The sequence below is a fragment of the Zalophus californianus genome, chromosome 6 (assembly GCF_009762305.2).
Source record: "Zalophus californianus isolate mZalCal1 chromosome 6, mZalCal1.pri.v2, whole genome shotgun sequence".
In the NCBI taxonomy this organism is placed as follows: domain Eukaryota; kingdom Metazoa; phylum Chordata; class Mammalia; order Carnivora; family Otariidae; genus Zalophus; species Zalophus californianus.
Window position 1 is genome coordinate 20,104,091 of NC_045600.1, and position 144,179 is coordinate 20,248,269.

General features: G+C 35.5%; 1 non-coding gene across 1 annotated transcript; it reads left to right on the top strand.

Annotated features, from left to right (window-relative positions):
- The first annotated feature begins 87,875 nt into the window (after positions 1 to 87,875).
- LOC113910636 lies at positions 87,876 to 87,982 on the top strand. The gene has a single exon (XR_003516146.1). It is a non-coding gene; the product is annotated as a U6 spliceosomal RNA (small nuclear RNA).
- The last annotated feature ends 56,197 nt before the right edge of the window (positions 87,983 to 144,179 follow it).

Genomic DNA, 144,179 nt, shown 5'->3' on the forward strand with positions numbered 1-144,179 from the left:
CTAGGGTGAGCGCTGTGAATTGTGTAAGACTGTTGAATCACAGATCTGTACTTCTGAAACAAAAAACGCAACATATTTTAAGAAAAAAGAAAAAGAAGAAGATAGCAGGAGAGGAAGAATGAAGGGGAGTAAGTCAGAGGGGGAGACGAACCAGGAGAGATGATGGACTCTGAAAAACAAACTGAGGTTTCTAGAGGGGAGGAGGGTAGGGGGATGGGTTAGCCTGGTGATGGGTATTAAAGAGGGCACATTCTGCATGGAGCACTGGGTGTTATGAACAAACAATGAATCATGGAACACTACACCAAAACAAATGATGTAATATATGGTGATTAACATAACAATAAAAATTTAAAAAAGATAATAAAAATACTAAAAGCAACTCTGTGCTCATAAATTATACAACAAAGATAAAATGGAGTAAGTGATTGAAAGAAACACACTGTTTAACTCCAGAAGAAAGATAGTTTGAATTATCTTTTTTTAAAGATTTTTTAAATTCATTTGAGAGGTAGAATGAGCGAGAGAGAAAGAGAATGAGAGAATGAGAGAACATGAGCAGGGGGAGGAGCAGAGGAGAGGGAGCGGGAGAAGCAGATCAATTCTATGAATTGTTTAAAAAAGAAATAATACCAAATCTGCACAATCTTTTTTTAAAAAATAGAAGAACATAGGACACTTCCCAACTTACTTATGAGGCCAGTATTACCCTGGTGTCAAAACTCAACAAAGATACAATGACATAGAGAAAGCACAGACTAATACCATTCAGGAAGATAGCACCAAATAGTCTCAATAAATCCAGAAATCTATTAAAAATTAATACATCATGACTAAACTGAGTTTATACTGGGACTACAAGACAATTTACCATTTAAAATCAATCAATGAAAGTCACAAGCTAAAGAAGAAAAAGCATATGGTCAGCTCAATAGAGAAAAATCATTTGCCAAATTCAAAATACATTCATGGTAAAAACTAGGAAGAGAAAAAAGCATCATTAACCTTGTAAGGATTATCTACAGAAAGCTTTAGATAACATCAGACATAATGATGAAAGACTTAATGTTTTGTGGGGGTTTTTTTGTTGTGTTTTGGGGGTTTTTTCCCTCTAAGATTGGTAATAAGGCAAGGATCTCCATACTCAACACTTACTCAACATCATGCTGGAAGTTCTAGACAGATCAATAACTTATGACAAAGAAGTAAGAACACACAGATTTGGAGTGAAGAAATAAAACTGTCTTTACTAGTTGACAATGCTTTGTTGAAAAACCTGAAGAAATGTACAAAAACTATTCTAGAACATCATATAAGTGTATTTAACAAGGACATAAGATACAAGATCAATATATAAAAATCAACTGCATGTGTAATGCACATCTCATAGTGCCTTACAGAGTAGGGTCTAATTAAAATGCCTGTGGCTTTAAGCAACATAAACTAGACATTTAATTTGACCTAAATATTAGCATCCAGTAGCCAACATTTAAAAAATTATGTGATGATATAATTTTAAGACACGATTTTAAAGGTGAATCTAGATAGGAGGGTTACTATGTTTATCTCTGGGGACAGTGATTGTTGGTAACTTTTTATTTTATACTTTGTTGTATTCTTTATGTATGACAAAGAGAAAGAACACTAATTAAAGAAATTATGAAATTGGTTGTCTCATAATATTTTGAAGACAGCGAGATGTCCATTTTTCCAATACCTTACTGTTTAGAGCATGTTTAAAAAAATAATATGTCAAATACATGATGACATTAGATCTGTTTGATAAATTTTGCTCATTGTCAAATCTGTTCCATGCAAAATACTGGGAAATTTTGTTCGAAGAAATTGTGATTCAAGGAAGAATAAGGCATAGCTATTGTCCAGTAAGTCTCAAATACTTGTGGGTAGATGGACAGGTGCAAACACTTGTCAGTCTGTATTAAAAAAGTTCAAACACTAGCTACTGATCATTGGATTCAGATATAAACAAATTTGATCTAAAGTTATCATGGAAAATAGTCTTTTTTTTAAAACTGTAGTTTAGTCATGAATACTCATCCCTGCTGGGAACTTAAGAGTGTGAGAATAGAACATTTCATAAAAAGCAGGAAGAAATTCTTTCTACAGATAACCTAAAGATCTCACCTGAAAGTTCAAATCAAATGCAATCTGACTTAGATCTAAAGATACTTAATTTTATAAACTGTCTCATGTTTTGCTGATTGAAACAGTCGTTTTAATAGGACAAAAAACAACTAAAAATAAATCCTGGCACAAAGAAAGGAAAACTAAGAACAAAAGAAAAACAGGAAAAAAAAAAAAAAGATGAGCTTTTTGCCCCTTCTGATTCCCATCCTCCAAAACAGTGAAAGAGATCAAAGAAAGAATGTCTTCTTTGGGACCAACAATCAAGCAAGCAAGCAATCAAGCATAATTTCATACAAACAACTGATATCAAATTGAAAACTCAAAAGGATTTCAGAGGTGTTTTATAATGTGCAGTTCCACTAGCAACACACATTGGACCAGCTATGCTTTCCTTCTACATATTTATTGTTTATTTAGATGGGTTTAGTTTTTTTTTTCCCCTCTCTCTCTGTTTGCTTCTCTTATGCTAACTCAGTATGTCTTCATTATTATTTAGCAATGGGGAGAGTGGAACTATCTTTAATTGAAAACAGAAACCCTGTTTTTCCTTTTCCATATGTTTATATTTTAAAATTCAAAAATCCAGTACAAAATTTAAAAGAACCTCTATTCTTAATCTTTACAAATCACATCCCATTACAAAGCTAGAAAAGTTAGAATGACAACAACAACAAAAAGTTTGTATAAGTTTCTGAAGCCTCATCAAATGGTTTTATTGTTTGAAAGAACATCTTCAATGTAGCCAAATTCCACAACAAAAAACAAATTTAGACTTAATGGTTGTCAAAATCCATATGACTTGAAGTCCTCTCTGAGGAACACAATGGATAGTATCCAAGTTGTAAGTTAACTGAGTATTATTTGATAGTGATACCCATGAGAAATACTCCATTTTGTGCATTTCTCAAGGCTATGTACAATGCTGAGCATTTAGTACTTGCTTAAATACTGTAATGGATTTATTTCATAATGCACCACATGGTGGCTTAAAATCTCTACAGGGTCTTAGAATTTGTGATTTTTACACAAGATTTCAAGTATGTGGGCATGCATGCAAATATACATGTGGTTTGCTGGCATGTACTTTTGCTGATGTTTCTGGGTTGATCTGTTATTGGCTAATGAATGACTACTCATGTCAAGCAGCTGGGTGGTCATAACTCTAGATGATCCTCCTGCAGCTGCTCCTCCATGCTGTTCCCTGTCAGAGCAGAGGAAACTTTGAGAGGTGATGTTCCCTTTAAAACTCTTCTCAGAGCCTGGGTGGCTCAGATGGTTAGGTGTCTGCCTTCGGCTCAGGTCATGATCTCAGGGTCTTGGGATCGAGCCCCACATCAGGCTGCCTACTCAGCCGGAAGACTGCTTCTCTCTCTCCCTCTACTACTCCTCCCTGCTTGTACTCTCTCACTCTCTCTGTCGAATAAACAAATAAAATCTTTAAATAAATAAATAAATAAAACTCTTCTCCAAGTTCAAACAACAGATACTTTCAGGATATCCTGATGAGCAGGGCTTTTTAAGACTACATGCAGAAATAAACACTGGGAGCCTCCCAGACGCCAAGGCTCTTGAAAGCTGGGAACATCTTTTAGTGTTGTTCAGGATACATGTGCTACTCCACAGATACAGTGATTCTAGGGACACACCAAATACTCTTAAGACACATGAACACAGAAGGCTCCTTTTGTAATTACTTTTGATGAGAGAATATGCTTTTTGCATGTGTCATCATATTCTGTTTGAGTTTAACAAGGGATTACATTATTACCACAAATCTAAGAACCAGGTACTACTGTTATCTCATTGCTCTTTTACAAATTAGGTAACTGAGATTTGCTTAGAGAGTTTAAGGAATTTTCCCATAATCACACAGGTAGTAATTGATAAAGCTGGGTTTTCAACCAGGGTCTCTCAAATATTAAATCATATGCTCTATCTTGCCTTCCAACTAAACACTGTGTAGTTAACTTGTGGTCAAAGATATGCATGGGAGCCATGTTACTAAACAGATAACTGTCAATGGAAATAGCATTGAATAGAATGAAGGGCTAGCAAAACATGTCCATATTTATGAATTTGCAGATTTTTTGACATAGCCCATCTAAATATCAGGAATCACAGTGTGCCTGGGTGGCTCAGTTGGCTAAGTGACTCTTAATTTCAGCCTAGGTCATGATCTCAGGTTTGTGAAATCGAACCCTGCTTGAAGCCTGCTTAAGATTCTCTATCTTCCTCTCCTTCTGCCCCCACCCCCGCAAAATACACACACACACACACACACACACACACACACATATTTATTAGGGATCTCCTAGAGCCCCTTTCTTCTCAAGTTTCTTTGGAAACAAATCTGTTTTCTTAAAATTACAAGATATGCACATTGGCTTAAAAATGGTTTTATAATGCTTTAAATTTAACTACATGGGTCTTGGCCATGAGAGTATATTCATGGGATGTATTAACATGATGTGTAACATGAACAGTTTGTTTTACATCAGTTTGAAATAGTGAGCTCTTTCCCATACTCTCACTAATTTACTTAATCTAGCCCACTGTGAATTAGATATTCTGTGTGGGTATCTCAGAGGTACCTCAAATTCATTGTGTCTAGATCTGAACTTTTCCCCAATCTAAATAGATTCTCTTGTTTCTTCTCTTCCAATAAACAGCATTGTCCACCCCAAAGTCCAAGCCAGAAATCAGGCACTGCTTTCGGCCCTTCCTTCTTCCTCATTCTTCAGATCCACTCATGAAGACCAGTTGATTCTACCTCATAAGAACAGTCAAGTTTTTGGGGGGATGGGGTAACTGGGTGATGGACTTTAAGGAGGGCACATGATGTAATGAGCACTGGGTGTTATGTAAGATTGATGAATCACTGAACTCTACCTCTGAAACTAATAATACACTATATGTTAATTAATTGTATTTAAATAAATTTAAAAAGAACAGTCAAGTCTTGTCTTCCACCAATCTAATAGTACAAAAGGCAAAAATTACAAATGACAGAAATTATGCATTTGGAGAAGTGGAGAATCTGAGTTTGACCAAATGAACAAAGTTTACCTTTTTCATCTCACTCTCATTTTGGAGCATAAATACTTATTGCTTGGAGTGGCATTTGAAGTTGCCCAAAGATTTAAATTGTTCTATCTTTCTGTAGTACTCTTTCTTCCTTTACTACATTTTCTCTTTTTCTTTGGCTAAACACATATATTTGAATGTGTGTAAGTTAAATGAGTACATAGATTTATTTCTGCACCTTTATGACCCCATCCTTAATCCAGGCCACCATCTTTTTGACTGGATTATAAAAGCTACCCAAATGGACTCTACCTTCCTGATTTTGTCCCTTCATATTTATTCTCTAGACTGTAGCCAGCATGATATTTCTAAAATACAAGTAGATTCATATCAGTCTCCATGCTCCAAATCCTCTCCTTAGACAAAATGAATATTTTTGCATTGCTTCCAAGTCTGCAAATTATGATACCCTAATGTGCTAGTGTCCGTCCCAAACATCTCCCAGTGCATCAAATATTTCTGTGTACTGCCCTATCCCCAAGTATAATCTATGCTTAGGCTTACTGAATCTTTGACATGTTCTTGAATGAGATATAGACTTATTTGGGGTATTCTTACACATTCTGTCCTGTCTGCAATGATTACACTATACTCTCGTGCTAGATACCTCTATCCTTTGCACTGCGGAGTGCTTCCAGAGCGTGGCCTGTTTAGATTATATCAATAGTCCCAATGCCTTCTGGAGTCCAGCTGGGCTTGGTCAAAGAGGAGCAGCACCAGAAAATTAGAGGGAGGAGATTAATGACAGAGCCTTTAACCTTCTGGCTTCTTTTTTGCATGGTGACCACTACTCTGTACTTTGACTGTAGGGCTCTGGTTCCATAAGAAGGCATTCTTCAGAAAATACCCCCTCCTCTTGTCCTTTCACACCTACAAGCATTCATGAAGCCCCACTCTTACTAGTACTGAGGTACCATACTATTCCTGTAGTTTTCCTACACCATGCTCACATTTTATATATATCCCTCTATAAACTTTCCTTAAATTTTTCCTTTTTGTAGATACTACCCATTTTCTTTTGGGCCCTGACTAATACAAACAACCCTGCCCTTCCCCCACCACTACCACTGCCACTAGTCCATTGGCTGATCATGCTCATCCTTTGGTTCTTAGTGTAAATGTCTCTTTCCTTGAGCATTCTTCTTAACCCTAAGCCTTGGTAAGGTATTCCTTTGTTTCTCACATAATACTATGTACTTTTCTCTGACATATCACTTACAGTTTTCTATTATCTCCTATTAATTTTTTCTTCTTCCCAAGCACAGTTAGCCCCACAAAAGTAGATATCTCCCTACATTGTTAATGTAGGCATGGCATACAGAGAGACATCATAGCACCTGAAGTCCCAACCACTAAGGTTCAAATTCAGCTCTGCCATGTTCTTGCTCTATGAATGTGGAATATACTGCTTAATATGTCCAAGCCTCAATTTTATCATCTTTAATGTAAGGATTATTTACTTCATAATGAAATTGGCAGATACCACAAGTTGATGCTTAGAAAATTCTTAATGTAATGCCTGACAATTAAGAAATGCTTAATAAACGTTTGGTATTAGTATTATTACTATAGTGCTTCCTAAATAACTGCAAATATAAAAAGAATGTATTTATTTAATTTCATGATTATCTGAAAATTAGGCCACTCTCAAAATGGCACGAATACAACAAATTGTTTTGCTATGATCTCCACTCATTAAAATTAGTAGTTATATTCTTAAATCACCTATATTTATTTTTCAAAGACACCAACCTTGTGATTTTTTAAATACATAATTATAAATAAAATATAAAATATAAACTAACCCCCTTTACCCTCTTTGTTTCTCATGACTTGCAGAAGGATGTGAAATTGATTCTACATTCATTCTGAGAGGAAATGGTTTTAAAATAAATCTAGAATTTAAGCACAACTTGTCTTCCATGCATTTCAGTAATTCGAGTAAAGGTATGGGTCTTAGAGTAGTATATTCTTTAAAAGGAGTACTTTGGGGACCCTGATCCTGGGTCCTGGGATCAAGCCCCACATTGGGTTCCCCGCTCAGTGGGAAGCCTGCTTCTCCCTCTTCCACTCCCCCTGCTTATGTTCCCTCTCTTGCTGTCTCTCTTTCTGTCAAATAAATAAATAAAATCTTAAAAAAATAATAAAAGGGGTACTTTTTTCCACAGGGAAAATCAGATCCTAAGTACTAAGAAGTCCAGTTAGTTGGCTTCTGTCATCAGAGAACTTTACCCAAGTATACTAGAGCCTCCAAGGGCCTCTACTAGGGTAAATACCCTTTAAAAATAACCTGGGAGTGAAGTAACCGATTTATAGGCAATAGCTCATGGAGAACAAATATTGGATAGAGATTCTGCAGGGGAAATTTAGGAAAGCTCAATGTAATTGTCCTTTTCTGAATTTTCATAGTGTGTTGACTGACCCTAAGTAAAAATCTCTTCAACACCTTCTACTTCCTTTCCTAATCCAAGTGACTAGTTTATCTCAGTCCAGTTGAGCTGATTTTTCAAGTTCATTTCAAGAGAAAAGAATCAAATGACTTTCCCACAGCTCAGTTGGAGAACCACTGTAGTAGAGAAGACAGTGACATACAGTTTTCTGGGAGTTAAGGACAATCTTTGAAATGGAAAATGATAGAAGAGAAAAAAAGAGCTAAATAATATCCACATAGCATGTCTACTAAAAAGAGTTTTATCTTTAGCCAAAGGGTTGGTCATGATGTGAGCTTCATCTGTTACAATAGCGACCTCAAGAGAAATAAAAATGTACCTGAAGTAGAATTATTTTGCTCTATCTTCGATTTGTACAGAAAAAAAACTTACCCAGCCCTTTGTAGAAAATGAACTTCAGTATCAATCACTCTAACTACCAGCTATAACCTAAATCCTACTGTAATTAATTAGTCTTAAAATATTAAATATGATCAAATTTCTTTGGAATTGTTTCCTGTGGGAATAAAAGCCTGCAGATTTATCCACATCAAGGGCAGACAGAGACATTTAGAATCTTTGCTATTTTGGCAGAAATTGTCAAATGACAATAATCTTGAACAATATTGCAGCCATTTCTCATCCTGTAGGGTCAAAGTTACAGGCGAACTATGAAAAGTTTAAAAATCATTTTTAAGTTTTTCTTCCATCAGCTGAAAGGCAAGTAATAAGATCACCCTTGGTGACAAAACAAAAACCATAGCCTCATCCAACACTTGCTTCTGTCCTGTTTAACCCACAATATTAAAGGTAAGAGTGCTGCTGACTTTAGAAGTACAATATAACAGCCGTTCATTAGATCCTGGAAATAGAGTTGGGTTTTTTGTCAAGGTGGGTCACCTGGATCATAAAAGACACTGACAGATGTGTCAGTCAAGTGAAATTGCAAAGATGAGTTCTAATTCTTTCTTCCACCCAGAGACCTCTTTTAGTATTAAGGTCACTGAGCAGTTCCATCTCTGGGTGAGAATTACCAGGTTTATTCTGTCTCTTCACCTCTCACCTCCTGAAAAGTTTTGGCTTTAAAATATGTGATGTTAATGTCATCTTTTTTAAGGTTTGCATTTTGTTGAAGTTGGACTTGAAGCTCAATGGATTTATGATAAAGCTATGTTTTTGATGACTAAGAAGAAACAGATACATTGAAGATATCAGCAGAAGACTAGCTTGTTAATTTTTATTTATTTTTTAATTTTTTAAAGATTTTATTTATTTATTTGATAGAGAGAGACAGCAAGAGAGGGAACACAAGCAGCGGGAATGGGAGATGAAAAGGCAGGCCTCCCATGGAGCAGGGAGCCTGATACGGGGCTCGATCCCAGGACCCTGGGATCAAGACCTGAGCCAAAGGCAGATGCTCAACGACTGAGCCACCCAGGTGCCCTTAGCTTGTTAATTTTAAAGAAAATTCAAACACATCACATGTACAGACACGCACACACACACACAAGCACACATAGCCCATGTGCTTGTCAACTACTCCACATCCAGTGTGTTCTTCCATAAAACAAGAGGCTAATTTGTCCATCTTGCTTCTCTGTCACAGACTTTTGTTGGAATGAAGAATACCACAACTGGATTTGATTGACTGTCCCCTGAAGTACAGTTGTACTTGAAAAAGTAACGAATAGCTTAATTCTCTTCCAACATATTTTATTAAGTTATCTTTGGGCTTATATCCAGACAGTTTAATGACATAAGCTATTTGTGCTGTTCTCTGAGAAGAGATATTGATTTGTCCCTGGGTCTTAACTGATGACGTTTGCAATGATTTTTGATTTTGTTTCTTGATACTCTTAATTTGTGTTTGATTTCAAATAGTCTACTAGAATTCATTTATTTTTCATAATTCTAATTTCTTTCATAATTTGATTATGAGTGAATTCATCTCATGATTTGTAAGTTGGGCAATGAAAAGTTAGTTTTATTTAGAAAGGAAAACATAATTAACTCAATTATAAGTTTTATATTCATTATTGCCATCACTATAGTGCATTGTTAACAATTCCACATTCAAGAAATATAGCCTCCGTTTTGTTGAAGGTGTTCACGTAAAAATGAGCATAGCGCTTTCATAGCAAAGTAGACATACTCTAAGTTACATACAGGCAGGATCAGACAGGAAGGAATCTCAAGCAAGAGAGAAATGTTCACCTAAGGGTGATACCACTGAACTCTGACTAATTACATCCTTCATAGGAGCTGATGTAAATATACATATGTTATTTTTTGCTAAGGTCCATAGAATCTCTTACAGTGTTTCAATTTAATGGAATTTAGAAACTTCCTGATTACACTGTAAGCTTTATATATTGAAGAAATATTTATAAGACAAATGAATTGTAATTGAGGAAACAAAGAGGGTAAGTTTCTTGTGCAAGCTAACAGTTGTGTTGATATTGGCAGACGTGTGATTTTTTTCCATCACAAATAGGTATCGTTAAGTTATGTTTTTATATGTTAACTAGTGTTATTCTATGTAAGCAAGGATAAAAGAAAAATGGTGTCTTCATCCTCTCTTAATGCCCTCAGAATCTAATTCTGTGTTTTTGATACAGTAGATGTATTTAAACACTTACTAAATAAGAATGACAGGCTAATTGGATTAAGTAAGGCTCTGTATTCTATCAATGTATTAAAACAGTCCTGTTCCTCTGTTAACATGTTTAAAGTAGCAACTAAGTAAGAGTATTTTTCATGTCTACTAATGTAAATATTTGAAAAACATTGTGAATTCTTGAGTATAGAGCTACCATTGTTCTTTGGGTAAGTTCCTACCCATAGCAGCAACAGTAACTGAAAGAACACCTTCCTTTTCAAAATTTTTCTGTGCTAAAATAACAAAAATAAAAATAAAAATTACCTGATATATTACATTTGAGAGAATTTGAAAAGCTGAATTATCATTGGTTTATGTGGAGTTAGATGTATTTTAATTTGTGTATCAAATTATGATTTCCCTTGATTGCATTGAGTGACCTGTAAATGGCCTTTCTAGAAAGTGCTTACAGATTATAGGTGAAAGATTATAGGTGAAAGATGCAGAATTAAGAATGGTAACTCAATTGAACTAAAGACTGATCTTATTTATGATACACCTTACCACAAACTGCAGTACAAAGAGGAACCATATTAAATTTGGGGATTCTGACCCAGCTCCATAAAGTGAATTTGTACAGTTTTTCTATAATCTTTCATAGATTTGACTCTAAGTTGTTAATTGAGCTACACAAAGAGGAATACCACCTTTCAGCTAAGACATAGAAACTCTACTTTTAGGTGTGCCTTAGTTAGAATCAAGAAGGCCAAGATACTACTTTTAAATGAATTACTATTTTTTGAAAGAAATGTGCAATTCAGATTATACATTTTGTATAAACATTCCCAAAATGCATGCCAAAGCACATGATAAGGAATTTATCCTCCCTCAAGTTGTAAATCTCTAATGGGTAGTAGAAGACATTTCACAATTGTTTACAACGTTGCACATATTTCCTAAAAAAGGACAACAGGAATTCATTATCCCCCTTCCTTCCTCTCCCCTCCCGCCTCTAAATATATATATGGAAATATCTTCACATATCATATATATTGCTATATATAACATATATAAATATATGTATGTGAATTTATATGTCTCTGACTTCCTTTGGTTGATATGTTCACATTCTATAAGACTTTCATTCAAATGTTGCAATGATATTCAACAGAGACCCAGAATCACCATCTTTTTAGCATTCTTTTTACATGAAAGTTTTTCAGGACAAAGAATAAGTGATTGATCTGGAATTTTAACAACTGTGTCTTTACTCCTAGTTTACTTCCCTTTTTTTACTCCTAGTTTCCTACTGAAGATTAGCCAATTCTAAACTTTCTGTTGGATATTTTCTCCCCAATAAAGACTGACATGGATCAGATGTAAGCATTAGCTTTTATATGCTTCTGTATCTCAGCTTTTGAATTCCCCATTTGCCGCCTCATTTGTTGAGTAACTCTCAGAAAATATATTTGGAACTTCATATATCCTATGTTACTCTAAGCATACTCTGTTTCATCTGGACTTACTTTTATTACTAGATCTTCACCAGGTCATAACTTTTGATTGTTAATCATTACATTTATCCTGCTACTGTCTCAAACAACCTAAATTTCACTCTCTTATTCATTTAATATAACTGTTCCACCTTAGAGTAACATCCTAAATTATCATTGCATTTGCTTTCTGTTTCTTGAATGTTCATAGAATGTCAAGTAAGGTAGAGAAACACTCAAAGTTAAGAGAAAATACTTTAAAGAAAAGTCATTTAAGATACAAAACTTTAAAAAACACTTTTAAATAAGAGCATGATGCTGAATATAATTAGAAAAAAAAAAGAGTAGGCAGAAGGGGAAAAAAGATGATAAATGTATGGCAAGAAATAACCAGGTAGCTTTTAGAGAAAGGAAGGGAAATGATCAAAGATATCCCATGTTACAGGTATCATTTTTTTTTTTTTTCTAAAGGCAGTAGCCTGAGACATGTAATTAGGGTAACGTAGCTTCATAAGTGTGCCTTAGCACAACCTGTTACACTTTGACACAAGGCGTCTTGGATCAAACAAAGGTGACTCAGCATTGTGGGTAGGAAAACTGGACTGAGACCAACCCCTGGGGATCTTTCAAGTTCCCTTCATAGAACTGCTCTCAGTAAAGGAGGAATTTTGCCCCACATTTCCATTTCCAGTCTCCCAAATTAGTCTGCATTTCTAGAGCTATATCTGGACTACAAAGGCAGAATTAAAATTACTAGAGATGATAGTTGTCACAGAAAGACAAAAAAGAATAAAATGACTTGAGGATATACTTGGATTATTTTATTTTTTGTAAAAATAAGATTGGAAGAAAGGTGTTGAAATTTACAGGACCTATAATAGAGGATCTTAATCTTAGGAAGAATGAACAGAGTTTGAAAGTATTCCCATAAATTTTATGGAGAATTGAGACAGGTGATGGATATAACCTTAGAAGGATCATGATTGAAAATGAGGTTTTCTTATTGTTGTCCTCCGTTTTCATCACTTTACCTCAGAAAGTTTCATTCTTTTTATGCTTTGCTGATAGTAATAAGGCAGAACATGTTTGAGTTGTGTCTACTAATAAAGCAAACAACAGTATCTGTGGTAGAGAAGAAGCTCATTATCCAAAGTTTATTCAACTACTGGCCTCTGTAAAGCCACCAAAGGGCCAATTAATGTCAAATATGAGAGAGATACATGGACTTCTGGAATCAGAACAGGTCAGTCTATTTGTCAAGCCATAATTGCCAAATAGCAATTGACCTTTAAGCATTGTGTGGCTTTGATTTGAACTACTAACCCAGGGTGAAGCTTTGAATATCAATGTCAATCTTATTTTCTCAGAAACCTCCATATTTCCTGCATTAAAAAAAAAGAAAACTAGTATGACTTCATAGTATCACTACCAGCAATCTGCCATTATTGTGCATCTTCATTTTATATCTGAAAAGCCCTTGTTAATAAATAATATCATGAAATGCCATTCTGCAAAGAAGGTCAGCTCCCTAGGGGTAATTATTTCACATGCAGACCTAGAGGAGGTTATACTTTATTCCCAGAATTATTATCATGAAATGACTTAACAATTGCAATGAAATGAATGATTTTTCTTCAAAATGCTGGTGAATTTTGTGTTTTGCTTTGTTCAGGAAGGTAGGTGGAAGGCATAATTTGTGGCAAAAAATATCCTTTAGAATTAAGGTAGAGAGAAAACAATTTAGATGTTACAATTTTGACATGAACTGAAAGGTGTAAATAAATTGCTTGAAAATAAACACAACCACAATAAGATTCTTTGACTGGAGAGATTACAGGTGGAAAGTGAAAGGCAAAGAGAATTAGCCAAACACTCTAGATGATTAGAAAGAAAAGAAAATCAAAGAGACAAAATTGATTTCATGAAAGATTGTAGGTTCTATCACTCATGACAACCTTTTCATTCCATAAACTACATGAGATATTTCGATGGCCTTCATTGCATGTTTCAGGTGGATATTGTCAGAGTGAACATTCAGTCCTTTCTGTGTGGTCATATTTTGAACAATAAAAGAAAATGCACAATAAAGTAGAAAACAAATTGATACTATGTTTTCAACTTAAATACTTTCCAGAATCTCAACTTAAGAAAAATCAAATGACAAATATACAATGAAAAACAAATGCTGACCATTAGGTATACTGGCTTAGGAAAGAATTAATTATGAAAAGTTTGATTTGATTAATTGTTAATGACCCCCAGTATATATCTTCTACTAAAATAAAATATGGATGCATATTGACCTAGCAGGGACTCATCAAATATTCTTTTATATTCTTATAGATATTTCTTAACCCAACTGTATCAATATGTATCACTACCAACAAATCACAGTAAAAACTCTGCCTTAACACATTTGTTTTTGTTTATATGTCTTTGAGTAAGTAGGGCAGTTCTGCTGATCTGGGCCAGACTCAGGTGTTGTTGTTTGGACTTATTTGTATTCTCAGGGGGCAGCTTGGCAGGAGCCTGCTGGACAAGGATGACCTTACTAACATTATGTGGGAAGTGATTGTCAATGAAGATAATGGGGTGAATAGGCAGAATGTTTCTCATTGTACAGCAGGCTTGCCCCAATTTGTTTAGCTTGGTTCCAGGAGACAAAGAAGGGAAGCATGTAACCCTTTGAAACCCAAGCTGGGAATTGACAGAGTATCATTTCTGCTTCATGCTATTGGCCAAAGGTGAAGAATTAGGGCAGAATTTTTAGGCAAAATGAATCTGTGACTATTTGATGAGTATAAGGAAATGTTGATATTCTTATCAAAAAGTAAGCTTATCTGTATTACTTGGGGATGGGTTATGTAACCATAATTATTTTTCCTGCATGGATTTGGCCAGAGTACTAGAACCAGAAGGGATTTTGGGAAATTGGCAGATGAAACCATTTGAACCAGCACTGCTGGAATTATTGCTTCTAGACAAAAGCTACACAGAAATTCTAACCAAATATAAAGTGGTCCTCTGACATTTTCATAAAGAGGACTAGCAATATTTGAATATTCTTGCAATTTCTGCATAGAAGATTTTTTGTTTTGCCAAATGTGCCCCAGCTGTTTCATTTGGATGCTGAGCCTAGCTGTCTTGTTCATATCCCTGATCAATTTAAAATTTGTTATACACAATTAGGATACAAGAACCTCAGCCATCCAATTTTTTCTCAAGATAATTGTATAGAAAAGTACTTGGAAATATCTACATAAAATTGCCATGCCAAAATATAATTAAAACTATATCATCTCCATGAGGGGTGTAGTAGGTTGAATAGTGTCCCTCCCCCTCAAATTCATGTCCACCTGAAATGACAGAATGTGACCATATATGGAATAGGGCCCTTATCGATGTAATTGGTTAAGATGAGGTTATACCAAATTAGGGTTGGCCCTAAATTCTAAAACTAGTATCCTAGAGCATCCAGAGGGAGCACGTTCCAGCTGATACCTAACTCAACTTCAGACTTCTAGCCTCCAGAACTATAAGAATAAATTCCTGTTGTTTTAAATCATTGAATTTGTGGTAATTTGTTATGGCAGCCCTGGTAAACTAACAGGAGAACACAGTAACTAATAAATATGCTTGGCTTTCTCTTCCATTAGCCTTATATCTCAGATTTTTAAAGAATATGTGTATGTTTTATTGATGTATAATTTATATACAGTAACAATTACTCTTTTTAATATACAGTACTAAGTTACATCCTATAGTATTCACCATGAAATCAAGGTATAGGACAGTTCCATTACTCAAACCGATTCTGTCTTACCCCTTTGTAGTCATTCTCTCCAACCATCACCAAACACTGGCAATCACTAATCTATTTTCTGTCCTAATGTCTTGCTTGTTCCATCATGTCATATGAAGGGAATCATACACTCATCCTTCCCAAAATTTTCCTCATGTTCAGATGTTATCCTATCCACCCTGGCCCTCTGCACTGCACTGCACACCGGTCCTCTCCTTAGACAACCAGTGAATAGCTTTAAATTAGGTTCAAACCTCCTGACTAGGTAACCATATGAAACAAAAAAGTGCTGGTAATCAGCTCTGAACCTAATGTTTCTTAATTCAGAGGAATGTTTATATTTTAATTTTAGAAAATATGCTCACATGTGTTAGGTTTAGTCAGACTTAGACACCTGTGTCATTTCTGGTTTACAAATAGAAGTCATTTAAGCATAAAAATTGTAGCATGGGCTTTGGAATCAGACAGAATTGAATTTGTGTTACCTCCATGAAGTTGACACCTCATCAAAAAAGTATGCAGGCGACAAAGAAGCATATGGAAAGGTGCTCCACATCCTATGCCATCAGGGAAATGCAAATTGAAAAAACAATGAGATACTACTACACACCCATTAGAATGCCCAAAATCCAGAACACTGACACCACCAAATGTTGAAGAGGATGTGGAGTAACAGGAACTCTCATTCATTGCTAGTGGAAATGCAACATGGTACATCCACTTTGGAAGAGAGTTTGGTGGTTTTTACAAAACTAAATATGCTCTTCCCATATGATCCAGCAACCCCACTCTTTGGTATTTACCTAAAGGGGCTGAAAACATCTCTACACAAAAACCTGCACGTGATATTTATAGCAGCTTTTTTCATAATTGCCAAAACTTGAAAGGAACCAAGATGTCCTTTGGTAGGTCAATGTATCAATAATGGTGGTATACCCAGATGACAAAATATTATTCAGCACTAAAAAGAAATGAGCTATCAAGCCATGAAAAGACCTGGAGTAAACTTAAATGCATATCACCAAGGGAAAGAAGCCAATCTGGAAAGGGTACCATACTATGTGATTCTAACTATATGACATTTTAGAAAAGGCAAAACTATGGAGAAACAGTTAAAAAAATCAGTGGTTGCTAGTAGTTGATGGGAAGAGGGAGATAAATAGGTGGAACATGAAGGATTTGTAGGAAAATGCTCTGTATGATATTATAGTAATAGATGTATGTCATTTCACATTTATCCAAACCTACAGAAGGTACAAAACCAAGATGAACCCTAAGGTAAACTATGGACTTTGGGTGATTATGACAGGTCAATGTAGGTTCATCAATTGTAACAAATGTACCACTCTGGTGGGAGATGTTGATAATAGGGGATGCTATGCATGTGTGGAGGCAGGGGGATATGAGAAATCTCTGTACTTTCCCCCTCAATTTTTCTGTGAACCTAAAACTCTAAAATGTGTCTTAATAAAAATGTTCACCATCTGCTTTAGGTACTGCATCTCTGAATTATGCAAAGTAAGTTCGAACTTTAATAAGCATTTGCTGTAGTTCTGCTTTATAAAAATTACCATCCATTAAAGGGACAGTAGTTCTGAAATGAATAAAGTGCAATCTTTGCCTTTGAAAATCTAACAACTGGATGAGGGATTTTGGAATTAGAAATACATCTTGAGCTGGCCTCAAGTTTTTATAGCCATTGTGATGATACAAGCAAGCATTCAAGAAGGCTTATCAAAAATTAATGATGTATTGTATGATGACTAACATAATAAAAAATAAAAATAAATTTTAAAAAGTCTTAATGAAGATAAAGTGTAATGGATAGGGGTGTTAATTCTATTTTTTAAAAAGATTTTATTTATTTGGGAGTGAGAGAGAGAGACCATGAGCAGGGGCAGGGGCAGAGGGAGAAGCAGATTCCCTCCTGAGCAGGGAGCCAGCCACAGGGCTTAATCCAGGACCCTGGGCACAGGGCTTGATCCCAGGTCCCTGGGGTCATGACCTGAGCTGAAGGCAGACGCTTAACCGACTGAGCCACCCAGGTACCCTGAGGTGTTAATTCCATTTAAGAGAAATCCAATCTCCACTTTTTGTGATCCCAAAACGTAAAATTTAATAAATCCACACCTTTGAACTTCTACAGTATTTGATTTTAAATTCTGGACACTATGAATTCATTTATTTACATTTAATGATAAAGTCACTCACTCCTTTCCTTTCTTTTCCTTCCCTATTGCAAATAGTTCATAATGAAAGCTAAAACCTAATTTCATTTTCTGAATTTATCCAGTTACCCAAAATCATGTACAGTGGAAGGATGAAGTTGAAGCCTCAAGTGTGGTAAACACTTGATTTTGATTTGAAGTTTACTATGGAGAACAAATAAGGAATTCCAAATTATCTGGCCAAGTGGGATTAGACATTCAGGGAATGCCCAAAGATTTATAGTGTGTTTTGAAGAAACTGTATTTTTATCTCAAATTCTATTTCTTTTACTCCTCAACTTCACCCTGCTGATTTTATATTCACACACCTCCTGATGAAGAATCCTGGTGGGAGTCTATTGTGCCAATTAGTGAATAAGCATTTTGGGGAAAAAAGAAAAGCCATTGATTTTTCTCATGAGACTGTAAATGTTTGGTTTTTGTTGTTGTTGTTGTTCTGTTTTGTTTTGTTTATTACTGAGTGTAGAGCACAATGCTTAAAACCTACCCATTCTCTTTTGTCTTTTTTTTTTTAATCTCTTGGGGTATATTCTTTAAATTGGATCTAAATACAGAAATCTAAGAAATATAAGTAAAGTAGGAACATTGTTTTGACTAATGTGGCACTTTGAAATTCTACATTTAGTCCTAGGCTTTGGGACAACTGATACTGGACAGTTTGTGTAATATACTTCTTGAGTTAGATTAGGGACAGACATCTTATTTGTTTGAGGCCAGATTAACATAAAATATCTGTTGATAACTACACTTCAGGTGGTAGGAGAAATAAAACCAAGAGAAACAATTAAACATGGATAAGGATTACCTTTTTCAACATGATATATTGTAAGGCATACTAACAAGCTACTTAGCCTGGTTTCTGCATCTGTAAAATGGGACTGTTAACAGATATTAAATGAGAATAAAATGAGATAATGAACATAAAGCTTCCAAATATAATATGCAATGAATGTTGTCTTCTTTACCATTTTGCATAATTTCAGATGATTAGAAAAGAATAAAGTTTTCCTAAAAATAAGGAAATATTTAAAATATTGTGCAATGTTATGAAGGAGAGTTTATTTCATGAGGAATTATAAAATATTAATCACATGTATTCTGAGTGCATATGATAATACAATTGAATATAATTAAGTCAATAATCAATTTGACTCTCTCTCTAGAGAAATTAATTACCACCCACCTCTAAGTTTATTCTGTCAAGAATCATCAGTAAGGTGGTTTTAGAAATTTGGGCTTTAAGGATGGCCATAGAAGTGGGGCTATACTTTATATAAATACATTCATCAATTCATTTATCTCTGGTACATAAAGAGGCATAAAAGAGAATAAAATTGCAAAAATAGTCAAATTTCAAGGGATAGGTTGGGGGAATTAAAGTGTACCTATACCAACAACAATCTACCTTTAAATAATGAAGGTAGAGGAAGCTAATGGCATATATGGTTAAAAAAGGTGAAGGGGGTAAAATTAAATAAAATGAAACAGAAATTATTTTTTACTTTTTATTTTTTAAAAGATTTATTTATTTATCTTAGGGAGAAAGAGGGACAGAGAGAGAGAGAAAGAAAACATGAGTCAGAGGAAGGAGAGAGAGAGAGAAAATCTCAAGCAGTCTCCCCTCTGAGCACAGAGCCTGACTCGGGGCTCAATCCCACAACACTGAGGTCATGACCTGAGCTGAAATAAAAAATTGGACACTTAATCGACCAAGCCATCCAGACACCCTGGAAATTGTTTTTTAGATTTCCAGTTTTTAATAGATGTTCCTATTCAAAATGTCTGAGCATCTTCCATGAAAAATGATGGACATGTCATAAAAGAGAATTTTAAAGCCTTTCTACAGTGTTCGTCGCTAGAGTAAGTGTTGTGACAACCAAGTCTTTTAAAGACAACACTCACCGTAAATAATTGCTATGAATTTTCTCTACCCTAATGAAAATTCCTTCAAAACAACTAGTCTTTTAAGAAAAATGCCTCTACTTTTTTCTTTTGTATATTCAAGAAGCTCTTTGTCTCCAGACTCCATTTTTTAAGAATCTAAATTTCTAATAAAAAGGTATAAGAATCTTGGAAAACTTTGCCTTTTTGAGTTTAGAAAGCATTTTTTTTTTCATCTGTGCTCCCTCTCTTCCTAGTTGTACAGCAGTATCCATTTCTTTCCCTCATCACCAGGTGATTTTCTTTCCATCTTTTTATCTTCACTTAATACTACTTTGTATATATGTGGTTTTTTTTAACTGCTATTTTTAATAGCTATATCTACATACATCAAGTAAATAGCTTGAAGACAGTTTCCAGTGTTTTCAATGAGTTATGTTATAAATATAAATATTCTTTAAATAGTCTTCAGAAGATAAAAACTGTTTAATAGTCAACTGGATGTATTAAAAACAATCTTTTCTTAGTAAGTAACAATGCTATATAGGACGGTAGGTTATTTCTTTTTACATAAGAACATACAACACTTACCCATATCTGGGACCCCATAATAACATGTCTGTTTAGTTTCTTATATTCCTTTATGGCAGACTTTGAGTAAAATGTAAATATCACCTAATAATCACACTCAAAAATGCTTGGAAGCCAGGGTGCTATTAAATAATAATGACATCTTATGCTTTGCTAGAAACTTGTACACTTGGGTGTATTTGACTTATCTACTTTGGTTTAACCTAAGTAGACATCATCAGATAATCAGTCTTAAAAGCTGTCACCATATTGTTGAATTTTCTCTCCAAATAGAAATGTGTTTTAAAATAATCTCTCCCCTTCTGCATAGCTAAGGAAACAATCAACAAAACTAAAAGACAACCTACAGGATGGGAGAAGATATTTGCAAATAACATATCTGATAAAGGGGTAGTATCCAAAATATATAAAGAACTGATACAACTCAACACCCCCAAATCAAATAATCCAATTAAAAAATGGGCAGAAGACATGAACAGACATTTCTCCAAAGAAGAGATACAGATGATCAACAGACACATGAAAAGATGTTCATTATCACTTACCATCAGGGAAATGCAAATCAAAACTGCAGTGAGATATCACCTTACACCTCTCAGAATGGCTAAAATCAACAACATAAGAAACAACAGATGTTGGCGAGGATGTAGAGAAAAAAGAACCCTCACGCATTGTTGGCTGAGAATGGAAACTGGTGGAGCCACTGTGGAAAACAGTATGGAACTTCCTCAAAAAGTTAAAAATAGAATTACTTTATGATCCAGAAATCACACTACTGGGTATTTACCCCAAAAAAAATACAAGAACAGTAATTCAAAAGGAAACATGCCCCCGCCATATTTATAGCAGCATTATTTATAATAGCCAAACTATGGAAAGAGCCAAGATGTCCATCAACAGATGAATGGATAAAGAAGAGGTGGTATATATATGCAATGGAATATTATGCAGCCGTCAAAAGGAATTAAATCTTGCCATTTCCAACAACATGGATGGAACTGGAGGGTACTATGCTGAGCAAAATAAGTCAATCAGAGAAAGACATGTATCATATGATCTCACTGATAGGAGGAATTCTTAATCTCAGGAATCAAACTGAGGTTTGCTGGAGTGGTGGGGGTGGGAGGGATGGGGTAGCTGGGTGATAGACATTGGGGAAGGTATGTGCTACGGTGAGCGCTGTGAATTGTGCAAGACTGTTGAATCACAGACTTGTACCTCTGAAACAAATAATACATTATATGTTTTAAAAAAAGAAGATAGCAGGAAGGGAAAAATGAAGGGGGGGAATCAGAGGGGGAGACAAACCATGAGAGACGATGGACTCTGAGAAACAAACTGAGGGTTCTAGAGAGGAGGGGGGTGGGGGGATGGGTTAGCCTGGTGATGGGTATTAAAGAGGGCACGTATTGAATGGAGCACTGGGTGTTATATGCAAACAATGAATCATGGAACGCCACATCAAAAACTAATGATGTAATGTATGGTGATTAACATAATAAAATTTTTAAAAAAAGAGGTTTGGGTTTACAAAAACTTCTGACTCTGAACTGAAATATAAATCATCTCTCATAGCATCTGTGTTTTTACAATACTCACTCACTTAACAGTAGAAGAATCAATGAAGAGAAGCAAGTAGCTTATATCCTTTGATAATCTCAGCTACTTTATCTGTCCTGGAAATATTTCATATCCAACTCAAAAAATCAAAACTGATGTTAGGGGGTTGGCAGGCATTTTTTTATAAAATGACCCATAAGTGTAACAGCAGCAGAGACTGAAGTAATAAGTTCATGAAATATATAAGATTTATTCATGGACAATCCTAGACCTTCCAGAGAAAAGTCCATATAGCTCCCATAAAGAGCAGAGACTTAGAAATTAAGAATAAGCAATCTCAGAAAGTCTAGTTGTAATCGTTAATAGCTGTAAGACTTGAATCAAGATATCTCATTTAATAAACTCCATGATCCTCAGTGTTTCTCTAAAATAGGGTAAATAATAGCTATGTTAGAGTGTTATTTTGAGGATTAAAGTAAATAGTTGTCTATTTATTTATTTATATAAGATAAAATGTCCAAAACAATGCCTAGGACATTGTAAGTGCTGACATATTTTATTTTATTTTATTTTAAAGATTTTATTTATTTATTTATTTGAGAGAGAGAGAATGAGAGACAGAGAGCATGAGAGGGAAGAGGGTCAGAGGGAGAAGCAGACCCCCCACTGAGCAGGGAGCCTGATGTGGGACTCGATCCCAGGACTCCAGGATCATGACCTGAGCCGAAGGCAGTCGCTTAACCAACTGAGCCACCCAGGCGCCCAGTGCTGACATATTTTAGTACAACATATGTTATATGTTGTGCATATAATTTTGTAGAAGTATGAAGCTGTGATCTCCTTTCTCCTTTGCAGTCTTCTCTGTGTTCAATGGAGTAATTAAGAGTATCTAATTATCAGAAGACACCAACATGAAAAGAAGTGGGCCGCACTTGTGGTTAGCCTAATGCATAGATTTATGAAGCTAGACCTGACATGGCTAACTCAAAAGACAATGCCTTGTGGCACCTGACTGGCTCAGTTGGAAGAGCATGCAACTCTTAAATCTCAGAGTCGTGAGTACGAGCCTCATGTTGGGTATAGAGATTATAAACAAACAAACAAACAAAAACAAACAAACTTACTTACTTAAAAAAAAGAGAGAGAATGCCTTTTTGGACACTATGCCCAGAATGTTACAAAAACCCTACCTAAACTTAACAACTTTACTGCCAAATCACCACTATTAAGCTTTGTGTTGACACTTCCCAGAGGCCAGAAGTTGTCCTTATAAATTATGAAGGACCAGAAGTGAAATACTTCCTTTATCGGATTATTGGTATTTAGGAAGCAATATAGATATAGGGATGCAAGATAGCTCAAAATAAAAGAGAATTTATTCTGAATATGGTAAAGGTAAGATTTCCATTTAAGTAGACCAAGCTATTCATTTGAGAGTAGTTTCTGCACACTGAAACATCAAAAAAAAAAAAAAAATCTATACCAAAAACCAAAAAGTCAATGAAAGGTAATGTAACTCTTTAGCGAGTTACAGCACTTAGATTAAATCTTTTTTTTTTTTTTTTTAAAGGAAGACTTTAAGATTCCTCTTTGGATATATATTTTTCTCTTTCCCAAATTCTGCACCTCAAGAAAATTGACCTCTATGATACTCATTTTTTAAAAAAATCAACTCACTCTCCCAAATTCCTTGATCAGAGCCACTAACTTTCATAGTACCTTCAAAAATGTGTGTTTAATTAGTCACTTCTGAGTTCTAATTTCTTACTCAAGATGGTAAATTTCTTGAGGACAGGGATAGTATCCTGTGTTTTAAAGTCATAAATTTCTAACTATATCATAGACTAGGTAATAAAAATTTATCTATGAAATGAATTTTCTCTAGGGAAAACGGCATTGGTAGGCCCACTTTTACATGGCAAGTTTTATTCAGCAAAATTCAAAGCACTAGAAGGAACAGATGGAAAGCTCTAAGAGAAGAAGCTTCCCCATAAGTAGCCAGTTCCGTCAAATGTTTCCCCATGAACAGACATGTGCCATATTGCTATGAGAGTTCCTCAGAGCTATGTAACATTTTAAGAAATTCTACTCTCAATGCTGATAAGATGAAGAACTAGTGCTCTCTGGATGGATTTATAACTGAATAAAGGATTTTGTCCAAAGAATATGAATTATGGATCAAATTGTGTATGATTTTATCTAAAATTAAGCTCTCTTGAAACAATTTTTAATTACAGATTTAGTAAGAACTGTTAAAATACTGACCAAACTTTTGAATTCATATAAAGCTGGAAGGACTTATCAGAATCCAACAATACCTTGATAAAGTAAAATTATGGGTTAAATTTTAAAGATAAATAGCATTAAACAGAATATTTATGTTTAGTCCATCCCTAATCCACCATTCACTGCCTTTGATATTCCACAAACTTCCAATTCAATATGGTAGAAATATGACTTAACACTATGTGAAATAGATTTCAAGGTTGTAATAAGCTTCACATGACTGAAAGTTATACATTTTTACATATTTTAAATATTTTATATACATTTATAATTACATAATATATATAAACAAGATACATTTTTATATATTTATATGTATGTATATTTACATCTATATGCTAAAACTGTTAATGCAAACAGTCTGCTTCAAAGAATGTCTGTCAAGAATGAAGGCATTCTGTTCTCATGAACAGTTTGAAACCACAGTGGTGATATTTCTCTTTGCCACAAACTAGAATGCACACAGAAGAGAGTGATGGCAATTGAGAAGGGACTCAAGACCCAATGTATGAGGAATAGGTGAAAAAACCAGAGGTTTAAACCAGAAAGGCAAGTTACACGGAAACTAGAGGGTGGCCCTTAAATGCTGTAGAGTTGTCACTGAAAGAAAGTTTAAACCTGTACCCTTCGGTCCTAAAGGCACAACTAGCATCAGGACAACCATTTAGCAAAGGGTTTTACTTCTACATAGTTCTACATTTGCTGAGCACTCTGCAAGTATTCAATCCCCAACTGAAACTATAGAGGACATTTAAGCAATGAAGTGGTGGTTTATTTTAGGTGACCTCCAGAGTTTTAGTCTATCTTGAGAATCTATTGTTCTACAAATTTATTTCCTACTTCCAAAGCTCTGAAATAGAGAGATTTTTTTTCAAGCATGGATCAATAAATTATTGTTTGGGGTAGCTTCAGGTTTATGTGCTTATGATTTAGAACTTCTTAGTCTCAGCAGGAGGCTAGAATAGAGAACATCTTGAATTAATATTCTAGACCAAAGATGATTGCAAGTAAAAATAATCTCAAACTCATGTAAAGAGTTTGGGTTAAATTATTTTTAGAATTATATAGTGGAAAAAGGAATATATGTGCTTATAATTCATCCATATTTCTACTCATATATATGATGATTTGTAAACAATCCATAAACTGAGCTACAAAAAATATATCAAGGGAAATATGCAAGTCTACATTTTATGATAGGTTTCAGAAAGCTGTAAAAACTTCAGGTGGCTCCAGAGATCAACATTTGACTATATTTTGTTTACAATACAGTAGTAAAAAGTCAGCCACTAGTAAGACAGCCTAGGCTAATATAAAGCAAATATTACCATTTGTACTTAACTGACATCTTTCTCTGGCTGTTAAAATATACTTGACCTTATAAATATTTCTGCTTGCCATTGTATGGGAAGCTAAACAGGTACAAGGCACAGTGCTGAATATCTCTTTTTCAGTAACATACCAATTCATTATTTGTCTCTGAAAACAGCAACTCATTCAAATGGGAACTGGAATGAATTAATAAATATGAGAAATGTTACTTTCCGCCTTAGCATCGAATGGAAAAAGAACAATGAAATTTTCAGGCCATTTGAAAGAAATACAGAACAAAAAATGTGTTAGAGAGAGGGTACAGGTTTGCCAGGATAACCGGCTTTCTGAAAAACAATTATATATATTACCCTAAGAGAAATAAACGTTTTACAAGAGCTAAGTGGGATGAGCAGTGTGTGTGACTCTGTCACTTGTGGAATTGGTTGGTGCTTGGATTGTAGAATTATAGCCTCATAATAGGAAGACTTCAGCCTATTGTTAACTGTTTATCCACTGGGCAGGTTGACCTTGTCTCTGTGTGAGTGTGCTCTGTCAGCCTGAGTCAAAGACGAACTTAATGTAGACTGTTGTCTGTGTCCCTAAGACTAAAGCAAACAAGTAGGCATGGGAGTTAAGGTGGAATCTTCCAGATACCTTAGCTACTCATGTGACCTGTTCAAAAGATCCATTTCCTAAGGAATCATGGTCACCCAAAACTTCAAATTAAAAAGCCTGAGTCCTACTATGTAGACAAAAAATGATAACCCATTAAAGAGGCTCAACAGCAAGAGAAAAAAAAAAAAACAGCCAGAAATGGAAAAATATACATTGGATTAACAAGAACTTTAAGAAAGAACAGAAATGAAAATTGAATTAAAACTAATAAGAATATTTAGCAGTATCATTTTTATACACCTCTGGTAAGAATGAAAATTGGTAAACCACTTTAGAAAACTGGTGATATCTTCTGAAGGTGAAAGTGTCCATCCTCAATGGTCTAGCAATTTCACTCCAGAATTCCAATAGTACATGTGTGTTCCACAAAATATGTACAGAATTTTCATAGCAACTTTACTCATAATAGCCCAAGCCTGAAGTGATGTGGATGCCCATCAACATTAGAATAAATAGATGTTTTATTGTTACATGGTTTATTAATGAAATGGAATATTATACAACAGTGATAAATTACTGCTATACAGAACAACATGGACAAATCTTGCAAACATAATACTGAAAGCCAGACACAAAAAGAAGAATGTACTATGTTATTCCATTTGCAGGAAATTTAAAAAATCAGGTAAAGTTATTCAGTGATGGCTGAAGTCAGAAAGGTACTTTCGGAGGGAGGGTGTTGACCTTGTGAGTGTATAATGGAGGCTTCTGGGATGATGATTCTATATATTAATCTATATATTAATTACAATTTGGATATATATGTAAAAATAAATTTAGTTGTTCATTTTAGATTATGTGCTTTGTAGGTGCTATACTCCAATAGTAAGGTAAGAACGAACACTCATCAGATGATTATATAGATTGTATATTATAACTATGTCATAAATATATTATTTTTATATTAATATAGCATAAATACAGCTCTCTTGTCCCACATAAAAATACCTCCTTCTAGAGTTTAAAACCTGATTAAAACCTAAGCAATTTACCGGATGGGTAGAAAGAGAATATGGTCAACCTAAACACAAGGAGATAAAAATCATGAAGAAAATAATATATCTTTGATATACCTAGTATCTGTAATATGAATTAAAAGGATTTAGGAAGTTCCAGAGTCCTGGCAATTTTTTTAACTCTAAGTAGAAAGAGAAACAGTTCCAAACAGAAAGAGCAATTTGCCTATGATGGAGAAATGAATTAGATTACAATATTGAAAACAAGAGGACAGAATTTGTATCTATAAATTATTTATAGCAAAAGAATCTATCTCTAGGCTCTTTCCAGGGCAAATAGAAATGTTTGAGGTCATTCTGCCTATTCAACTGAACAATAATCAGGTGCTTGTAACTTCCTCTCAGGTACAATGCATTGGGAAGAAGTGAGCATTCCTGTTTACTGAGCACCTACCATCATCTACCAGGACTTAGGTAGGCATTTTCACATGAGTTGCATATTCATTACAGCAAGGTCCACTGAGGCATCGAGATAAATAACTTTCTAAATTTACATGAATATCAAGTTATGAGGCAGGGATCCAATCCAGATCTGTGTAAATTCTGACCCTGAGGACATATCCACTCTTGCCTTCCCCACCAAACTGCCATACCCCACTGCTGATATTTCCTTGGATCATTTTAATATAGGCTTCATCCACTGGTGAAATGCTGAAATACAGCTATCACTGGAAATGATGATCTTTTAAACTATTAGCTATTCTTTCCTAAGGGGTGGGGGAAGTAGAGGAAGAAGTAAACAATAGATTTTGATAGGAGGATATGGAAAAAGAACCCGTATTGGTAATGTCTAAGAAAATTCCATGCTATGCTTTCAGTTGAGTAAAATCCCAAAGACAGATGGGGCGGAGCAAGATGGCGGAGGAGTAGGAGACCTGGATTTCGTCTGGTCTCAGGAATTCACCTGGATAGGGATCAAACCATTCTGAACACCTACGAAATCAACAGGAGATCGAAGAAAAGAATAGCAGCAACTCTCTGAACAGAAAAGCTGCCACTTTCTGGAAGGTAGGATGTGTGGAGAAGTGAATCCGAGGCGATATTCAGGAGAATAGACGGCGGGAGAGGGGGCCTCCGTCGGCCGCTTCTGGCAAGTGATAGAGCCGCGGAGCACAAAATCGGACCTTTTAGAAGTCAGCTCCACTGAGGGACGTCGCTCCAGTGGCTAAGCGGGGGGTGGAAACCTCTCTGGACAGTGTGGTCTCAGGACCCTCGGGGTCACAGAAAGACTGGGGTACCTGAGTGCGGCAGAGCTCCCGGGTATCGGAGCGGGGAAGCCGGCTGCAGAGACGGAGCCAAGGAGTGGGCTCACAGCTCAGGGTAGCCATAAAACTATGATCTGCACAGTTGGGCCACTGCTCCTCCAGCAGGGACCCAACAAGTGGCAGATCCGGGGAGACTCCTCTTCCTCCCCGAGGAGGAGCGGTGCAGGAATGCACCGCAGGGATCTGCTGGGTTTGGAGACTCCACACAGGGTCGTTTGCCAGAGATAGAAATGCTCGGTCACAGGCCGGGTGAGCACAGAGTGCGGCCAGAGACCGGGGAGACGGCGGGAGTGACTGACTGCTTTTCTCTGGGGGATCACTGAGGAGTGGGGCCCCGAGTTCCCCGTTCCTCCGGGACGGAGATTGGGAGGCCGCCATTTTCACTCTCCTCCTCCAAACCTGTATGGAAAGCTTGCAGGGAACAAAAGCTCCCAAGAGCAAACCCAGGCAGATTACTTAGCCTGGACAGCAAGGGCGGGGCAATTTCACCTCGGCAAAGACATTTGGGAACCACAGCAACAGGCCCCTCCACCAGAAGATCAGCAAGAACAGCCGGCCAACCAAATTTACCTATCAATGAGAATGGCAGAACTCCAGAGCTAGGGGAATACTGCACAGAGAATTCATAGCATTTTTACCATGATTCATTAGTCTTTCAAAGTTAATTTTTTTAAATGTCTTTTTTTTTAATTTTTTCTTTTTCCCTTTTTCAACCAACATCTTATCAATCACTTTTTTAAAAAAACATTTTTATTTTTCATTTTTAGAGTCATATTCTATCCCTTCATAGTAGTTACCCTTATTTTTGGCATATATATATATAAGTTGTTCTCTCTTTAAAATTTTGAGAAACAGATTCTTCTAACAGATCAAAATATACCCTAAATCTCTAGTGTATGGCTTTGTTCTAGTCTCCTGCCTGATCACATTCTCTCCCTTTTTTTCTTTTCTTTTTTTTAAACCTCTTCTTTCTTTTTTCAAAAAACTTCTTATCAATTCCTTTTAAAAAATTTCTTAAAATTTTCATCTTTACAGTCATATTCCATCCCTTCATCGTATCAACCCTTATTTTTGTAAATATATAAGTTTTTCTTTCTTTAAAATTTTGGGAGGCACTTTCTTCTAACAGACCAAAATACACCCAAAATCTAGTGTGTGGCACTGATCTATGCACTGGCCTGATCATATTTAATCATATTCTGATTTTTTTGTTTTGTTCTGTTTTTGTTTGTTTTTATCTTTTTCTTTTTCTGTTTTCTTTTTTCTTTCTTTCCCTTTCTTTTCCCCTGGTTTCAGGTCTTTTCTGATTTGTTTAGAGTATATTTTCTGGGGACGTTGTTACCCTGTTAGCATTTTGTTCTCTCATTCATCTATTCTCCTCTGGACAAAATGACAAGAAGAAAAAAATCACCTCAGCAAAAAGAACAAGAGGTAGTACCGACTGACAGGGACCTACTCAAAACGGACATTAGTACGATGTCAGACCTAGAGTTCAGAATCTTGATTTTAAAGATACTAGCTGGGCTTGAAAAAAGCATGGAAGTTATTAGAGAAACCCTTACTGGAGAAATAAAAGAACTAAAATCTAAGCAAGTCAAAATCAAAAAGGCTATTAATGAGGTGCAACCAAAAATGGGGGCACTAACTGCTAGGATAAATGAGGCAGAAGAGAGAATCAGTGATATAGAAGACCAAATGATGGAAAATAAAGAAGCTGAGAAAAAGAGATAAACAACTACTGCATGACCAGGGCAGAATTCCAGAGATAAGTGATACCATAAGACTAAACAACATTAGAATAATTGGGATACAAGAAGAAGAAAGAGAGAGGGGGGCAGAAGGTGTATTGGAACAAATTATAGCAGAGAACTTCCCTAATTTGGGGAAGGAAACAGGCATCAAATCCAAGAGGCACAGAGAATCCCTCTCAAAATCAATAAAAATAGGTCAACACCCCGACATCTAATAGTAAAACTTACGAGTCTCAGAGACAAAGAGAAAATCCTGAAAGCAGCTCGGGAGAAGAGATATGTAACCTACAATGGTAGAAACATTAGATTGGCAACAGACCTATCCACAGAGACCTGGCAGGCCAGAAAGGACTGCCATGATATCTTCAGAGCACTAAATGAGAAAAATATGGAGCCAAGAATACTATATCCAGCTAGGCTGTCATTGAAAATAGAAGGAGAGATAAAATGCTTCCAGGACAAACAAAAACTAAAGGAATTTGCAAACATGAAACCAACCCTACAAGAAATATTGAAAGGGGTCCTCTAAGCAAAGAGAGAGCCGAAAAGCAACATAGACCAGAAAGGAACACAGACAATATACAGTAACAGTCACCTTACAGGCAATACAGTGGCACTAAATTCATATCTTTCAATAGTTACCCTGAATGTGAATGGGATAAATGTCCCAATCAAAAGACACAGGCTATCAGACTGGATTAAAAAACAGGACCCATCATTATGCTGTCTGCAAGAGACTCATTTTAGACCCAAAGATACCCCCAGATTGAAAGTGAGTTGGTGGAAAAATATTTACCATGCATTTGCACACCAAAAGGAAGGTGGGGTGGCAATCCTTATATCAAACAAATTAGATTTTAAACCAAAGACTGTAATAAGAGATGAGAAATGACACCATATCCTACTTAAAGGGTCTATCCAACAATAACATCTAACAATTGTAAATATCTATGCCCCTAACATGGGAGCAGCCAACTATATAAGGCAATTAATAACAAATGCAAAGAAACACATTGACAACAGTACAAAAATAATGGGGGACTTTAACACCCCCTGACTGAAATGGACAGATCATCTAAGCAAAAGATCAACAAGGAAATGAAGACTTTAAATGACATACTGGACCAAATGGACTTCACAGACATATTCAGAACATTCCATCCCAAAGCAACGGAATACACATTCTTCTCTAGTGCCCATGGAACATTCTCCAGAATAGATCACATCCTAGGTCACAAATCAGGTCTCAACCGGTACCAAAAGATTGGGGTTATACCCTGCATATTTTCAGACCACAATGCTTTGAAACTAGAACTCAATCACAAGAGGAAAGTTGGAAAGAACTCAAACACATGGAGGCTAAAGAGCATCCTACTAAAGAATGAATGGGTGAACCAGGAAATTAAGAAGAATTAAAAAAATTCATGGAAACCAATGAAAATGAAAACACAATGGTTCAAAATTTGGGGATGCAGCAAAGGCAGTCCTAAGAGGAAAGTATATAGCAATACAAGCCTTTCTCAAGAAACAAGAAAGGTCTCAAATACACAACCTAACCGTACAACTAAAGGAGCTGGAGAAAAAACAGCAAAGAAAGCCTAAACCTAGCAGGAGAAGAGAAATATTAAAGATCAGAGCACAAATCAATGAACTAGAAACCAAAAGAACAGTAGAACAGATCAACGAAACTAGGAGCTGGTTCTTTGAAAGAATTAACAAGATTGATAAACCCCTGGCCAGACTTTCAAAAAGAAAAGAAAAATGACCCAAATCAACAAAATCATGAATGAAAGAGGAGAGATCACAACCAACACCAAAGAAATACAATTATAAGAACATATTATCAGCAACTATATGCCAGCAAATTAGATAACCTGGGAGAAATGGATGCATTCCTAGAGATGTATCAACTACCAAAACCTAACCAGGAAGAAATTGAAAACCTGAACAGACCTATAACCACTAAGGAAATTGAAGCAGTCATCAAAAATCTCCCAGCAAAAGCCCAGGATCAGATGGCTTCCCAGGGGAACTCTACCAAACATTTAAAGAAGAATTAATACCCATTCTTTTGAAACTTTTCCAAAAAATAGAAATGGAAGGAAAACTTCCAAACTCGTTTTATGAGGCCACCATTACCTTGATCCCAAAACCAGACAAAGACCCCACCAAAAAGGAGAATTACAGATCAATATCCTTGATGAACATGGATGCAAAAATTCTCACCAAAATACTAGCCAATAGGATCCACCAGTACATTAAAAGGATTGTTCACCATGACCAAGTGGAATTTATCCCTGGGCTGCCAGGTTGGTTCAACATCTGCAAATCAATCAACGTGATAAAATACATTAACAAAAGAAAGAACAAGAATTATATGATCCTTTCAACAGATGCAGAAAAAGCATTTGACAAAGTACAGCATCCTTTCTTGGTGAAAAATATTCAGAGTATACGGATAGAGGGTACATACCTCAATATCATAAAAGCCATCTATGAAAAACCTACAGCGAATATCATTCTCAATGGGGAAAAACTGAGAGCTTTCCCCCTAAGGTCAGCAACGTGGCAGGGATGTCCACTATCACCACTGCTATTCAACATAGTATTAGAATCCTAGCCACAGCAATCAGACAACCAAAAGAAATAAAAGGCATCTAAATCAGCAAAGAAGAATTCAAACTCTCACCCTTTGCAGATGATATGATACTTTATGTGGAAAACCCAAAAGACTCCACCCCAAAATTGCTAGAACTCACACAGGAATTCAGTAAAGTGGCAGGATATAAAAATCAGTGCCCAGAAATCAGTGGCATTCCTATACACCAACAACAAGACAGAAGAAAGAGAAATTAAGGAATCGATCCCATTTACAATTGCACCCAAAACCATAAGATACCTAGGAATAAATCTAACCAAAGAGGCAAAGAATCTGTACTCAGAAAACTATAAAATACTCATGAAAGAAATTGAGGAAGACACAAAGAAATGGGAAAACGTTCCATGCTTATGGATTAGAAGAACAAATATTGTGAAGATGTTAATGGTACCTAGAGCAATATACACATTCAATGCAATCCCCATCAAAATACCATCCACTTTTTTTAAAGAAATGGAGCAAAGAATCCTAAAATTTGTATGGAACCAGAAAAGACCCCAAATAGCCAGAGGAATGTTGACAAAGAAAAGCAAAGCTCATAGCATCACAATTCTGGACTTCCAGCTCTATTACAAAGCTGTCATCACCAAGACAGTATGGTACTGGCACAAAAACAGACACATAGATCAATGGAACAGAATCGAGAGCCCAGAAATGGACCCTCAACTCTATGGTCAACTAAACTTTGACAAAGCAGGAAAGAATGTCCAACGGAAAAAAGTCTCTTCAACAGATGGTGTTGGGAAAATTGGACAGCCACCTGCAGAAGAATGAAACTGGACCATTTCCTTACACCACACACACAAATAGACTCCAAATGGTTGAAAGACTGAAATGTGAGACAGGAGTCCATCAAAATCCTAAAGGCGAACGCAGGCAGCAACCTCTTCGACCTCAGCCGCAGCAACTTCTTCCTAGAAACATCGCCAAAGGCAAGAGAAGCTAGAGCAAAAATGAACTATTGGGACTTCATCAAGATAAAAAGCTTTTGCACAGCAAAAGAAACAGTCCACAAAACCAAAAGACAACCGACAGAATGGGAGAAGATGTTTGCAAATGACATATCAGATAAAGGGCTAGTATCCAAAAACTATAAAGAACTTATCAAACTCAACACCCAAAGAACAAATAATCCAATCAAGAAATGGGCAGAAGACATGAACAGACATTTTTCCAAAGAAGACATCCAAATGGCCAACAGGCACATGAAAAAGTGCTCAACATCGCTCAGCATCAGGGAAATCCAAATCAAAACCTCCATGAGATACCACCTCACACCAGTCAGAATGGCTAAAATTAACAAGTCAGGGAATGACAGATGTTGGCGGGGATGTGGAGAAAGGGGAACCCTCCTACACTGTTGGTGGGAATGCAAGCTGGTGCAACCCCTCTGGAAAACAGTATGGAGGTTCCTCAAATCAGTACCGTTCGATCCAGCAATTGCACTACTGGGTATTTACCCCAAAGATACAAATGTAGGGACCCGAAGGGGTACGTGCACCCCAATGTTTATAGCAGCAATGTCCACAATAGCCAAACTTTGGAAAGAGCCAAGATGTCCATTGACAGATGAATGGATAAAGAAGAGGTGGTATATATACACAATGGAATATTATGCAGCCATCAAAAGGAATGAGATCTTGCCATTTGCAACGACGTGGATGGAACTGGAGGGTGTTATGCTTAGTGAAATAAGTCAATCAGAGAAAGACATGTATCATACGACCTCACTGATATGAGGAATTCTTAACCTCAGGAAACAAACTGAGGGTTCCTGGAGTGGTGGGGGTGAGAGGGATGGGGTGGCTGGGTGATAGACATTGGGGAGGGTATGTGCTATGGTGAGCGCTGTGAATTGTGTAAGACTGTTGAATCACAGACCTGTACCTCTGAAACAAATAATATATTATATGTTTGAAAATAAAAAAAAAGGAGAAGATAGCAGGAAGGGAAAAATGAAGGGGGGGAAATCGGAGGGGGAGATGAGCCATGAGAGACGATGGACTCTGAAAAACAAACTAAAGGTTCTAGAGGGAAGGGGGTGTGAGGATGTTTTAGCCTGGTGATGGGTATTAAAGAGGGCACATTCTGCATGGAGCACTGGGTGTTATGCACAAAATGAATCATGGAACACTACATCAAAAACTAATGATGTAATGTATGGTGATTAACATAACAATAAAAAATTAAAAAAAATTCCCACAGATAGAGAAACATAATGTGTCCTGAATCTTCTTAACACCTTATTCACCATGTGTTCCATGTTCTATACCATCCAAATTCTTGGTGTGTCTAACTGGTAATTGTTTCTCAAAATGCATAACTGTTGCACTGAACCTGACGTTGACCCACAAATAGAAATTGGTTGCTGTTCTGGAAATGAAATTATAATTTGGGTGGGGAAAGGGTTGGCACCTTTCTCCCAGTGAATGAGATATTAAACAGTGGTTGAACCTATACAAAAATATGTTTGAGATAAGACACAGGGAGAGCTTTCAATTAGCGGTCTGCAGCTGGAGCATTCTCAAAACACGTTATGTAATTAGGCAACAAAGACAATTTCCCTGTGGAAAAAAAGCTATGGATATTTTTTACAGTGTTGAGGTGAAAAGACTTACTATGGGCTATTCACATAAAAACAGGACTCTTTTTATTATCATCATCATCCCTGCCAAAGCTGCCATCACCACAACCATGGCCACTGCCACCCCCACGGCAACCATCACCAGGGTCTTCTCCATTCCCCTTCCCCTCCTCCTGCAACCTCCTCCTTTTCCTCCTACTCATCATTATTACCAGGAAACTCAAGGGAAAAATCATTCATTTTGTTTATTTGTTTACCCTAAGCATGGATTTCATGGATGAAATTTCCCATGAACAGCCAATACTTATCAGGGGAATGTGAGATGCTGCCATGTTGCACGGGTTGTAGGGCTCTCTTCTCCTTAGTTTCTCTCAGCTGTCCCAGCTCTCCCACTCCCTGCCTCCTCAGAGAACCAGAGTCTTCCTGGAACCCTATCTAAAATTTGTGCATCTTCACATTTAATCCGGGTTTCCTATAGCCCTGCTATCTCTTCTTCTGCAGGCCAATTTTAATCATTAAATTCCAGGAACCAATCCAAAAGAACATTAGTAAGAGACAAATCTCAATAGTATTGGGGTTTGCTGCTAAGAATGTGTTCTGTTTTTTTGTTATATTTGGTGAAAGAACAATTTAAAAATACTTTGGATTTTATAGGTGCCTTCTCCAAAGGTAATCTGTCCCAGGTACATTATCCTATTAATTTAAAACCCAAATATGTATTTCAAGGGAAATTTTACCTCTATGTCTGTGATTAATTCATACTAAAGTCATCAAAATACAGTCAAGTGAGAGCTGTTTGATGTCCAAGTGCCCGTTTATGAAGCATTTCAATCTTTCCCCTCTAATCAAGAAATTAAAAAAACAAATCCAGCCATAAATAAAACTCAACCCCTAAAAAGCCTTGGCTTTGTCTTGAAATGTAAAGGCTTATGGAATCAGGGAGATTTCAAGTATGTTCTTTTCTATCAGTAATTCTGATTATTCTCTGAAATATAATTCAGTGTTCTTAAGATTATAAAATTGGTTCATTTATCTTGACAGTAAGAGAATTAATGAGGTGATACCTGGTCAAGCAATTTCAACTCAGAGGCAGACTCTAAAACTGTGATTCATATTTGTCATTATTGTTGGTTGTTGTATTTGCTTTTATAGGTACGATGAATCTGGTTTTAATTTATTATAGTAACATTGACTGTATTGCCATACTGAATCATTGGGACAGATACTGCCATATGATCCGCATATCTCTGAAACTCTGCCTTTTTATTGACCAAAGCATGGTAAATTCTTAGATTTATTTTTTTAATGTGTATGGGGTATTACTCTATAATTAATTTTTAGTAGTTACAATTATTGAGAGCCATGTGCCAGCCACTATATTAACTGCCTTAAAAACACACTTTTTTTTTTAACTCTTAAAACTACCCATCTAAGCAATAATGCCTCCATTCTTGCAAGCTAGATACTTTCTTTTAAATTTAATTTCTATATTAATTCTTTTGTCCTACTGGCCTACTTTGCCCTTTCTCTGACACGTAATAGGATATTTCTATTAATAACAATATTTGAAAATTGGAAAATTTTACATAAATATAAAATACTTTCCCATCTAGGGGCACCTGGGTGGCTCAGTCGTTAAGCGTCTGCCTTCGGCTCAGGTCATGATCCCAGAGGGATCGAGCCCCGCATGGGGCTCCCCGCTCTGCAGGAAGCCTGCTTCTCCCTCTCCCTCTCCCACTCCCCCTGCTTGTGCTCCCTCTCTCGCTGTGTCTCTCTCTGTCAAATAAATAAATAAAATCTTAAAAAAAAATACTTTCCCATCTATATATTTTTAAGATTTTATTTATTTATTTATTTATTTGAGAGACAGCGAAGAGAGAACTTGTGCTAGCAAGTGGAGGGGCAAAGGAGGAGGGAGAGGAAGAGGGAAAGAATCCCAAGCAGATTCCACACTGAGCGTGGAGCCCCACGCAGGGCTCGATCTCACAACCTTGAGGTCATGACCTGAGCAGAAACCAAGAGTCTGACGCTCAACCCAACCAACTGAGCCACCAAGGCACCCCACCACCACCCATGTTTTTATTTGAATATTTAAACTATCCCTTTTGGAAGACCAGAAATCATATTATTTTTATTTCTTTTCTAAAGAAGAAACTCAGGTTTGCCGGAGGTAGTTCACTTACTTACATATGAAAAAATCAACAAATACCAGAGCTAAAGTGAAAATCAAGACTTCAGATGAATGGGTAATGATCCTGCCACATATTCGACTTTCTAGAGGTCTCATCCTTTTCCTTAACTCTACTTTATTAGTATAAGAGATGTCTCTAATAAATATACTACAGTATACCATACACTATATATTTAACTATCTACAGATTCATATATAGTATCTACACTGATTTACTATCATTCTGTATTTGAGTTAACTAGAATATCTTTCTTTTTTCTTTTTCTTTTATTTTTTTCAAAGATTTTATTTATTTATTTGAGAGAGAGAGAGAGAGAGAGAGAGTGAACACAGGAGCAGGGGCCGAGGGAGAAGGAGAAGGAGACTCCCCTACTGAGCAGGGGGTCCGACATGGGGCTTGATCCCAGGACCCTGGGATCATGACCTGAGCCAAACGCAGACGCTTAACTGACTGAGCCACCTGTGCACCCCTGAGTTAACTAGAATGTCTTAAAAATAATAATGTAAACTATAGAGATAAATACTTTAGTTCTTTATTATCTGCCAGTTTCTTTGCTATATAACTGACATAACAGGTCTAATAAATCCCATGAAGTACAATTAAACACATAGGATACTAAAGACCAGAGAGGTTAAGTCATTTGCCTAAGGTCACCAGGAGAGTAAGAAAGGATGTAACATATTTATTTCTTAGTTCTAAAAACACTTAACATTCCATGAAAGCATGTTTATATAATTTCTATCTTTTTTATAGCAATTATACTAAGTGTTTCATTTTGGTTTTGAAGTTTTGCTAGAGATAGTAAAGATGAATTATTTTACTTAATAGATCTCCCTTAAATTTACAGAGGTTGTATCTGTCTGCCTAACAACAATGCAAAAGTCAATGTTCATTTTTTTTTTTTCTCCTGTTTCCCAAGGGACTGTGCTCACTTTGGCAGCACATATACTGTTTCCCAAGGGACTTGTGCTTTCATTATCTTTTTTGGGGGGCGGAAGGGGGAGAATCTTAAGCAGGTTCCACTCTCAGCATGGAGCCCAGCATGGGGTTCATCTCACCACCCTGAGATCATGGCCTGAGCTGAAACCAAGAGTCAGATGCTTAACTGACTGAACCACCTAGGTACACCAGTATTGATTGTTAATCTTTTTTTTTTTAAGACTTTATTTATTTGAGAGAGAGAGAATGAGAGATAGAGAGCACGGGAGGGAAGATGGTCAGAGGGAGAAGCAGACTCCCTGCCGAGCAGGGAGCCCGATGCGGGACTCGATCCTGGGACTCCAGGATCATGACCTGAGCCGAAGGCAGTTGCTTAACCAACTGAGCCACCCAGGTGCCCAACTGTTAATCTTTTACTATGCTCTGCTACAACTTAGACTCAGAGTAGATAATCCCAGTATCTTCTATCCAGTAATGGAATGCCTTGGAAATGTAACAGATGGCAGACCAGAAGTGATTCTCACCTTTGTTCTACTGGGGACCCATCCCAGCTCACCACTGCTCTCACCACCACACACATACACACTCATACACTACACTTCATGTCCCTCTCAACTGAAGGAAAACATGATCATTATTGTATTGATTCTGGCCAGGGCTGTACTATAGAGTGAATTGGCCATTGGATAACCTTGATTTCCAGCCTCTGTAAACTAATTATATCTATTAATCATGAAAGCTCTAGAATTTGTCTCTTCCAGTAAAAACATTCCCAAAGAGCAACTTAGACTTTTTTTTTTTAAAACCCATTTTATGGTTTATCAATCCAAAGTCTCATTTGTCTAGTTTTCCCATGTTAAACATTACATTTCAAAAACAATTATTCACAAAGGAATCAGAATGAATACACTTTATTTATTTATTTAGGCCCCTTAAAAAGTTTTTAACAACAAAAGTCATAAAGATATAAAAACAAAAATGAGAGAAGCTAGAAATACAGATTTGTGGTGAAACAGATAAAATTAATGCATCTAGATGATGCTTTGCCTTTAGTCCAAGACATTAAAATTTGCATGAAAATGACCCTTATAGGTGTCTAATAAAGCTGTCTCTCTCTCATTTAAGTAATCTCTACCCCCAACATCGGGCTCAAACTCATGCCCCAGATCAAGCATCACGTGCTCTACCAAATGAGTTGGCCAGGTATCCCTCATCAAGATGTTTCTTAAGTAGTACTGACAATAATATTTGTGACAATGCTTATCCTTCGAGTTCTTACCAAACGATAGATATATTTAATCCCCACCCTGAGATACTGTAACCCCTGTGACTCAGAGCCACATTAAGAGCCTTCAGAACCTTTAATCTTAACCTCCCATACAAATGCAATCATGAAGATTTCTAGAATGACTATCAAGGACCATCATGGATGCAATTATGTCTCTTCTCTGTGAACCTCTTTATGATCTAAGGACCAAAATATCAATTGAGAAGTTTTCTCTGCCTCAACTCCATCATGTAAATTTTACTTTAAAAATTAAAACATTGGAAAATGCATTTTATGTTAAATACAGTTTTATTGTCTACATTTCACTTTAACCACTACGTCACAAAGGACATCATGTGGTCCTGCTGGGTAAGTTAAGCACTTGTGTCATATATAGTTCACAGATAAACACATCATTGATCTAGTCAGTGTTAATGGATTGATTTCATCAAATAAATTTTCCTACATGCTGAGGTAGCACTGTAAACTATTTATTTGTATGCTTTATACAGAGAGCCTGAGTTACAATTGTATTTATGTAAATTTTAATTCACATTTAAATTAAAATACTAGTTTTTAATTACAATTATTTTTCTAATTTAAAAAACAATTATAGGATGCATTTAATAAGAGACCATCAAAATATATGAAGTAAAACTGACGGAACTGATGGGAGAAATGACCAGTTCTACAATAGTAGTTGGAAATATCAATACTCCAACTTTTAATGGTTAAAAGAACCAGAGAGAAGATAAAAAAAAAAAGACTCGAACAACACATCAGACATATACAAACAGACATTTACAATCAACAGAAATATACAAAACACCTAACAACAACATACACATTCTTCTCAAGTGTACATGGTCCATTTTTCAGGAAAAACCATATATTAGGCCTCAAATTAAGTCTCAATATATTTCAAAAATATAGATATCATAAAAAGTATCTCCTCTGCCCTCATTGAGATGAAGTTAGAAATTCATTACAGAAGAAAACTGGAATAAATCACAGAATAGTGGAAATTAAACAACACACTCCAAAACAACCAATGGATCCAAGAAGAAATAACAAGGGAAATTAGAAAATACATAGGAATGAAAACAAAAACAAAACATACCAAAACTTATGGGACACAGCAAATGCAGTGCTAATGAGGAAATGTGTAGCTATAAGAGCTTATATTAAAAAACAAGAAAGATCTCAAATCAACAACTTAACTTTATAACTTAAGGCACTAAAAAGACAATCTAAACCCAAAGCTAGGAGGGAGGAATAATAAATATCAGAGTGGAGATAAGTGAAATAGAGAATAGAAAAATAATAGAAAAGGTCAATGAAATTAAAAGTTGATTCTTTGAAAAGATCAGCAAAATTGACCGCTCTAGCTAGATGAGCTAAGAAAAAAAAGATAAGACTTCAATTGCTAAAATCAGGAATGAAAGTGGGGAGATTACTACCAATTGTACAGAATAAAAAGTATTATAAGAGAATATTAAGAATAATTGTTTGTCAGCAAATTGGATAACTTAAATGAAATGGACAAATTCCTAGAAACACAAAACCTACCAAGACTAAAGCAAAAAGAAATAGAAAATGTGAATACACCTATAATTAATAAGGAGATTGAATCAGTAATTAAAAATATCCCAACATGGGAAAGCTTTCAACCTGATGGATTCACTTGTGAATTCTACTAAACATTAAAAATAATAATAATATCCAGCGCTCATCACACTACATCTGTATCTTTGAGGTAAATACCTAGTAATGCAATTGCTGGGTCATAGGGTAACTCTATTTTTAAAGTTTTGAGGAACCTCCATACTGTTTTCCAGAGTGGCTGTACCAGTTTGCATTCCCACCAACAGCGTAAGAGGGTACCCCTTTCTCCACATCCTCGCCAACACTTGTTGTTCCCTGTTTTGTTAATTTTTGCCTTTCTAACTGGTATAAGGTGGTATCTCATTGTGGTTTTGATTTGTAGTTCCCTGATAGCTAGTGATGTTGAACATTTTTTCATGTATCTATTAGCCATTTGTGTATCTTCTTTGGAGAAGTGTCTGTTCATGTCTTCTGCCTATTTACTGACTGGATTATTTGTTTTTTGGGTGTTGAGTTTGATAAGTTCTTTATAGATCTTGATATCAGCCCTTTATCTGAAATGTCATTTGCAAATATCAGTACATCAAAAACTAATGATGTACTATATACTGGCTAACTGAACATAATTTAAAAAAATTAATAAAAAAGAACTAATACCAATCCTTCTCAAACTTTTTCAAAATATTAAAGAGGAGAGAACACTTCCTAACGCATTCTTTGAGGCCAACAATACCTTAAAACCAAAGCCAGATAAAGAAAACTACACACCAATATCCCTTGCCAACATTGATGCAAAAACCTAAATAACTAGGAAATCAAATTCAATAGCATATTAAGAATTATACACCATGACCAAGTAGAAATTATTCCCGGAATATAAGAATAGTTCAACATACAAAATCAATCAATGTAGCAAAGTGAGAAAAAAAAAACAACCTACATGATCACCTCAATTGACATAAAAAAAGCATTTTCAAAAAATTCCAACACCCTTTCATGATAAAAACTTATCAAATTAGAAATAGCAGCAAATTATCTCAACCTAATAAAAGCCATATGGAAAACACACAGCAAACATCATACTCAATGGTACAAGATTGAAAACTTTGTCTCTGAGACCAGGAACAAGGCAAGGATGCCCACTTGTGTCATTTCTATTCAATATAGATAAGTTCTAGCCAGAACAAATTCTAAGCAAGAAAAAGAAATAAAATGCTTCCAAATTGGAAACGAAGAAGTAAAATTATTTCTTTTTTTTTAAGATTTTATTTATTTATTTGGGAGAGAGAGAACAAGCGAGCATAAGCGGCGGGCAGGGAGGCAGAGGGAGAAGCAGGGAGCCAGACATGGGACTCGATCCCAGGACCCTGAGATCATGACCTGAGCCAAAGGCAGACACTTAACTGACTGAGCCACCCAGGCATCCCGTAAAATTATTTCTGTTCACAGATTATATGTACAAAACCATAAAAATTTCACAAAAATTGTTAAAACCAAAGTTCTCAAATTTCTAGATATTTTTGAATCTTTTATGTCTTTCGAAAAAGAATATTAGGTCCCTATAAAAATAGTTTTTATCACAATGGACTGAAATCTAACTTATTGCTTTATTTCACTCCATCATGCATCCTGAAAATATTTTTATTCTCAGTTTTCTGCAACAAATTCTAAGAAAACTGTCATGGAAATAACTGTTAAGCTGTTAAGTATATAGGTGAAAATGCTATGAATGCTGTGGAATTACTGAAAGAAATAAAATGAATTAAGAATCTTGTGCTCTGAAAGAATGCTTGTTCAGTGAATCATGGAAGAGTCTTATAAGATTTGCTAACTAAAATTCAAATCTTCCTTGAAATATTTTCCCAGTATTCAATAATATAGTACAAAATGGTAGTGTGAGTTATATTTTCTCATTGATTTCAGATGACATATTAAATGAGCTAAATTTGAAGCTCCAAGAAAAGGAAAATCTTTTTGAGCCAGCTTAACAGGTAAAGGATTTACATATTTTTCTAATAAGAATCAATATGCAGATTTCATCTTAATTAACATTGTTATGTAAATTGAAGAACTATAAAAATTTCATTGATATTAATAATTTTAGACTTATTTTCTAATTTGTTTTATAATAGTCTTTTATATCAATATTAGTGTTATTAAACTGACTCAAGAGTTAGTACATTTACTTATGAAAGTTTGAAAATAATAGGCTGTTTATTCAAAACTAAATCAATTCTTCTAAAAAAGATGAATCAGTTTTGTCAATGTGAATACAAGCAATAAAGTAAAATTATTTTTCGAGCAAATTTCAGTTCCTGGAATACTTACAGAAGTGTTTAGAACAACCTGAATAGATTAATCTAATTTTCCAATCATAATCTTAAGAAATCTAAATACAAAGTATTTCCAATAAAAATTTAGCATCTGAATTGAGATGTGCTATAATTATAAAATGTACATCAAATTTGAAAGACTTAGAATGAAAAAAATGTGAACTATCTCTATAATTTTATATTTACCACATTAAAACAATATGTCAAATAGTTTGTGTTAAATAAATTATTAAAACTGAATTCATTTTTGTCTTACTTTTTAATGTGGCTTACTAGAAAATTTTAAATTACATATATCGCTTTTGTTATGGTTCTATTGGACAGCACTGTTCTGGGAATTGATTATTTTTTTTTTGTTTTTTCAGAAATTGTTGTGAGGTTAATATAGTTTGTTTTCCTGCTTTCCTGATAAGTTGAAAGTTTCTGGAAAATCCATAATGCACTGACTATTTGCATATCATCGATGTAACATCAAGTTCAATTAAGAGTTACCAAGTGGTGAATTTGTTGAAATATTTTCTCTAAGAACTTTTGGTCCTAGTTGTAGTATTCTACCATCAGCAGCTAAATTATGCAAACATTTTGCCTGCCTCGTGCCCATACAATAAGCTGATTCACATTGTTGTCTAATCACTATGTTCTGTAGAACCAGTTGTAACCTCCCCACAGAATCCCATAAATAAGAATTATTCCACAAGTGGAGAGTAGAACAAGATTCCATTTTACTTTGTCAATGCTTTTCTAAAAATGTTAAGAGCAATAGAATTTCCTTCCTGCTAATGGAAGTTACACCATTAAAATAATCATATAAAAGAGCTATCACAGCTTTTCCCAAGGTTAATGCATTTCAGCCATAAGGTAATTATTTTTCTATGTAGTATCAAAGAAAGAGGAAAAAAAATTTACAAAGGAAAGAAAAAGCTTGAAATCTCTCTATCAGTAAGCAGCAAGCAAAAATAATACTTTTTAAGACAAATTCATCAAATAAAAAAATTCATGCACAGCAAATTTTCTCCTAAGCAAAGAACCTGGCATATACAATTCACTTGCTACCTATCTGTGGAATGAATTAATGTCCTAGTCAAATATTTAAACAGAATTTTTCCTGATAATGTCTTGGACCTTCTCAGTCCTACAGACTAAATGTAATAGACATTTCTGGCTGATTTGTTTAGAATTTAAAATATTCTGAAACGCAACGTTAAGGCAATGATGGCCAATTAGAAATAAGTAATATAGACTGAAAATTAACCTTAAACTCTATGTTTATTGTTATTAGATAATTTGTCAGGAGTAGAATCAACTGAGTGTGCTTAATTTCCTCAAATTCAAAATTGGGAACATAGTAGTATCCATTTTATGGGGTTGTTGTTATAAGGTTTAAGTTAATCAGTAGATAAAGATGAATGCAAAGTGCCTGGTACAGAGTAAGCATTCAGTAGCTATTACCTGGTATTATTAAACAAATTTACCCCATCCTTCAAGTCCTGGCACCGGTCACACTTCCATCATGAAATCATCCCATATAGGCTCATTGTCTTCTTAGACAAATATGTTTGTTTGTTTGTTTTTTATTATGTTTCCCTTTCTATATGTGCTGCTGAAGCAAGCACATTATGTTTCCCTTTCTAGATTTTAAGTTCCTCTAGAGCAGGTTTACTTCTTATATTTTGGAGAGTGGTGGGTTCAGATCTGGGATCTACAATTTAATACCTCTATTCTTATTTGAGTCTCAGTTTCCTTTTTGCATAAAATAGAGATAACAGAGTCTCAAATTTTGGGTGGGTGGGATTGAATACAAACATAGGCAAAGTACCTAGAATAACACACATGACACCAGTTCAGTAAATATGTAGTAATTTGCACAAACAAACCTTCACATGGCCATTCATCACTCTGGTCTTACATGAATGTGATCTACTTCTGCAGTTTTCCCTGAAAGCAGCCACATCTCTACTACTCTTAAATATATACATTATAATCTGCCAAATGCCATTTTTTTCATAAGCCTCAATTCATACTTGACTGCATTTTTGCTGTCCTTGTCCCATAGAGGTTTCTTTTTATAATTTTATTTTTTCCTCTGCCAATTTCCCAAATTAATTGGGATAGTGTTCACTCACCCACTGTAATATACATAAAAGAATATTTGTGCAGAAATCCTGACTTCAAATGTAAGGAATTGCCAAACTAATTAAAGTTGAGCATTTATGGTAGAGGAGCAAAGAAGGCAATCAGCTACTTTTGTGGATGACTAAATGGTGAAAGTTTAAAATCTGAGACATTTGATGAGGACAGGAGTCATTTACATTGAATAAATTCCAATGCCACACGTATTTCTCTGATTGTAGTAGAAGAAACTAAAGAGAAAAGCAGGCATGATGTTTAAAAAAAAGGAATTATTTTCCCAGCTTGTTGAAAATAAAAAAAAAAACAAACTATGGAAATTCATAGGAACCATCAGGAGGCAAGGGTGTGATCAACATCATCACTCATATTAGGAAAACATGGTGGTATCTAACTAAAATGCATTTATGTTGTCAAAATTTATTTACCAGGGCAATTACTTTTTTCTAGTTCATCATTAACACTAGTGTAAATACAAAAGAAACATACCTGGGGCTCTCTATAACTCTGAAATGGACATCACAGACATAAGTGATAAGTGGCTATACTGTGGTATTTGTTGAATGTAGTGTTTCTTTGTACATGTGTTCAGAGACACAATGGGCAGAAAAGAATGCTACATATACTTAAGTATTAAGTATAGTTTGATCAATGAATGGATTCCTTCATTCTGCACATGTGTATTGACTGATTATTATATCAAACACTGTTTTACAGCTCTGAGTATAAAGGCATAAAAGAGTAAGGACCCTGCTCTTGTCTAAGAGAGATAATAAGTAAACAAATGGATACATGCTATAATTTCAAATTTCAATACGTGTATCAAAACACGCAAGGCATGGTAAAGTACTAGAGAATGTTTTGGGAAGTGAGATGCTATTCCAAATAGGCTGGAGTAGATATTTGGGCGAGGCATTCATGGAGAATAAAATTGCTTGAAATTGCTAAGAGGAGAACATTCCAACAAAGAAAGCGGAGCTGCAGAAATCCTCAGTTGGAAATGAGTTTGGCTTATTTGAAGACTAACAGGATGGCCATGATGGTTGAAGCAGAGTAAACATGGAAGACAATGGAAGAGGAAGACTCAGAGGTAGAGCCAGTCCAGGGAGAGGGATTTAATGCCATTCTAACTGTGATGGGAAAACCTTATGACATATCTGGAGTATGTATGTACATATCCAAAGATTTTTTTTAAATCCTATTATAGAAGAGATTTACATCATTTTTTTAAAGATTTAATATATTTATGAGAGAGACAGAGAGTGAGCATGAATGGGGGAGGGGCAGAAGGAGAGGGAGAGGGACAAGCAGACTCCACCACCAGACTCCATCCCAGGATTCTGAGATCATGACTTGAGCCTCATTACCTAAGTCAAAGTCAGATGCTTAACCGAATGAGCCACCCAGGTGCCCCGAGATTTATATTATTTTTAAGTCATTACAATATGCCTCAACCAGAAACATTCTTGTATATCATCTTCTTTGATCCTTGAAACCACCCTACCAAGTAACGATTACCTCTATTTTATCGTTGAAGAAACTAAGATTCAAAGAGGTTAGTCACCCTTCAAAAGTCAGCATGGAGCTTCTGTCACAACCTGAATTTGTGTGACTCCAAATTGCTATTGTACATCGCCCTCCAAAGTTACAATATGTTCCCTGCATCTACTAGAAGAATTTTAAACATATGAAGTCAAGTTAAAATGGAAAAGTACTTCTGTAAGGGAGCTATATTATGATGCCAGTGTTTCCGTATTTGTTATTAATTTAATCCTCACTACAATTCTGTAAGATGAGGGCATAATTTTTTCTATGTCATAAATAGGGGAAACCAAAGATTGTACACTGTATATAATCTAACCAAGGTCACATACCCAGCAGAGTGAACTCAGGATTGTTGACCTGCCTGACTTCCAGGCTAATGCTGTCTTCACAAGGAGCAGGGACTCTGAAACCTACAGAATGATGACATTCTGCCTATTAGGTACACTTCTAATAGTATTTGCACTGTCTGAAGCAAATTGCTGTAGCAGAGAAAAAGTAAGTACCTTGCTAAGGTAGGAAGTTGTCAGATCTGTGTAAACCTTAAGCTTCTTTGAAGTGAAAAGCATTCTGTGCTCTCTGGTTCTGTTCGGAATTCCCCCAAAGAGCACTGAAGTTATGGGTTGGAGACAGACAATGAAAAAAGAAAGGACACTTAGAAGCTCTTTTGAGAAGCTTAGCATCATAAATATTTGCATGAAGTTCTGGTTTGGCCCTTATAGAAATCAGAGATTGGACAAAGCTCTTGCTAAACTGATAACTAGGAAAGAATGATCTTATCTTGTCCTGGGCAAATCAGAGAGAATGAATTATTTATTCTCTCTGATAAACCAGAAGAACCAGAGATAATCTCTGGTTCTGTGTGAAAAATTTCATTATATCTGAATAAAGCTTAAATCCTGAGTGATTTCTAATATTCCATATATTTTAGAAAGGAGTTCTCATTTTACATGTAAGTGTAGGTGGGATTTTATTGCCACTATCAGCAGCATCAAAGATTACTTCCCTGCTTCAGATTTTGTTCTTGTTTATCATATGCTTCATTCTGTCTCTGATATTTATCACTTGCATTTCCCAGAAAGAACAAAGAAATACCATTATCTGGCAACTTAGTACTAAAGTACTAAAAGCCCTGTTTTTTTTTTTTTTCTTTCAAATCCTGCTGAAACATTCTTCAGTTCTCATGTTTTCTTTCCAAAAATGTTACAGCTAAAGTGAAACATGAGACTTCACTGCAGAAGTCAGTAAAGCAGTTTCTACAGCAAATCATAGCATCACAAAGACATAAATCCTATTATTTTGAAACCATGAAGGAAGCTAAGGTCACTGAGAAGTCTGAATATTTTGCCTAGCCACTTGGAATTAGACTTAAAGGAGTGAAGCTAAAATCTAAGAGATGTGCTTTAGGATACAACTGCAAGTGTTAATTTTGATACCCCCCTCTCCTACCTCCACAAGAACAAACAGAGAAGAATGAATACTTGAAAAAACAGTCATGCATACAAGGTATATAAGGAGCATTTAACTATCAAAGAGTCATGCTAATCAACCTAAACAACTCAGATAAGTTACACTCATAGGTGCTTTGGTAATGAGGTCAAACATAAATGGTAAAAGGGTACAGAAGTAAAATTTCAAAATAAGAAATTTCCAAACAGGTATTGAATTTTTTGGTGACATATGTCAGTGATTTATAATACTTCAAAACATTCTTATAAAGTAGAAAGAAAAAAATCCAACTGTTGAACCAAGGAAAAGCGCATCTTTTTCTGCATTATTAGATTTCTAATTGTTCAAGATTAGGTGTCTAGTTAAAGAAAACGGAAATGGTGCAAAAGAATCATGAAAAATAACATAATGTAGTAATATGGCCATAAGAGTCAACAAGGGCTGTTCAAGGGCTAACCATAGCAGGAAAAGAGTAAATAGAAAATATGCAAAAATAAAAATGTCAAAAGCCAAGGGATCCCATGACCTAACAATACCACTCCTAGGTATATACATATACAAGAGAAATGGATAAGTATGTCCACCACCAAAAGACACCTACAAGAATGTTTATACATTATAGCCTTAGACTAGGAACACCTCAAATATCCATCAATAGGAGACTAGAGAAAACAAACTGTGGTATATTTACACAATGGGATAGGTTGCAGGAATAAAAAGGGACAAACTACTGACACACAAAATATCTTGGATATATCCCATAGGTACTTTGTGGCATTAAAGAAGCCAGACACAAAGAATGCATACTGGAAGGAGTCAAAATTGACTAATGTTAGAAGAAGTCGGAGTAACAAGTATACCTCTGGAGTGTTGCTGGATATTGACTGTGAGGTTAGGAGCCTGAGCAAATATTTGTGAGTGCTTAAAATGCTTACCTTAATCTTGGTGATTATACATGAGTGTACACAAGTGTAAAAATACCCACTGAGTGTATATTTGAGTTCATTTTTTGCACTTTTTGCATGTATTTATACAATTTTTAAAAGTAGGAAAACTATCAGAATGCTTGTATTAAGAAGGAATGACACAGAGGTCTATACCTCCCCAAGGCAGTATGTCTATAAGCAAATGAAACTATGAGGAAGGTAACGGCCTTGGTTCCTTTAGAGTTCCCTTTCAATGATCCTTGGGATCACTGGTCTTTCAAAGATGATAAAAGCATTTGATTATTCTGCAGCCAGTACATTTCAGTGATACAGCTTCCTCCTTTAATCCTGCCTAAGACATAGTTTGGGCTTTGTCCCAGACACCAGAGCTAAAAAGGACATCACTACACAGTGCCAAGTGGATATGCTTATGCTTATAGCATGATTCGATGTGCAGTTAAATATTTGTTCATTCATTCATTACTGTTTAGCACTTTCTGCAAGATAGGAGATAAAGGTACACTTGGCCAGACAGCCTTAGAGGATAAAGCATAGATTTAAGCATGTAGAACTTTGTGTAATCTAAAAGCTATAGGATGCTATTGAAGAGTTCTAATCAAGTGAGGGAATTGATCAGATTTATGGCTTAGAAAGACTACACTGGCAAAACTGTGAGGAATACCTTTGATGGGGAGTAACCATGTGTTAGGAAGACCATATAAGAGAAAATTACAGAATTCCAACCAATAAGTGATCGGGGCCTGAATTACAGTATTGGCAGAGGAAATTTAGGAGAAAAATCATAGTTATGAAGTCCACAGAGTGGAGAAAACATAACAGGATTCCCCCCCCCCCCAGTTGTATACGTTACAAAATATATGAAGTACAAAACTTGGTTACTCTGGGTTCTGATTAACTAGCAACCGTCTTAGGTTTTCTATGGATTATATCTTTTTACCCAGAAGCAATTCTATGAGGAAAGTGCTATTACCATTCTTATGCGATGAATGAGGGCACTGAAGCACAGAAAGTTTAAGAAAGTTACCAAAATTACACAGCTGGAAGTAGCAGAATGAGATTTTTACCTAGAACAGCCACTCCGGGTCGTGTGTTCATAATCACTTAAAGAAAAATAGTTGTCTAGGCAGAGAGGGGAGTCGTATCAGATCAAGGAAGGGACAGAAAGAAACAAGTAATGGCCTGTCAGAGATTCAGTATCTTTAAAAACTAAATGCTAATTTGTTGTGCCTGGAGAACATGGAAGAAGGGTGAGGGCTGATGGGAAATCAGAAGAGATGGGAAATCAGAAGCCTTTCCCATCATCCCAAAACTGTTGGGCTTTTCCATGAAGTCTGAAAAGAGCTGAACTATTGAAATTATGAAAGTTCATCAAAAAGACTTTAATTTCAAGAAGATTTTGAGTTTCTAAACTGTCAAATAGGATACTGGGCAAGTTATGTAGTCTCTGATTTCACTGACTTTGTTTCTAAGAGGCAGTTAGCAGGATTAAACATAAAGGTCTTTGTTAAATTACAAACTGTCAAAGCTTTCATTATATATTTATACTCTGCCTTTTCCTAGAAAGGATCCATGGTATGAGACTGTTTATAAAATACATATAGTACAAGAAACAAAAACTAAGTGAAAAAAGGCAAACACTCATTATCATTGCTTATGCCTAAGAAAAAACACAAGCATTCCTAGATACCGGTACAAATTGTAATTCTCCTGTAGCGCTTTACTTGGCATTATTCCCTTCTGGATATGATCTAAGAATGATTCACAGAGGGAAGTTTTTTCCTTTGGACAAGAAGCTGGGATTCATTACCAGCTAGAGATGAAATAAAAGCAGATGCTGAAAGTATGAAGACAGGAAGCTTGCAGCACAAAGGGTGGGAAGAAAGCAAGCTATACAAAAAAAAAAAAAAAAAATGTGCTTTTTGACTTCCAATTTCCTTCAGGAGGTTGAAAATAACTGAACCGTTAAAATCTTGCAAAGCCTATCTGATCCCACAGGGAGAGTAAGTTGTTCTCCCTGTACCTCCCTAACCAGAATGTATTGACGTTATGATTTTAAGCAGTTGCATAGTGATGCTCCCCTCACGGAGCTCCAGTGGAGTAGGCATGAATGGTGAGGTTAAGAGGAGGCAAGTAGAGGACATGCATCACATTCATAACACTGGTGCATACCTTGTATCACTCAACAATATATTTACCATTGGAACATTAGGATAATATCAATTTGGTACAGAATAGATCATACCATTCTATTAGCAACTTTGTTTTTTTTAATTTTTTTATATTTTATTTATTTATTTGAGAGAGAGAGCGAGCACAGTCAGGGGACAGACAGAGGGAGAGAGAGAAGCAGACTCCCCAGTGAGCAGGGAGACTGATGCGGGGCTCAATCCCAGAACCCAGGACCATGACCTGAGCCTGCGACAGACGCTTAACTGACTGAGCCACCAAAGTGCCCTGTTGTTTTTGTTTTTATTTTAATGGACTAAACACTTCTAGTTTTAAACTGGTCCTCCTTTCAGTTTTAAACAGGTACTGCTTATACATAGTAGGTGAGCAAATGAACTGGGTCCCTGTACAGCCAATCTGTTTTCTGATCAATACTGTCTACTGCAGCCAAATTGATGGCACAACAATTCTTTAGACAATCAAACTTAACAGACCAGAAAGGTGTATTTTTTCAAGTATATGCATAACTGCCACTTAATGTGCTAAACTGATCAACGGACCATGCCTATATCTTTGATTAGGAAACTGCTTAAGATCCTGTGTTGTGTTTTCCTTCCCCCTTCCATCTCTTTGCCTCCCCCCACTTGCTCAGTTTCCTAGTTTGTCCGTCTTTTCCCATTCCTTACATTCTCCTGGGCATGTATGCATGCACACATTCAAAACATCTAAGTGTTACATTTACTTCTTTAATACCATGCTCTGAGACAGGCAGCTGATAATGTACCAAGACAGACAAATTATTTGCTTCAAGTGCATGGGGACAGAGGGGAGTGTTTCTTTAGGCAGTCCTGGGGTGGGCAGTATGTGTGTCTAGTTGTGGGGATAGTGTTAAGGGAAGATGTAGTCTGAGTTTTCCTTGGCAATTTCTTTTTTTTTTTTTAAGATTTTATTTATTTATTTGAGAGACAGAGTGAGAGATAGAGAGCACGACAGGGAAGAGGGTCAGAGGGAGAAGCAGACTCCCTGCTGAGCAGGGAGCCCGATATGGGACTCGATCCCGGGACCCCAGGATCATGACCCGAGCCGAAGGCAGCTGCCCAACCAACTGAGCCACCCAGGCGCCCATCCTTGGCAATTTCTAAGTCACTGCTGGATTATTTTTGCGTCTTTAATTCCATCATGCCATTTTGCCCAATGTAGGCCTAGACACCTTTGCAGTATTTCTTCTATGTAGATTAATAATATTACATCTTTAAGCAGAAGCGAAGACATTTGGCAAAATAAATGTTTTAGTAATATAGAACCACAAATTATATATCTCAAAGACTGTAAGGAAGACCTCTCCTTTGTAAAAGAGGAACAAAAAAAAAAAAAATCAAGTTTGCATATCTCTTGCTTCATATTCATTTTGATCCAGGATTCAGCTGCCATTTTGACAGCAGAGGACTATAGAGAGAGAATTCTGTCTCCTCTGTCTTGAGTATTGAACACTGGATGAATATCACATCTTATCTCTCCAGCTGGAGTCCTGGGTATTGGCAGGAGGGGACACAGGAGAAATTTTGTTTGCTGCAGCTATCTTATAGTTCATTACCACCTTGGTGACTAGTAATCTCACTTCATTAAATGTGTTTATTTGGTAGTGTCGGCTTTCTTTTCGAAATGCCCTTAAAAAATAACGCTGGTCCCTTTAAGGCTGGTGCTTCACCAAAGTGAAGAACGGAGCTGTGCTGCAATAGGCAATGGTCATTAGTGTTTTCAGCTAAACTGAGTGAACCCGGGCCATTTGGATATTTCAGATTGAGAGATTAAATCTCTTATCTCATGCTGTGAAATGTAATGCAAAACTTGCAGTCTACTTTTTGAGAGTTCATTTCAGATGAATTTTTATGATTTGCTAAGCCGAGGAAAAGGTCCCTTATTTTTTTTCTCTTAGATTTAGTAATAAGCCAGTGATGTCAATGGTGAGAGTAAGGTGAGAATAAATGCATTAAAAAGAAAATATAAGCAATGATTGGAAATCTCTGCCAGGTGTTATGTAAAGATTTATTTTAAAAAAATAAACATCACTCACTCACATGTGAATATATGCTTCCCAGGAACTCAGGATATGTGAAATCATCAAATCCTAACAGGGCTCATTGTAATATGATTCCTATACCCACTAAGGTATTCTCCGATAGTGGAATTCCCTGCATTCTGATAATTATTAATTCTTTACCTATATTCTCAAATAAAAGGTAACATAAGCAATATTAAAGCATGTGTTTACCCCAGAGACTCAAAATGAAGTTCAAGTTCTTTGGATTTGTGTCAAGTACTGGTAATAAACATTGCATAAGATTTCTTTATTCTTTTAGTGAATTATGTTCCTAGTCAATCTCTACCCATGATTTCAGTCACCTCCAGGGGAATCAATTTAACTGATACTTTTAAAATAAAAGCATTTCAGGAAGTAATTTTCTCTTCTGTTTTGTCCTATAGTAGTTTATACAAGGAAAAGTCTATCAGGATATTTTAATAGAAATCAGAAACAACTAAACTACTTCTGTATTATAATATGTTATCTGACAGAATGTATTTACTAGTATCTTAATTTTATCTTCTCATCTATAACTTACTCAAACTCAGGTGTGTTAAGAATATCACAAATCATTCTGGATACACACACACACACACACACACACACACACACAACATACATGGAAATTTATAATTTCAGAAAATCTCTGGTAAGTACATCTAATTTTATAGCAGCTTTTGTCTTCTTTTTTCATATCAATAATAAGATGAGATAAGATAGTAAAAGAATATCTCCTTATTACCATAACAAAAAAAGTCAACATTGTAAAGAAACCAAACCCATAATTACCAACAAATGTTAGGACATACTAGTGACATAATATATAGTTATCTAGAGTTAAGTTGACACATTCAAAATAAAGGTGACATATTTTGAGGGACTTGTCTATTTTGCTAGAAATATATTGGTTATTCATTCACTTAGCAGATTTTCAATGAGGGTCCACTATGTGCGAACCACTATTTATGAGCTGAGAATCACAGAAGGTGTTAAGACAACAAATAAAATCCTTGATCTCACATGAAAAAAAAAATATATTGAGGGAAAACTTCTTGTGGATGATATGTAGTACCTGGTGACAGGTCAATGTTTCTGTTGAGAGCAACCACAATAAAAAAAATCCAAATAAAATAAAAACAAAATGCTGCCTGGAATACAAAAATATCTGTTTGAGGGCAGCAGAAGGCTGTGGATACAGTCAGAATGGGGAACAGGACAGGCTAAGATTCCAGAAAGGGAAGATCCTCAAAAGTGGTGATCTTTTGCCCTTCAGGCATTTTCTGATCATGGGTATAGAGAGAAAGCTGAAATTTATCCACTGAGAGTTGCGGCTGTTCTTTGGAATAAAATAGCAAAACTTTGGACAAAGCCTTGGAAGGGTGAGCTCAAGAACACAGCAGGTTGCCCTATTGATCCATCGGCCATATTCTGGAGTAGCATGGGTTGGAAGGCTAACGTCCTTAAGAGAAAGACTCTGAAAAGATGAATGGAGATTTCAAAGGTTTCCTGAGATTAAGTTTAGAGTTTCATATTTATTGAACATTAAAGGCCCTAAAGAAAACAGACTGTTGAAAACCCGGAGGGCAAAGGGATAACAAAAAGCGTACTAAGCCTTACAACTGAACAAGCTAGCCACTATGCAACACAGTCTCTGGCCGGATTAATGTAAGCAGTCACCAGTTTATGAGTATAACAAATGCAAGGCTAGCTCATCTCTAGAAGATCACCTTGCCATACATTTTTTTTATAAACGATTTCAGATTTAATCAGAAATTACCTTACTTGTCATAATGCAGGCAACATGTCTAAACTCTAAGATAAATATCACACAACAGAAGCAGATTCACAAGACTGATGAATCACGGATCTATACTTCTGAAACAAATAATGCAATATATGTTAAGAAAAAAAAAAGAAGAAGAAGATAGCAGGAGGGTCAGAATGAAGGGGAGTAAGTCGGAGGGGGAGACGAACCATTAGAGACGATGGACTCTGAAAAACAAACTGAAGGTTCTAGAGCGGAGGGGGGTGGGGGGATGGGTTAGCCTGGTGATGGGTATTAAAGAGGGCACGTTCTGTGTGGAGCACTGGGTGTTATGCACAAACAATGAATCATGGAACACTACATCAAAAACTAATGATGTAATGTATGGTGATTAACATAACAATAAAAAATTATTAAAAAAAATGTTCCAGATATTACACTTAATCATAGAGGATAGTATAATTATGATTAAGATGTTTAAGAATACAAAAAGAAAAGCATGAAGACAAAGATGAAATATGGATAATTTAGATAATTGCAATCTTCAAAATAATCAAAATGGGAATCCTAGAATGGAAATATGCTCTAATATTTTTAAAATGAACATATTTCAGCATATCAATAGACTAAAAAAGAATAAATAAAGGTCACCTCAAAAGAAGCAGAAAAAGGGGTACCTGGGGGCTCAGTCGGTTAAGTGTCTGACTCTTGATTTCAACTCAGGTCATGATTTCAGGATCTTGGGATTGAGCCCTGCATCAGGCTCTATACTCAGCTTGGAGTCTGCTTAATATTCTCTCTCTCTCCCTCTCACTTTGCCCCTCCCCCCACTCATGTGTTCTCACTACAGAAAAAAATTTTTAAAAAGCTTTTGACATTATTAAGTATCTATTGATAATAATTCTCAGTAAACTAGGAATAAACCTGATCAAGGGAATCTACAAAACTTACAGCTAACATCATATATGAATGTAATGAGATAATGATGGCTCCTCTCAACACTTCTATAAAACATTATATGGAAGGCTTGTGCAATGCAATGAGCCATGAAAAATAAACAACATACAGACAGATTAGGAAAACAACAAAAGTTTCTCCATTCTCCATTCCATGCCTATATAAAAAATTCAAAAGAATCTACACAAAAGGCTATTAGAACTAATAAATGATCTTGCATGGTCACAGTCTACAAATTAATTATTCAAAAATCAATTATATATCTATATATTAGCAATGAACAAATGGGAACTGAATTATTAAAAGTAGCATTTACAAGAGCTCCAATAAGACCATAATTACATACATGAGATCTAACAAAATTCATGCAGCATTTCTATGATATAACTACAAAACACTTGTGATAAACACCTTTGATAATCAAAGATCTATGTAAAAGAGAGAAATACCTTATTTCTTAATCGAGAGGCACAAGATTATTAGGATGTTAATTCTTTCCAACTTAACCTATAGATTTAATGCAATCCCAATCAAACCCCACCCAAATTTTTTATATTAAAAATAGTTAATCCTGAGATTTATATGCGAAGGCAATAAGCTGAAATAGCAGGAATGGTCTTGAAAAAGAAAATGAAATTTGAAGGACTCACTATACCTAATTTTAAGACAGTATAAAGTGACCATGACTAAGACAGAATATTGTATTGTACTATATTAATATATAAGACTAATTAATATAAGACCAAAAATGTGTAAAACTCTGTAAAAATAACTTAAGAGAAGGGTAAGCTATTTTAATTAGTTAAAAGAAAGATATAAAATTTTTAATCACTAGCAACAATATTAGATTAGGTGTGTATATATTTTTTAGATAGAATACCAAAATCTTGGCATATGCACTATAAAAAATGCTAAAATAAAATTCATCAAAAGTAAGAACTTCTGTTCTTTGAAAGACACCATTAAAATTAAAACAACCCAAAGACAGAAAATATTTGCAAATCACACATCTGATAAATGTTGGAATCCACAATATATAAAGAAACCCTAAAACTCAATAATAAGAAAATAAATAACCCACTAAAATAATTGGCTTACAATTTAAGAAGATGCATCACACCCAAGATATATATATATATATATATATATAGATGGGGAACAAGTACAAAAAGTTTTTGTCAATATCATTAACTATTAGGGAAATGCAAATTAAATCCAATGTGTTATCAATACATACCTATTAGAATGACTGAAACCAACAACAAAAGCAATACATGTTGACCATACCAACTGCTGCCAAATTTGCAAAACAAATGGAACTCTCATATATTTCTGGAATGAAAGCAAAATGGTAAAACTACCTTGGGTAAACATTTGGTAATATCTGAATAAAGTAAAACCTAGGGATGCCTGCGTGGCTCAGTAGGTCGGATTCTTGATTTCTACTCAGGTCATGATCTCAGGGTCCTGAGATCCAGCCCTTATACGGCTCCAAGCTCAGCGGGAAGTCTGCTTAAGATTCTTTCCCACTCTCTCTCCTCTGCCCCTCCACCCCATTCGCACATGTGCTCATGCTCTTTCTCGAATAAATCTTAAAAAAAAAAAAAGTTAAACCTATTCTTATCACAGGACTAGCAATTCCACTACTAGGTATTTACTTAAGTGAACTGAAGATGTATGTTCAACCAAAAACAAGTATGTGAATATTTATAGAGCTTTTATTCATTATTAGGGAAGATGGGTAATGAGTGTGCATTGAAGAAGTTTGCATGAAAAAGGATGGAATCCATTGTATGTAAATTATATCTTAATTTATAAAATAAAACAAATAAACCACTTAAGATGACAATCTTAAATGCAATAAGAGCATTTGAAAAAGTTCAACATCTATGAAAGAATAAAAATTAACAAACTGCTTAACATACTCTAATTAGAAACGAACTTTCTTAATCTATAAGGAGCATCTACATTTACTATTAACAAACATCTGACTTAATGGTGAGCTACTGTAATCAATGAGAAAGAAATAAAAAGTTCAATTACTGGAAAAGTAGAAATAAATCTGTCATAATTTATACTTAATATGTGTACAAAGGAAAATTTAAAGAAACTATGACATTTAATAAGTAATTTACAAAGATTTAAAGTTACAGTATAAATATGGAGAATTCAATTTTGTTTTTATATATCACTCACAAACAGGATTTAAAATTTTAAGGAATATATACAATTTATAACATCATCAAATAATGGGGGGATGGGTTAGCCTGGTGATGGGTATTAAAGAGGGCATGTATTGAATGGAGCCCCGGGTGTTATATGCAAACAATGAATCCTGGAACACTACATCAAAAACTAATGACATAATGTATGGTGATTAACATAAAATAATAAAATAAGATAAAAAAAGAATGTCAAATATTTGCCAATGAATCTAATAAAAGACTGCAAAACCTCTCTACTAAACAATCCAAATCACTATCAAAGATTTCAAATATCTAAATAATTAGAGAAATATAGCATGTTCAGGTAATGGAACACTCAATTTTGCTAAGAAGTCAAATCTCCACTCATTGATCGACAGATGTACTCCCATTAAAAAAGGTCACAGCTTTTATTTTTCTCCTTTTTGCATATGAAAATTAGCCAACTGTAAAACTTGTATGGAAATCTGGAAGGCCCAGATATCCAAGAAATCCTGAAGGAGAATAAACCTCAAAGAACTACATGTAAGATATAATCTTTACTTTAAATGATGTCAATTAAAGCAGCAGAAAACTAGGAAAGTGGAAAATTTAATAGAATAGACTCTGTAGACGCTGTTCCACACATATACAATAAACTGAAGTGTAGGAAAGAATGAATGCCTTTTTATAAAATGATGCTGGGAAAACTGAATTTCTACCTCAACTGCACATCTTACATAAAAGTCTATTTCAGACTTACAGATTATAAACATAATTGTGCAAAGTGAAACAATAAAGCTAAAATATAAGAAAATATTTTTATGACCTCAAGTTATCAAAGACTCCTTACAAACAACATGAAATGCTAACAGAGAAAACAAAGTAAAAGATCAATGGAAACTCATTAAAACTAAGGACATCAAATGACAACATTTAAAAAAATTAGAAAGTAAATCGCAGATTGGGGAAATATATTAGGACATCACACAGTTGACAGAAAACTTGCATTTAGAATATAAAAAGAAATCCTGAGAATCAGTATTTAAAGGCAGACTAACCAATGGATAAAATGGGAACAATTTAATAGGTAATTCATAAAATAGGACATATAAATAGCCAATGCACAGGTTAAAAAGGAGGTTCTCAAAATAATCATCAAAAGGAAATTCAAAACAAAATAAGGTACTTTAAATTCCGGCTAGGATGAAATCATTGAGATAGCTTCGCCTTCCTATTAGAAATGACTAGAAATCTGAAAAAATATATGAAGTGACTATTTTCACCTTTTGGACAACACATAGCACAAGGATGTGATTCCTGAAAGGAGGAGAACATTGAAAGTGCACACCAAGATCTTCTCTGCTTTCTGCTGGAAGGCAATTTCCAGTCCACAGAACAAGACAGGGGATACCCAAACAAGACCTGACATACAGACACCCGAGAGAAGGTGAAGTATCTGGAATTTGTGGGCAGAAAAGAGCTCCAGAAATTTCCATAAGCTTCCCTTGTCTCTGTAGCTGTACACTAAATTTTGCATGTTTAGAGTAAAACTGAAAGAGGCTGAGGAGAAAGCTGAAACTATTCCAATCTTAGACAGATGGGAGAGACCTCTTTGAACACCTGGGGCCTTCAGTACAGGTCACAGAAATGTCATAGCTCAGTAACAGGGCAAACCCAGCCTTGGAGCAGCTCCTCAACCTTGTCACTATTAGTATATTGCCCAGATACTTTGTTATTGGGGACTTCCAGTGTATCATTGTGTGGTGCTTAGTACCATCACTATCCTCTACCACTAGACGGCAGTAACATTCCTTAGGTTTGAGAACCAGCAATGTCTCTGGACATTTTCAAAGGTACCTTATAAAGCAGAGTCACCCCTGGTTGAGAACCATTGTCCTAGAGTAAAGGTTAGCTTAGACCTAAAAAATGAAACTTTAAACCATGCCCCCAAAAGATCAAGCCCATACACCAGAAACTGCTTGCCATTAAAGCAAAATTAAAACGATAATAACATATATCAAGTGACAATGTAACATTCATAGGGTCTAGCATTCTGTCCGAAATTACTAAAAATGTGAAGAAACAAGAAATTTTGACCAATTGCTGGAGGAAACAGGAGTCAACAGAAACAAAGCAAGAAATCACAGTTACCTTTAAGAAATCTACTGTTACAACTTTTAAAACAGTGGCAAACTATGTATAACACAAAAATTAGCATTTTAATGATTTTTAGCTACTCAGTTTAGTGGCATTAAGTATATGCACACTGTGGTACAGCCATCAGCCATCACCACCATCCAGCTCCAGAACTTTTTCATCCTCCTAACCTGAAACCCTGTGCCCGTAAACACTAACTCCCCAACCCACCAACCTCCCAGCCCTTGACAACCACCATCTTCCTTTCTGTCTCTGTGAATCTGATTACTCTAGATACTTCATACAAGTGAAATCCACAATATTTGTAATTTTGTGTCTGGCTTATTAAAAAAGCTTCTAATTACATAAATCAAAAAATGACAGAACTGAAAGGAAAAATGGACAAATCTAGTTATAGGTGGAAATTTCAAACTATTATCTCAGTAACTGACAGAGCAGAAGTAAAAACACCACTGGGATATACAAAACATGCACAAAACTGTCAAAACTTAATTGACATTTAAAAAAAAACTTGATTCCAAATCCTGTAGAAATTATTTTTCAATACTTTGTTTTTTCAAAACACTTGAAACATTCATCAATAAAGTCCATATGTTAGTCCAAAGAAAATACTTCTCAGTACAGAGTATTGATTATACACAGGGTATACATTCTGTCCTTTAAAGTAGTTATTCTGAACTACAACAGAATTACATTAAATCAGTAACATAAATATATTTGTAAATACATGGAAATTAAACAATATATTTCTACATATTACATTACAAAATATATGAGATTATATTTTGACACAAAATTAAACCACAATATCATTATTTATGGGCCTCAACTGAGGCAGTGCTTAGAGATAAATTGATAACTTTAAATGATTATATTAAAAAAGAAAAAAATCTCACACCAAATCTAATTTTCCATCTAAAATATTTAGGGAAGGTAAACTTGAAACAAATGAAATAGAAAATGACCAAAAAATGAAATAAATCAATGAAACCAAAGAGGACTTTTTTAGAAAAAGGTGCATGAAGTTGATGAAGCTCTATCTAGACCAATGAAAGACAGAGAAGAAGAAAGGGAGAAAAGAGAGATATTAATTATTTAACAATATCAGGAATAAAAGAGGAGATATCATTACACTCCAATGGACATGAAAAGGATAGAAGGAAAATACCATGATGACTTTTTCTAAAAAAAAATGTGATAACTAAGACAAATGAAAAATCATTGACAGACACAAAATACCAAAACTGAATCAAGAAGAAATGGAAACTTAATAGCCCTCTATCTATTAAATAAAAACTGTTACAAAGAAAGAACCAGGCCGAGAATGCCTATTTTTGTAGCATTCTATTGAACATTTAAGGAAAAAAAATCAACCCCCCATAGGTGCTTCATACAATAGAAGGGAGAGAACATGTGATGGTAAATTGGATAAGGACATTATCAGGGGGAAAAGAAAAAAGACTCTCCTGACCAATTTTCCTCATGTACATATAGGCAACAATCCTTTAAAAAAATTAACAAAGCAAATACTTTAATCTGTAGAAAGTTAATACATAATAGCCCAGTAGAATTTGTCACAGTAAGGCAATCAATGTAATTTACCATATATACAGAGGAGAAAAAAAAAACATATGAGTATCCTAATAACTACAGAGAAAGCATTTAACAAAATTCAATACCCATTTATGGTAAAGAGTATGAATGGATAAAAAAAAATCTACAAAATCCTATAGCTAATTTAACAGTTAAAAATGAGTGTTTACCCAATAGGATAGGAAATATGGCAAGATTGTTCACTCTCACTACATTTATCTAATATTATTCTGAAAGTCTTAGGTAGTGCAGTAAGTAAGGAAAATTAATAAACAAAAAATGGACTGGAGGGGCACTTGGTGGCTCAGTTGATTAAGAGTCTGCCTTCAGCTCAGGTCATGATCCAGGGTCATGGGATCTAGCACCACCTCGGGCTCCCTGCTTAACATGGAGTCTGCTTCTCCCTCTCCCCTCCCACCCCCCACTCAAGCTCTTTAATGTGTGCTCTCTCTAATAAATAAAATCTTTTAAAAAAAAGAAAAACATTTTTTGTAAACAACCAAGTCAAGTAGGTGGACCTCCTAATATATTTAGATAACAGCTACTAGAATTAATTATTTAATATAGCATGGTCTTGGAATATAAGGTCAATATCCAAAATTAAATATATTTCATCTACAAAGTATAAACAAAAGTATATAAAAATTCGATTTACAATAGCATTAAAAATATGAATTAGGGCAAAATTTAATAACATTTCTACAAGACCTGTACCACAAAAGCACAAATTTAAAAATAAATTTTAAAAGAACTAAACAAATGGAATAATATCTTATTTATAAGTCTGAAAAATTCAATCTTTTTAAGATGACAATTTTCCCCAAATAATTTAATTTATTCTGCATAATTCCAATTCAAATAAAAAGTTTTTTTTTAGTTGTAAGGTGAATCTTAATTTTATATGGAATTGCAAAGCATTTATATTGGACAAAATTTAAAGGAAAATTAAAGGACTTACAACATCTGACCAATGCAGTAACAAATGCAGTGTGGTATGCATGTAAAGATACATGTATCAGTAATGGAAAGGGAGTCCAGAAATAGATTCATACAATCTACACATTCATTTATTTTTTTAAAACTAGAAATGTATTTTATTTTGGAAATATGAGATTGCACTGTCTGGGTATTTTTCTGATTTTAAACTCTTATTTTAATTATGTTCATTTAATTTTTGATCAAGGTACCCAAGCAATTGATTAGGGAAAAGAATGACAATTCCACACAAATAGTGCTAAAACCATTCGGTATTAAAAAGCAAAACAAAAACCAAAAAAACACATTGAGATGCATCACAAATTTAAAAGAGATAAAACTGTATAATTTCTAGAAGAAAATATAGAAGAAACATCCTCACTACTTGGAGGTAGATGAAGATTTCTTAAACAGACACAAAATACATATTTCATCAGAGAAAAAAATAAATTAAAATTCATCAAAATTAAAAAGTTCTCTTTGAAAAATACTGCTGAGGCAATGAAAAGCAAAGGCACAGACCTAAGGAAAATATTTTCAGTTCATTTATCTGACCAAGGATGTGTGCCCTGAACATACAAAGAAGTCTTTCTTATAATTCAGTATTTAGAAAACAGTCCAATAGAAAATGGGCAAACATTTGAAAAGTCACTTCATAAAAGAAAATACACAAATGTTGGCAATTACATGATAAGATGTCCAATAGTTTTCATCATGAGGGACTGTGATGAGAATATTTAAACATTAAACCAATTAAATCAAAATCATATCAAATGTAACTGATTGTTAAGTTTCAAATACTTACCACAAGTGTTGGCAAGTATGTTCACCAACTATAACTCTGATATATTGTTGTTGGTAATGTAAAATAATACAACTAACTTTAGAAAAAATTTTGGCATTTTTGGCATTGTGTTACAAGGCTGTATAAATTTTTACCATACAACCCAAATATTCATTGGCAATTGAGGAACTAAGCACAACGTGTAGCATATCCTTCTTTTTTTAAAAAAAGATTTTATTTATTTATTTGAGAGAGAGAATGAGATAGAGAGAGAGAGCATGAGAGAGGGGAGGGTCAGAGGGAGAAGCGGACTTGCTGCTGAGCAGGGAGTCTGATGCGGGACTCGATTCCAGGACTCATGACCTGAGCCAAAGGCAGTTGCCCAATCAACTGAGCCACCCTGTAGCATATCCTTCTAATGGAATACTACTCAGGAATACAAATTAATGAACTATTCATACACACACAAGGGATGGATATCAGAAATTTGGTGAAGAAAAGGAATACAAAATTATATACGTCATAATTTTATTTTATATAAAACCTTAGTAAAGACAAAGCTCATCTGTAGTCATAGAAAATGGTGAAGTGACCTGTGCTAAGGAAAATGTGACTACAAAGGACATAGGGGAATTTGAAGGATTATGGAGATGTTCTTTTTCTTGATTATGGTTGTAGTTACATGGGTGCATCTATTTATCTAAATTAATCAAACCCTGTACTTAAAATGGATACAATTTATTTTCTGTTAATAATACTTTAAGTTAATTCAAAATAGGTTATTATTACCAAGCTATCAGAAAGGCTAGATTTATCAAAAATAGCACTCTCAAATTGTTGGCAGAGTTGTAAATTGATACTTAGGAAATATGCCATAGTATTTGCTCACCCTAAACATACACAAACCCCCCCATACCCCCATACTTCTATTTCTAGGTAGATTCTCAACAAAAACATTATGTATTTTCATGTAAGGTCATTTATAAAAAGGCTGACAGCAGCAGTATCTGAGAATAGAAAGAATCATAAATTGTAAGGTATTCATTAAATCTATACAGCAGTTTTCTAGGGTGGCCATAACCAAGTACCATAGACCAGATGGCTTAGACATCATAAATTAATTTCCTCATATTATGGAAGATAGAAGTCCAAGACTGAGATGTCAGCAGGGATGATTTCTTCTGAGGTCTCTCTCCTTGCCCTGTCATTCTGTCTTCTCCCTGTGACTGCATGTCTTTCCTGTGTGCATGTCTATGTCCTAACCACTTAAAAAGGTACCAGGCACACTGGATTAATTATCTTTGTAAAGATCCTATCTCCAAATTAAGTCACACTTTGAGGTATTTAAGATATGAATGGTGGGTGGGGTACAATTTAGCCCATAACAAGAATGTAGACATCTTTTTGTGGGTGGAGAATTTTTTAGCCTACCCCACATCCATTGTATGTAACAAACTAATCACTCTCCTCTGCACCTAGAATGGCACTAGTTTTGTACCTTCTTTGGGAGAATCAAGAAAATAGACATTCAAATCATGGCTAAATGTGGTCAAAAGGTACAAACTTCTGGGGAGCATGGGTGGCTCAGTTAGTTAAGTGTCAGACTCTTGATTTCGGCTCAGGTCATGATCTCAGGGTCATGAGATGGAGCCTGGAGATGGGCTCCATGCTGGGCATGGAGCCTTCTTGAGATCCTCTCTCTCTCTCTCTCTCCCTCTGCCTCTCCCCCACCACCCCAGCTTGTGTGCATGCTCTCTCTTAAAAAAAAAAAAAAAGTACAAACTTCTAATTAGAGTAAGTCCCGGGGTAGTAATGTACAGTATGGTGACAATAGTTAATATTGTATTATACATTTAAAAGTTACTGAGAGTAGTTCTCATCAGAGGAAAAGAAACAGTTCTCATCACAAGAAAAAAATTTTGTAACTTTATTGGATGGTGGACAAAAAATCATTTTCTGTGTTCTGTGGTTCAGATGAGCAATGGCAGTTTGATTCCAAGACTAGGATGCATAAAGAAAAAGTGTTACAGATGGCAAGAGTCATACTTGTAAGGGTGAAGATGCATAAGGAAACTGAAGCACAAACAGGTGATACTACTTATTGAAGGAAACAGAACTAGTAAATGGCAGAGCCAGGATTTAAACCCAGGAAGTCCAGCTTTCAACTACCATACTATTGATACCTGTACACACCTAAAATCACCAGAGATTGATTTGCCTTATGTAATTATCTGAGGTTGCATTTGATCAAGACTGTATTTCCCAAAATTCCTGTTTAAGCTAACAGTTCTGTCTGTATTGATTACTTTTGCAAAACAAGATAAGGCTGCTATCTCTTCTGGGGTATCCTGAGAACACAGTACCACTGCAATATTTTCCAAGCAGCTGCCTCTTATTTGACTGGATTCATACTTTATTAAATATGACTTAAAGTAGGCCAACATTTTGTTGGGGTTTTTGAATTACTTTTTTCTTTCACAAGATTTTATCTTCCCAGTGTTAGTATATGGGAAAGGGATTTTATTGTAATGGTAGTTTATTGTTATATTTATTTTAAATTTCAATTGAGTTTAAATAACAGGAAATTTAATTTTTGCTTTAGATGGTATAATTGATGAGTGATACTACTTTATACTTAGGTCGATATGATGGCATGGCTAGCTCCTATGGTTTGGATTGGAACAAACCATTAAGTATATTTGTACAAAGGAATTTAATGTTTAAAGCAAAAGGATCATTTTCTAAGAATTAAAAATTAGCCCCACAGAGATTGATTTGGAACAACTCTGCCTCACCAAAATCAGAAACAAAAGTAAAATTACCACTCTCATTCAAAGAAGATTCTAGACCAAACCAGATAAACGAGATAAACTTTTGTAGTATGAGTAATATTGTAAGGCATCGGGGGTTATTTAAATAGCTAATTTTTTATCCTCTGACTTAATCTTTCACATCTATTTTAACAATTTCAAGTGTACGATAAGCAAATAGCTTCAAGATTTAGCAACTGTCACTTTAATTCAATTTTAAGTATAGTTATTTGTTCCAATTTAATGCATAATTTTTGCAATTAGAATTTGAGTAGGGTTAATTTTTATTCTCTGCAGCTTTTTATTGCTTTGTTATGTCTAGACATAGCACACATCTTCTGCAATAAACATTTGAGTTTGACTTCTTAATGCTACTGAGATGTTTACATCCTTCACAATGTCTTAGTAATCCATCCATCATAATAATATGAAGTAAAATTTACAATCCTGGTGCTATTTCTGGTGACAACGTCATGAAAACAAGATTAACCTCAAGAAATCCATTGGTGGCAAAGGAGGTAAGACTGTTTTCTGTTCAGAAACTAGTCTGACAGAATTTAATTGTGCTGAAATCTTTTCTGCATCAATGTCACAGAAATTTGTCTTAAAGCTATTCAAGTATCAGAACAGTGACTTCTTAATCTCTATTTTTCCAATAGGTTTGCTTGTCTTAATGGATAGATGAACATGAAAGATAATTATATTTAGCTGATTTAATATAACTCCTTAAGCTTTAAGGGCAAGTTGAATTAAATATTGGCATTTTTTATTTAAAAACACGATGAACTTATGGTATTAATTTTTAAATTATCCATAACAAAAGATCTCAAATTATTTAGTGAACTTGAAGATTGTTTGAAGGCTTTGTTTTTAATCAGGTGATATTTAACTATTCTGCTTAGAAAAGTATACCCTGCACTTGTTAACACTAAGACTGACTATTATCTAGAGAGAGAAGTGAAAAAGCCACCTACCAAGTTCATGTAAGGATAGGACTATCTCCTCCTACTCCTGTGACCCTGCTTCAAAAAAATCAGTTTTTGGAGTAGTTTCCAAGACTAGATTTTCACTTGCCTATAAATCTCACAGTTCTATTTACAAAAGATATTCCATTATTTTAAATATCAATTTTTGCATTTTAAAAGGAATATTTATTGGTTTGGCAATAGGAGGGGGGTGACAGTGTGAAATGGATTGGAAAGCCTATAGGGGAGGGGATGTAATACAGAGTAGAAGGCTTCTGGGATACTTGAATGTGAAATACAATTTCTGGTTTCATAAGTTCCTCATTAAAAGAAAAACATAACAGCAAGAATGAAATAGCCTGGATTGATTTTTTTTTTTTTTTGGAAATAGTGCTCACTCATAAAAGATAGAAAGTTTTTTGAAATAAAATTATATTAAGAGACTCTTTCCATTTCAGCTAGTTTGCTACCTGATCAATTTAATCCACACATGGGCATTGGAAAGCATGGGTTGAACAGAAAAACATGAGGTTACAAACTGTGATATTAGGTAGAATTTGTAACTAGAACAAGAACAGATGTTGAAGCAATGGTACAAGAGAACTTTAAAATTGCATTCATGTCTGGCACATCACACAGATAGCAGGTGCATTTTATTCTTGGTATTTGTGTATTGGTTTTCCATGAGAAACTTCCTCAAAGTTAAAAAAGAGAGAGAGAGAGAGAGAGAGAGAGACCGTATTGAAGTGGACTATATAAACTCTGTAAATGAGTAACTTGTTTATTGAAAGGTCTTAATTGGCATCTGGATATTGCACACAGTTATCAACAAATATACATTCATCTTTCTCTATGTGAGGCCTTATGCCAGACTTTGTGAGAGTCAGAGATAAATGACATTTGGCCTCTCCTCTTGCTGAACCTGCACTCTGTTTTGGGCCATGAGTCATACTAAGATGCAAAAGAGAAGTACCATATCTCCTAGGGGATATTAGAAAAAAAGATTGATTATGGTGACCTCAGCTAGTGAGGAAAGGCTTTGTGGAAGAAATCAGACTTGACCTAGATTGTAAAAAAATGGGCAATAAATAATAATAATAACCCATAAGCTATATAATGTGTTATTGGTTTGAAAGCACTTAACTTAGGCATTACCTCATTTATCGCTCACAACTGAAGGAACAGTGAACAAGCAAATTTGTCAGGGCAGGATGCAGTTGCTGTTAGAACAACGAAGCGTGCTAACATTAGAAGGAAACCTGGGTCTGAAATCCCAGATGCTTTAAGTTTGGACTGTGGGTTTTAAGCTATTAAAATTTTTTTGTGTGCATTATGTGTGTTTACTGTGTGTGTGTGTGTGTGTGTCTGTGAGTATGATTTGAAAATGGGGTTGAGTTTTTTTCCTTAGATTAATTAAATTATTCATGTTCTCTTTAAAGCCCAGAAAAATATACAACATTGAGTGTATCCTTGCACAATTGCCTGATCTCGAAAGGTATCGAGGATTCTTCTAACTGGCGATTTCAAGCTGGAAGTAGCACTTCATCCATATGGTTTTACAGTTATTACAAATTCTCCCTCAAACAGGGGTCATGTAGGTATGAAGGGTTTAGCTGTGGAAAATAAATTGCCAAAAATCCTCTTGGGCTAATCAAGTAGGTGCACAATAAAGAATAGGTAAAAAAAAGTCTAGATAATTGAAGTAGTTCCATCAACTGAGAAAATTTTAGATTTAATTCAAACACTCTTCTTCAGAACTTATTTTACTCCAAAAATATACAATGAAAAAGCTGCCAGTGGACTTAGCAGAGTAACTGAAAAATTAATGAAATGACCCCCACTAAGAATAAAATGAAGAAAAATAAATGGTTACCTGTTAAGAGCCATAGATAGTTACCTGAACTTTTCAACACTTGACAAGTATATATGACCCATAATAATAATGTCTAGTAATGTAAGGGAGAGCTTCTGTCTTCCGTAAGACACAATGAGTCTATGCCTTTCTTACTCTACAATTTTTATTTATTTTTTCCCGTATGGGATATCACTTTACATTGCATAGATGATTTATTTGGGGGTTGCACGATACAATACCTTTCAGAGTATATAAGACATCAACCTTAATCTTCAACCATGTTGTAAATGCTAATTACATCTTCCAAATAATATCCATGTGATGTCAATATAATTTATCATATATACATACATTTATGAAAGATTAAAGTAGATGAAACTTAGTTATAGGAAACTTTAGCTATGAAAACCCATGCCAAAAAAGAAAAAGTTGCTTTCACATAATTGAAATTTCTGGATGGGTTCCAAGTAAAATCATGAAGAGGAGGTTAATCTTAAGTAAACATACCCATACATTTTATTGGAGAAAGGAGAATCAAAATTTATTAAGTATGTGCTGTGTTCCATGTTATAGAAAACAGTTTTTGTAAGCACTTTAGAAACTTTATTTAAAGCCCCCCCCCTTTTTTTATTAAAACATACATTCATATCCCTATTGTAGAGATGGGAAATTTAAACTTGAAAGAGATTCAATGACTTACTCAAGTTCATACTTCCAATTAGTGATGCCTCATCAGTGTTCTTTTTGGACATCATGTTGCTTTCTCGTTCTGTTACAGTCCTCCTTTATCCTACCATCACCAGACACTCAGTGTCTTCATGCTATTCCCATGATGCCCCCCATTTTTAAAACTTATCTGGATTAAAGTTCCGTTAGGTTTTATTTCAGGTAAACAGCTGCCAACATCTAACCATATGTGCCCTTACAGGAAAATGGAGATTTTAATAGGTGGCCCAAGGAAATAAATAGGTACTAGAGAAATAAATATCTTCTGGTAGAACTTGAGACATTGGTAATATGTCTTCAAAGAGGTTATTCTAATTTGTGAAAAGGTATTGTGGATGACTCCTCAAACTATATTGAATATTTCAATTATTGAAAATACCAGCGTGATTTTGCCTACTCTATGTGACCACAAGACTGGAGGGCTCTTTTTTTAAAAATATAATTATTAATAATAATAAACATGATGCTTCATGTAGTGTTTTGTAGTTTACTCAGTTTTTTCAAGATATTGTAAGATTTAGCGTTGGTGGTATAGTGGTGAGCATAGCTGCCTTCCAAGATATTGTAAGATTTGTAACTCAATAGAGTCAAGTAGGTGTTCTTATTTTTCCCCCCATTTTTAGAGAAAACAAGCAACCAACCAACCAAAGTTCAGATGTTGCATGAACAGGCCCAGGCGTGCAGGTGGTGAGCAATACAGCCAGACCTTAGTGTTCCATTTCTGGTTCTTTCTGACTAGAACACTTAATGCTACCTGTCTCTTTTTACAACTGAAATAAAAAAATGCAGAAAATATTGCCCTTGCTTCATTGCTTTTGCCTCTGGTACCATTATCACATTCATGCTTTTTCATGGCTACAAGGAATTGCTCTGATTTAATTTCTACCTAAGATGGCAAAGAGATCAGTGTAAAAATCATTAAAGATGATTACATTTGGGTTATAGAGAACAGCCATTGTTGTCTTTGATTTGTATTGAATAACAAATGACAGTGGGATTAAGTCAAAGTTAAATAATTGAGCTTGGTGTATATGTAAAATTCCAGACTTATAAACCTTGGGAGATTCAAGAGTTAAATTTTAAGCAAAACTGTAATATCTTTTCCAGGTTTCATAATAGGGTTGTGTACAAAATAAATAACATTCCAGGGTCATTTTGCCATCTTTAATAATAGGATCAATAATAATTTATAATGGGAAATTTAGAATACTTTTAAAATCTTACTTTCTGTGCCCAGAACTTGGGTCAATGTTTTATTATCAATGGTAATATGCTTCATTTTTAGAGAGTATTACTGATAGATGTACATATCTTCATTTCTTATTTGAATGGCTAGAATGGAACCACTTGTTTTACAAGTTATAATGAGGCTATTTTGTGCATATGGAGCTATTATAGGCCAATGGATTCTTTCGCTACCCATTTTAACTCATTTTAATCACTGCCATGACTGCAGAGTCATTAAAGGCAGCTAACTGCACTGCCCACAGTAATGTTTCTCCAATTCAATAGCAGAATGTGTAGGTTTGATTTGTGAAAAAGTAAAGGTATTACAGATTGAAATGAAAAAAAAGATTAACTTCTGCATTAAATAAAAGATAAAACTCACTAACTCTGGGAAAGGAAAAAGGAACTAAGAAAAATGAAGTCCAATATATAGATTTGTTCCAAGACTGAGGCTTTTCCGCAGTCTTTTTCCATAGAAACTTTGTAAAGAAGGGAGAGCAAGATTCATCCCTTCAGAAGAGTAATGTGTGTTGAACGTTAAGTTCAGTAAAGCAAATCACCATTGTCAGTCATATGTAGCTATAATTTATAGTAGATTCTTGGTTACTTTGAGATTTAATTCATTCTGTATCATGTCATTAATAATTTTGACCTTTTTTCTGGTTATAAAAACAATATATACTTATTTTTAAGGTTACAAAATAAAATAAGAAAAACAAAACAAATTCACTATCCCATTGTCAATACATAACCATTTTAAATATTTAGGAATTATATATATATATTCATGGATTATATGGTCTATGAAGACTATTATTTTATTACTTAACATTACATTATTAAATGCTTTAATAGAACATTTTTCAAAGTTTGACTCTTGTTTTCCTTTATCATAATCATTTTTAGAATTTATTTCTATCTTATACGTTTTAAAATAATAAAGTAATAGGCAATCCCTGTGAAAATCATTCAAATATAGCAGAAAATAACACATGTATATTTTAAAACCAGTAAGTAAAACTGCTAACAATGTGTATGCATGTGTGTGTGTGTGTGTGTGTGTGTATGTGTGTGTGTGTGTGTGTGTGAGTGAGTGAGATGGGATATTAAAATGCAAGTTTTATCTGAGGGGCCAAGACAGCAGTCAACATTCCTAAGTGAGGTGAATGATTGTGATGCTGGATTTACAAAGGAGATGTTCAAAGTCTAGTTATGTGTCTCTTAACTCTCACTCACATCCAAAGTAAACAAAGCACAGAGGCTGAAGATTAGTATTAGATTGTTGAGATTTGATTTTTAAATTATTAGGGGTATTAGGTTTTTAATGACATATAATTAACATACAATATTATATTAGTTTTAGGTGTACAACATATTGATTCAACAATTCCATACATTACTCACTGCTCTCCATGATAAATGTAGTTACCATCTGTCACCAAACAATGTTATTACAATATTATTGACTGTATTCTCTATGCTGTACTTTTCATCTCCATGACTTACTTATTTTACAGCTGGAAATCTGTACCTCTTCAGCCCTTTTATCTACTACACCCATCCTCCAACCCACATCCCCTCTGGCAACCACCAGTCGGTTGTCTGTATTACAGATCATGAGAGAGAGCTGGGGTATGCTCTGAGTGCTGAGACAGTTGTTTTTCTTTCCTTTCTTTCTCTTTTGACCTCAAGTCAAAAAGAGAAGTTCTTTAATAGTTCCCTTTGGAGATCTTTGTGTCTTTTTTTTTTTTTTTCCTGGTGTCTGACTTCTGTCTAGGAAATCTAATGTAGAAAGATGGGTGGCTTATATGCTGATGGTGAAACAAATAGAAAGATATTTATCTCAGGCCTATGCTGCAAGTTTGTTTGGGCAAAGACTGTGTGAATGTATGTCTTAGACTGACGGTTGTCAGACTTAGCAAATAAATTGACAGGGGCCAGTAAAATTTGCTTTTCAGATAGAGAATATGTGTTTAATATGTCACATATGACATTTGGGACATACTTGTAAAAGTATTTCTTGCTTTTCTGAAATTCAAGTTTAACAGATTATCCTGTATTTTATATGTAGATCCTACTTGGACAAGAGGAGAGCCATTTGTGAGACAGATCCAAAGAGAGGCAGTCCTGGAGCCTGTCCAAAAGGGCTCTGAGAGGGCTGAACAGATTCAATAGAATGACACTGAAAACACAGCTGGTTGTCTAGGGACTGACTGACCCAAGGGTAAAAACTCATGAGAACTGACCTCCCTTCCTTATCAACCAAGAATTCATAAGGCAAGGACATACAATAATAGGGAGAGAAATGATTGGCCCTCTGGAAAATCCATGAAGACGTTTAGGGCAAAGTAAACTTTAAATATCTGAGACATCTGCCACTATCAGAGAGTACCAAAATTGAACCTTCATGTGTCAGTTAGAAAAATAAGGGCTTTCCTCTCCTATAATCCAAGCCTGAAGAGTCAGAAACTACAGTTAATAAGACAGGGCTAGAGGAGTAGAGGTACTTAATGGAGGAAGAAGAGTCCAGTTGTCTTCTTCTTTGAGCCTACAGACTTCCAAATTATACCATGTCTGAGCTTAGCAGGGTCATTTAACCTAAGTCATAGTCCATGTTTTCATAATTACAAAATTGGTCACTCTAAAAGGTTACTAAACCCAAACTCCTCTAAAGTGACCTGGGAAATATTCATGTCTTATAAAGTATTGCTGAGATTTTATAAACTGAGATTACTTCAAAATGGAAAATTAGATAATAATAAATAAGAAAGCATGAAGGAAAGTTAGATGACCATCTGTATTTTTATCCAAGGGGCAGAGGAAAAAATATTTCACTCCAAGTAGATTTAAGGACCATGAAAGAAAAAAATATGGTGGCTCTATGATTAAATCTCTTGAAATATGTTTGTTCAAAGAGACAGCTCATATAGATAGATGAGAGACAATATACTAATATCTATCACCTTACCTTTTTCCTCTCTCTGTTTTATCCCCTCATCCCTATGCCTCCTCATTCTCCCAGTGGGGCAGGTGTGGGTGGGAGGGCAGAACTGCACACAAAAATGAAACAAAGTATCAGAGCAAATATTGGCTGATGTATAAGTTTAACTTCAAATCTCTATTGTTACAAAATCCATTTCAATATGTATGCGTGACTAGTAGATGAATTTTCTCTAAGTTGGTAGTTAGTCTTAATATAATCAGGGTTCTGAGTTTTTCCAGAAATAATTGATTTTCTAATGTATGCCACATACTGTGATTTACATTAGAGTCATGATTATATTTGTACAGAACTCTCTAAGCCATATACAAAAGGTCAGCACTTTATCCTAACTATAAAGGAAAAATGTAATATGTTATTTTGTCCAACAAACTGATGAGAAAATAGAGCACAAAACAGAGATCATACTATTTCTCACATTTTTAGATAAAGTTTCATTTTCAACTCAATTTGTATATAAAAGTTAAGAAAAAATACACATGGTAATCCTCAAAGCCACAAAAGCCATACTGTAGAGATGAATAAATGAAGATGCTTATTGTACTAAAGATAATCTACTGAATTTCTAGGGAAAAAAAAACGTTCTTTTTTCAAACAGATAAACTAAGACAGGTTGATTGCAAATCACAATTATTTATTCTTCAAATACTTCTTCAGATAAAATTCCTTAGATAAAACTGCTTCAAACAATGCTCCCTCTCAGGACAGACACAGAAGGTCTATACTTACCTAGCAACATTGTCTGTACTGCTAGAATGACACTCACCATACTGTGTTAGCAATAATTGCACAGAGTGTTTTTAATATGAGTTGGAAATAGTTATAAAGTTCAGCTGATATGTAACTTGCATCTTGAAGGATGAATAGGGATCAGCCAGCTGGGGATAAAAGAAGTGTACTTTAGGTAGAGGGAACAAAAATTGGACAGACACAAGAGTATTAAAGAGTTAATCAAGGAGAGTCAAGTTGCTTATTGTGGTTGGATGACAGGCTGTCTTGCCAAGTGGGCAGGAGACATGAGATAATTCAGGATCACACTAGGAGGGACTTTTGTGAAAGGCAACTGCCTACATATTTAATCTCAAACATGGTGCAAAGCCCAGTGAGGGTTTCAGAAGAAATACATGGTTAACTTTGTTTTAATAAATTATACTATTTATTACCTAGATAAAATGACAGAAATTGATACGTAGTGGCCATTATCCCTTAGGGAATTGTTTGGTCAGTGCTATATTTTAAAAGACAACACAAACATCTTTGGGCTGCTTTTATCAGGCACTTCTGTTTCCTGCTGGCCCCTACCAACTTCTGAGTTATGACTCTTACTGAAAGTAAACTAGAGTAGGTAGAGATTAGTATCTACCTCAGCTTCTCTTCTTGACTGGCTATGAGACCTTCATTTTTCCCATTTATAGATGGGGGTAAAAATGTTATCTACTTCATGGGGTTGCTCTCAGAATTAAATGGTATAATGCATGCAAACGACTTAGCATGGAGCCTGGCAAATAATAAGTATTGAATAAATGCTAACATTATTATCAATATGAATAGATCAGTTAGAAGATTTGTGAAAATAATCAATGCCAGAGATGCTGAGTGCTTAGAGAGTGGGGGCAGATTAATTGTAGGGATATTTATAAAATTACAATGGATAGAATTCTATTTAGATATAAAGCTAAGATAATACAAAAAAACACATTGAATTCTGATTGTTTTTATGATCCAAACACTACAATGGTGGGTTGGTAATCAGTCAAGTTGGTATCTTCTAGAAGAGGATCTTCCTGTGCTCTGTCAAATCATAGAATATATAAGTAGCTTCTCTCTGTTAATACCTCAAGCTCTTTGTGTCTGTCTATGTGATACAATGATCTTATCTCTGCCTATGAGAACCATGGATGTATTTAGGCTGAAGTCTTATAGTGGAATCTCACATTGTACATTAGAACCATGGCTCCTTTTTTTTTTCTTTTTACTTTCATAACATGTTGTTGAGACCAGAAGAAGAGGACATGAGGTCCCAAAGTGTAGGTATAGGATAAAGTATTTTCTGCTACCTAGGCTCCCAGTTAAGTTTGTTATTCTTGGTCAAAGTTATCTTGGATAAGAGTAAAATCCCTCACCAAAATCCCAGACTGTGCCTCCCCAGTGCTATTCCGATGTTAATGATGCTGGGCAGTGCATGCTAAGAGGTGCCTTAGCCTGCCAGCCCCACATAGACTATCAACCCTACAGGTTTCATCAACTGCCTTTTGTGAAAGTAGCATAATTAACTTCCATTTTTTATTTTCTCCAGGAATCATGAGGATGTTAAAAGAATTTCACAGCCCAGATACCGATTAAATTAGCACCAAACTCCCACTCCCAATCTATGAATAGAAGAAAAGTAAATAGCTTTGAAATTAGTCCTTTTCCATAATGCAGAAAAGTAAAGTAAATGCTGTCATTTAGATGTTTCTATACAGTTCCTAACCACACAGAGTAGAAGTGGAGTGGAGAGTTGCACATGATGATGGATGATAATTACGTTTTGATTCCCCAGGCACCAATCTTCAGATGTAGACTCCCAGATATTGTCATATAAATAAAGTATTTAAAGATAAAGAGAACACTTTATGCAGTATCTAAGACATTACAAGATACAAAGGGTTACCAAACTGGGAAAAGTAAAATATCAATTTTAGTATGGGAAGCTATTTTGGAATTTATAATTTTCTCAAATGTCTGAATGAATCTTAGGATGACATATAATGAGGAAACTGTATGGCTGTTTATACTTGCCTAAGGAAGAACAAGTATGCAATGACTCAGATACATTTAGATAATAAAGAACATAAAGCTGAAACATGAGAATTTTTCCCCCAATTACATGTTTTTGCCTCTAAAAATCTTTATTATGATTCATATTTTCAATTAATTTTATGGATGAATAGTTATTTCAGGATAATTCATGTGGGTGGGAACAGTTTTCTATGCCCTAACCATTGCAGACATTATTAGTCAATCACCACATTCATTCACACAGAAGCAGATTTTAGCCTCAGAATCCTCATCAGAGAGCAGCTAGCTACCATTACCGCTTAAGCAGCGTTGGCGCCATATGTGAAATCAAGCTGCCAATCCATTCTACAATTTATCAAGTCTAGGAGAAGATAGCAGAAGTTAGCATTATTCTAAATGGACAAAATCTCTGCAAAAGCCTTGCGGCTCTCCTGAGTTTCAATTCTCTGAGGCCCAAGAAGTTTCCCATCAGTTCAGCATCCTGCATAACCTCAGTGTTGAAATTCACAGCATGACTTTGAGAAAGTGCTGATCCCATGACTCCTGTTCTCAGAGCTACTACAGGCTGATACCATTTATACTCCCATTTGTCTGTACATTATGGAAACGCTGAATGGCTATTACACATAACAAGAAAGAACCAAAGTAATGTATATACCAGAAACAGGAGGGGATCATTCTACCTAATATAGAAAGTAAAACTGACCAATTATTAATCTTTACTGAAGAGAGGAGCATAACAGGAATACCTAGAGAGAAAAAAATTAAAAGGAAGAAAATTCTTTTGGGAACCTGTAACAGAAAGAGTAGGTGATGCTCTATATATCAATGTTGAAGTAATTGTTAGACCAAGATACTTAGAATTATTTGTATAATTTCAGAAAATCTGTCCTTAAAATAGTGCCCTATGACAGTTAAACTGGAAAAAAAGAATAAACACAGTCTCCATCCAGTTTAGTATTTTCTTGATTCCGACTTTTTAGCTTTCAACTGAACCCTGTAGTCACTTGGAAATGAGGCCACTCTTGATGTGCATACCAATGTCGTCAGGAAAGATGACTATATTAGTTTTCTGTGGCTGCCTAATAAATTGCCACAGACTCAGCAACTTAAAGCAACACAAATTAATTATCTCAAGGTTTCTGCATCAGGAGTCTGGGTATGGGTTAGCTGGATCATCTGCTCAGGGTCTCATTAGACTGAGATGAAGATATAAACCAGCAAACATGTGAGGCTTGGAGTCCTTTTCCAAGATCCCTCATTGGTAGAATTCTTCTCCTTGCCCCTGAATGACTGAGGTCACTGTTTTCTTGCTAGCTATAGTCAGAGACCATTCTCACCTCCTACAGGCTGCCCACGATTCCTTACCAAATGGGTCCCATAGACAGTTCACAGCATGGATGTTTACTTTCCATTAGGCAAGCAGAAATGTACTTCTGACTCCTTCCTCTGCAACCAGCCAGAAGAACTCTCTACTTAAAGGGTTCATGTGATTAGGCCAGGCTGCACCAGGATGATCTTCCCTCTGCCATATAACATCACATGAAAATACTATCTCATCATGTGCACAGGTTCTGCCCTCACTGAAGAAGCTTACCTAGGCTGTACATCCCAGGATGGGGACAGAAATCATGGGGAACATCTAAGCATGCTTCCTGTCACAGGAATGATTAAATGAACATATAATAATATTTTCAAAAGTGGCATCAAGTCCTAGAACTAATACCTTGTGTTTATGGAAAACATTAATAAATTAAGCAGCAACTTTGAGTTTCTGGAAACACTGACTACTCCTATTTAGATCAGCCTATCAGGCTTCTCTCTATGAACTTAGATCACTTGCTCTTCCTTAGGCTCAATATCCTCATTTGTCAACTTGGGATTTAATAATGCCAATCTCACAGAGTTTTTCCAACATCAAACACAAGATTTTCTTTAAAGGATTTTGTAAAACATAAAGAACAAAATAAAGGTGAGTCATTGTTATTATAATTATTATTTCTTGTGGAAGCCAAAGCAGCTGTACATTTTGTCTTTTTTGGTCTAATTATGAAAATGCATAGATTTAATGTTTATTTTTTTAATTTTTTATTGTTATGTTAATCACCATACATTACATCATTAGTTTTTGATGTAGTGTTCCATGATTCATTGTTTGTGCATAACACCCAGTACTCCACGCAGAATGTGCCCTCTTTAATACGATCACCAGGCTAACCCATCCCCCCACCTGATTTAATGTTTAATTTAAGGAGTGTTGTGATGTTTGATTTTGTGTAGGTTTCTTTTCTTTTTCTCTTTTTTTTTGAAACTTAGAAGTTACAAAGATGCTTCTGCTACCAGATTTAGCACAGGAATTTCCAGAAGCAGCATTAGTACATCAAAGGATGTTCTTCTTAAATAATTCATCTAATTAAATTAAATCAGAGCACCTTTTAGAGTCTGGAACTTTTGTGATACCACTTTAATTCATTGCAACTGAGTCTCCAAAAGAACTTCTCCAAAATACACAGAGAATGAGTGAAATATAGAGGGTTTGTGTGCATATTAATTTTTATGACATTAGGAAAATAGGACAAAGAGACTAGGTATAATAAAGACCTTTGATAAACTATGAAGGAAAGTGCCTTCTCTATTATCAAAAAACATTTGACTATGAACATGAAAAGCAAAAACAAAACAAACACATAGAGCTTATTTTAGTTGCTGTCCATGTGGTTAGAGGTAGGGCTGAAATGCATGCATTGCCTCTCCAAAAAGAGAAAGAAGCGATGAGTAGGTCCAGAATACTACAGACCAAATAATCATCAGTAAAATGGAGTCTCACTGAACCAGTATTCCCTGAGGATAAAATATAACATCAGAAAGTTCCGTAAGTCCAACTGAAGGAGGTTTGTTCATTAGAATAGCCAAAGTACATAATTCTTAAATTTTACTAAGTGGTGACAGTCCTAAATATATGTTCTGAAATCTCACTTAAAAAATTATTTCCATTAAATTACAATAGCAATATCTGAATTTAGGTGTAACACTCCATCAACTTAGGAAAACCTTGTCCTATTCTTTTACCTAAGTTCTTTCTAGAAACCTAATCCAAAAAGCTCTCTGCAATTAAATTATTCCAAGGGTTTTCAAAATATACAAGTGCAATGACTTCTCACAAAAAATTATAAAAATGTAATTATTGTCTTGTAACCAACATCAATCCAATTGTATTGTTGTTTTGTAAGAGTAGGTAATAAGGAAAGCTAGACGGATTTTTTAGACTTTCAGAACATTTTAATTTTGTAAATATCTTTCAAAAAAGAACAATCAATTTTATACCTGGAGCAGGTATAAAACTTGAAGCATTTATAGTCTTTACTCCCTACTCAATAATAACTTTGCTACTAAAATGATTTAAAATTTACCAAAATAAAACAAAGTACTGATTAATACAAAAGGAGTTTTTGTTAATTTGTTCTGTCAGTTGGCCTTAAATCTTTAATAGAGAGGGAGGGAAAGAGAGAGGAGAGAGCCTAAATGGAGTAAGAGGAGAGTTTAACTAAAACTACACTTTGAATTTATGTTGTCTTAATATTAAAAGTCAAACACTTAGTATTTTTGTTATAAATAAAAAGGATATGATAAAAGATAATTTCCAGAAGTTGGGTGGAGTTGGGGGAAGAGAAGAGTCAAAGATTTTCAAAGACCTCAGAAAAAAATATGGTGTAATTACTTCAAGAGGAATAACATTTTTATATGGTACTTCTTATGAGGTTCTCTTATATTTTTGAAGATCATGATCAGTGCAATATTTTCATAATACTGTTTATAATTATGAGAACAAGGTTTCATTAATATTTCATCAAACATACCTTATTGTCTTTATATACTAGGTGCTCAATAAATTAGTTAGAAGCTGTAGGTATTAATAGTAACTATTGTGATGTTTTACTCTAAAAACTCCATAAGCTAGTTAAGAACTATTTCCCCAAGTATTCACATTTTAAGGAATTTTCCACAGTAGGTCATAAAATGGTCCTTTCAGAAGAATTTGTTCATTTCATTCAATGGCTTGAATATGATTCAGTATTTATCAATTCATAGATAGACCATGATACACACATAATATGCTTATTAAAGAACAGTATTAAGGTGTATAGTATCTGAAGCTGTTAGCAATTCTATATTTGATTTTCCATTTATCATGCAAGCCATAGATCCATTTTGTCCACCACACCCAGGATTTTCTCTAGAGAAAAATGGAATTTGTTCATTAAGCCAAGGTAGGTTAAGGTGTCCTATGATAACTAACCTCTGTCTATAAAATCTGCTGTATAAACCAAACTATGGATACTAAAAAACCTTAAATTATGCTCTCATGTTTCATTTCTGTCCATGACATCTCTACCCAGATCTAGGGAAAAGTATTTAACAATGTCAAGCAGTGGTTGGAGGCATTTATTCAAGGGGATTTTTAAATTAAATGGTTTGTAGGCTTTCACATTCTTGCAATGCCCCTGGGCCTACACTAGAAATAATATTCAACTATAAAGTCAGGAAAGGTAGTTTCAGGGCACATTCTTTCTTTCAGCACTTTGTGCTCAAAACTTGCTGGGACCGATTTAATGAGGTAAGGAGTCAGGGCTGCAGAAATAGATAAATAAGCAATCCTTCTTAACCTATGGAGACAGCCAACCTATAAGGTGGCAGAGAATATGGATACTTATTTATATTGGGGAAATAAACAACATTATTAAGGTTTCCCATTGAATTAGAAGATAAAAATTCCATGGATCACGTCCTACCCTTATGTCCATAAGAACAGGGACAGAAAAAGCTATGTCAGCAACCAACTGAGAAAAGGAGCACAATCTCCTGCACTATACTTAAAGATTATGAACAACAACAACAAAAAAATAACAATACATACAAATATAGCAAAGAGCAAATTCACAGAACTCTTTACTGAAGGGTTGACAAAATTCTGACAATTCTCATAATGTCCCTTGCTAACAAGACTAAATGAAAGCCAAACAGTTAAACACAGAGTTGGAGAAATGATCCATAGCCTCACCAATCCTCACAGAAAAAATGATATATATCACCTTCCAGGTAGAGAGAAATTTAAAAAAAATCTTTCAGAGGAGAGAGTATCATTTCAACTGGATTTTCCTGCTGAATTCTCCATTTCCCTCACACAAGAGTGGCCACAACACAAAAAATAGCAGACTCTCATTTTGCATCTTTGTTCAAACCTCCCTTTTCTGACATATTTTCATTGACTGACTAATCATGACTTATTCCCACTGGTCAGAGGCTAGTTCTCTTATTTTCTGTGAATTATAACATCAGATCCTGATATATTGGAAGGAAAGAAAAAACAAAAAGAACCATTCTAGAAAAATTATAACACAAGCAACAGGATGCAAATCCTCTTGATCATTTCATGCTTTATAACTAGCTAATAAGAATATGAATTTCACAAAACAAGAGCTTAAACTATAGTTAAGAAAACAAAATGAGATAAAAAGGGAGATTTGAAAACAAAGGACAGTTTTTAAAGACAAATAGCATCATTATAATACTAACACATAAGTTAGAAATAATAAGAAACAGAATGGGCCTAAAAATCAATTTATGTATTATTAACTCTTAAAAGTAGCGAAAGCAGATTAAAGTTATAAGTCGATTCAAGGATGTGAATGCAGCCTATTAGAAATAGAAAAATTTCCAAAATGATCCAATATAAGAATAATTGGTGTCATGAAACAGAAAACCAAACAAACATCAGATATGGGATTTTTTTGAAATGAAAGAAGGTTTTATCATATCAAAGAGCATCTCATGTGTTAAAAAATTTGATGCAAAAGTCTTCAACACCAATACCAAGTTTATACTACTTGAGCTATTGAGCTTCAAAAACGGAGATATTTATGCATCTTATCCAAAAAAATAGAAAAAGAAGATGCATTCTGCTAAGAGAATTTTAAAAACAAGGAATAGGGAGTTATATTCAATCATAAAAAAAAAAAAACTAGAGATATTTACCTCACAGGGTACCCTAAAAGAAACCACAAAGGAGTCATGACACACGATTGCTGGCACCAGGCAGTACAGATGCGAAATAGGACTTCTAGGGGGTGGAAAGCAACTTTCCAGCAATGTTCTGATGCTTTATGTGGTTGTAACATAAGTTTGTCAAGCAAGAAGTTCTTGGAGGAGGAGAGAGAAAAGAAAAGTTTAAATAAATTTTCAATTTATTTATTTTATTCAAAGTAGGTACATTCAAGTTTATCTAATATTAAAATATGGACTCTGGCCTGAGTAAGAATATGGATACCTGGGGAGAAAAGACATGATAGATAGAAGTCTTAGAGTTCATGGATTGCAGTCTTGATGATGTTAGGGTACGAGTGGGCAGTAAGTGAGCTGGAGGAGTAGGAGAAAATAATCTGTTTGAAACAGATTTTTGTAGGCGTTGCAGGTCTGGTGCAACTTAGAATAGAATCCCTGTGAGTGGGTGATTGTAGTAGGGTGTAAAGAATATCACTTATACAAAATAAAAATCAAGGAATGGAGAAGCCATGCTATAGGAAGCTACATAACAAGTGATAAAGTTATTTTTATGAATAAAAGGATGCTTTTTAAATTAATGGTTGTTTAACTATTTTCTACCCCAACACAACTAAAGGGTATAACATATCATCATTATTCATAGTGTACTGATTTTCAAGGAAGGGATGCATTTGGGGCCATGACTCCTTGGAAAGTTACTTTTATAACATTGTGAAACACATGCAAGACATTTTGAATTTGGAAAAGCGTTCTCCCCATCAGTCGTTCCTCTGAACCACTTCAGGTAAACATTATTAGACCCTGCTTTTGTTATAATAAATTCCTTTATGTTAACCTAAAGTGAATGAAGTAATACTCCTCTTTGTAGAAATTCAAAATTATGAGATCTCTGCACAGTTTAGCACAATACAAGTAGGCAGTGATCAAGGTAAATGTCACTCTAACCATGGGCAGTGATGTTGGTGAAGTTCCAGTATGATATATCAGGAGTATTTCCATGGCTGATTTCACACTGAAGGTGCCATATAGACCATCTATGTACAAATGGACCAATGACTATATACATAAGTGTTTGAGCCTGAGCTTATTTTTGTGGAGTTTAGACTAGAGCTGATACAGGGAGGAGAAAAGTTACTTGTTTCAAATAAATGAATAGCTAGGTTTAATACCAAAATCTGATGCTATTTGATTCTCATGCTTTGAGATACAATTTTAATATATCATCCTGATTTTAAAGCTGAAGAATCTGAGGCTTAAAATAGACAAATAGTTGCTTGAGATGGCAATAATTAAGGGATAGACAAGAAATCTGGATTCATACTTTCAACTTTCAAACTCACTGTGCTCACCATTCTATGACAGATGGCTTGCTGGTCACAAAGGCTATGGCTTCACTCCTTCAGCATTTGGTTTAGAGATTTGTAACAATAACTGAGAACATTCTACAGATGATAGAGTAGGATTTCATTTTCTGGAACAACAAAATTTTCTGACCTCTCAAAGTCTACTAATGGGTTGTTAAGCAGGAGAAACACTGTAATAGTGCAGCTATGCCTTCATCTTAATCTAAATGCAATACAAACGCATTTCTATTTCTTTTAGTTAGTTCGTACAGAAAATCTCCAATTTGTTTTGTCTTTACTCACATAATGCTCTTTTATACCTCTCATTCTCTCCACACAATCTCATATCCTTATTCCCCAAGATATTGTATTCTTTAACTTAAGAAAAGATATAATACGCCTCAGGTATAATGACCTTATAATTTCAGTATTATTATGTGATCAGCAAGCTTAGTTAATCTAAAATAAATGCATAAAATCTTATTTTTATATGATCATATATCCATAAAGGATACAAATTTCATCACACAGTGTCTAGTCACCAGCATGCCATATGTTTTCCTGACATCTGCACTTAATTTGATAAATACTATATGCAAAAATATCACTGGTTTAAATTTTTTTAAAGAAACATTAACAAAAGAAAGAACCCCTTAAATGGCACCATCCCCTAAAACACTGAAATATTTCTAAAAAGTTTATTTATGAAGACACTGCAAAGTTAAATTTGAATATATTTACTTGGGTATGTTGTTCTATTGATGTCAATAAATTTTTTATTAAAAAAATAAACTAGTAAAATTTCTATATGCATGGACATCTCCCTAAATTGTTAGATGGTTGTCATTCTTTTTAACTATGTCTTCTATATCCACCTCAATATAGTCATCTTCAAGACAGATACCTTGTGAGCTGAATTTGTAATATTGACATCAAGTCTACTTCCCATTTGAGGGTGGGCAGATGGCAGAGAATTAACATGTAAGCAACCATATGCCAGATATTTTGCATATATAAATTCATTTAACATTAATAGTCCTGGAAAGAGAAAACATTAGCATCCCCATTTTACAGCTGAAAAATAGGAAACTCAGGGATATACAGTTATTAGTGTTGGAGGCAAGTTTCTGCAACCCCTCCCCTTCAACCATCATCACACACACATAGTGACATCTAAAAACTCTTCAGATACCTCTTGTGTGGATAATTCATGTATCTTGATCTCAACACATGTTCAGATCTCTCCAGTTTCTTCTGTATGGTTTCTTACTTCTGATGCTGTGCATTTATTTATTCTGTAAATTTCCAACTGTCAGAGGTTGCATCTTTGACTTCCTATAAAACTCCTGATACCTTACAATGGATTGATCAATATATGCTTCTAATAGTCAGATCATGAGAATTAACATAAATGTTCTTTCTCTTTGCACATATGGGTCAAACCTTCTGCAGCCTCATTTTCACATTCCATCTGAGTGCATATGTCATTAGAAACAACCCATTGACATAATGTGGAATGTCTGTTCATTTGTGTGGACAGATGGAGGGCTCAATTCAGACAACTGTGCAAACATTTAACAGTAACATAAAATAAACTCTTAACATTATATATGAACACTGAAATCAGTATATTTTGTGAAGTGGTGAGTGAAAGAGAAGTTCAAGAACATGAATATTTAGGTATTTAGGCAGAGAAATAAAAGGCTGGTACAGATGTAAGACATTGTTCTGTTTTAATTTATCACTGACTAGTGGGGGGATGGGATAGGATTCTAGAAGCTGCTTAAGTAAAGGAGAGTGGATTGTACTGGTCATAGTACGGTTTGGGAGAAGACTAACAGAGGAAAGAATGATGGTTTAACAAAAACAACAACAAAAATGTGTATAAATGAGTAGAAATTAGGAGGAGGAAGGGGAAAGGTGCTTTAGTACCTTCTGGGGTCCACAACACAGAATGCAGAATATATGAGGTTCAGAAGTAAAAAGAACAGTAGCAAAACTGGAAATGTTAACACAGTTTCCTCACTCTGTCTCTGCAACGGGGACCATTTATTCATCCTTTACCTAACCTCAGCTAGCACCTTAGCAAGATGGATGGAAAAATTTAATTCTAAGGCACAGGAACAGCAATATAAATGTATCTTCTTACTTGCATCAGCTCCCATGGGAGGTATTCTCAATTTGTCCCGTATTGAAAGTTCCAGTGTTACATCTAGACAAGAAATAGTATTTTTGAACCTAGACATTTACATACATGGAGATACATATGAAGATACCCGTAATTCATTGTGGGTAAAAATATACATAGCTTTCACTAGTTATAAGTACTCCACTGCATTTTTAATAAAGTTCACATTTTTTCCTCTGGCCTCCAAAATGCTTTATTACCTAGTCTCTATCCCTAAAAACTTATCTCATACCACTTACTGTCTTTTACACTATGTCTCTGTCAATTTCTAAAATATATCAAGTGAGCTAATAAAAGGGGGAGATTCTACCTAAAATCAAGAAAGGAAGAAATCAAAGAAAAATAAGGTTCCCGTGGTCTATGTACCCTCGATATGTTGACTGCTAAGGTAGAGAGCACCTTGATGAATGGCAATTTGATACTCTAGTTCTCAAGTAGATGATGCCTGTAGTGGGCTTAATGGTGACCTCAAAGAATAATGTTTATGGTGCTCACTTTGGCAGCACATATATTAAAACTGGAATGATAAAGAGAAGACTTGCTTGCCTCTGTGACAAGGATGACACACAAATTCATGAAGTATTCAGTATTTTTTAAAAATGTTTATGCCCCTGAAAACTGTGAATATGACTTTGAAATAAAAGGTCTTTGCAGATATAATTAAGAATCTTGAGATGAGATTATTCTGAATTACTCCAATAAGTCAGAAACATGGGAGAAAGTGATGTGAATATAGAAGCAGAGATAGGAGTGACGTGGCCACAAGCCAAGGAAGCCACTCGATGCCCATAATCTTCAGAAGCTGGAAGAGATGAGGAAGGAAGCCTCCAGAGGGAGCATAGCCCTGTTAACACCTTGATTTCAGACTTCTGTCCTCCAGAGCTGTTAGAGAATGCATTCCTATTATTTTAAGCCACCCAGTTTGTGGTAATATTTTCATAGCAGTCCTAGGAAAAGAATATAGTACTTAATGGTAGAGATAGATGCATCAGTTTTTCAGGATTTTAGTCATCAAGATTACCTAACTCTCTCTTATCGAAAATGATGCTCAATAAACAATAATTTTATTATGTACTAGTTAAGTAGTTTTCTCAGAGGAAAGAAAATGTATTGGTCAGCCAGGAAATTATTACATTGCTTTTGACAGATCTATTAATATAACAGAATTCTAGTTTACTTTGTAATCTCATGAATTTGGTTATCCTTGCTCAACCCAAAGATACTAATCAATTTAAGATACAACAACACAGTTAAAGTCCTGGGCCTTAGTATGATTACTGTAAGAGAGGCAACATCCTGTAAATCTTTGCCAGAGATGTTTTCAGAAAAGCCAGAAGCATCATGATATTGTTTCTAATGGCCAAAATTGGACATAAGGAAGTTTGTGCACAGATTTATTCTTGGTTTGTCTCTACTAATCTTTAAATACGTAGAAAGCATATGAAGTTATAAATCTTAGAAGAAGGTAGAATTTAAGACAAATATATAAATAGGGATTATTCTTTTGCTTCAAATTGCCCCTTTTGACATCCCTCTTTGGGGCCCCAAATACTCACTTGTAGGTATATTTTCTTGAATTACAGAGCAATTTTTCAGGCTTTCCTACTAAAATAAAAATAATTCATTCTAGTTTTTTTTTTAAGATTTATTTATTTGAGAGAGAGAGTACAAGTGCTTGCAAGGGGGGGAAGGGCAGAGGGAGAGACTCTCTAGCAGACCCCCCACTGAGCATGGAAACTGACCTGGGTCTCGATCTCATGACCCATGAGACCATGACTTGAACCGAAACCAGGAGTCAGACTGAGCCGCTCAGTTGCCCCTAAATAGTTTTATTTTTAACTCATGTGGTCCAATCATCATGTTTCATTAAGAAGAAACATATACAGCGCAGTGTCACTGATATTAGTGTAAAGACTAGAAAGAAGATGGGGGAGGGGAACATTGGCAAAAACATTTACACTCTAGTAAATGAGCTGAATCCTAGCACTTAAATATAAATAATATCTCATTAATAGAAAACTAATTTTTCCTAACAGCTGATCATTAGAAACATTCCAGTCTTCCTTAAGGGCTTTAAAAAAATAGGCTGTGATTCAGTGAAATAGAAGTGAAATACAATTATACTTTGTGTAGGGAAACACAACAGAAAGAACTCTACATTTTTTGTGAAAGAGCTAGCTCATAAGAACAACAGACTGGAGATGTAACTTAGTAAAAATGTCTTCCTGGAGAATTGGAGGTGGCACATTTCTGCCAACAAGCACTCTCCTATCCAGGAATATAACCAAATCTTACAGAGTACAAACATGTGGCACCAACTACATGATATACATAGTACCAAGGGTCATTATAACTAAGATGTAGAGATCCTGGTGTTTGGAGTCAAGTAGTTGTGTTTACCCCAATTGTATTTCTTTATAACCATGTCACTGGGAATTACTTACGTTCTCTCACAAGCATTTTCTTCACCTTCCATGAAATGGAAATATATCATTATTATGAGGTTTATTTTGCAGTATATATAACTTATCACAAAACTAGGTACATAAATATCTCATTAAATAGTGGGCTTTATTACCATCTTCATCACAATCACTATCATCCATTTTTCCTTACAAGATTCATATTTAGCAAACCAGTATGGGAAGATTTGAAGATGACTATCATTAATGAAAAACCCTGGGTATTAACCATATGAGGTATGTACTTGCTGCATGAAGTCATAAAAATTCACAGGTTTCAGGAGAGGTGGTTCCCTTTTCCAGTTTTCCCCAAAAAAGATCAACTGCACAACCCTTGATGATCTTACACAACCCTGATTGGTCTTAGTGGTACACATTGATATTGTGCATATTATATCAACTGGAAATGCCAAGTTAATAAAGCACTCCAAGTAGATTTTTTGCACCTATGCCAATTGATATACAGCCTCAAATTTAGAGCTCTAGTCCTTGCTAACTTACTCACTTTTAAACTGTTCTGTTTCCATCTCCTTGAAACGAGAATACATATTTTTTTTTCAAGTGAACACATTTCAAGCTAAGAGACCAATTTCCTTAAAATTCATTGTAATCAAAATATTTGCTGTTTCCTTCTGGATAAATTGGGAATATGGTTTTTTCAAGGCATTTTTATACTTGAGAATGAATAATTTCAAGTCCAGTAATTGTTAGTATTGACTACTATTTTACTCCTACAGCAAAAATTTGTCAAGAACATCATAAAGTTGTACATGCCTTGGTCTCTCCAACATTCCCTCCTTCAATTTCTGAGAATCAAACTTTTTGGGCCTGGAATTGTGACAGCCCTACTGCTACCAGTCTGAGTCCCTGCAGTATTTCTGTTCTGTTGGATAGGTTGTTTTTTATTGTAAATGATAATTTCTTAATTATCTGCTCTTTCTCTTCTACAGGAGCAACATTCTCTCTGCTTATGTCTATCATATTTTCCTCCATTTTCTATGAGCAGCGGTATCTAATTTGCTCAGTGGCTCAGGGTTTGAACTTTTGTGTCAGTCAGACGTGGAAGGAGATGCAAAACTTTCCAGCTCCCCTCCTCTAGCAATCTGGTTCCTGAGTTACATCTGTGGCAGGAAGATCATACCTATGGGTAGTTAACATTCCTCAAACATTCTAGAATCCTTTAGTCTGGCAAGGATTGTTTCCAGTTTTTATACATATTTTAGTGGGAAACTAAAGAAATTCCACTGAAGTCTTTAGCCAAAAACTATTTTGAACCAGAAGACCTGATAGGGTTTCAGTACGGACTTTGAAATTAGATAAAAACAGATGTAACTAATAATAACCATTACACTAGTGGGTGTTATTTCTTACAGAGAGAAGAAGGGGGGTAGGGAAAGGCAGGCATTTAGCAAATTTAAGAGGACAGGAATAAACAGTAAAGCACATAACATCGAGACAAAAAAATATCTTAACTAAAGCAATAAATATGAATGAGTTAAATTTCACTATTAGAAGACAGATCAAACCTGAAACAAAGTCCAAATATATAGTACTCTCAAGCCATGTTCTGAAACAAAAGACATGAAGAAACTAAAATAATATGATGATCACAGATATGTCAGAAAAGCATATAAAATCAGGAAAACAATATTAAAATTTTGCACAAGCTAAAAGTATAAATGAAGCAGATAATTTCCACTCATGACATTCAGATATAAACAAATAAAAAACATTGGATGATTTTTGTAATAAACAAATTTAATATCATCTATAGATTATTAAAACTATCAAAACAATGTCTAAAAGAAAAATTCAAAAAGGAATGATATAACTAGGCAATTTTTAAAATGAAAATATAGATTATGATTAAAACAAATATCCAATTTTTCTACCAATTAAATGTATTCTACACAATTATGAGACAACTTAATGCTTAGTAAGCAGTCTCTTCCAAGATGCTTGTGTAAATTTTGTAACTTTTCTGCAAGGAGATTTTGCAGTATATATCAGAGTGACATATCATTTGGCTGTGATGTGCTTTGAGAGATTTATTTTCAAATTTGTTAAGCATATTGTTATTCAAAAGTCCATAAAGTTGTAAATAACCCAAATGGCTATTAATATGAGATTTAAAAAATAATAATGATATGTAGTATTTATATAGTATGTGTCATATCCAGGCATTGTTTAAATTGCTCTACATATATAAAACCATATAATTATAAGAACAATCCTATGGAGTAGGTATTGTTTTTATCCCTAGTTTTCATATGTGGAAACTGAGACAGTGAGAGAGGTTAAGGAACTTGTTCAGGTTCACATGTCAATAGTGGTGAAGTAGTGATGAAAGCTCAGGTATCTGGCTCTGGAGCTCAGGTTCATAACTCTATGCTATAAAGTTTTTCAAATGAGAGCATCCATTATTATAGAATAATTTGTAGCCATAAAAATATGCTTTTAAGATTTTTTTTTACAATATGAGAAAATGACTACAATATTGGTAAGTGAAATAAAATTCTACTTTGCAGGATATATGAATACATAAAACCAAGACAGCCATGATTTATACAAAACGTGTTGCCAAAGAGGAAGAAATAAATTGATAATGTTTTTATATTATGAATCTCCCAACATTTCTTTTTTTTTTTTTTTAGATTTATTTATTTGAGAGAGCAGGAGAGGGAGAGAATGAGTGGGGGGGGAGTGGCAGAGGGAGGGAGAGAGAGAAAGAAAGAAAGAAACAGACTCCCCACTGAGCTCAGAGCCCAATGCCAGGCTCTACCTCAGGACCTGAGGTGAAATCATGACCTGAGCCAAAATCAAGAGTCAGATACTTAACCAACTGAGCCTCCAGACAACCTAATTTTCTAACATTTCTAAAGTAAATTTACTTGATTAAAAAAATGTGGCATAGGGCGCCTGGGTGGCTCAGTTGGTTAAGCGACTGCCTTCGGCTCAGGTCATGATCCTGGAGTCCTGGAATCGAGTCCCACATCAGGCTCCCTGCTCAGTGGGGAGTCTACTTCTCCCTCTGACCCTCTTCCCTCTTGTGCTCTCTATCTCTCATTCTCTCTCTCTCAAATAAATAATCTTTAAAAAATAAATAAAAAATAAAAAATAAAAAAATGTGGCATAAACAATTAGTATTTTGTAATATAACCTATTCTACTGTATCATTATCATCTAATAATATTGACATATTAAACAGCCAAATAGCACCAGAGGTTCCTGGGACAGAGTCTATAACATATATATTTGTTCTTATAGGTGACATTTTTTTTCTCATCCCAAACTATTCTGAAAAATATTGGGCAGACCAGTGGCAAAAAAAAAAAAAAAAAAAAAAAAAATCAAGGTCTACATCTAAATAATAAACTAGCTAGAGCTGGGTGAGTTTGTAGACACAGAAGTAAAAATATTATTAATTCTTCTTAAAAAGAAAAAAAAACCAAAGTCTTGCTGAACTTCTATATAACAAAGAAAACTTTTCCAGGACTTTTAAGAGTACCACAATGTTAACCTGCATAGCAACTAACATATTTCCATTTTTCTACTTCGATTCACTTTGTCAGATTTCACAGGTCCAAGATGAGCCATCATTCTCTTTGAGGACCCTCTCCCTCTTTCTGGGTCTGTTTATTTTTTATGCAAAAGTACAGAAATTAAAAAAAAAGAATAAAGCCACTTGCCAGACAGCCACAAGCCTCTGACTTTTTCCTTGCCATATTCAGGGTAAAGTGGTTTTGTACAACAAACACAGGAACCTAATTATTGAGTAAACTTTTTCAAAACCAATACAAAAATATCAAATAAATGAGTAGTAGCAGAAACAAGCCCTATAATAGGTATAATGGATGAGCACAGAAAAAAACCTCCTATAGAGCTAGGGTGGTTTAGTAAATATTTAGGATTTGGGATATGTCCATGAGATATGAGTTGATTTCAAAATACACACTTTTAAAAAGGAATGTGTTAGTGAGTACTAGGGGTGAGCAGGAGAATAATAAGAGCATATTCTTGTTCTCTAGAGATGAAATGCACTTATTATTTGGCCTCTGCCCCTATTCATACTGTACCCTAATTCTCAACCTAGAAAGGGTTCATTGCCAGAGTTACTGCTCAAAATGTAAAGCAGATCATGTCACCCATGCTTAAAACCTAAAATATTTCTTCACTTTCTTCTAGTGAGGTTTAGACCCATGATGATGGCCTTCATCAAATGAAAACCATTTATAACCATCTTAACTGCACTAACCATGCCCTTTTTCAGACTCCCTCCTAAGTACAGATCCCTCTTGTTGGAAAATATTCTCAACATGCCATAAACAAGCCAAACTTTTTCAAACTGCTGTTTCTGCTCATGTTATTCTGTCTAGTCCTTTCATCTTACCTGCTACTGAGATTTCCGTTTTTCTTTTTTATTCTATTTACCATTTTGTCTCTAATTTTTGTGCATAAAACATTTATATCTGTGAGTTCCTCCAGGAAAGCAACCACACATTTTTCAAAGTCCTATTCTTAACACCCAGCAGTGTCAGGTCCAAAGAATTAATAGATGTTGATGGAATTAAAGACTAAGTGATGCATGCATTTGTTGACACACAATACTGAAATGAAGCCGGTGCAGTTCTGCAAAATCTACATTTCATTTCTAAAATGGTTAGAAGTGAATGTTTTTTTTCCTAAATTTCTAGAAAGGCTAAAATATACTCTTTATAAAATCTGTCGCTTTCTGCAAAGATCTAAATCTAAGGGTTATGATTGATAATATTGCTGAGTGTCACCAGATTAACCAAGATGATGCACAAGCTGGAAGGATATCAGAGGGAACATTTGAACAGCCTGGGAACCCCCCTGCTCATCCATCCATAGGTTATCAGTTTGGATGATGGCGGAGTTTAATCAGGTAAGATGATCCGTGGCTCCTTTATATTGGTTTGTCTTTATCTTTGCTTTCAGAAAAAGATGTGCCTTCCCATCACATTCCTACAGCATTCTGTATGTTAATAAATCCTGACCTCTCTTTCTCTCTTTTTTTAAAGATTTATTTGAGAGAAAGGGAGGGAGAGAGAAAAGCATGAGCAGGGGGTAGGGGCAGGGGGAGAGGGAGAAGCAGACTACACACTGATCTAGGCCCCTGACATGGGGCTCGACAGATGCTTTACCGATTGAGCCACCCAGGGGCCCCTCTACCCGTCCCTTGTATAGGCTCTGGTATTGTGCTTCTTATGTAGTCCTCAGAACTCCAGGTGATGACACTCCTAGCACCCATACTCTGACCACAACCCTCTCTGCTTGGAGTCAATGGGTAATTAGCTACTTGCTAGGACAAGGCAGAATAAATCCTTTTAGTTTATATGCACTTACTTATGGTCCTCAAGTGTATAAATCTGAGTTACTACAGATCCTTAGTTAACAAAACACTCTCATCATTGGCTTGCATTAGGTCCCTCTCATTCCATTTATTAATTTGCTCATTTAGTTTTAACTCATCCCTACTCTTATCCTCTCCCATATCCAACTGTTCTTACATGGTTAGTGTGCTTGACTTATCTATGATCTTATAAAATGCATTTTATAGTTGTGTGTTTTCTATAAATTCATTCCGTTTTTATTTAACTCAGCACTATGCTTTTTCCACATTGCTGTGTACACATTTATCATGTTCCTTCTACTGCTAAGTAGTATTCCAGAGTGAATATCTACTATGTTTTGTCCATCCTTAAGTGAAGCTAACTAAATCATCTCCAACTCCTGGCATTGTAAACAACACTGTGATCAACATCCTCATATGACTATGTTGTTATGCAAATATTTCCTTGGAGTATATTCCCAGGTAGGAGATTGAGATTGGTGCACCAGAGGGTACCTACCTACCTACCGATTTTGACTAAGCACTGCCAGATTGCTCTTCAAAATGGCTGCACCAGTCTACACTCACATTAGTAGTACCTGAGGGTGACTACACACCCACCAACATTTGGTCAATACACCTTTTAATCTTTGTTAAGTTGCTGAGAGGAATATCTTGTTTTAATTTCATTTTTGTTTGATGAAACTGAGCATTTATTGACATGCTTCTTTGTCTTTGGGTTTTTCTCATCTATAAATTGCCTCTGCATGTTCCTTGTTCACTTTTCTAATTAGAGTCTTATCATTTCCTTGTTTGATAATCTGGAAAATTTTAGATTTTATCCATTATTATTTTTTTAAATTAGAAATGCAAGTATCTTCTCTTAATCTTATACTTAAGTTGTTCTTTTTTGCTTCACTAAGAAGATTTAATTTTGGTGTTATCTTTATAATTTCTACTCATAGTTTTACTTAAAAGGATATTTTCTCTTGTGGTTATCTATTTTTTAAAAAATTTTTATTGTTATGTTAATCACCATACATCATTAGTTTTTGATGTAGTGTTCCATGATTCATTGTTTGTATATAACACCCAGTGCTCCATTCAGTCCGTGCCCTCTTTAATACCCATCACCAGGCTAACCCATCCCCCCACCCCCTCCCTCTAGAACCCTCAGTTGTTTTTCAGAGTCCATAGTCTCTCATGGTTCGTCTCCCCCTCCAATTCCGCCCCCTTCATTCTTCCCCTCCTGCTATCTTCTTTTTTTTTTAAATATATATTGTATTATTTGTTTCAGAGGTACAGATCTGTGATTCAACAGTCTTTCACGATTCACAGCGCTTATCATAGCACATACCCTCCCCAATGTCTATCACCCAGCCACCCCATCCCTCCCAACCCCCACCACTCCAGCAACCCTCAGTTTGCTTCCTGAGATTATCTATTGTTTATAGATTTATCTTTGATACTTCTATGCTCATAGTAAGCGTTCAGTTTTATCTTCTCCTTAGTGAAATTATTTTCCTGATGCCATCTGTTAAACAGTTTGTCTTTTACCAATTTTTTATGATGCCATTTTTATCATGGAGTATTTCCCAAATATATATGGAAATCTTTTTGAAATAACTATTCAATTCCATGTGTAATTTTAGGTCATATTGTGTCATTAACATATTTTTTATAGCAAAAGGTTTTTTTATTAAGTTCAACTAGCCAACATATAGTACATCATTAGTTTTTGATGCAGTGTACAATGATTCATCAGTTGTGCACATTATTTTTATTAATATGACTTTGAGTTTGTATTTTACCATAAATCGTTCCTCTTTATTCATTTTGAAGTTAATTATCTCTCCATGGTCCTCAGTTCTTAAATAGAATTTTTTTTCCTTCAATACAAATTTTTAAATAAATTTGTTAAGATCTCTCCTAAAACTTACCAGTCATTGATTTTGACTGTGAAAGACTGAATATACAATATCCAATTCATACATAAGAATAGTATTCTGACCCACAATCTGCAGTAAGCAGCCCAGGAAACCAACGCATTATTTATAACGTTTAGCCCAAGAAGTCAGCCTAGTATGTACAGGTTAGACTTCTGGGCAGTCAGACCGCTATCACTAGTAAACAATCAAAGAAACCAACCAATAACTCCTGTAACAATTGGCCCCAGAAAGCCAGGACTTGATTAATAACAGATAACGGTCCTAATTTTTGTCTCCACTTCTACCTTAGAAACCAAAGAAAGCCAAATATGCACTCCTAACCAATCACAAAGGATACCGAACTTCTATTTAGCCTGTCTACGGTTTTCCCACACCACCATCCTCTAATCTAAAAAGCCTTTCCTTTTTACTCTAAAGCTTTCCCACTCTTCTGCCTACTTTCAGTGATGCTGGCTAACTCCCTTAGTAGACCAAGCTCTGAAAAAATAGTCTTTGTCTGCTCTCATATGGTAGGTTTGTTTATTTCCAAATTTTATTAAATGTATAGAGTAATCAGGGAGGAACTGAAAAATTTATAATGTGTTGTTTCACCCAAGAACATGGAATAAATTTCCATTCATTCAGAATACATTTTATTTGCATTGCTTTAAAATATCTTCACAGATGTATAATTTTTATCAGGTTAATACTTTATATTATTCAGATTTTGTTTAACTCTATTTTTCTGCTTAAAATTACTTCCTTAAAGGGGAAGGATCTAAAATTTCTGGACCCAATTATTGAGTTTTTCTCTTGAATTCTGGTGGCTATCCATGTAATGCTATATTTGGGGTTTATACATGGTCTGGAAGATTATGTACTCTTGCTATACTTTTTATTTTGCAGTAGACCACCATCCTTGCTCTCATGAGTGGGCATGTGACCCAGGATGTACCAGTCAGGTTATTTCTCTCATGTTTATTTCACCTTTTATTTTTTTGGTAGCTTTATTGATATTGTTGACATATAACATATGTAAATTTAAGGTATACAGTATGATAATTTGATACATATACATATTGCAAAATGATTAGCACAATAAGGTTAATTAACACTTTCAACCTCTCACATAATTACTTTGTGTGTGTGTATGTGTGTATGTGATAATAACATTTAAGATTTACTCTCTTAACAATTTTCAAGTAAATAATACAGTATTAATTATAGTAACCAAGTTGTACACTAGATATCCAGAACTTATTTATCTTACAGCTGGGAGTTTGTACAATTTGACTAACCCCTGCCCATTTCCCCTACTCCCAGCCCTTGGAAACCATTGTGCTGCTATTTCTAGGAGTTCATGCCCTCATATTTAAATGACAATTTGGCTGTAACATTATATGTTCATCTTTTGTTCCTATCCAATAATCAAAATTAGGTAGATACTTATCTTCTTGCATTTAAAGTTTCTCTTAAGATAAAAGGCATACTGAGTTCGTGAGGCCAAGAAATGATCATCCAAGGCAATATGAAAGACAGGCGAGAGTAGAACTTAACAGTTCTTCTCCAAACTATACTTTCATTTCTCACCCCAAGCAGCAGCTACCATCAAGTCTTCCCCATAGACCAGTGTCCAGCAGCCTTTACTCTTCCCAAAGACATATTTTTAAAACTTTCTTTACATTTGTACTGTCTCTTGGGGTGCCTAACTGGTTCAGTCGGTAGAGCATGCAACTCTTGATCTCTGGGTTGTAAGTTCGAGCCTCACATTGGGTGTAGAGATCACTTTAAAAAAATAAAATCTTTATAAATTTGTGCCCTCTCTCACTTCTTCTGTTTTGTCAAGGTTGATTTTAAAAACTTACCAGCAAGATATATTATTTATAAGAGAACACACAGGTCCACATTTAGAGGACTAAATGGAGATATAAGGAAAGCAGATGCATCCACATGACCAAGTGTATGGGAAAATGAATCATTCTTTTATCCCCCTTTTACTCTTCATCTTCCTTAATCTATTTCCTAAGTGATTTATAACTTTTGTGCAAAAGCAGATATTTTAGCTATGAATGGATGATGCTAATTATTGTTTCTATATATGTTTATACCTTAACTGAACTAGCAATGAAGAGCCACTCAAACTTATTTTGCCTTCAGTAAACACGTCATGGATCACCAACCTGTAGCTTATAACAAAGTCTTCATAATTGTGGAGAAAGGCAAGACTGGAAATTATTTGCAAGGAGTAGCACCAGCCCGAGCAAGGATCCCACCCAAATCTTTTATCAGTTATAGCATCTGGCTAATAAAAAAAAAAAAACAGTTTCTATTTATGGACTACATAGTATTTTCCTTTTTCACTGGGTAAACAACCGATACTTCCAAATCTTCCAGTTGTTCACAGAATATGCATTTAAATAAATCATCTTGTGTAGTTACAACTACAGTTGAAACTATATCCCAACAGAAATGGCCTCTGGAATTCCCAACAACAATGGAAAGTTTGTTATAAAACTTGAACAAACACAGAATGCAGCCAAGTAATGCTAATTAACTGGTCTTTAATACCTAGTGAGACTAAAACACTTTTTTTTTCTTTTCAGTTTCTAGGACCTGATTCTATAATAAAAAATACCAAGGAATAGCAAAATAAAGTAAAAACTGGTATGTACATGAAAAAAAAAAAACATGCCTTTGTTGATAGTATAATTTTTCCTATTATACAGCATTGTGTGTGTGATATTTTTGTATCTGTAACTTGTAACTATATGCACTTTTCATTTTATAAAGATCATTTTAATTACATTTCTTCCTTAATTCTCATAAGAATGTGATGTGCATGTTTTCATTAGGCTTAATTGATAGAGGAGACACCAATTCAGAGAGATTAACATCTCAAAGCTAGTAAGAGGTGGAGTTGGGACTCTATCATCTCCTCTGGTTCCAATATCCTAATCCAGTCATATTGTGGATATTCAAAAATGTTAATGACAAATATGCATAACAAATCAGAGACTTGTTTTTTTCTGATAGATCTTCTGTCAATAAATGTATTACTATAAATTATTACTATACAATAAATGTATAAAATACAAAATGTATTTTAATGTGTTAGTGCTTTTTATAATAAATCCAAAATATTTGAGTTCTAAAATAACTGTTTTATGTAAGATGTTGGAGTAGTCAGATCACTTCATTCTTCACTTCCACATCATTTACAAGTGTGTAATCTTGACAACACTCCTTAGCTTTTCTGAATATCCATGCCCTCCTCTATAAAATGAGGTTATTCATAGTACTTATGTTAGGGATGTTAATAGCATTTATGTAGAACAGGATCAAGTAAACTCTTAATAATGGGTTAGTTGATGCTTTTATTAGTCCTAGTAGCTTCCTTCTTATAGTTACCATCAACCATCTCAACATCGCTCTGCCTCTCTGGTTAAGTAACAAAGAGAGAAGTTAAATCTGGGCTTTCATACTTCAGCTGGGATCATTTACCAAGTCTTTAAAAAAAAAGCCTATGAGTGTGGTTCATAACTCAATAAAATAATAAACTGTTATTGAAAATGTTATATTTCTGAACATATCAGTTCTGAATGCATTATTCAAAAGATATTTTACAGTAGGTCTCCACTGTCTATATCACTCTTTGATGGTGAAAACCTAAAAAATATAAGGCAATTTTTTCAGAACCTTATTTTTAGACTTTAACATGTACATTTTTTAGATAGTTTGTTTAAAATGTAAATATGGGTCATTTGTTTGCAGTCACCATGGGTACTCATATGATAAACAATGTTCTTTAGAGACAATTTACCTGTAATTCCCAGAATATACAACAGAAAGTGAGAAGTGTTAAAACTGAAAATTGGGAGTCACTTATTTAAAAGCTACATACCAGTTTGTCACAAATCTTAACACCTTTTGCCTGTAGCTTTTTTTAGATAGATATATCTTACTTGTTTTAAAGTTTTTCTTCCCTTAAAAACATCCTGAGGCATCAATTCATATTATGAACTAATGGCAACAATTTTGTTTTAAGTCCCTGGGTGGGGGAGAAAAATGTCAGAACACTGGCCAGGATTCACTTTTCGTTTTCTTCTTCTTCTTCTTTTTTATTTTCTACATAGGAACAATTTGAAAAGTGATGCTTCTAATGACATAGATGCGTGTCTAAGTTAAATCTGCTGTCCTTTCAAAGGCAAGGCTTTATTTGCACCCGGCAAATTCAAAAGCAATTGGAAATCTCTTGATTGACTTAAGCATTTATTTGACTCTGCATCAAACAAATAACCAATCGAAAACAACCAGGCATTCTGGGCTGCCAATCTTCACCTCCGAGGTGAAATCTCAGTCAATAAAAGGCTCGTGTTGGAAACTGTGAGTGACATTTAACTAAGAGATGCAAAGTATATGGCTGTATTTTTGACACCATTCTTCCCACACAACTGTCAGCCAAGTCTAAATTAATACTGGAAGTCTATAGGTTTCAATGATGGATGAAGATATTTAAGCCACATCATAGAACCACAGAAATAATGTTCTTTGCAGTTTGTTCAGATGCCTATATATTTGTATGTCATTTGATTTGTTTAACCATAGACACTAGGTTATAAAATCCGTACACATTTCTCATATGCAATATGCTACGCATTCCCCTAAGAAAGGGTTTCAAATTGTTGCTGTCACAAGACAAATACCCTTTGTGCAAAATCAGCATTTTTTTGTAAACTAAAGCAAAAGATAGCCCCCTGAAATGTGTTGACTTTTTTATGTTATTAGATAATATGATGTTTGTATTTTTTCTATAAATCATTTCAGATCGAATCTACATGATTTTATCTCCTTCCATGTCATGTCCCCACCTTACTTTTCCTTGGGCATTCAGAAGTTGAAGATGTGAGGAATTAATTACTAGGTTAATGTTGTGACTCAGCCAGGAAGGTTGATGTAAAATACAAACTCATTCTTAATCATCTCACCTGGGGGATACAGTACCATGCACATTACACTGGTCCTAGGGCACGTATTTCCATTACCCTACTGAACCCTATTTTTCTGAGTGAGAAATGTTCTAACTTCCATTTTGCTTTAGATGAGAAACCAGCGAACTTCGTTTAGAAAGGATCAAATAGTAAATATTTTAGACTTGGTGGGCAAAACTGTGTCTGACACAACTAGTCAACTCTGCCATTCTTGTGCAAAAGCAGTCACAGACAATGTGTAAATGAATGAGTGTGGCTGTATTTTGACAAAGTTTTATTTATGTGGCCCCTGGAATTTGAACTTCATATACTTTTTAAAAAATTTTATCTATTTGAGAGAGAGAGCAAGAGAGAGACAGAGACAGAGAGAGAGAAAACTAGTGGGTGTGGGGGGTACAGAGGGAGAAGCAGACTCCCTGCTCTGCAGGGAGCAGGACGAGGGCTCAATCCGGGATCCTGGGATCATGACTTGACCTGAAGCCGACACTTAACTGACTGAGCCACCCAGGTGGCCAGAATTTCATATACTTCTTATGTGTCATGAAATACTCTGATTTTTTTAAACAATAAAAATGTAAAAAAAAAAAAAAAACATTGTTTGTGGTACATACAAAAATAGGTAGGTGGCTCGATTTGGCCCATGGACCATAGTTTGCTGACCTCTATTTCCGATAGTTATAAAAACCGTTAAATTATCTCTTAGGTCCATTCAAAATGAGTCAAGTCCTCTACTACTTCTTGGTCACTGCAAAAAGCACAATCTGAAGATGCCATAATTTTATTAATATTATTTAAAGACTGTGAAATTCATATGACAGATGAAATCATTAGCTTTTGACTCAATTTCCACACACATAATAGGGAAAAATAATGGCTAGAACTTTTCTGTGCTTTTGCAAAGTCTTAGAAAATAAGAAAGGCAAAAATAACCTTCAGTTTTAGTCCTTTCAAAAGTTGCCTTTGAGTTGTCAGTAACAATGTGCCTGGTCTGCTCTGAAAAGGCTTGTATTATATAAGTGATGAATGTTCTATTATGAAATAATTTCTGTCCATAATGAAGCATTTTCTGCTCCTCCAGGATGAAATAAACCATGTAAAATTTGCACATATATTTGGCATGTGATAACTGATATTCCTGTAGTTGTTGTAACTTGTTTATTGTATTTTTTATTCTTCAAAGCAGATTTTCAGAAGTTAAAGATCTGAACATTGTCTTTTTTATATTTTACTTTCATTGAAATGTATTTTGAAATAAGTATTTCTACCTACATAGACCACAGCAAGCTGATGTAAAAGTAACTCTTACCATAAATTCATTTAAGAGAAGAAAAGTATGAAAATAATTATGAATTTGCTTTCTGAGGATTAGGGAATTAAACAATGGTTAGCTTGTTTTCTTATTTTTGATTCATTATTATCTTCTACTGGAAAAATATGACTGCAAGAGGAAACTCATTTAATTCTGGGGTTAACCAAGCAAATGTTTGGTCAAACCATATCTACCCTGGTTAGTTATTATACACTGGAAAAAAAGCAAAACCCCAATTGCTGTAGAAGCTTATCTCAGGAATTTTGGATCAAATTCCTTAAATCCTCTTTAATTCTTGATCCATTTTCAGATCCTAAGCCCAAATCATGAGTCTGAATGCTAGAATATTTGTTAATCATTTTCTTTTCTGGGCATATTTGAAAATTTAATTTGTCAAAGACCTAAATCATAATTGTGCATTTTATATGGAAAATATACAGAATCTCTTGAAAATTATTAAATCTATTAAGATCAAGAATTGCAGCAAATCAATTATTTTTATATCTTATATTTTCCCCATGTTTTAAAAAAAGCATGTGTTACAAGTGAGATGGAAAGTGTATTTAATGAAGCTTGGTTATTGGTGTTTTCACTGAAAGAGATGTTTTCCAAGTATATTTTTTTAACAGTGATCCCATTTTCATGATGGACACTGATCTATAGAAAAAAGGCAGCAATTAAGATGTTTTCATCCAATATATTCACTGAATTAAGTGAGGGGAATGATTAACTTTTTAATACTTAAGCAGAATTATATTCTTAGGCTTAGGGTCAAGGGTTAGAAATAGGTCAAGTTTTCCTAGCAAGCTTTATCATAAACTTAATTGAAAAGTAATAGACAAACTTGGCAATGATGCTAGTCATCACTGCATCTTTATAGGAAGTTAATATGATAAGCAGCATTCTCATAAGTCAGGCTGTCCCCTAAAAATCAAAGCAGCCATGGAGAATCTCAAAGACCTCAGGTATAGTCCTACCGATCTAGCCCAGTGCTGTGAAATACTGGGATTACACATTAATGTAATTGATGGTTTACGGGGAAAGTCTGTGATGGATGAGAGGCTATTATGATTTAATATTTAATTTTAGTAAAGGGCTCCCAACATTTTATGTCTAGGGTTAGTTGTTCATTTCCCTTTTCTATTGGGCATATGCTTAGACTCATTTACTAGGCCTTGTTTTATTTAGATGTGAAATATGACTGAATTCATATGTGTGGGTTTGACATGCAACACTGCCAGGACCAGCCCATAAAATTTCTCAGGTGATCCTTCTTTCTCTCTTACCTCATTTTGCCAGCTGATGTTAATGTCCTGGGTGACCTTGTTGTCATGTGTTTAATACAGCAGAGCCCCCATTTTGGAATCTTATATGACTGCATGAGATGGGATGGGGGTGCTGTTTTCTCAACCCCATCTCAACTGAACTTATAATATGAGCAAGATATATATATTAGTGTCAACAGGATTTGACAGCCACATAAGAAAGAGTGAAACTGGATTACTATCTTATACCAACACAAAGATCAACTCAAGATGGATTAAAGACTTGAAGTAAGGCCTAAAACCATAAAACTAGTAGGAGAAAACATACCAAAAAACAAATAAACAAACAAAAAAACAACTCCTTGACATCAGTCTTGGTGATCATTTTTTTTGGATTTGACACCAAAAGCAAAGGCAACAAAAGGAAAAATAAACAAGTAGGACTACATCAAACTAAAAAGCTGCAAATGAAACCATCAACAAATGAAGAGCTACTGAATAGGAGAAAGTATTTGCAAATCATATATCTGATAAAAAGTTAACACCCCAAATATATAAATAACTCATACAACTCAACAACAACAATGAAAACAACAAAAAACCTGATTACAAAATGGGTAGAGGAACTGAATAGGCATTTTTCCAAAGAAGACATATAAATGGTCAAAAGGTGTGTGAAAGGTACTTAACATCTCTAATCAGGGAAGTGCAAATCAAAACCATGATGAGATAACATTTTACATCTATTAGAATGACTATCATCAAAAATACAAGATAGGGAGGGGTGCTTGGGTGGCTCAATTAAGCGTCTGCCTTCAGCTCAGGTTATGATCCCAGGGTCCTGGGATCCAGCCCCGCACTGCGCTCCCTCCTCAGGGGAGAGTCTGCTTCTCTCTCTCCCTTTGATGCTCCCCCTGCTTGTTCCCTCTCTCTTTCTCTCTCTCTCAAATAAATAAATCTAAAAAATTAAAAAATTAAAAAATGCAAGATATAACAATTGTTGGCCAAATATGGAGAGAAGGGAACCCTCGTGCACTATTAGTGAAGATGCAAACTGGTATAGCCACTATAGAAACAGTAGAGTTTCCTCAAAAATAGAACTACCATATGATCCAATTTTGAGTATATAACCAAAGGAAAAAAAATCACTACCTCACAAAGATACTGGGATCTTTGTGTTCACTGCAATATTATTTATAGTAGTCAGGGCATGGAAACATGGAAGTATCCATCGGTGGATGAATGGATAAAGAAAATGTGGTAGATACACAGTCTCTCTCTAGAATATTATTCAGCCATAAAAAAGAAAATCCTGTCATTTATGACAACATGAATGGACCTTGAGAGTATTACACTAGTGAAACGAATTAGACAGATAAAGGCAAATACTGTATAACCTCACTTATGTGTAAAATCTAAAAACAAAACAAAACAAAAACCCAGCAAATACACAGATACAGAGAGAACAGACTGATGGGTACCCGAGATAGGGGGTGGAGCAGGGGAAATGGGTAAAGATGATCAAAGGGTAAGAACTTAAAGCTATAAGATAAATATGCTCTGGGGATGAAACTTACAGCACGGTGATTTAACAATATTGTATTGCATATTCTTGAGTTGCTAGGAAGGTAAATCTTAAAAGTTCTCATCACAAGAAAAAATATCACTATGTGAGGTCTGGATATTAACTAAACATATCGTGGTAATTATTTTGTAATATATACATATAATAAGTCAGTATGTTGTACACTTTGGACAATACAATGTTATATGTCGATTATATCTCAGTAAAACAAAAGAACCGATAAATCCATGGTCTGATATTAAATGAGTCATGCGATATTCTAAACACTTATGGAGGCTGTATGTTCTTTAATTATTTTGGAATAGCATTGCAAAAATAACACATGCTCATTTCTTTAATAATCAACACTGACTAAAGAGCAGTATTTTCAAAGTCACTGGAATCCCATTATCTGAACTATCCATGATTAGCAAATAGGTAAACATCGCTTCAGACATTTTTCTATACATATACATAAGTATAGCTACTAGTTTAAATAGCTAGACAGAAAGATGAGAAGAAAAATCTCATTCTTTAAAAAAGAAATTAAAACCATTAGGATTTGGGAGTTAGAGCAGCTGATAATGTGATTATAATGAATATACTTAGAGTCTGAGATTCAAGTACTGGCCTGCCCTGTACAGTCATGTTTCTTTTAACAAGATTGAAAATCTCTCAGAGCCATAATTTCTTTAACAAGAAAAACAGTAATACTTTTAAAGAAAATTGTTGTGGAGATTAAAGGAAATACTGCATGAAAATATTAAACAATGTCTGGTATAAAGGGCTCAATTGATATTTCCTTCCATTAAAGAAACAATCTAGTTTTTTCATTGCATAGAATTCTTACTCTTTCTTCATACTATTTTTGCTAACTTAAAATGTTATTTTAGCATACTTTTGTACATTTCCACATTACCAACCAAATAAGTCACAAAATCAAACAGTTATTCTTACCTACAACTTCCAGAAACAGTGAAAGCTCTTTGGTTAAAGTTGGTTGTGTATTTATATTTTGACTAATAATCAGTGAGTGAAAATTTTCCTTCTCCACTTCTACATCAATAATTCTCATCAAATATTAGCAGTTTTGATCATGAAGAGAATTGTTACATTTAAATGAATTCTTTAGAATTTTCTTGATACTGGACTTATACAAAGGGAATTCAGAATTTTGATAAAGAAGAGATTTCAGTCTGTATAGCAAATAATGTAAGTCAGGGGAAATTGCTTTTAAATGAATAAATTGATGGATAACTAATTGTATGCTTATAGATACATAAAGATGGGAGTTTCTTGAGGGGGTGGAGAAAAGGATAAAAACAGACAAAGGGCAGAGACCACAAAACATGAGGGAAAAGGTGGTATTTTCCCAGTAAGATTTACCCCATGTGCCAGAATATAAGAGCAACAACATTTTACAAAATTGTCCTCAGAGAAATGTGGATTATCATATTCTTACAAAGTCTCTCACACAAAATAATTGAGAGTACACAATTTTGAACTAAGAGCTGTTGATAAAGACGCACTACTCATTTAACACAGCTTAGCAATTACTATGACTATGAACTCAGTGATTTGGAATGAGACGGCACATCAGTCAGGGTCCTGGCAGAAAATAGATAGTTCTATTAAAATGGGTAATTTCAGGAGGGTTTAATAAGAGAGACTATTAAAAATTTGGGAAGGGTTTAGGAAAATCATGACTTGCATATAGCAGGTAATAAATTTTGTTTCTTTTCCTTAAATGAAATCATGTTTCTTACGCTATCAGTTCTAATTTTGCCCACCTGATGTTCTCCTAGAGCAATCTCCCTATTTTCTTTCAGCTTAGTACTATTTTGTTAGTCAAACCCCTGAATGGTAATCTAGTGCAGAGTCCAATGCAAGAGAGCTACCTCATTGTTTTGTAAGTGTAGGAATAAAGGCCCATTTGGGAATATGAGAATCTCTGCTCTAGTGGCTTTTCAAAGGGCATGACTCCTATGCTGTATATGAAGAGATAAAAGTGTATTTTCTGGGGATACAGGGGGGCGAGGACAATTTAGCCAGAGAGGAGTATCTGAAGGCATAGAGGCATGAAATAACATGTCACAAGTGGAATAAAAGTAGTTCAGTTTCAGTAGTACCTATAGATACGGCTGCAGTGTCAAGAAGAACATCGAACATGGAGCGCCATAACAGGCCATATGCAATAGTTGGGACTTTATCCTCCAGGTAGAGAGAGATCAGTAAAGAGTGTTAAACTCAGGAGGTAGATGTTGATAACTGTACTTCAGAAATCTCCCTCTAGCTGTATAAATCAATATTACAAAGCAGAGAGGCAAGATTTTATTGTAGTAGTCCAAGTGAACTAGATTCATGTCAATAACATCAGCAGTAAAGTGAAAGGGACCAAATCGTGGATTGTGTTTTCCTTTTATTTTTTTTTAAGATTTATTTATTTATTTACTTACTTATTTGAGGGGGGGGGGGAGAGAGAGAGAGAGAGAGAGAGAGAGGAAGAGAGAAATACTTTTTGACCCAGAGGGAAAGGGAGAGGGAAAAGTAAACTTCCTGCTGAGCAAGGAGCCCGATGTGGGGCTCGATCCCGGGACCCTGGGATCATGACCTGAGCCGAAGGCAGATGCTTAACTGACTGAGCCACCCACGTACCCCTTGGATTGTGTTTTCAATGGACAGTAATACCATTAAGATAGAGGTCAGAAGGAGATATTAGAAAGTGGTGACTATGGACCCAAGTTTTGAATGTGCTGAGTATGAAGTATCTACCGCACGCTTGGGTAGAGGTTCCAGAAACAAATGCTTTTCTAGAACTCAAGAGAAGAACTTGGGCTGGAGATACACAGTGGGAATCCCAAATTCCCTGTGTGATATTTACACGTAGATTCATTCAATAATATCTAATGTTTTCTATGTGCCAAGTACAACTCCAGGTAATACTGATGTAACATTAAATAAAGTAGACAAAGGACCTGCTGTAAAATTTTCATTTTAACTATATTTTAATTTAAAAACAACCCCTATAGTTTACAAATCAAGCTGTATAAACTGTACACAATGAAAAACTTTGTCTCTTTCTCATTCCAAATCCCCAGTCTCCACTTCCAGAGACAAACATTTGTGGATAAATCTCCAGTTTTTTCCCTTCTCTATACAGTTTGTATACAAATATAGTCATGCAGTCTCATATAATTGTTTACATAACTGGGAGCCTCTTTACAGCCTTCCATAACTTGCTTTTATTTTTCATTTAACAATTTCTCTTGGACTCTCTGCAGCAGCATATACTTTATCTTTCTTATTGTTCTCAGAACATAAATTGATCTATTAAATGAATATTAACTTATTATTGAACTAATCCATTACTAAGGTAAAGATCGGTTGTTTTGGTCATTTCCTACTACAAATAGTGCTGCAACAAACATTTATGCAGGCATAAATTAATCAGCAATACACATTCCTAGAGATTAAATTGCTGGGTCAAAAGGTATGTTTATTTTGATTTATTACCTATTTCCAAATTATTCTCCAAGGAAATCACACTAATTTACACTTAACACCAACCATGAACCAGAACCTCTGGACCTTCACTGACAGTGTATTCTGTAACTTTTTCCCTTTTTTTTAGGTTTTGCTTTTTGAAAAGCGGAAAGTTGTTTCACAGTGTTATTTCAATTTTTAATTTCTAATTAGGTATTTTATTGAACATTGTTTCCATGTGGTTTTATATCATTTGCATTTTGTTTTTTTGTTTGTTTTTATTTTGGAACTTCATCTGTATGTTTTTTTCCCATTTCTTAAATTGGGTTCTTGGCTTTATCCTCAGTATTTCACAATGCCTTGGTATATTTAAAATTTGCCTTCTTTTAAATGTTGCAAATAGTTACTTGTTTTATAAATTAAAGCTCTCTGCAAAGTTAAAAAAAAATACCACAAACTGTCCCTTTATGATTTCTAGGTTTCTGTGCTTTATGTAAAACGGAATTTTCCACTTCAATATAATTATTAGCAAAACTTCAAAGTTTTTTTTTTTTTTTTTTTTTTTAGTTCTGCAGAGGAGTTTAATTAAAGACTCAAAACAAGCCTGTAAGGAGAGGAAGAAAAGGGGAGTATGTCAGAGGGGGAGACGAACCATGAGAGATGATGGACTCTGAAAAACAAACTGAGGGTTCTAGAGGGGAGGGGGGAGGGGGATGGGTTAGCCTGGTGATGGGTATTGAGGAGGGCACGTTCTGCATGGAGCACTGGGTGTTATGAACAAACAATGAATCATGGAACACTGCACCAAAAAACTAATGATGTAATATATGGTGATTAACATAACAATAAAAAATAAAATAAAAAAAAAAAAAGAAAAAGGAAAGTACCAAAAAAAAAAAAAAAACAAGCCTGTAAGTTTTGTGGTAACATTCCACTTTTGCAGTCAAGATACAGAGAAAGGCTGAGAAACTTGCTTTTTTGGTCACAGAGCTACTTAGGTACTGACTCCCAGTTTGAAAGGAAACTCTGACTCAGAGCACCGGGGAAGTTTTATCAGGAGCCAAAGAAAACCCACAATTATCCCTTTACGTTGTTTTCCTTTCCCTTCTTAGAAGGCTGCTGAAGTCCATCACTGGCATGGGGCTGCTTTTAATGGGGGAAAAAAGTAGTTCGTTAGAGAAAGGAGGCTAGAAAAGTTTCAACCAAAGGAGACTATGTGCCTGTTGTTTTAATAGAAAATAGTTTCTGTTGATTTTAAAGGAGTCGAGGCATAGCTAATGCATTCATTATGCCAACCAATAAGTTTTGAACACTCGTGTGTGTTTGTGCCTAGACAGGCAGAGTGCTTTATCTCAAGGAGCTGACATTGTGGCGATTCCTTTTCACTATGCTGTCCTTTCTCTTTCTTTCCTTATCTATTTTTTAAAGGAGGTAACATGCCCCTTTCTTGTCATTTGCTTTTTGTATACTAGAGCTTCCTGATTTACAAAATTGAAAGGATTTTGTAAATATTATCATTTTCTAGTAACATAAAATTCTCTGTCGTGGATGCTGTGATGTGCAGCCCAGATTCTCTGCCCAAACTGAGTTGTCTCTTCCCTTAGCTTGTGGCTGTGTGGGCTGATGCTTCTTGGCTGAATCGCTCTTCTGGTCTTCTCCAGCCAAACCCTGCCATAGGGCAGTCCTAACCTCATGACTCCACGCAGCAAGAGAAGGGCCTGGCCCCCTGGCCTCAAACTGGGGTAACTTTTGAAGGGTTGTGTCAGATTCCAAACTCTCCATGGGATTTTCCGAGGCCTCTCTTTCAACAGCTTTGCATTTCAACACCCCCTGCCCAGTTCTGCCTTCCGCGGCCCTTGGTTTCCTGAGAACCTCCTCAATAATCCCCCACACACACCTCCAATAAAAATCTTATATGCACAGATTTTTTTTCCCTGAACCTGACCTACGACACTTTCATTGCCAATTCTACTGGGGAAGTGTTCCTATTTCAGCCAATTTCCTTTATCTTCTGTTTCCAGTCTTTGTCTGAACAGCCCTATATCTGCCATTTTTAATGTGTGTTTTCGAAAACAAAGTCATATGTATTGACTTTTAGAAGTTTTATTGGAAGAAGGGAAGTCACTTTTTCTTTAAAAAATCATTTCATTTTATTTTTTTCACTGACGCTTTTCTAGCAAAACCTAATTCAAACTGTCCACAACTCTTAAATCTCACAAACTGAACAATAAACCTTGTAATATTAGGTCTTCCTGTAAAATTACAGTTGTAAATTTTGAGATTTTTGTCCAGAGCCTAAAATTGGCCATTAAATGTGAGGAAAACAACAATAGTCTAAAATATTAGTCACCCAAAAGTTGTTTAAGCAAATAGTTTTTTTACCAAGAAGTAATTTTCTCAAGTTTGATGATTAAAGTCTGGTCAGACCTAATTAAACTTACTTTCTCCTTAATTCCATCATGCTCTCAAGATTTATCTTTATAATGATAATAAAGCAGTTTTAAAAGCAAACATCTCCTAGCTTTTGGATGTAGAGAATATTATATAATTCATTCATTGTGCTCTTCCTCTTAAACTACCAGGAGGGTTGTTCCCAAGACCAAATTTATCAAAGTGTACAAACTAAAGTTTTTATTAATTTGACAAATACCGAGCCATTCAAAATGTCAGATAATCTTCTAAGCACTTGTGAAACAGTAGTGAACAAGATTGGTCAAATTCTTTCATATAAGATGGGGGTCCAGATAAGATGGTGTAAATTCTCTGAATTAGGGGATGTATTGTAATAAATCTCGAGGGACTATATTATAACATTTTAAGGTTTTCTGTTTTGTTTTGTTTTGTTTTAAGGCCAGAGCAGTCAAATAAGTTGTATTACTGATTGGTAATTGTAAGGTACTTTGCAACTCTTAAAATTAGAGATGGTAAATTCCCTTATGCATTTAATGAGTTCTTACTATGGGTCATGTCCAGTTTTCAGCTTCCCTTTTATAATACTGCCCAATCTCTTCATGCTTATCATCATTCAGCTTCCTTTTTTTATAAACAGAGGTTGTCTTTATCCCCTATGCTTATTTTTATATATTGTTTGCATGGCAAAGAACTATCAAGAAGATGTTTCTACTAAGTCAATTTTTCTGCTAATTATTTCTAAAACAGGGGACCTAGAAAATACATATGACCATTAATTCATTGAATATTTATTGAATACCTACAATGTGTCAGACACTATTCTAGACACCATAACTAAGAGGATTGAAGTTTCTACCTTCCCGGTGTTTTATTCTGTGAAAGAAAAAACAATAAATGAAATTATTTCATAGTGGTATTACCATGTAAAACTGTCTCAGGGAGATGCACTAGGGAGGGGTGTGGGTTTAAAGGGAGGGGGTCAGGAGGAGTGGTCATGGGTTAACACTTCATATTAGGGATCAGAAAAAGCTGTCTAAATCCTTAAATGAAGTGAAATATGGAAAGGAGGAACTATTCCCTAATTTTATGCTGTTAATAATCTCTAATGTTAAACACAAATGCGCTCACACTATGTACATTTTATAACAAACTCAGCATTTTTCATAAGTCTTATGAGACCTAGTTGTTCTCCTCTTGGTGCACATATATCTAGTCACATGTTTGATTTGGGTTTATTTAATCTCCCGTATCAGATACCTGCATTTTAATCCAGTTCCTTTTCAGTTTCTTGAGCAGCACTCAACAAGACAGCTTCTGCTATTGAAAGCAGCCCCAGAAGGGAAAAATGAAGCCCAGAAGAAAGAAATATAGGATCTGTAGAATTTGTCAGTAGACCTACCACGTCTTTGGAGAGTTTGAAGTTCAGAGCAACAAACATACCATATCCCAACGGACCATCCAGTAGATCTCGAGAATAATTTTGGGACATTCCTGATCCCCTTTCATGCATCAAGTCATGAATACCTATCTCTATTTGATTAACTAAATGAATGCACAACTCATAAGTAAAATTGGGCACTATGTATGGCCATTTTTAGTAACTGTCTAAAGCCCAAATTTGTTCCATTCCTCCCATACTTCAGGAAGGGCTTCAGGAGTTCAAACCAGACTTGAGAAAGCCAGAGTTGCTCTGCCCAGGTGTAAACAATGGATGCCCTGACATTTTCACGTTGTTATTCTATTCTCTTCTCTGACCCCAAAACACCCAAAACAACATCCCTGCCTAAAAAACTCTATTTCACAACCTGGTTAGTTGTTTAATTTCCCAAGGAAATGTCTCTGCCTGTTTGAGCTCATGTCGAACTTGCCCTTTTCTCTCTCACTAGGTGGCACATCCCAGTTTGTTTATGCATTTTTCTTAGCCAACAAGTATCTCTATGGAAAAACAAAGTTCCTTCCTATAGTGATCTACCCTCCCAATGCAGGGCTCAGTAAATATCTGGTACTTGAGGAACTGTTTGAGCAGCAGAACTAGTCTAAACTAATTATGTAACAGAGGACACAATACTTCAGGTCCTATGATCTCACTCTTCGCACCCCGACTTGCTATCTCCAAATAATAGATCAGACAAACCTTACCTAGCCCCCACATCAGATATTTTCACACTTTTTCAAGGTGTGTAAACATCCAATAAGTATTAAAGATACTTCAATGATGCAAATATAGGAGTTTTAAGAGGCAAAAAAAAATATTTTTAAAGACAGATATCTTTATTTTTTTATTATTAACATATAATGTATTATTTGTTTGTAGAAGTCTGTGATTTGTCAGTCTTACACAATTCACAGCGCTCACCATAGCACATACCCTCCCCAATGTCCATCACCCAGCCACCCCATCCCTCCCACCCCCCACCGCTCCAGCAACCCTCAGTTTGCTTCCTGAGATTAAGAGCCTCTTATGGTTTGTCTCCCTCTCTGGTTTCATCCTGTTTCATTTTTCCCTCCCTTCCTCTATGATCCTCTGTCTTGTTTCTCAAATTCCTCATATCAGTGAGATTATATGATAATTGCCTTTCTCTGACTTATTTCGCTTAGCATAATACCCTCTAGTTCCATCCACATCATTGCAAATGGCAAGATTTCATTTTTAATGGCTGCATAATACTCCATTGTGTGTGTATGTGCATGCGTGTGTGTGTGTATATATATATATACGTATATATATATATATACACACACACACCACATCTTCTTTTATATTCCTTTAATTCAGTGCAGAGGTTACTGCTCTCAGTACCAATCCAGAATAACCCTTGCTGCAATTATTTGATTTTTTCTTCTTCTTCTTCTTTGATGGAACCATGTAAAATGCTCCTGACAAATCAGTTAACTCTATGTCATCAAAATATTAAGGTAACCTAATACACAAAAGAAGAAACCAACAACATGGAAGTTGAATCAGAGGAATGAGAGTTCTCTGCCCACATTCTGCTCTAAGATGGAGTCTTGTTCAGCTTAGTCTTTCAAAGGATTTTGCTTATCCTTTTTAGCTAGTAACCTTCCAAGAGGAGTTTTTGATATCTTCCTTGCTTGATGTTCTGATGCCTGCTACAATGTGGACTGTTTGTGTTTGAGATTAACTCTATTAAATGAACATTCCAGTGACAAAATTCATTGAGTAATTAATCAATGGAAAGGTGACTAATTAAGTAAATCTGCAAAGGGCTGAGGATAGGCAGAGAAGAATTCTTTGAAGGATTTGAGGAATCTGATTCTGGTTGGCTTCCAATTTTCCTTCTGCACAGTAAACCCCTTATGTTTTTTGAATAATGGGAGGTTAAAGGAATAAAAATATCCTCAACAAGTAACAGTCTAGAGGCAGAACAATAGGAAATGTCATCATCGTCCCTGGCAATACTCTGGGTGGGAAACTTCATCACCTAATGAAAAAAGCACTTTGATGGATTAATGTAGTGAGGTTTAAGAGAAATATTCTGATCATTGCAAAATCAGTGAAGATGAAAAATGTGAGCAGGTAATTGAATAGGAAACATTTATATGGCATTGAAGCTGTGCTGGCAAAAAATATTATTAAAGTAACCTTTTATTTAATATATCATCACCTATAAGATGTGCTTTGTAAAATTTCAGCTTGGAAGGACTTCCTTTTGAATCATGTAAAGTTTTGGCAACTCTTTTTATTAAAGGATTTTGTAACTGAAACTGAGCAAGTTTAGGGTATATAAATTAAAATGAACTTCAGAGGCAAGCATTTTGTAGAATGAAGACTTTTCAATTAATCACAGTAATGATCGGTATATAACCTTACTTATGACCAGGACTTGCCTTAATAATTTTTATATTTTGTGTTTTATGAAGTATTATTGCAAAAAAATACTGAAAGCTAATCAGAAGACCCTATATAAAATTATACATAGTCAAACTAGGAATCTCATCACTGTGGCTCCTGGGAAGCAGGGTTAGGGTAAAGAGCTTCTGAATCCTTCCACTCTGCTCCAGAATCTTCTGTGCCTCCCTGCCCCCATTACTGTTTTGGCAACTTGATTTCATTGTCATGCTCCTTTCCTTATTTAGTTGCTAGTGGGTTTTATATTTATAATTTATTGCTGATTTTAAAATTTGTGTTGGGAATTTGAAAGTAGAGAAATTCTGCATTGCTGCCCCAATTTGTCACCTTACTAAGATCTTGGTTATTTTTTAGTCATTCTGATTGTGGAAAGATGAGAAACTCAGCCTACTGTAACGATGTTCGGTAACATCACCAGCCTCCATTAACACCAAGCAGAGAACAGTCCTCAGACCCACAACAGTATCTGGAGAGACTTTGATCACATACATTTTTCATACTAAATTTCATTCTGTAGTTAAGATAAAGGATATTCCTTTTCCATATAGGACGAATACTAGCTTTGCTTTTCAAACTGATGTGAGTTTAAAAACATAAATCATGTGAGTTTACTTAACTAAAAAAGAACTGCCATGTAAATAACAATATGAGCAGAACTCGAATGGCAAACTTTGTGAGAGTGGCATCGAAATAAATGAAGTTTGAGAAGCATTGCCTTACTTAAGATCACTTAAAACAAGGGACCCAGGAGCAGAGAAAATAATAAAGAGGCTGACTCAACTGGACAGGACCAGAATCTCAAAGATCAGAAAAGAGGTGACAGGAGGCAGGATGGGAATGATAGCATAACTGAAGAAATGCTGAGCCCAAGGGAGTTGGGTTTCTGTCGCTAATCCCTCCAATTTAAGATAAGGGAGTGGAGCTCCCAGTCTGCTCGTGAGGTCAAGTGAGAAGGAACTGAGGAAGCTGGGGATGAGGCCCCGAGGATTCCATGCCCTGTAATTAAACAACGAACTCAAAGGAAATGAAGTCCAAAGGTTAAAACCAAGTACATGATAGGAAGCAGAATCAGCTACCAAGCAAAATAAAACAAGCCAGACCACAGAGGAAAATGTCACTCTAATTTTGCTTCTTTTAAATCAAAGTAATGGCAATTTTTAAATATGTTACCATTTTTTTTTCAATTCTCACATGACACTGCCTCATCATAATATAGGGAAGTATTAGTTTTAAGAATGGTCTTGAAATGCCAATTTAGAACTAGTAAGTACAGGTCAAAAATTACCTAAATTTAACAGTATAAGTGATGTAATTATGTGAAGTGTTTCTACAGGAAAATGATACTTACATTCTTATCTCTCTGCATAGAATGCCTTTAATTTCATTAGTCATTCATGGAAATTACTTAGATTTCTGTACCAGACTTAAGATAATCATTTCAAGCCTCTGAAGAGATAACACAGATATTTTTGTCAAATGTTTTGTATTCTTTGTTAACAATGCTATAATATCTAGTAAGGGGTACTCAGTTGCTAACATCTCCAAATACATCATAGCTACCTTAATGCATGGTTAATCATTCATCAATCCTTAATACTGTAGAAATTATAAAAAATATTTAAAAGTCTCTTAATTAAGAATCCTAACTACCTGTGTAAGCTATAGTATGTGACTAGCACACTAACAATAAGATGCATGAGGTCTGGCATGCATCTCTACCTATCGTACTACAACCTCCCTGAAATTTATTTTTATTTTTTTTAAGATTTTATTTATTTGAGAGAGAGAGCATGAGAGAGAGAGAACCTGAGAGAGAGAGAGAATACGAGCGGGGTGGGGGTGAAACCGAGAGGCAGAGGGAGAGGGAGATGTAGGCTTCCCGCTGAGCAGGGAGCCCGATGCCATGCGGGGCTCATTCCAGGACCCTGAGATCATGACCTGAGCAGAAGGCAGAGGCTTAACCGACTGAGCCACCCAGGCGCCACTCCTCCCTGAAATTTAGTTGGGAAATGCCAAGTATCATTTCTTCGTAGAGTGTGACTTTGTGGCAGAGTCCACGGAGAAAAGAATTGTCAAAACTGACCTTTTGTATCATTCAGAATGTTCTTTTTGGCATGGATTTCTGCCACATACCTGGAAGGCAGATACAGAAAGGACAGAAAGGCTCTTGTCTACAGGAGACCCTCCCTCACACAGACATTTTTTTTAATCATCCTTTATCTTTACCAGTATGTTAGTACTGTGTGTGTGTGCATGTGCTTCACTATAATCTGGATTGTATGCTGTAGAGGCTCTGTTGATTCAATATTCACGTACTGTGATATAAATACTATATTATCATTATCTTTGAAGGTCATTAATGAGAGATATTTTATTCATCCTTGTATCTTCTATTCATAGCACAGGTTTTGACAGATAGTGGTACCATGCATAAATGTACAACCAATGATGGAATGCCCCGTATTTTAAACTAAAAACAGCTACACTGGAAAATAGAGACTCTGAGTAACTCACACAAGAATATACTGCCTAGCTAGGACCTAGGCATAAAATCAGGTCTTTGTTTTTCGAGTACCACTAGCAGTCAAGAGTTTGGGCTTAGGAATCCTCATGAATCTGTACTCAAATCCTGACATGTCCATTTCCCATCCTATAGGCCAATAATTTCACAGAATGCTTTGACCTCCTTAGTTGAGTTTAAAAGTCTGCCTTATGACCTACTAAATGGAGATAAATGCAGTACCAGACTTTGTGCATTGCTGTGAAAATTCAATGAAATACATGTCAAGCACTTATTCTAGTGCCAGTATAAGCTAAAACAAACAAAATGCTCATGTGTATTTGCTACACATATTAGGCTCTCTCTTTATATAATGCAAGTGAAAAATAAACTGTATTTGGGCTGCAGGAAATAAAACAAACCATGAAAAGTTTGAAACACATTATAAAGAAGTAGAGGTCAAAAATGATGTTAACAATGCATATTAACACACAAGCAAATCTCATCTTTTCCTATAGAAATCGTTTTTGGAATGAGTAAAAGGAAAAGCAGTTTTATGAATGGTACCAGTCAGTGGCACTCTGTGCTATTATAGAATAATGAATATATGTCAATGAACACAAGAGAGAGAAACCAAGAAAGGAAAGGGGGATTCTTAATGACATTGAACTAATTTTCACCCATCTCAGATGAACATTTTTTAGTTCACACTGGAGTCAGGAATAACATTGCCTGAAAATGTTCAGTGGTTCAGATCCCAAATTCTGGAATCAGATTGCCTGGATTTGAATCTTGGTCTTCCACTTACTAGTTGTGTGACTTTGGGCAAGGTACTTAATCCCTGTATATACAGTGGGGAAAATAATACTTATTTAACATGTTTGCCATGAGGATATAATACATTTATAAAACAGAAAACTGTTACCACTAAGTAGCAGAGAGAAAGCAATAATGAACATTTATCAAATAAATAAGAGTATTAATTCAATTTCCTTTATGAAGAGCTTGGGTGGCTCAGTTGGTTAAGCAGCCAACTCTTGATTTTGGCTCAGGTCATGATCTCAGGGTCCATCGGGCTCAGCATTCAACAGGGATTCTGCTTGAGGATTCTTTTTCTCCCTCTCCCTATGCCTGTTCCCCAACTCTCTAAAAATAATTTTTTAAAAGATTTTATTTATTTAATAGTCAGAGAGAGAGGGAAAGAGCACAAGCAGGGGGAGCTGCAGGCAGAGGGAGAGGGAGAAGCAGGCTCCCCACTGAGCAGGGAGCCTGATGTGGGGCTTGATCCCAGGACCCTGGGATCATGACCTGAGGCGAAGGCAGATGGTTAATCGACTGAGCCACCCAGGCATCCCTACTTTTCTTTAAATATTTTACTTATTTGTCAGAGAAAGAGAGAGAGAGAGAGAGAGAGAGCGCATGCACACAGGCAGGGGGAGTGGCAGGCATAGGGAGAAGCATAAAAATAAATAAATCTTAAAAAATAAAAGCCCCCAGTAAAGACTCTGACAATTACAACAAAAATGTATAATTTACAGTTTTAGTGGAAATTAGTGTATATCATGTTCAATTGGAGACAGTACTTTGGAAAAGCCTTGAAATAGAATGTAAACTCCATGAGGACAAGCATTACAGTGTAATGTGTATTGTTTTAGCCTAGCTGTGTTGCCTATTTGTCTAGCACAGAACAATCACTCAACAGCTACATTGGATAAATGACTAAACAAGAAGGGCTTACTCGACTATGGATCCTGCAGAGTTTCAAAATCCTTCTCTCCTTTTAATAACACTTGTTCTTAGCTCACTCTTCTATCAGAAATTATATGATAAAGGAATTTATCTCAAAGAGATACATAACTGATAACTAAAGTTTCCTAACTCCAGTTGCATCTACAAATTAATCAGAGAGACTCCCTCTAACCAAAGAAAATTTGTTGCATAAACAAATATTGAATGAGAAAGATATTCACCAGTAGCATTTTCCCAACTCTCCCTCAGACAGCCATACACACATGTAGAAAGTAAAAAGACTAGCCATGTTCTATTAATAACGGCTAAATTTATGCAGCACTTAATTTGCATTAAGCACTATGCTATGTATGGTCTCTTCATTTTCTCATCTTGTCCACTGAAAATTGTATACTTAAGACATAATAACATCACAGGATTCTAAGTCCAAGGCAAGAGAGCTGGTAAGTGGCAATGCAGAGATCCAACACCCAGAGGTCTGGCTTGTGACTACACACGCAGTGCTAGCCTGGTGAACTAGATCCGAGAAGTCATTCTTAATTGTCAGATGGAGTTTTGAACATTCTAAGAATGAATCAACCCCAGCTTGAAGAAGGGTATGATCTACATGTCAACAGACCTAAACCCTCAATATGCTCAAATAATTGGCACCAAATATATCATGCAAGTAGCATTCCTTCCCCTCGAAGTAAATATTTTAGTGACGGTTGGTATGTGTATTTAACAATAGCATGATAATAGGTGTGGCGCCCTCTCCCTCAGAGACTTGTCATTACACAACAATCTAAACAGGGTTACTGGATCATTGCGGCCGGTCTTCTAGATTCCGGATTCGGCAGCTGTGCCTGAGGCCATTTATACTCAGACAGTCTTTTGATGCCTCCAGGGAGGATGTCAAATGCCAGTAACTGTCACTGCTATGGTGACCTGTTTAAATTTTTTAAAAGCAAAGCTGTGAAGATTTTCAATCTTAGTCATAATGGTGACCTATGGTAATTCTCTTAAGACCTGGAAATACAGGATGGCTGTGACTTTGCCTCATTTTCAGGGCAGATACATGATGTGGCATTAAATTAAAAATAAAGAGCATGAAGATTCAGAAAGTAAAATTTTGCAAGTAAAATTCCTGAATTAGAAACCCATGATTCCCTTCTCTGAGGATATTTGTCCAAACAAAGTTTCACAGTTGCTAATATTGTTTTCCTCTTCATACACTGGCCCTCCTCCAGCATGGAGCACCTAACTATAAATAATATTGTAAAGGGCACAGAATTTTCTTGGTGGTTTCACATCTTAAAACAGGTGGGATTTAATCAGAAAGTACATTCTTACAAATAACTATATCTGCTGGAGCACATGGTCTTATATAACAATGGTCATTTGTCTTATTTATGGCCTATCTCCTATAAAAAATAAAGACTGGATGACAAATATATACCAGTATCTGTTTTATGTCATTAAAAAGGATTATGAGTCATTGTAGAGGAAGCCGGTACTGATGATGACTGAGATATCCCCCTCAGTCACCACATCCTGATTTGACAGAATAATGACAGAAAAATTTCACTTTGACCCTGAGGACAGTAGGGGTGACATTGTAGGCTCCTTAACAGGAAAGTGACAGGATTCAAAAGGATTTGTAAGTAGTCTTGCAAGAAAAACATCAAAGGGCCTATGAAGCATCTTACCTGAAAGACACCTGCTCTTGCAAACAGACTGTCTTGCAGGCCTGAGATAGGTCTCTTTAAATGTTACCTCCCCCATACTCTAAACCAGTGCTGTTTTATAAGCCAGTGAAATGGCCAGAATGCAGGAAGGACAAGTATGGTATACGAGTTTCAATGGTCAGGTATCTCTCCTTTATTTATTTTTTTGACATCTAGAATCCTCTGATAAACCATGAAGATTAATAGCCCTACATGACAAGTAGATCATTTACAGTGCTAAGCATCAGTGATAAGCTAACCATCTGATGATTGGAACGAGCTAGTAGGGGGGAAAATAGTGTTCTCTGTTCACAAACCAGTGATCCAGTAGATAACGTAGATTATTTGGTTTCAGCAGAGTTAGTCCTTCCACATGTTGACTAGAGCTGCCCCAGGGAAGAAAAAGACAAAAAGCGGCAATCAGACTGTGGGTTCAAAGTATTTGCCATGTATTTAGAGATATAAAGACAAGTGGAATAGCTTGACTAATTACTGTCAAATGAAGAAAATGCTGACTTTTATAAAGTTCCTTTAAAACCTACTCAGAAAAATGAACTCAGGAAGGTATTATTTTCTTTATTGCCCCACTTCTTTGTTATTCTGGAATTACTGAGCTCTCATTCTTCAAGAACAGTGGTTCTTAAATTGGAATCTCTGGACCAGCAACATTAGCATCACCTGGGAACGTGTTAGAGATGCATTGTTTTCAGAACCCACCGCACGTCTACTGAACCTGAGACTCGGGAGTGGCCTGAGAAATCTGTACTTTAACCTCCCTCCAGGTGATTCTAGAACACACTAAAACTTAAGAACCATTGTTAAAGAGTACACCTGATCTACCAAAGCAGGTGTGTGGTTCCACTCCCCCCACCCCTACAGATTTCCAGGTGGAAATCAACCTCCAATCTATTATCCATTTATTGATAAACTCTAACTTGGAACTTGTGACTCTTGAAAACCTCATTTCTTACTTTATACAGGAACCCTTGTGAGTCAAGAGCACAACAGATGAGCTAGCCCATAGTGCAAGCTGAACCATATTTAGTGATGGGGTGTGTGGCTGCATTAATTACAACAAATGTCTCAGCTGCTCTTACAAGAGACCCAGCAATGTTGGTTCAAGAACAAAAAATCTTTTTTGTATTCATCAGAGGTGAGTGTTCTATATCACGGAAATTTAAATACCCAAGTTACTTATAGGTTATAGATAACGGCTTGTCCTGAAAGAAGCACAGCATACCTTTCCTATTTTGTTGGCAAGGACTTGGTCACAGGGGCACACATAGCTGCTAGGAGGAGCTGGGAATCACAGTCCCTGAGTCATCAACCAACCATTACAACTCCATTACAAAGGAAATAGAGGGTGGTGGGGAATAGGTAATGGGTTTAGGCAGATAAAAAACAGTCTCCATCTATGGTATTTGAAAACCAAATTATTTATACAAGCAAACTTAGTACCCATCTAAATGATTATAACTAGGGGCATAGTTAGTATTTGAGGATCCATCTAAGGGAATCATATGCAGATATTAAGCATACTATTTATGGATATGTTATGACCTAATATCAATATGTTGAGCACAAGATGTTGGGTGGGCATAAGTTCATTAATATAGAACAATCCCAACTATGTAAAAGATATGGAAAGAAACAAGGGAATGAAATACATTACTTCCTATTCAAAATATATTTTTTTGAGATCTTACTATGTACGTAAAGCTGTAGGTAGTGTTTGGAGACATAATAAAATTCTGGATCCACGAGGAATAAGATATTTCCATTGACAATAGTGGGGGAATAAAGAAAATTGAAACTGTTATGCCCAGGCGGAGAGGTTATAAGTGATTTTTTAAATACTCTTTTGTATTGTCCATGTTTTCTATTATAGTCATGCCTTACTTTTATAGTAATATAGTAAATGTTTTTTCTTACAAAAAAATGCAAATAGGGTTCCATAAAATTAAACTACTGCACTAAAGAACAGGAGAGAGAAAAAAGATTATATGAGGGAATCTTTTAAATAAACACCTAAAATTACTTTCAAGATGTGGCCTCAAGCCAATATAGATTTACAAAAGGTTTTTTATATATCTGTAATCTTAAATAATCATAACAGAGCATTTTGTCAGTCCTCCAGAAATTTATTCTGAAAATCAAATAAAGACCATGCTTATGTTTCTGATATTCTATTTACTGAGAGAGAGACAAACAGATGACTTCTTCAAAAGAAGTCTTTAAAAATAAGTGAGCTTAACATAGCAAGGCACTTACTTGGAAGTCAAATACCTGGATCATACTTTTGTTTCTTGCATAGTTAACGTCCCCCCCCCCATTACTGTTGTTGCTAATTTATGTGAACTCTAACAATTTTGAGCTTAAATATTCCTATCTAAAAATTGAGAAATGATAAAAAAGAAAATCCCAGACTTCTTAATGCTCTAAAATCAAGATGGTGTATAAAGATTTAAACCTGCTACCCAGAAAACTGACTGAATTACCTATTCTCCAATAATTTAATAATGCTTGTTTTAATATTTACATTAATAAAATATTAGAAGAGATTCCACATTACAAATTTACATAGTCAAATCAGAAAACAGTTTAAGAAAGGAAATCCTGTGAATATTTTAAGTAGGGATAAGAACATGGGTTTCCCCACAGAGAACTATTTACTGGGTCCATTTTGCTACTCTGATTAAAGACAAGCTCCTGCAGAGCCTTCATCTTTTTCTATTGAAGTGCCCCAACCTGTTATTTAAAGGATGCTTCCCACTTTTTTCTATCCTTTCCTTGAGGCACAGTGCCATGCTGAAAAGAGTCTAGGTTTTCAGTACTACATTTGAATCTGATTTAATTAATTCCTTCCTTGCTAGATTGTTGACAAAATTTATATATATATAATATACATATATTTTTATATTTATACATATTTATAAATGTCATATATATGATTAATTTATAATGACATGTATAAAATATACATGTGTATATATACATATTTTTGTATTTTTAAATATTTTATATTTATATCTATAAATCATACATATGATTTATTTATATACATACATACACACACACACACACACATATACATATATATATATATATATATATATATATATATATATATATCATATGAAGTTCCCAAACCTTAGCAGCAATTTAGCTTTTGGCCAACCATAGATTTTTCTTATGCTGTTTTCTCTTTATAGAGCTCTCTAACCATATCCACCTTATCAAACAGAAATGAGAGAATTTCTACAGCCAGTTCAAAACCCACCTCAAATGATACCTTCCTAAACAAGTTTTTCCTCTTCCTTTCCCGCATGTCCTCGTACCTCTCAGGTCACTCACCCATAATTTCCTTATATTCACATTTTAATTCATTCTTTAAAGTCCTTCACCACACTGTGGCTTCTCAGATGTAGAAAATATACATGCTTAGTGTTTAGGTCTAACCTTCTAGTTAGCTATTGCTTCATAACAAACCATCCAAAAGCCTAATGAGTAAATTAAACTATTTTCTCTCATGATCCTGTGGGTTGATTGGGTTCATCTATGCATTTTCTCTCTTGAGGTTTCATTCAGTTCACTTGGAAAGGTGCTCTTTTTTTCAAACAAGACACAGAAGAGTCCTCTCTATGCACCCCTCTTTTCTTTTCTGCCAGCTGGATACAGCCAATGGCTAAGTCTCTGCCCCTGGATCACTAGTAGAGGAAAATCATCTCCTGACCTGACCCGAAGAGTTACCTTGGACTGTTATGTCAAGGAGAGGTAAACTTCTGTTGAGCCATTGTATGTTTGGGGTCTATTTTCCCCACAGCCTACTCTACCGTAACACATCGGATTGGTTGTCAGTGTTGAGGGCACATTTGGTATTTGAGAGGTCATAACTTTGAGGTGAGTCCAGACCTGGGTGTCTAGTACTATGATCTTCCCACGAATCCTCAAGGAGAGGGTAACTGGATATTGGCTACAGCAATAATGAATTTCATGGAGTTGGACAAGTGTTAGATGGGGAATACTGGAGTTAGAGGATGGATTAAGTAACTGGGCTATCAGGGTAGAGGTGATGGTCAAGGAATGAGATTATATTGATTATAAGGTCTATCGGAGGCTCACAAGAGTAGGCAGCTAGATGGGGATAGAGGAAAATATTGCTGGAGTCCAGAAGGTGATGGAACTGTAAGCTCTTTACTTCAATAGAAGAATATATTGCAAAGGATATATTGCAAAGGTAAGTGGAGGCACTTATTCTTTGTGCCCAATTGGAATTAAAGTGTGATCAGACACAAACATTTATCTTCATTCTGCTTGTCAGTCCTCCATCCCACAGCCATTTCCATGGCACTATACTTTCAAATCGGTGATTCAGAGGAAAGAGTCATTGAATCACACTCTTCAAAGCGGCTCAATTTGCATTTTGGTCCCATTGTTCTTAATGATTTCACTGAAAAGATCTAAACTGTCAGATCATAACAGAAATCCACAACAATGTAGTCAGAGAATACTATTTTTCTTTGCCTGGAAAATAAAGCCTTTATTTCACATTTGCATTTTCCCCTAGTCTGTTTGCTGTAAAAATCTGAAGCTAAACACAAATCCAGCCTGTTGCTTCATCCTGAGAACATTAATTGTCTCCAATCATTGTTAGAGCATCTGTTTCACATTTTGACAAGTGCACTTATCTTCTTTTTTCCCTTCATATTCCTCTGGTAGAAATAATGAATAAATTACAGGGGAATGACAAATGTGTTGATAATCAAGATGAAACACAAATGAAGTGGAAGAGGCTATATTTCTTTGCAGAGTTGTAAATTGCTTTTTTTTTTCCCCCTTGTGCATCGACATGCCTGACTTAGGAACTAAAAATACCACCACATAAGAAAATTAACGGAATTGCTCAAACAGAAATTATATTTTACTGATGACATATACAAACAGAATTTTTTTGACATCATGTATCATGTTTGCCTCATAATCTGAATACCCCAGAAAAGAATATCTAGCTTCTTGTAGTTCTAAGGGCTTAGATAGTAGTGAATCTAACACATTATAGTTGCATTTGAAAATAATTGTTAAATCTTGAATGGAATTTGGGAATGTCTGGTTGAAGAGAGCAAACTTTATTCAATCCCAAAGACATCAACCTCTGAGAAAAACAGCTTTATATTGGGTGTCAGGAGACTTGAATTCCATCTCTAGAACATTCCCTTCAGATTCCCTGTGAAAATATTTATTTTTAATATTACAGCTTCTGCAATCACTGTATTCAGGAATTTCATCAGTAAAAAAAATAAATAAGTGTTTGGATAGATTAGCAGGGATCACCGATGGTGGCCCACTGACTAAAACTCGCAGGAGTATTAAGTTTTTTTATTTTTTCATTGTATTGGATTGCCTTTAGAAGAAACAGACTTTCTCCAGTTTGCTATAATGCCCATCACATCTTATTTTCCAACACCTGGATACTGTCATCTATCTAGAGTTTGGAAGCATATAGCTTGTAGAGACCTAGACTAGATGAGCTCTTTGTGCCCTTAGGGCTCAAATATCCCCTGGCCATTATTTCTATCTGTATTCAGATTTCTTTTTCCTTTCTAAACATGAAACCAGAGAATTGAGTTCAGAACATTCCGGGTCTACATGATCCATTTGAGCAAGTTCAAACTTGCTGGGAATTTATTTCCTACTTAAAAAAAAAAAAAAGACAAATCCCAAGAGGGACTATTCTGTTTACACACTGAAGCATAACAAAGCTGTGGCATATACCTTACTTTGAATGGACTCATTCTGTATAGTAACTTTTGCTAAAGATCGTACAAATCTTTACAGGTATTTTAAAGAAAAAGACTCTTACTAAGTACCTATGATTTCCATAAATGTACGTGAAAACTTGCTTTATGATTGGATTTGCAAGAGAATACTAACACCTGCAAACATGAGTTCTCCTTTATACATACAAATATGTATAGAAATTTAGAGTTGTTGCCTTGCATGAAAAAACCATGTCTCATTAGGTTTGAATAGAGAAGGAAGTTCCTAAAGTAGCAAACAGATGTAACCACAGTAATTAAGAAATTTCTCTGTTCTTAGAAAACTGACACATCTCATATGCAGAAAATCTCCACTTCATGAATATATTATGTAGTTAACACCACATGGGTTGTTTTGCTACAACTATTGACATGCAATTAAGTAAAGATTTGAGATGAAGGAATGAATATGATTTTTGGCCCAAAACATAAATGGAATCTTTTTTGAATTTATATGAAAATTTGGCTTACTTTTTCTATTTTTAATATGTTACTTTTCTTTGTAAATGACTAAAAATTAGATGGATTCAAAAGTGAAAAATAGAAGTCCTACACATTTCGTATTAGATTGCTGAAAACTTCAAAATTAAATTCTTTCAAAAAATGAATTTTTTTTTAGACTGTTTTCCCCTTAAGTGAATTTCTGGGTTTTTGTTTGTTTTTTAATCTAATAGGAATTTACTTTGATATAAAATTTATCATTAGATGTAAACTGTATTATAATTCTAGTAGTAACATTAAAGTAAAAATATAAAAATATCCTTATTCTGATGTTTTTAAGAAAAATGCTTAATCTGGCTATTTTTATGAAGCTTTACTATAGAATCTTTTTAAAAAAATCATTTCAAGTCTCTGGATTAAATGACAATTTGTAAGATTAATGCCATTCACAGCATGTTACAGTTTGGGTTCTCCAGGAAGCAGACTCAGAAACTGTTTACTGTTCAGGAAGCTTATCAGGAAGTGACTTTGAAATCACCACGAAGGAAGAAAAGGGAAAAAACAGGTTTGGGTAAAGAGAGAAATAGAGTCTTGATCGAGACCAGTGGTTCACTCAACCCCATGGGAGGATCAGAAGTGGACAGTGTCCTTCATTGTCCTGCCCTGAGCCAAACTGGCCAAATATTTTTTTAGTTCTGCCTCCAACAGATATAAACCACGGGCTTCTACCACGAGGTGCGGCCTTGCCATTGGCAATTCTCTGCAGCCCTGGCTATCCCTAACGAGCTGACAGTTGAAGACTGCTGACCACTCTCAGCAGCTGGGGTGTAAGACCTGAGACGCTATCCCTCTCTTGTGTTGTTTATATACTCTTTTCCATAGATGTCTAGGGAGCAGTTCCTCCAATTTTCTGGTGGGTCTCAATGAGTAGAGAAAACTTGGAGAACAATTAGGGAGATTAAATAACAGAAATGTATCGTCTCACAGATCTGGAGGCTGGGAGGTCCAAGATTAAGGTGCCATCAGGGTTGATTCTGATGAGGTCTTTCCTCCTGGCTTATGGACAGCCACTTTCTCTGGCCTCTTGTGTGTGTGCACGTGGAACAGAGTGGGAAAGAGATAGGGTGTGTCCCTTCCTCTTAGAAAGACACCAGTCCGAACCCATTAAGGCCCCACTCTTACTGACTTAACTTTTATCACCTCCTCATAGGCTCTTATCTCTAAATAAAGTCATAGATCGGGTTAGGGCTTCATCATATCAATTTGGGAGGAGCTACAGTTTCTCCCATAACAGGATGTGATTGCTGAATGGGATTCTTCCCCATAACAATGAAGCAAGGCAGTAGAAGGAGTTACTCATGCGGATCACTTGAATAATGAACCTAGTTCGCCTTCTCTTCATTGTGTAATAGCAGTCCTTTTTTTTTTTTTTTAATGATCAATATTTGGTAATCCTTCCAAGATGGTGATATCTCTTCTTGCCTGGCAGTTCTTAAACACAAGGAGCCCAAAATGCTCTGCTAGAGTCAAGGTTACAGTTCAGTGACACTCCTACCATATCCTCTAGCTTGTGGTCCCTGACTGGGGACAGGACCTCTAACTCTGCTCAATCCAGAGTTGTGGGGATAGGAAGCACATATTCCCAAGTGGCCACTGGAAGTGATGGTAACTAGAAACACTTGAGCTCCTTGAACCCGTGTATTCTTCCTACTGGGGGAAAATGTGGCATATAAAGCTCTTTGATTCAAGGTGCACATTGTACCCTGGAGGAGGGCATCCTTTTCCTGAAAAGTATTTATTTCAATCTTGGGCTTTGGCTCTGCCCCCTGCAGGCTGTTTCCATACATTTTTATTTTTTTTAATTTTTTTTAATAATTTTTTGTTGTTATGTTAATCACCATACATTACATCATTAGTTTTTGATGTAGTGTTCCATGATTGTTTGTGCATAACACCCAGTGCTCCACGCAGAACGTGCCCTCTTTAATACCCATCACCAGGCTAACCCATCCCCCCACCCCCTCCCCTCTAGAACCCTCAGTTTGTTTTTCAGAGTCCATCGTCTCTCATGGTTCGTCTCCCCCTCTGATTCCACCCCCTTCATTCTTCCTCTCCTGCTATCTTCTTTTTTTTTTCTTAACATATATTGCATTATTTGTTTCAGAAGTACAGATCCGTGATTCATCAGTCTTGTACAATTCACAGTGCTCACCATAGCACATACCCTCCCCAATGTCTATCACCCAGCCACCTAATCCCTCCCACCCCCCACCACTCCAGCAACCCTCAGTTTGTTTCCTGAGATTAAGAATTCCTCATATCAGTGAGGTCATGTGATACATGTCTTTCTCTGACTTATTTCACTCAGCATAACACCCTCCAGTTCCATCCACGTCGTTGCAAATGCCAAGATCTCATTCCTTTTGATGGCTGCGTAATAGTCCATTGTGTATATATACCACATCTTCTTTATCCATTCATCTGTTGATGGACATCTTGGCTCTTTCCACAGTTTGGCTATTTTTGATAGGCAGCTTCTTGGGAGTGCAGTACATGATGTGCCCTGTTGATACGATTGATATGGGCCCTTTTGTGTACCATTTTTGCTGTGAACTCACTCAGCTCTTTGGTGTGGTGTGGTGTGATGTTATATAGGATCCCATACCAGCAGATCAGATAGATCATAACCTCTTGGATATGGTGCTGGCTGAGATCCTCATTTCCAGAATTTGCACGTGCAATCAATTTGCCATTCAGTAACCAGTCCTTCTCAAGCAATGATGTCATACTGGGAACTCAGCATTGGTCTCTGTTGCTGGCAGGTTGAACATTCACCAGTGGCAGTATTCTCTATATGTCATTCAAAATATTAAAAACAATAAAAGACCTAAATAGTTAATGAGGGTTTGAACTCAACTTTTTTCTTGTCTTTACTTCTCTGTATGACCTCTGGATGAGTGAATCTGATATACCTAACCTGGTACATATTCATAGCAGTCACAATAATTGCTTGATGAATAAATTAATGAAAAATGATAAAAGATGGTGAATAGAATTTGGATCATATAGTCAACCAGCGTTTACTGAGCCTGTTACATGTGCACATGGAATATAAAAAGTAATGACAAGTCCCTACCCTAGGTATACACACGATCTAGTAGTTTACACAGGTGCAGGAAGACAAAACAAAATTACAGCGTGGAAATTAATGGAAAAGATGTGCTGTAGATGGAAAGTATTATTAATGCTCAAAGGTTGGAGGACTTAACCAGCTTAATGGAATGCAAGAGAGGTTTGCTTCACAAAGATTTAATTAGTGTCTGTAAGGAACTGAAAAAAAAAAAGGTAGTTTGGACCTCTACTGTCTGCAAACTGAAGTAGCCAACACAAATGGAGAATGGAAAAGATGAAGACGGCTAGGCTAAAGGAGTTAACCTTTCAGGAATAAAACCCTGCTTACAATGTGAGGGCAACAAGGGCTGAAGTTTTCGGCTGTTTTGTTAACTGTTGTATCCCAAGTAATTAAAACAATTGCTGGAAGCTCACACGTAGATAAGTATTTGCACATCGAAGAGCTCCTTCTAGATAAGGGCTTACCTAACAATGGTCCTGCAAAATCCTGTTAAAAACGACCTTACCTACTGAATTAGTGCATAGGTTAACTGCTGTTTCAAAGACAGCCAAAATGACAGAGGCTTAAATAAAGCAGAAATTGTTTTTCTTCTATAGAACAGTCCCTAAGATGGCAGTCCCAGGCCGGTGGTGTGGTGCAGCCCTCTTCAACATGGAGACTCCATCTCTGAGTCCAATATACCAATTCTCTCCAGCTCCTGGGAGGGAGAGAGCACACAGGACAAGAACTTCCTTCCCCACATATTTGACCCAGACGCTGCACACACCACCACCTCACTCTGGTCACATGCGACTGGCCAGGGCTTAGTTCCATGGCTTCACTTACATAGAAAGGAGACTGGGTCATGTGGTTTCTAGCTAGGTGTCCTAGTCTCAGCCAGTGCTGTGTGGAGATGACACTATCGCTCTCATCTCCACCAGGGAAAATAACAAACTCTGAAGGTTTTCTCATATTTTAAGGTTTTTTTTTTTTTTTTTAAAAAGATTTATTTTAGAAAGAGAGTTCATACCCACCATCGCAAGTGGTGGGGTGAGGAGCAGAGGAAGAGAATCCTCAAGAAGACTCCCCGCAGAGTGTGAGCCCTACTGGGGCTCAATCCCAGGGCCCTGAAGTCATGACTTGAGCCAAAACCAAGAGTTGGTGCCTAAGCCACCCAGGCGCCCCAGTATTCTCATATGTTAGATATTTACTTTTTTATTTTATTCCAAGACATCACTGAACCTGGTTGTGCACCTGCCTCATCAGTATGTCTTTCTCAATCCCCTCTACTGCATTTTCCTCTACATTCAAATGTTGCAAGAATAGGTCTTTGGCCCTCTTTTCTTCATATCAACATGTACTCTATGATAAAAAAGAGAATCCCCACAGCTTCAAATACCATCTTACTTACTAGTCTCTGATGCATAATTTCCATGCATGTACTCTCTATACATAGGTCTTATGCTTTCTCTACTGCTCAGACCTATCCCTAAGTGACCAAACAGCCACTCAACATCTCCAATTGAATATCTAATAGATATTTTAAACCTAACTTGGTGAAAATTTAACTATGGACTCCCATCCCTCTAAAAACCTGCTCCTGACTCTCTAACCTCAGTAAAATGCATCACTATACTATGCACTTGCTCTCATTCTCAATTCCTGTCTTTCCAATCCCATATCTAAAATATTAATTTAAAAAATAACTAGCTCTATCTCCAAATTCTATCCTGAGTCTGCTTATTATCTCTATTGCTTGAACTCCAACCTAAGGTGCCATCACTTCTCACCTATAAATAATCTATTCTTGCTGGGGCTCCCATTTCCAGTTCTCCCTATTGGTATATCCTCCATACAGCAGCAGGAGTAATCTTTTTGAAGTTCAAATTGGATCACTGTTCTCTTCTATTTGAAAACCTCCAACAGCTTCCCATTGCTCTTTGAATAAAATCGACATCTCTCTCCATTACCGAAAATCAGAAGTGATATTCAAGATATCTATCATCGGGCACAGCATGAACACTAACCAACAGACTATGCACAGGTGGAAGATCTGGAGCAAGGCCCTCGGGACTGCTATTGTGGATCTCATTTACCCTTTAGCTGTTGGATCACGAGGGGGACCATGGCATCCCTGGCATTGGCTGAGGTCACCAAAGTAGGCACTTTGAGCATTTGGGTAACATTTACAAAGCAGTACAGAAATACCTCAGTGTTTTGACCACTGGTACCCCCAGGTATATGCCAGTAAATAGTAGCACCATGTGTGACATCCTTAAAGACCTATCACATATCTCCCGCTTCAACTTGATTTCTACCCACTCTTGTGCAATAAACTCATCCAAGTTGCATTTTTTCCTCTATCGAACATATGAAATCTTCCAGTATCAGATCTTTCCATTTGCTATTCCCCGTTTCAAAATATATTTCTCCCTATCTTCATGTGGGTGCTTCCTTCTCATCATTCAGGGCTCCATCAAATGTCACCACCTCAGAAAGTACTTCTCAGACCACACTTGCAGTGATGCCTCTTTGCTACCTCACCCTCTTTTGGCCTTTTCATAGCATTTAGCAGCATCTGATTTCCTTTCTTATGTATTGACAAGAGGTTCATGGTTTATATTCCTCCTCTAGAATATATGTTCTTTACTGGTTGCCTTTAATACCCTAACGCCACTGTGTCAACATCCTTGACTATCCTAATTTCCAAAACCAGAATATTTGGTGGTATATATTAATCAGGAATAAATGTCTAACCTCCAAATGATGGCTTATCCCCTAACACAGCCTCCGTGTCTCATCTCCAACCTCATCTCCTCACTTTTCTTGATCTTATCCACCAATCAAATGAGTTTCTGAAATCTACATTGAAAATCAGGTACTCTTGACTAGTTAGAAGAGATGAGACAACATACCACATTCTACCCTCAACTTAAGATTTCAGCACTCTTTAATCACTTATTTAGAGAACTTTTATTGAGTTCCACTTGGAGCCAGTACTCTGCTAGATGCTAAAGATGCAGAGCTGAATAAAGAAATAGTCCCTGCTATTTAGGAGCTCACAATGCAGTGGAAGCAAGCATTGTCTGTTCCATGGTCCAAGTATGCAGCAGGTGCTAGAAGAGCCAATGGGAGGTAGCAAGGAGTATACACACTCAATAAAGATTCAGTGATTCTCACGGGTCATGGGTAACCCTAAGCATAAGGGATGCCAAAAGCACCAGATATACATTCCTCTCCAAACCTCTTCTTGAATTGGACCAGGTTATTAGTGGAACCTTGTAAACTGATAAATGTTTTCTGACAAGCTTTCAAAGATTCTTCTGTTAGATAAAAAACAAAACAAAAACTATGCAAACTGAAACTTTATACATTTCCAAGGGTTGCTGATTTAAGCTCCTCTGAAGGTATTCCTTTTTATGTTCACCTCTGTGAGAGGAATTTATTGCTGTGATTTGGGATTTCCCCTTAATATATTTCTATCTTTTCCTTCTATCATAAATATATTTACTGACCTCTTGTTACCACCATCAAATCTAATAGTATTATTTGAAAGACATATGTCCTTTAAAATTATTGCAAAGGCGGGGTATAAGAATGGACTCAATTCTCCTGACTACAATGTTCTTTTCAAGATCAGAGATCCACTGTAAGGCAATGAGAGCTCTGTGCTAGAGGGGAAACCAGTAACTCTAAGAATGGGGCCACCCAGAACCACCCCCTCAGATAATTTATCACCCTGCCCTCCCAGAACTGTGATATCTCTTTGCCCTATCACTGCCACCATGTGACTTTTATTTTATACTTCCTTACAGATTTCACGTGACTACGATCCTACTACCACCTTCAAATATGCCAATTAACAAATATATCTGAGTGGAAATGCATGTCATAAATTAAGTTGAGGGATAAGAAACCTGTTTGGCACCTGGGTGGCTCAGTCGGTTAAGCGGCTGCCTTCGGCTCAGGTCATGATCTCAGGGTGCTGGGACTGAGCTCCAAAGCAGGCTCCCTGCTGAGCTTCTCCCTCTCCTTCTGCCTGCCACTCTGCCTACTTGTTCTCTCACTCTCTCTCTCTCTCTCTGTCAAATAAATAAAATCTTAAAAAAAAAAAGAAACCGGTTTGACATGTTATTTTGTTTCTATTTAGAGTTATCACTTTTTTCTATATAGCTTTCTTTTTATTGGTCTATTTTTGTCCTTTGAAGTAAATGTAGTGCATTTGAAAGGTGCCAAATTATCAACAGGCTTAAATTCTTTAGTTAGGTCATACAATAGATACGGCATCAGTAACAACAGCAGAGTATATCATATCACCTCAAGATTTATTGACTAAGGGTCCCTACTACCAACAGAACAGGATCTTTCACAAAAGTCCCAATAACTATATCTATAATCCATTTGAAACCAAATGGCAGATCCATGAATAAGATAAATCTGAAAGAGAAAAGATCAATGAGAGTAAGAAGAGAGAGGGAGAAAGACCATATATTCTACGTCATAGCAATAAACAGTAACATCTTGGAACTACATACATTAAAAGAAATTCTATTTCTCCATGTTCATTTAAACAACTGGCAGCAATCAACACCACCCCTCCCCATGAAGTGATTCTGTTAGGCCTCAAAGTACAGACAAAATTTCTCAGTGAAAGGAAAGGAAAAAATCTTTCTTAAATGGAATTTAAGGTTTAAGTCATAAAGGAAGTTATTCCTGAACCAAAATTTCTTTGAACAGTCAATTCATGTTGACCAAGTTTATCTCCCTCCTTCCTGATAACTTTCTTAAGACTTCTAAATAAATGAGTAAATCTACATTGCTAAGCAAAGCATATGAGGACAGAGTCCCCTGTCATCCTATAAAACCAGCAAGACTAGCATCCTTAGTGCCAACCCATGGGTAAGTCTATGTTCTAGATCTGATTGTTGAGAATAAGAGATATAGCCAGGCTGGGTTTGTGAATAGAAATATTTCAGGGTGGGGGGATGGGTTAGCCTGGTGATGGGTATTAAAGAGGTCACGTTCTGCATGGAGCACTGGGTGTTCTGCACAATGAATCATGGAACACTACATCAAAAACTAATGATGTAATATATGGTGATTAACATAACAATAAAAAATTTAAAGAAAAAATATTTCCGATGCCTTGATGGATTTTCAAGTAAATACATCAGTTTAAAAGAAACCCATCAGATTCCAACAATTGGGTCAGTGATGGAAATCAAAGACAAGCGCCATCCATAGGCCATAAACTGAACACTTTCAGCAATGATTTCAGCCATGATGTGCAGGTGATTCTGATAGTAGAAGTTTCTCTAACTTTCCTAGGCTCCTGAAAGTTTAAAGATTTTTTATTTATTTATTCATGAGAGACAGAGAGAGAGAGAGAGAGAGAGAGAGAGAGAGAGAAGCAGGCTCCCCGCTGAGCAGGGAGCCCGATGCGGGACTCGATCCCAGGACTCTGGGATCATGACCTGAGCCGAAGGCAGACGCTTAACCATCTGAGCCACCCAGGCGCCCTAGGCTCCTGAAAGTTTAATCGGGTACAACCAGCTGCGGCATCGGTGTCTCTCCTGACTTGTTTTACCTCTTTCCTCTCTATAAACTTTTTAAAAACACTGCATCCATTCTGACCATTTATCTCCCCAAAACACCAATCTGGTCATGTTATCATCCTGAATAAAATTCTTTAGGGCTCCCTCTGTATCTCTGTGCCCTGGATGATGTCTAAACCATCATTGGGGCTTTCAAGGTGCTTTAAGTTTTACGCAGTAAGCGTCTCTGCTGGAAGCCCACCTATCCTAACCTGATCATTCACAGTTACCGTGGGGGAGGAGGGGCAGATATTGACAGGTTCCGATCTAGGTTGATTCCATCAAGGTTGGTTCCCCAGTAATCTCCTAGTCAGGCTCTATAGTATAACAAAAGCAAGTCTCAGAACAAGTTCCATCATATCAGCATTTATTAATGAAGAGGTACCAAAAAAAAAGTCATTCAGCCATTCTGAAAGCTAAGATAAATTCTCTGCTTTCTAAAAAGCTTGCATGATAAATTTAATTGAGGTAGATATAACAAGTAGCAAGCTTCAGATAACCCTCTGGTGGACACCGCAGAGAAAATCCTTCCTCAACAGACCTACTGGAGGCTCTTGGTCCTTCTGGAGGTCCCATAGGCTGTGGTTTTTAAGAGATTCTTACACTGAACTCAAGTAAAGGCAGGTAGGAGCTGTAGAGTACCAGGAGTATCACTAATTTTACCAAAGAAAAACTATTTTGTCATGAGTTATGGTAATTAACAAACCTTTGAGTACTGATCAGAAATAAAGCTTAATTGAAACACATGTAATAACTGCCTTTGGAGTGTGGCTTCTGATTAAAATTTTTCAAATGTGTTCCTGATTAGGTGACTTCAAATGTTAACTACCCTCCTGCCACTAACTCAAAGATCAGAACTTAAACAGACCCGTATATCAAACCATATCACACACTTTAAATATTTAAAATGGATGAAGAGCTCTTCTTTCCAATGGTGCTTTAGCCATCCTGAATAATATTTACTCCCCTAAATATACTATGATTTCTGGGTCTTTTCACATGTTCTCCTTGCCTAAGTTCTCCCTATATTCCCTCATATTTTCCTCTAGATAACTCATATCCATTCTCCAGACTTGCTCTGGAAGCTTATCTTGATCTTTCAAGTTTGAATTAAGTGCCAATCCTACTTGCTCTCATTAGCAACCTGTTCATCATTGTGACAGCGCCACTGCATCATACTGTACATTTGCCTAACTGTGTGCCATGAGAGTTTCTCAACACCTTTAGGAATGATTTGTCCTAATTCATCCCCATATGGCTCAAGTCCACACCTGTGGGTGATAGGAGGCCAGTCTATCTATCCCTTTTATTTTTCATTTATTGTATTTCAAATTAGTTCCTTTCCCATTTAGTGCACAAGGCATGGATTTTAGAATATTTTTAACTCCATTTAATTTCAATCCAAATTTCAGCTTTTATATTATTGCTGTCACATTATATATATATACGTATATATATAGTATGTGTTTGTATTTAAACACTATATTATACTTATTATTTTACACCATCAATACTCATATTTTATATCATCAATATTTACATATTAACTTTTTCCAGTGCTCTTTATTTCCATTTTTCCACCTAGAGTGATTTTCCTTCTGCCTAAAGAAGGCCATTTAAACTTGTTGGGGAGGGGCGCCTGGGTGGCTCAGTCGTTAAGCGTCTGCCTTTGGCTCAGGTCATGATCCCAGGGTCCTGGGATCGAGCCCCGCAGCGAGCCCCGCAGCGAGCCCCGCAGCGAGCCCCGCAGCGAGCCCCGCAGCGAGCCCCGCAGCGAGCTCCCTGCTCCGCGGGAAGCCTGCCTCTCCCTCCCCCACTCCCGCTGCTTATGTTCCCTCTCTCACTGTCTCTCTGTGTCAAATAAATAAATAAATTTGTTTGGGGAAAAGTTTTTGGCAAAGATATCTCACAGTTTTTGTTTGGAAATGTCCTTTTGCCTTCAAATTTGAAGGATAATTCCAAGGAGTATAGAATTTTAGGATTTTTTAAAGCATTTTTAAGGCGTTATTTTATTGTCTCCTATCCATTTTTGTTGAGAAGTTGCTATCAGTTTTATTGATTTCCTGAATGCTTTTAAGATTTTCTTTGTGTTTTATTTTCAAGAGTGATACATCAATGTACCCAGGTGTGATTGTCTGTATATTTATCCTGATTGTTTTATAGAGCATTTTGACTCTTTGGCTTGATGTCTTTCTTCAATTTTGAAGAATTCTTGTCCATTATCCCTTCAGATATTACTTATACCCATTTCTCTTTCTCTTTTATCTTTGGGGTATCAATTACAATGTTAGAATTGTTCACATTTTCCTATATTTACCTTATGTTCTTTTCTGGACTTTTCTCCCCATTTGCTCTTCTTTTTTTTCAATCTAGATATTTTTCTGCTGACTTGACGTTCTTTGATAAATCATTTTTCTCTATAAAATCTGTTCTTAACTCACTTCCTAAGCTCATAATTTCAATTATTCCACTGTAAAAATAAACTATTAATTTTAGAATAGTTTTAAATTTACAGAAAAGTTGAAAAAATAGTACAGAGAATTCCCATATACCGCACAACCAGTTTCCCCTACTATTAACATCTTACCTTAGTATGATACATTTACCACAACTAATGAACCATTATTGATAACTTACTCTAACTTTAATTCTGGAATTTCATTCTATTTTCTTTTATATTTTCTAGGACTCTGGTGTAATGCAACTTGTAATCTATTTCCCTCAGCCTACTAATCATAGTTGTTTTAATATCTATGTCCAATAACTTCAATAATGGAGTCATCTGTGAGTCCATTTCTTTAAATTTTTTTAAAAAAATTTTTGATATTTTTCTTGGTATATTTGGTGTTATTTTTTATTATCAGCCATCATGCATGAAAAATTGTGGAAGTTCCAGAAGATGTATTTTATTTTAATCCAGAAAAGGTTCAGTCTATCTTTTGATAGATAGATTGCAGGAAACTACACTAAACCAGTGATTGAACTGACTTAGAGTTCAGGTTTCGCCAATAACTTGCACTACTCCAAAGTAGCTCTCCAAGGATTCTACCTGAAAGTCTCTAGTGATAACTAAGCCTTCTCTTATTTATTTGTCTGTGTATTCTATTTTTTCTTCTCTTCAGCTGTGTAAGATTACAAATAATATTGCTTTATTTTCAATGGCTTTCTGCCTAGTTCTTGAGTTCCCTGCCTTGAAACAACTAGTTTGCAAATACCAGAAAGAGAAAACAGGTTTTTAAGACTGACCCACCATGATCTTGGCCCTTTAAGTTCTAGCTGCCTTGACTGCAGTGCATTTTAATTTCGATTTCCTCTGACTTATGTTACCCCTCAAAATTCTGCTGACTTCTCCACCTCCTAGCCATGGCCCTCTGCCTGGATTTCTTAACCTTTTATGTTCCATGAATTTGCAACTGCCACTAAAAGAAAAGAGGCTTATCCAATGCACAGGTGTGGATTCAAGGTCTAGTTGCCTTAGAAGCTGTCAAATAATTTTTTCCTGATTTTATATGGCCAATCTAGTTTTTTGTTTTGTTTTGTTTTAGTAGGCTCACTTAACTGCCACAAGCCCTTATCTTTTAGCTAAAAGTAAAAGTCCTTCTGCATCATTCTTTTCCTATTGTCACTTGTTTTACTCATTTTTTTGAGGTAAAACAGATACAATAAAATGCATAAATTGTCATTACACAGCTAAACACAATTTTATGTAATTATGTACTTGTGTAACTACGCCAAGATCAAAATATCAAAATACTGACTATTTCTTGCATCACAGAAGGTCTCAAGAGACGCCTTTTGGTTTCTAATAATATCCTCCACTCTACAACAGAAAATCACTATTCTAACCTTTATTTTTTATCAATTAATGTTACTGTCCTTGAATTTCATGTAAATGGAATCCTATAATATCTTTCTTTTAGGTCTTTCTTGATAGAACTTTTTTGAGATTCATACATGCAGTTGCATGTATTAGTAGTTTGCTATAATTTTTACTGATGTTTAGTTTATTATATGAATATTCCACAATTTTTTTAAAGATTTTATTTATTTATTTGAGACAGAGAGAATGAGAGAGAGAGAGCGCGCATGCACATGAGGGGGAGAGGGTCAGAGAGAGAAGCAGACTCCCTGCTGAGCAGGGAGCCCGATGCGGGACTCGATCCAGGGACTCCAGGATCATGACCTGAGCCGAAGGCAGTCGGCCCAACCAACTGAGCCACCCAGGCACCCCAAATATTCCACAATTTTTTTAAAGATTTTATTTATTTATTTGAGAGAGCATGAGAGAGAGCTCATGAGATGGGTTAGGGTCAGAGCGAGAAGCAGACTCCCGCCAAGCTTGGAGCCTGATGCGGGACTCGATCCAGGGACTCCAGGATCATGACCTGAGCCGAAGGCAGTCAGTCGCTCAACCAACTGAGCCACCCAGGCACCCTATTCCACAAATTTTTAATCTATTCTATCTTTGATAGACATTTTGACTATTTCCAGTTTGAAACTTATGAATAAATCTACCATACAGAATCCCATACAGGTATATTTATGATCATCATGCACTCTTAATTGAGTTTATGTCTACCAACGAGCATTTTAATTGTGTAAGTACATTCATTCCCAACGTAACATGGGAAAGACAAAAACGTATTTAGAAGAACCACTACTTACTTTTTTTCTGGAAGTGCTAGTCATTATAAGACAAGAAAACAAATTAAATATAGAAATATTCGAAAAGTAAAGAAAAATCATAATCATTATTACTAATAAGATTCCCCATGTGAAACAAAAGGAAATATAAATGAATACTAAAATATTCTGCTTAGGTGAGGTGCCTGGCTGGCTCAATCAGTCAAGTGGCTGCCTTTGGCTCAGGTCATGATCTCAGGGTACTGGGACCGAGCCCCACATCCCACATCGGGGTCCCTACTCAGTGGGGAGTCTGCTGCTCCCTCTCCCTCTGCTGCTCCCCCTACTTGTGCTCTCTCACTTGTACATGCTCTCTCTCTCTCAAGTAAATAAATAAAATCTTTAAAAAAATAAAATATTTTGCTTAGAAGTCACAATAACAATCCTAGATAGAAAAATGTAACAGACTATAAAAAAGGCAGAAAAAGCTTCCAAGGACTAAACAAGAGGAATGATCAAAAGAGATGATTCAAATATGTGATTTTCTTCAAAATTAATCTTTAAAAAGTCAATACACTTAAATATACTAAAATAATTTAATAGATAACATAGAATCTAGGTATTTAGTTGAATAAATATTTTATTTGTTAAAGTGTTGAATAATTGTCAAAATATGAATCCTGACCTTTATCTTGATGCATACAAATAGTTTTTAGAAAAACATGAAATGTGACTTGTCAAAAAGAAGAAAACTATTTAGATATTTTCCTATTTTTATGAGGAAAGTTAGTGGAGTTAATGGTTAATAGGGAGTTAATGGAGTTAAGAGTGATTTAGTTTCAACAGAGGTAATATTATTTTAAATTGACACACCTCTTCTATCCTAACAGTTGCGTAAAGATCTAGCAGGCCTGTGAGAGATCATTCTTCTTTATTTCTACTCTTCTGCTACAATAGTATCAAGACAATACTGAGCATCCAGAGAAACAAGTACCTGCATTTACTAGTGAATACATCTTTAAACTGCAATACTATTTACCTACATCATGGGTCTTTGTAAAAACACAATAAAGGGGGCACCTGGGTGGCTCAGTTGGTTGGGCGGCTGCCTTCGGCTCAGGTCATGATCCCAGGGTCCTGGGATAAAAAAAAAAAAAATGAAAACAAAAAAAAAACACAAGAAGGGTTTGCAATCTGAAGGGAAAAACTCTCTTAAGAGTCTAAAGTGTATAAAAATACATATAGGATGGTCAATTAATCTCATTTCAACCAAAACTGTGCCTTCAACAATTACAAGAAAAATTTATAATCAAATATAGATCATGTTCAGAATGTAAGTGCCCAATACATATTTGTTGATGGTTGGTTATGCTTTCATATAATATCCTCATTATACCATGATCAATAATATAGTGCTAGACACATAGCACACAATTCATAACTGTTTGTTAACCTTGAATTTGAAGCAGTATTTAGGTTAATGGCCTATAACTCTAATTTTCTCCCTTGCCTGGCAAAAGCAAGACTTTTTTTCCCCACTTCCATGACCCCTAAAGTTTTCTGGATGGTTGGAGATGAGGTGGGGAAAACAAACATTTTCTTTGGGCAAGGCTTTCTCAATTTTCCTGTTTTGTGATAATAAAGCATGAGTTTTAATTAAGTTTGTAGGCTTACCATCTGTGAGCATCTGGAGTTTCATTCTGTTGCATGTTGAAGCAAGTATACCAATTCCAACTCACCCAAAAGGATAGGACATGTAGACCGAATAGCAGGGTAACAGCCAGCAGTTATTTTTTTCCCTTAAGGTCACTTTCTGTTCTACCTCCATTCCATAAAAGAGTTAGTATAACCCTTCAAAGTCATTTATACTCTCTTATTGCTTGCATAGAAAGTTCATAATAAATCCACTTCTCTTTTTATTCCTTTCAATAACATGCTAAATTTGAGGTTTTCTGTTCTTAGCTCGTCACTTTTAAAATACATTGAGATCATTATTTACCTAATGGATAAGACAAAAACATTTGTTTTACTTACAAATAGAAAAAAATACAAAAGCTATTACTATAAAAATAATTCTAACATTTCCTATTTTTTAAAATAAAAGTTTAAGAAACAAAGAGGGCTGATTTTATCAACATTTTCAAATTGATAGAGTCATTTTTACTAAATAAGGTGAGGCCTACAAAAAAAAATCGATGTCAAATAGGAAAATCCTATCAAGTGTTGCTAAATCATCCAAAGTCTGTGGCCTTGAAATTATGCTATAAAAACTCCATTGTTAAAATGTAATTTAATTATCAGTGATATTTGCCATATGTGGTTGGTCTTATATTGAATTTAGGATTTTGTTATAATTATTGTCAAAAATATTGTTCATATATCATATTTCTGCAATGAGCAACAATGTGACACTGTGAAGAAAAAAAAAATCTTTAGACTTATCCATAGCTCCAAAATCATTTCTATGGATGGCATGTACTTTCAGTCGGAAGCCTTTTTAACAGCCTATAAACTAGCAGCCTTCTGTCAATGAACAACTTACATATTTAAAATATCATAAATTACTTTGAGATCAAAAAAGCTTTTTATTAAAGGTATCTATTTTTGTTATCTAC